Source organism: Marmota flaviventris, chromosome 7 (assembly GCF_047511675.1).
Source record: "Marmota flaviventris isolate mMarFla1 chromosome 7, mMarFla1.hap1, whole genome shotgun sequence".
In the NCBI taxonomy this organism is placed as follows: domain Eukaryota; kingdom Metazoa; phylum Chordata; class Mammalia; order Rodentia; family Sciuridae; genus Marmota; species Marmota flaviventris.
Genome location: NC_092504.1, coordinates 143679947 through 143822119, shown reverse-complemented (window position 1 = coordinate 143822119; position 142173 = coordinate 143679947). Strand labels below are relative to the sequence as shown.

The 142173-nt window shown below is 51.5% G+C and overlaps 2 protein-coding genes, 1 long non-coding RNA gene and 1 other non-coding gene across 6 annotated transcripts in view; 1 reads left to right on the top strand and 3 right to left on the bottom strand.

The window, feature by feature from the left end:
• The window catches only part of Ndnf (neuron derived neurotrophic factor), a 6775-nt gene extending 177 nt beyond the window's left edge, over nucleotides 1-6598 (bottom strand). The window contains exons 1-3 of the mRNA XM_027952320.2: nucleotides 6411-6598; nucleotides 2310-2434; nucleotides 1-1269 (exon numbers count right to left, since the gene is read on the bottom strand). The exon at nucleotides 1-1269 is cut by the window's left edge and continues 177 nt beyond it. Coding sequence (XP_027808121.2) covers nucleotides 1-1269; nucleotides 2310-2434; nucleotides 6411-6598 — 1582 coding nt within the window. The remainder of the gene's footprint in view (nucleotides 1270-2309; nucleotides 2435-6410) is intronic.
• A 72218-nt stretch (nucleotides 6599-78816) lies between these two features.
• On the bottom strand, nucleotides 78817-134477 carry Tnip3 (TNFAIP3 interacting protein 3). 2 transcript variants are annotated; one of them, XM_071614751.1, is made up of 12 exons: nucleotides 134462-134477; nucleotides 100387-100473; nucleotides 97850-97930; nucleotides 96245-96310; nucleotides 95294-95407; nucleotides 93416-93541; nucleotides 89771-89890; nucleotides 86642-86767; nucleotides 84395-84445; nucleotides 83442-83540; nucleotides 80849-80909; nucleotides 78817-79339 (listed from the first exon to the last, which is right to left on the bottom strand). In XM_071614751.1, the coding sequence occupies exons 2-12, from the start codon at nucleotides 100420-100422 to the stop codon at nucleotides 79308-79310; spliced, it is 912 nt and encodes a 303-aa protein (XP_071470852.1). In that variant the 5' UTR covers nucleotides 100423-100473; nucleotides 134462-134477; the 3' UTR covers nucleotides 78817-79307. The 2 variants fall into 2 exon arrangements, with proteins under 2 accessions (XP_071470852.1, XP_027808125.2); XM_027952324.2 differs by lacking the exon at nucleotides 134462-134477 and having other exon boundaries at nucleotides 100387-100688.
• On the bottom strand, nucleotides 114891-114997 carry LOC114105775 (U6 spliceosomal RNA). Its single transcript, XR_003585094.2, has one exon. It is a non-coding gene; the product is annotated as a U6 spliceosomal RNA (small nuclear RNA).
• On the top strand, nucleotides 129574-139528 carry LOC114105751 (uncharacterized). 2 transcript variants are annotated; one of them, XR_003585083.3, is made up of 4 exons: nucleotides 129574-131637; nucleotides 135492-135697; nucleotides 137114-137285; nucleotides 137500-139528. It is a non-coding gene; the product is annotated as an uncharacterized lncRNA (long non-coding RNA). The 2 variants fall into 2 exon arrangements; XR_011708100.1 differs by lacking the exons at nucleotides 137114-137285; nucleotides 137500-139528 and adding an exon at nucleotides 136324-136456.
• The last annotated feature ends 2645 nt before the right edge of the window (nucleotides 139529-142173 follow it).

Below are 142173 nucleotides of genomic sequence, written 5' to 3'. Positions count from 1 at the left end.
TCACCGCCTTCTGCAGGTTCTGACTGTGGAAGTACTTGCAGAGGACCTTCTCCGACTTGGGCCTGGTGTCCGGTCCCAGGCACTGGTTCTGCTCTCTCTTCTTCTGGTCTTCGCTGTAGTTGTCGTCCACCTCTTTCCTGTAGATGCAGAACTTGTTCCTCTCCTGCGTGCCCAGCCAGGCCACTGTGGCCGAGGAGCAGGTGCGGAGCCTGTCAAAGGCTTTGATGCGCGTGTCTTCGGGCAGAGAGGGGAAGGACTGCTTGCCGGGCCTTGTGGTCGCCAGGATCTTCAGCACGGAAGCCCCTTTCTTGTTTCCCTTCAGGCGGACGAGGTACTTGGCTTTAGGTTTTCCTCTCAGCTGGAACTGCCGGATGCCCTCCACATTCTGGGACAGAAGCAGCTTCCCGTCTCTTCTCACCTGGACCTGGACAGCGTCCAGGCAAGAGTGGATGAAGAAGGTCACTTTCTGGTGGGAAGAGACAGGAGCAAAGCGGAGAAACTTGGCCCCCTTCCTCTTGACAAACACGTCCGTCACCTTGCCGTCCTTGAGCTCCAGGGTCTTCTGCTTGGCCTCCCCCTTGGTCCTGGCAAAGGTGCCCACGTAGGCGGTGCTCATGTTGGTGTTGGTGTTGACCACGAAGACGTCGAAGTAGTGCTGCGTGTCCGGCTTCAGGTCGGAGACGGTGAAGATATTCTTGCTGCCTATGCAGACTTTCTGAATGTCCGCCTTGGGCCTGGGGTGCACGGGACGGCCCAACTTGGGAGAAGCCTTTGCCAGGAAGCTGCGTTCTTTGCCCAGGTGGTCGGGAGGAAACCCAAAATGGGCAAAGTCGAAGGGGCTAAAGTCGAGACCAGGTTTGGGGACCATCATGAAGGCATCGTCCGCCCCCAGCTTGGCTTCTGCTGCACAGAGACTCTTGAAATTGTGCTCTTTGTTGATGACCACGCAGTACTGGATGGGCTGGTTCAGCAAGGAGGCCGTGGGGCTCGGCTTCCAGGCCAGCGTGACCGTGGTGCGCCCCAGGGAGGTCACGTCCACTCGGGGGTCGTAAGGCAGCTCCGGGTACGGCTGGTCCGACTCTGGAGTTGTGGTGGCGTACACTTTGAAGTGCGTGTCTTTCTCCGTGGAGAGGAGCTCCAGCTGGTACAGACCCGCGGGGGAACTGGAGGAGGCGAAGGACTCCACGGCGTTGCCCTTGTAGGAGAACAGCTCCATGCCTTCCTCGTGTGTCATCTGCTGCCTCTGCTGCTCGAGGGGCTCGGGGTCACCTGCAAGACAGGAGCAAAGCAGGGGCTACAGGTCACGTGGTCTGTCGGTTCTCACCTGGCTCTCCACGACAAAGAGAGCGCACACTCCTCACAGAGCACTGAGGCGGTGCAGAAGGTGACACAGGGAACCGCCTCTTCACCGCCGTGCGCTACTCCACGCCTCCTTCTCCTAGTGCCTAAGTGCAGTTGGGGTCACTGGCTCCTGTTTTCTCCATAGGTTAGTAAGTTTCTTCTCATGCACAAACGGATCTAGACGAACCACTAGTTTTTGCATCCTGTTTTCCTCCTTCAATTTGATGTCATAAAAAATAATACGGTTGCTTGATGTGTGACCATTACGAATACCACCTTATCGAGTATTTGGCTTGTATGGATGTATTTCTTCAGCACAAAATCTAGTTAGGTATAGATCACCTATAATTTTTTAGGTTACCTATAATTGTTAGGTCCAGAGCTTCAAACTTGTTAGAGACAGTTGATCCTGACCATCAGTCAGCTTGCCCAAAGGCCAGCGCACATGGGTGTGGCTCAGCTCGCCGATCTCACTGTCATCAGCAGGAGTGGACAACCCAATTAAGCCAGAAACTCAAGTACCTGTCCGAGCAGCTGAGGCTCGGTGTCCAGATGTGTGGGGAGTAGCAAAGCCACCTGACTTGGCCATCCTTCGACACTGCTGGCACGTGCCAGGGCCTGATGAAGGCCTGACCACCAGCACAGGAGGGAACCTTGGCCATCTCACCGCAGACTGAAAGCCAGACGTGTGAGATCTCACATTCCCCAACTCTGGAAGGACCGCCCAGGGCGGTTAAGTCATGGCATCTGAGGGAGAAACCAAGCCAGGGTAGCTTTCAAAGCCCCCGGGGGCCTACCGTCCAGGGGGACAGCAGGTAGCCACAGGGGCCAGCAGAGCACGCCGGCAGATTCTCCTGGCTCCTTCCTCCTCTCCCTCCTCCCCCTCTCCGGCTGCAGCTTCTCGGGAGCCCGGTGCCCTGCTGCCTGGCTGGACCATCTCCCCAGCCCTCACCAGGGCCGCTGCTCACCTGAGCTGTCCCCGCTGCTGTCCTCGGGCAGCTCCTGCAGTCCCAGCCTCCACTCCAAGGGCGCATCGCAGGGCGTCACCGTGACCGAGAGTGGAGTATTGTCCTCTTCAACCACAAAGAAGTACCTGGGGAAGGGCAGACCAGACGCACCGTCAGCAAGTCCAGGAGACCTAAGGAAAGACAGAGAGCCAGAGGAGCCTCCGCTCACGTCACCCTCGACTGCGTCTCAGGGGCTTAGCTGGGTGGCCACCAACAAGGGGGTGACACCAAGCCCCAGTGTGGCAGACCTGTCCTCCTGAGACGCTTGCTCCTGGTTCTACTGTCCACACCTCTGTGGACGAGGCTCACATTTCAGAGACAGTTTTAAAAATGAAGGCCCCTGTCTGACAGTGGGAGGGCGCACCTCTATCTTTCCTTGATCACGGAAACTTCCTGTTCAATTGAACGCATTGATGATTTTAAAACAGAATTTTAAAGACACGAGGCAAAGTCTTCCCCTGAGGGTTGTTTGCATAATGCCTCAGAAGGTTTTTAAAGGGGAATAAAGATCACAATGTGGCCCAGCTGTAAATGCTGCGTGTCCTGCTGCAGTGAGCCCTAAGGAGCTGCTCCCTGGGTCCACGGCAAAGAAAAGTGGGGTTTCCCTCCTGTGCACGGCGGCGGTGCTGAGGACCCCTCACCTCCCTGCTCTCTCTGTACTCACCACCCACCTGCTGTCCAACACCTCAGTCCCTCCCCACTGGCTCCCCCTGCCCTCACACCCCTTCTGTCTCCCTTGCCCCGTGTGACCTCACCCAGATCGGCTTTCCCTCCTGTGTGCTAACAGATTTGACCTGTCAACCTGAACCTGAATCCAAGGTACAGCCACCTTCTTACCATCCTCTCTAAGACACAGAGTGAGTTCCAGACCTCAGACGCCCACTCCAGGCCTCAGACGCCCACTCCAGGCCTCAGACGCCGGCCTCAGACGCCCACTCCAGGCCTCAGGCATCCACTCCAGGCCTCAGACGCCCACTCCACGCCTCAGACGCCCACTCCACGCCTCAGACGCCCACTCCAGACCTCAGACGCCCACTCCAGACCTCAGACGCCCACTCCAGACCTCAGACGCCCACTCCAGGCCTCAGACGCCCACTCCAGGCCTCAGACGCCCACTCCACGCCTCAGACGCCCACTCCAGACCTCAGACGCCCACTCCAGACCTCAGACGACCACTCCACGCCTCAGACGACCACTCCAGGCCTCAGACGCCCACTCCAGGCCTCAGACGCCCACTCCACGCCTCATGCGTCCACTCCACGCCTCAGACGACCACTCCAGGCCTCAGACGCCCACTCCACGCCTCATGCGTCCACTCCACGCCTCAGACGACCACTCCAGGCCTCAGACGCCCACTTCAGGCCTCAGACGCCCACTCCAGGCCTCAGACGACCACTCCAGGCCTCAGACGCCCACTTCAGGCCTCAGACGCCCACTAAAGACCTCAGACGCCCACTCCAGACCTCAGACGACCACTCCAGGCCTCAGACGCCCACTCCAGGCCTCAGACGCCCACTCCAGGCCTCAGACGCCCACTCCACGCCTCAGACGCCCACTCCAGAGCCTGGTTCTCTCCCCAAGGTCAGCTTCCCCTGCAGTCCCCCATTGGCAGTAGAGGAGGAGTCCCACCACCTGCCTGTCAGGACAGAGGCATGGAGCCTGCTGACCGTCCCCCCCCAGGCAGGATGGATCAGCAGACACTTCAGGCTCCACTTGTCAGACAGACCCAGAATCTGACGCCTTGATCCACAGTGTGGCCACCCGGCCAAGTCTCCAGCGCCCCTTGCCTGAGCCTCCTGCTGGCCTCCCGACCCCAGCGACCCTGTGGACCTTCCCTCCCTCCAGGGACACGATCACCTAAGCCTGTGGACGGCCCCCACTCGGCCTGAGACCCCGCGAGCGGCTTGTTTCACTCAGAGCACGAGGCCCTGAGCGGCAAGGTCTCCCGAGACCCTCCTCGCTCTGCCACGGCCCCAGCCCCTCGCTGTCCCGGGACACGGGGCTTCCTGCCTGGGGCCTTCCTCCCGGGGCTGGCCTCACCTGCAGACCCCTCCCCGCTCTGCGGCGAGGCCTGACCCATGTCTCCTGGAGACCATCTCTTCCTTGGCTGTTCTGTTTTCCACCCACACAGGGTCAGGTTCCCACGGACCCCAGGGTCCTGCACTGGTTCTCTGGGCACCTGCTGCAGTTTGTGAGGACACCCTTTCCCAGAGGCCACTGAGACTTCACTTCCCAGCACTTAGCAGACCTCTGCGGGCTCAGGGCCTGGAAGGGCACTTCCCAGTGAGGGGATCACTGATGAGTGACCTGGCTGGAGAACCCTAGCACCGTGTGCACCTCAGTAGTCCACTTGAGGACGTGCACCCCCGGAATCCCTTCTCTCTGAGGGACAGAGTTGAGTCAAAGTGTATTTTTCCCTCACTGTCCAGAGAGGAATTTGGAGCCAGAGGGTGGGGTGGGCAAAGGGAAAACAAACTGAAGACCCTATAAAAACAAAACAGCTAGTTGTAAAACAGCCGCCAATCAGCCAGAGAGAACAGCTAGATGATTGACCTGCTGACAAGCCGGGAGGTTCATGGACCACTCCCCTCTCTGAAGGGAAGGGTCAGCAGTCTTGATTTTAAGCTCAGCCTACTTTGTGCAGAGCAGACTTTTGATCCTTCGCCCAGGCTGCACCGAGGGCACCAACCACATACCCGCAGCTGCGTCGTTCTATTTTACAAAGAAGCAGATACAACCAAGTAATTTTTCTGGCACTATGCAAGGAGAAGTACCCAAACCTTCCCGCTGTGAGTGGATTCCATTAACCATGGGGCACTGGTGCCAGAGCAGAGTACATGGGACAAATTCACCCCAACCTTCCGTCCTCCTGCTCCCTCTCGTCACCACAGGGAAACCGATCCCCTGCTCTCCCTCCCAGTGACCACCACAGGACAGGGCTCTCAGCAGAGGGGCTGCCTCTGAACTAAAAGGACCACCGCTGCGCCTCGTCCTCCGTGATCTGGAAAGGGATCACGGTGGAAGCAGACAGTTTTGTCTCTTGGAATGCCAGGCGAGGTGTCACAGCGTCAAAGGAGAAACTGGTTTTGAAATGTAATTACCCCAAGGTGAACTATGAAGGGGCTGGAGAAGGGCAAAGTGAGCAACTATAGATCAAATCCGTGTTTCCTGTTAACGTGACCAGGGTTAACTAAGAAGCTGAGTCAAGCTGACCCCACTTCTGCCCAGACACCTTACCCTGCTCCCACACCCCGCCCCCTCCTGCAAGAGCCCACTCACCCAGAGGCGGACCACACCCTCCTGCGCCCGGACCACAGAGCTCCCTTTCTGAGTATAGGGGCCGCCAGCCCCAGGAGCCGGTGGCAATGCACTCACTCCCCCGCCCCTTGCCGTGTGGTCCTTGAGGTTTTGAAGCTTGCTCTCCACCTGAGCCCACCCCGATGCATAACCTAGACTCTGACTTATAAACTTGCAGTTCAGAGGAGGTCTGCTGCCGTTCTCTCTGCGTTCTCTCTGTTTCTGCTGAGCCTTGGGTGTGTTTGCAGTGATTCAGTCTGTGGCACTTCCCTAACAATTGGTCTATTACATAGAATTTATATGATGTATGCACACACATCTGTAAATTCTTAGGGTTGAAATATTTAAAACTATCACGTGAGCCCAATCTATTGATGATGTTGGACTAAAGGAAATGAACAGTATTAATTTTTAGTCACTGTTTGATTTCATTCTCTCAAAATTGGATCATATTTGGTAAACAAACATAACCCTTGTAAACCTCAATGCAAACCCTTGAACAAACATATATATTCAACGAACTGCATTTTAATCCGACAGTCCTGAAAATGAGAAAATAATCCTCCTGGAGCGTGAAATGGTGCCAAGGTTCCTCTTCCACCCAAAGGAGGCCTTGGTCAGCAAAGATCAGCGGCCTCCCTCAGCCCACCTTGGCCACCCTTCTTTCTCATGGGAGCAACCATCCAGGCTGGATCTGCAAGGCACTTCCCTAGGGAGGAGGCCCCAGCAGCTCACGGACGGACAGAGCTGCGGCAGGGAGGGTACCTTTTAGGTGTGTCTCTGAAGAGATAGCTGCTGATCTCGGCTCCATCTGGAATGACTGATGAGTCGTGGAAAAACGCCTTGTCTCGGATCTGCATCTGGAAAAGCTCCTCATCTCGAGTGGGCAGCTTCTGGGCCCTGGAGCCAAGAGGCAGCAGCAGCCACAGCACACTCCAGCCGAGCAGCACCATCCTGGCGACAGAGAGGCGGCGTAACGTGTTAGTTCTGCAGGCAGCCTTCCCCGACGCCCTCCTGCAGCGAGCACAGAGGTGGCCCTGAGCCACACGTGGGTGTCTCAGTTCCCCGAAAGGCACACACGCTCTGGAAGCATCTGCCCTCTGCTTTTTCCCAACTATTTCATGGTGTTGAGAATGAATTCCCCAAAATTTCAGATGCTCAAAGGATTTTTAGACACTTGGCACATTAACTTCCCACTTCAATTATGGCAGAAGCCACGGTGATCATTACAGGTGGCTTCAGTCTACGTGTAAGGCTTCAACTAGGGCGGTCGTTCAGGGTCAGCCCTTGTAGCTGACACAAAGCTACCAGAGGTGAGCTGGACTTCACCTTGGCAGTCAAGTTACAACTTGTTGATGTGGGTGAACTATCATTTTCAACATAAGTCACAGAGACCTGTCAAAAGCCAGAAAATTACTACACAGATTATTTTATTCTTCCTTAAAATTTGAAGCTGGATGTGGGGACGTATACCTGTAGTTCCAGCAACTCAGGAGGCTGAGACAGGAGGATTTCAAATTCAAAGCCAGCCTCAGCAACTTAGCAAGGCCCTAAGCAACTCAATGAGACCTTGTCTCGAAATAAAAATTCTAAACAGGGCTGGGGATGTGGCTCAGGGGTTAAGTGCCCCTGGTACTCCCCACACAAAAGGAAACTTGAGCTGGGTGCAGTGGCACGTGCCTGTAATCCCAGTTACTTGGGAAGCTGAGGCAGAAGGACCTCAGCAAGTTAGGCAGACCCTGTCTCAAGACCAAAAAAACCAACAAACAAAAACACTGGGGATGTGGAAAAGTGGTAAAGCACCCTGGACTCAATCCCTGTACAAAACCCTTGACTGAGGATTCTGAATAGTCTTCTTTATTCCATGACCGGATTTTCATATCAGAACTTGTTAGAGATTATGACGTCCAACTCCCTCACGGGTAATCTGTGCAAAATCACAAGGCAAGTTACTAATGACGCCTACGCGTATAGGCCACCAGACTCTCCCACGCCGCAGGCACATGTAAAGCCCCACCACGTTAGAAATCAGCTTGGCTTCCACTCGCAGGGCAGCCGGGCCTTGGAGGCCTCACGTCCTAAGGACTTTCACAGAGTTACCCGTCAGCAGTTCACCGACTCCCACCAAGGTCTCAGGCCACTCTACTGCTGCGCAGGGGTGCTGCAAGCCCACCTCTCCCCACCTCACCCCCCAGCTGGGGGGGCTGTCAGGAGCCCCAACCAGGTGAGTTCTCGTCAGGTGCCTGCTCAGGGCTTTGTGCCCCTGAGGAGCTGGTAGGTTTGCTCTCAGAGAGAGAGAGCTACGCAGGAACGGTTTTCCTTACCACTCTGACTTAGAGCACATCAGGGAATTCAATCATTAGAGAAATGTGGTATTTCTACACTTTAGTAATTTAAATAGTGAAAAATTCTAATGCAAATCAACATTTGCAGCAATTTGAGATGAGGTGAATGCCAGTTTTATTTTATATAGGCGCTATTTTAGATACAACTAATTAACCTCTACTTAACACATCATTTGACTCTAATTTTGCCTTTCTTTGGATGCTATCAAAAATAGATTCAGACAACTTAAAATATTTTTGAAAGGATGCATTTGTCTCTAAGATGAAAATGTGCAAAGTTGGGCGCAGTGGTGCACACTTGTGATTCCAGTTTCTTGAGAGGATGAGGCAGGAGGATCACAAGTTTGAGGCCAGCCTCAGCAACTTAGCAAGACCCTGTCTCAAAATAGAAAATTGCAAAGGGCCAGGGCCAGGGCTCAGTGGTGGACAAGAGATCCCCGAACTCTACAGAGGGACGGAGCTGCTGAGACTGAGCACGACCCTTCCTGCCTGGCCCCCCAGAAATGGCCTCTCCCTTGGGTACTCAGGGCAGGTGTAAGTGGGAGCTCCTGGTGTCTACAGCCATCAGCAAGGGTCCCGTCCACAAGAGGTGGCCACGCTCAGCTGACCACTCTAAGCAGAGGATGTGATGGGCTGAGCTGGGTGGGTCTCTGCTCACCACCTCTCTGCCCCCTCAGCTCCCGTCTGTACCCTTAATCACATGCTCATAAAAACACCTGTGTTGGTGCAACAAAATCCCTTCTCTGTGTCACACGCACCATGCCCACAATGCCGCCTCCTGACTGCAGAGGAGGACAATTAAAGAGAAGTCTCTTTGGAAACGGTTAGGAGTGGTAGCCTTCTGTGCTCCTGGGACTGTGGAGTGGATGGGTCAGGGCAGCCCCTGCCCTGGCCACTCCAGGACAGCCGTCCTCAAGGGGCTCCACTGTGTCCACATGGCTGTCCACTGCAGGACTGGCCAGCTAAGGGGACCAGTGCCCCAGGAATTCACTTGGTCCAGACCCGAGGAATGCCAGCCACAGAGGCCCCAGTTCCTCAGCGGCCCTCTGGAGAACTTCCTCTCATTACATCAGCCAGTTGCCGGGGATGACTTGTGAGACGATGTGTTAGTGAATGTCACCGAGCACACACCGCCCGCCAGGCACCCTTCTGACTGCTCCCGTGGTGTGCACCCAATGCCCTCCAAGACCCTCTGAGGTGGGCACGGCTATTTTTCTTATTTTAAACATGGGAAAGCAGCATAGGCAGGTAGGGGCCCATAGTAAACACTACAGAGGTGAAAATATGAACTACTCATCATAAATGACTTTGAAAGCCGGGTAAACCCGATCCAGTCTGCACAATCTCCACACAGCTGCTTAGCACTGAATGCTACTGAGCAATTCTGGATGACGGGAGATGCAGAGCAGGGCCCCCAGCCCCACCCCCCATGAGGCTCTGCTCCTGTGCATCCCAGGCACTTCTCAAAGGTGTTTGTAAGGTTGACTCGTCTTTATTGAAATGCTTAGAACTAGGCATGTTTTAGATTTGGGATTTATTTTTATTTTGGAGTTTGGATATTTGCACATACATAATGACGTATCTTGGGTATGGACCCTATCCTAAACACGAGATTTATGCTTCTTATACACCTTATATGTGTGGTCTGAAGGTAATATTATACAATATTTTAAATGATTTTGTGAGTGAGATGAAGTTTTATAGTGTGGAATTTTCCACTGTGGCTCGCTGGTGCGCAGAAGGTTTGGATTTGGAGGCCTTTCAACCTTCAGATCTTCAGGGAACCTTAGCAGAGTGGTCAAAGCTGTCAGATCTAAGGGTGGGCGTGGCTGCAAGCCACCGTGAGAGTTAGAGAGAAGGAGTAAGTTCCGGGTTCTGGTGCCTGTGTCCAGCCTCCCCCACCAAAAGCACACCCTCATTCCTCAAGAAACTAGGGTTGGAACCACCACAGGACCCAGTCCCACTCCTTGGTATTTATCCAAAAAAACCAGTCAGCATTCTACAGCAACACAGCCACCTCATGTCCACAGCAGCCAGACTGTGGAACCAGCCAGGTGCCATCAGTAGATGGGTGGATTAAGAAGAAATCCTGGTGCAGACAGGTAACAGGGAAAGAACGGAATCACGGCATGGGAATGGAGAATCTCATGCTAAGTGAAACGCAGAGGTCAAGTGTTTCTCCCACATGCAGAAGCTAGAGCAAAATAAAGGACAGGAGGAAGGAGAGGGCCCTATAGAGGGAAGACCAGTAACGCAGAAGAATGAGGCGAGTGGCAGAGGGAGGGAGGGTAAGGAGGCAATGCAGAACTAACTCTTCAAAACCCATGTTGTATGAATACATAAATACACCACAGGGAATCTCACCTTTATGCATAAGTAAAAAGAACCAGTCAAACATAAATAGAAGAGCATCAGGAAGTCTAGCAGAGTGGGGGGAGGAGATGGGGGGATGGGGGAGGGGGAGACGGGGGAGGGGAGGAGATGGGGGAGGGGGAGGAGAAGAGGGAGGAGATGGGGTGGGAGGAGGTGGGGAAGGGAGGAGACAGGGGAAGGAGGGGATGAGGGAGGGAGGGGATGAGGGACAGGGGAGATGGGGAAGGGGAGGGAGGGAGTGTGAGCTGGAATCAATTCCACGCATGCTTGAGTTTGCCGGGATGAACCCAGCAACTGTGTATGACTATAAGGTTCCAATTAAACAAAAAAGATTATATTCTCTAAACTAAAATTCCATCAGGTCACACTTTTTGTTTCTGAAACCATCTTAATTAAAGGACAATACAGGCAAAATAGATATTTTTCTGAAAAGTGTTCAGGATTAAGCAGGACCTTGAAACACAAGAATTCAATTTCACCACATTGCAGTTTTCAAAATGTCATCTAATAACATTCAACTGTTGAGGAAAACAAATTCAACCATTAGGGAACTTCAATCATTTGTTCAACTCCATCAGTATACAGGCAGGATTTTTTTTTAAACAAAATGCGTTTAAAATAAGCTCCAAACACAACTAACCAAAAATTACTTTGCAGACACACCGTGTATATTTTTGTAACTTGTATTCACTGTACAAAATGGAAGCTTTACTCAGAGATTGTTTAAATGGTGGTTTTAAGATTTTATAGATTTTTGTTCCCTGCCAATAAAATGTTCTCTCTCAGACATTCAGTTTAAGAATCGGTCACTTTACATAAACAATTTATCCTTCCTAAGAACCAGCCTGGTTTAGCAGGTCTATGTGAACAGACTTCTAAGATTACACAGGTGCCCTCTAATGGCATAACTTGGCCTCTGGTTTCTTTTTATTACTTGTAGGTATCCGGAGCTCAGCTAGATTGCAAGTTTAAATTAAATAACATTAACCAGAATTTCACTTTCAGCGTGATTCTTTTTCCAAGGCCATCTGGTGGATAATGGAGGAAACGTCTCCGTACAGCAGGAAACCTTCTGTCTGTCCACTATCCAGGCTGCAGCTCAGACAGAAGCAGAGGGAGGGTGGCGCCGGACACTGATTCAGCTCGGCTGCAGGGTCACTCAGCCCAGAACACCCGTGCTGTCAGCCAAGGCTGAGAAGACCAGCTTCCCGCCGGCCTGGAAGGTTCTGTGGACCATGCTACAGAGGCCACCTAGAATTCTGACATTGTCTATACTGTCAAAGCTCTTCACACCTGCCACACACCTCAGGTGCTACCAAAGCTGAAGAGAGAAAAGACGCATCCTAATGATCTGATGTACCTCCACCTTTGGAAAATAAATTATGTGAGATGATTCCTCTTTGGAATGCCATCATGTCCCCAGTTAAAAGGAGAAATTGTTTCTGAAATAAGGTAACCCCAAATTAGCCATGCATTCCACGAGAGAGGGAGCGGGAGAGGGTTTGTGTGCTGCAAAGTGAATGTCTTCCAGCAGATTAAGTAGTAAGGTTCATGTGCACACACACACACACACTCACACACTCACACATAGACACATTGTTCAGGTCAGACTATCCAGAGACATCATGAGTGTGATCAGCTGATGTGGGAGTGAAGACAAGGAGCAGTGGTCCTGAGGACCTTTGAAGGGTGAGAAGGGGTGTCGCTGCGCTCTTGGGGAACAACAAGAGGCGAATGCCCAAGGCATCGGCAGAAGGGCTTTCTTTTTAAAGCTTAAGGAGCAGGTGATGGGATTTCTCCTCCCCCTTCTTTGCCTTCTCTGCTGGACTCCTCAGAGTCTGACTGTAGGGAGGACCTGGAGGACCTTAAAGAAAATGCCAATGGACAGATGTTTTGGTCTGCAAGGCACAGGGGCGGAGCAAACAGAGGTTAATGAAACTCACAAATAACCCAGAGAGCTTGGGCTTCAATGTGAACTTCTCCATCCATGGAACCTTCACGCAGTTAAAATAAGTGGTCAAACTGACCTGGCACACCCCTTTCTCACCAACCTGTGGAAATGCTTGTGAACTGTCAAACAGTCACGTGGTAAACAGAAGGAAAACTTAAAGGCACCAGAGTAACTCACCACTGTATCAACCAAGCATCCAGGACGACTCCCTCTACTGCCACAAAAACACTATATACTTAAAAGCAAGAAACTTGCTCCAGGGTGTGTAGCTGCAAAATTTATCTGTAATTACACAGGTCAAGTAGTCAATTTACCAATCTTGATTAGACCTCTGATTTCCTTAGTGAACACCAAAAATTTATTACATGAAACTGAACTGTGTAAACAGTGAATAAGTATAAATGGCTGGATAATTTCTAGTACTTTAAAAATATATTCAATGGACCTAAACACAAAAGTTCATTGAAAATCTTAAAGTAAGGGAATTTCAAACCACTAAAGCACTTGCTTAATACTTATATTCTGCTGTTTAGTGATACCACCTGACCAGTGCAAGGGACTTGCGAATATGGTAAGTAAACTGCTCCAAGGCTCTGTGAACAGAGAGGAAGGCCAGGCTTTTCTCAAAGCCGCGGGCTCCACAGAGCAGCGGCCAAGTAAAAGCAATTCCCTCCCCTCTCTAATATTGACATCAAGGCCCTGCCAGTTCCTTGCAGGACACAAGCAGACCTGTTAAAGATGTTCTCGAGTGTGCACTGACACTGCATGTTAGAAAGGACAAATTCATGAGTATAATCGTGGTCCACCAAGTAGACAATGAGAAAAAACAACACATGGAGATTCCCTTAAGACTACCAGGGCCCCCGATGGTGCCCAGGCCACAGACTTGAAATAAATGTACATGGCCAAAAAGAAGGAGGAGTATTCTGAATTACTTGCAGCAAATGCATCTGGAATAAATGAAATCTAATGTTTAATTACAGACAGTGGAAAGTGCATGATTATAACTTAGGATAATTTCAAGGAATGGTCTGCCACAGAGATTTCTGTCATTTTCTTTTCCTCTTTAAATGCAAATGTTTAGTCTTTTTCACTTCTATTTTTAAACTTGAGGGTATTTGTTTTTGGTTGAATCAAGCAGGCCTCATCGGATAATAAATCTGAAGCATTTCATCTCGCTGTAAAGAACCGATGCAGCCTTGGTCACAGGAAGACCCCAGCCTGCAGCGACCCAGTGAGCAGGGTCCTTGCCCTGCGCCAGAGATGGCTACCCTTTGCCAGCCTGGGTGTGGGTGCCCCTTACAGCAGCAATGGCGTCCCAGAGGCTGTTGCGTTCTGTTGTCTTTGCAAACAATGAGAATGTTGACTGCAGTTAGCTGGCTGGTGGAAAAAAATCTAAAAATATCCTTTGCAATGGTTGAAATGTGAGGGAGGGAAACAGTCTGTGACCTGACGGCTCCACACTTGGGGAGAGGACTCCAGCAGGGGACAGGAGGTTCCTGGATGGCCCCAGGCGCGGGCTCTGGCACCGGCCAAGTGGGCCCCCAACTCCCAGCACCAGGCACGGCCCTGTGCTCTGAAGCTGTCCACAGGCTGGCAGCTCGGCAGGAAGAGCTCCCTGTGATCTCTGGGTGAGTGACCGGCACACACAGGTCCACTGCGGCACCTCCAACCTTCTCAAGCTCTCCCCTGAACGACTGCTGACTCTCATTCCAAAAGGATATTAAATTAATACAGAGAAGCAACATTCAATCAGAACCTGCCAAGGGTGCAGAGTCTCCACCCTGTCACGCACGCCGTCCTGTGGTGCCCGGCCCACCGAGGGGCCAGCTCAGGCACTCTAACTTTAAAACGTGGCCAAGCCGGCAGATGAGAGCTCCTTGAAAGAGGATCCTATTTTAAAGTGAGTGACCTGGGTTCCCACCAGCACTGCTGCCAACGAAGAGCCGCGAACCACGGCCAGGATAGGCAGATCTGCCTGGGGAGGAAGTCCCAGAGCCAGAGTGCGCATCCTGCCCGGCCTCCCCCTGCCAAAGGCCTCAGCGCACCAGGGTGAAGTGGGGGAGCGGAAGACCCTGCAGGAGCCACCCCCAGGAGCACCCGGCCCTGAGGGAGGGGCCCTGTGGGGCTCGTTCTTGCTTTTGCTTGGCGACCCCTGTTTCCTGGTGACCTGCCGCGCTCCCCACAGTGGCTCACAACCTGCACGCCTTGTTCTCCACTGAACCAAGAGGGACGCGGAGCTGCCGGGAGAATTTACAACCCTCTTGGCCGTCAAAGGCTCAGTCCCCGTGATATACAGCACCCTAAAATTCTGAATTTTTTAAAATAGCTATTTCAGGCAAGAAGTGAAGTAAGATACTCTGTAGATTCTGTAGAATGCCAAAGAGCTAAAGTCCAGAGAACAAGGAAGTCGCCAACATCAACTTGTCAGCCGCCAGGTGGACACTGCAAACTGAGCCCAAAGAACTGTCCCAGGGACGAATGGTCTACGCACGTCCAGAAGTCAGCACGTCGCGCGTTGTTAGCTGACGTCTGTGTACTGTCCCCTTGCTGCACGCCAGGCCTCCCCAGGGCACAGCGTGAAGTGTGTGTTCAGGAGAGTCACAGCCAACACACAGACAGCACCGTAGTGGGAAAAGAGGTCCGCCTGCCCCCCCTGTGCAGAAGTCACAGCCAGCCTGAAACAGTGACTTCAGACGGAGCACTTCCAGGTTTGGTGGAGGAAATGACACTTATGCTGAGACCAAAATGACGAAGTGAAGCGATCTTCAGTGGGAGGAGCCTCCTGGACAGCAGTCGCCAGAGTGGGATTCCGTTCTCTTTATGAAGCCCCTGGAGCCGGGGAGGACCTTGAGCTCATCCAGGCTGTCTGTCTGTCCGGTAGGAACTGGACGTCAGGGAAAGACGTCACAGAGGGAAGATACATCTTCCAGAAAGCAGAGCCATGGGACAAAGGGACGGCAGTCACCCACGGCAGAGGGAGGCCACCAGCCTCCGCAGAGGAGTGGAGAGTGACAGAGTCAGATGTGACAGCGCGTCAGCCACGGGCACCCGCACATGTTTAAAGGACCCAGCACGAGTGAGAACAGAGGGGACAAAGCAGAGGGAGAGGGACCTCACCTGGCAGAAGTGTCATCAGGTGACGTGTGGGCAGCTGCCTGTCCAACCCACCCTTTATCAAGAGAGGTGTCAGCCCAGAGCGGGAGGAGCGAGGTGCTCTCCTGACGAGCCGAGGAGCAGAGAAGGGCCGGGTGAAGCAGCGAGGCAGGTGGGTAGAAAGGCCAAGCACCGCCGCCATCCAGCCACCCAGAGGCCGGGGCAGAGGGCAGCCAGGCCAGGTGCCCGGGCAGCCCAGAGAGACCCTGCCTCAAAACCCAACCAAAGAGGGCTGGGCCGCAGCTCAATCCCCAATCCTCAGACCTGCACACACAGGAAAGTGCACCCACACCTGCACGTCTCCACCCAGGTATTCCCACACCTGTCTGCACAGACGTGGAGACGGCTCCCCAGAGACAGACCTGTGCTCACTGATGACAGTGTCACGCTCAGTACTGAGGAACCTCCTCACACACACACACACACACGTGCACTCACACAATCACACACAAGCTCTGATACACACTCACACACACGTGCATACACATTCTCACATACATACACACACAACACACATTCTCACATACACCCTCACACACACTCATACACACACTCACACACACAACACATATTCTCATATACACACACCCTCACACACAGTCATATATACACATGTGCACACTCACATACACACTCACATACATTCTCACATACACACACGTGCACACTCACCTACACACATGTGTACACACACATTCTCTTACACACATACACACACAACACACATTCTCACATACACCCTCACACACACTCATACACACACATACACACACAACACACATTCTCACATACACCCTCACACACACTCATACACACACTCACACACACAACACATATTCTCATATACACACACCCTCACACACAGTCATATATACACATGTGCACACTCACATACACACTCACATACATTCTCACATACACACATGTGTACACACACATTCTCTTACACACATACACACACAACACACATTCTCTCCCACACACACACACACACACACACACACCCATGCACACACAGTTGCTTCTTTGACTCTTACCCCAAGTGAAGGTGGGCGTCCCGTCTGAGGCACGAGGCTCGAGTGTGTTCTAGCTCTGGAAAGTGGTGGTCTGTGGGGACCGAGCAGGAAGCGGAGGAAGGCAGACACAGAAGTCACGGGGGGAAATTTGATGAGAAAGTCAAATGATTTGGAATATGTGGCTGGATCTCTTTAAAGTACATCCAAACAGATGGCTAAGCAAACCCACAAGCCACACCTGTCACGCGCCCCGTGACAAGGCCACTGGACACCGATCAGGCCCCAGCAGAGGGACAGCCACGGGCCACAGGAGGTGACTGAGAGGCAGAGGGAGAAAGGCAGGGGCTCAGAGGACAAGAGGGCAGACAGGTCCACTGCCGTCTTCCTGCAGGTGTGACAGTGATTGGCAGGCCAGGGGTGGACGTGGCTCTAGGAACAGTGCTCCTCATGGGGACGCCAGTGACCTCTCCTTACGTGGCGATGACAGAGCAAGTGTTCACGGAGAGGGTGGCCGATGGCCGCAGGACACAGTGCTGACGCCTCGGGGCTGAGGGTCAGTAGCAGCAAGGTCAGGTCTGCAGGCGGCACAGGCACGGTGGCGGGACAGCTCTAAGAGGACCCAGCTCTCCACCGCCCATCACAGCGCACCTGGCTCCGGTTCCACCTGTCTCAGGAGACACCTTGAGAGAGGAAAGGCTTCCCCTTCCCCTGGCCAGCACCCACGCCCGGTGTCGGCTCCTTCCTGCTCACGGCACCCCTGCTTCGTGCCAGGCCTGGTCTGGGGTTCTGCCCCTCCGTCTGAGGAACACATGGCCGTATCTTCCATGAACTTTGACCAGATAAACCTTTTATGATCTGTGACATAATACACTGAAGGTCCTTGGCAGGGCCTTTCCAAGGGCATCGGGTGGCCTGCAGGGCTCCCCGCCCGGGTGCCCGGTGCAGGGTCCTGGGGCTCCTGCAGCCTGCACCAATGGGTAGAGACGGTGGGCAGGCCAGCAACCCCAGGAGGCCACAGGAGGAGATCCCCGCAGCCAGAGAGGCAGAGGTGAGTGCAGGAGGTGGGGGAGGAGGCCCCTCTGGGCTCAGCACAGATGAGAAGGGACTTCCAACCAGCCCAGCGAGGACACAGAGGGAGGCAGGGAGGACAGACCTCGGCCACCCAGGCCTCACACCTGGGAATCTGCTGCACCCATCAGCCACCAAGGGGGCCCCGGGGCCAGAGGACAGCCCTGGCTCACCGCGGCTCGGGCATCTCACCAGGAGAAGAACAAGTGGCCACAGCCAAGCCCAGGAGGACACCAGCTGCTCTCAGGCCCATGATCAGATGAAAGACGATTAGAGGCCCCTGGCCCTTTAGCTCGTCCCAGAGGCCAGCAGGGCATTAGAGGGAAGGAGAGTGGAGGTGGTGGCTTAAGGGCTAATCTGACAAGATGCCACCCTGAAGGGAGGGCAGTGTTCCCGCAGAGCAAGGGACTGCCTGACTCTCCGCAGGAGACTGCGAAACAGCTAGGAACCTACGAACCGCGGAGACTCTCCTCGGATGGCGGCAGCCTGGTGTTTACTTAGATGGTCTCTTATCTGGGGCTGTGTGTGCACTGCCAGGAAGTCCCACCTGTTTATTAAGTGCCTATTGCGAATCCCCCAGGAACCCAGAGGCCACGGAGGCAGGATCCGTCCTCTAGGAAGCCAGACTGTGTGGCTCATGGGCTCGGCTTAGCTCACCTGATCTATGCGTACTTTATGTTTCTTCTTGTTCCTGTGGGGAAATCCATCTGGCTGGGGGCTGGTTCAGTGGTGGTTGTGTGCCTAGAGGAACAAGGCCCTGGGCTCAGTCCTAGCATCCCCATTCCTTCCTCCAACAGAAGATCTTTAGGGCAGGACTGTGGGTGGAGCAGGGACCACACTGAGGCTGAAATGTGGCAGAAGTTCCCCACAGGGCAGCTGGAGTCCGACCTGAGTGAAAATCAGCATGTGAGCTTGGCTTGGTGGCGCACATCTGTAATCCCAGCGCCTCAGGAGGCTGAGGCTGGAGGATCTCGAGTTCAAAGCCTCAGCAACTTAGCATGACTCTGTCTCAAAAAAATAAATAAATAAAATAAAATAAAACAGGCTGGGGATGTGGCTCAGTAGTAAAGTGCCCTTGGGTTCAATCTCTGGAGGAAGGAAGGAAGGGAGGAAGGGAGGGAGGAAGGGAGGAAGGGAGGGAGGAAGGGAGGAAGGGAGGGAGGGAGGGAGGGAGGGAGGGAGGAAGGAAGGAAGGAAGGAAGGAAGGAAGGAAGGAAGGAAGGAAGGAAGGAAGGAAGGAAGGAAGGAAGGAAAATCAGTGCCCCTATGCCCCCTGCTGGGGTGCAGTCCCTCCATTACTAGACCAGGGTCTCAGGCTAACCCGGTTTTCCGTCTCCTGGTGCTGTGACCATCTTGTCAATCCTGCCAATCCTCTGCTCTCCCCCAGCCCAGCCCAATACTCAAGTCATCCTAGCTGCGGCGGCTCGCCTAGCTGCCCCCCACCCCCCACCCCCGTCACTCCAGCCTCTCCCCTTGGTCTGTATTACTGACCCTGCGGCCTGAGTCACAACCACCTGTTTCACTCTTCTGCTCAAAGTAGGTCAGTGGCCTCCCACCCGCTCCGGGGGAGTCCAGGGCAGGCGGGGTCCCCCCACCCACTCTGCCACCGGGTGTCCCGGCATCCTCGCACTCTGCTCCCTGCTCCCAGCCAGGCCCTTCCACGCTGGCAGCTCCTGCCCTGTGAGACCCGAGTCTGCAAAGACAGCTGCACGCGGTCCACAGACCATCTTCTAACTGTGCACGTGACGTCCCCAAGGTGAAGTGGGTGCCACCCGTGCCTGGGCAGTGGCAGGGCTGACCGCCAGCCCTAGAGCCACAAGGGAGGCTCCCATCCGATGGAACGGACCCCCACCACTCTCAGGGAGCCAGCTCACCAAGTGACCACGGAGGTGAATACAAAGCCAGGTACAGATGTTTGGGACAATGTTAGAACGGCTGAGCTTACTATAAGGTCAGAGTGTGGAACTGTGTCCTACCGTCGTGGGTGGAGCTCAGGGGCAGGCATGGGCATAGCCGTCCTGGGAGGACGGAGCACAGGCAGGAGGCCTGCCTCTCCTGCGTAAGACACACCCACGTCTGGCTGCAGCAGCGCAGGCCTGTGGCCAGAGCTTCCCCCCGGAGGGGACCTTCTGCCTAAGCAGAGGAATGGCCTAGACCAGTGCTTCCCAGTCCTTCCTGTGCCCACACGCGCCCAGATTTCCCATAGGAAGCGGACCCAGGCTCAGGGGGTCTGGGTGAGTTCTGGGACAGGTTCTGCCAAGGCAGAGCTCATACTTTGAGTAGCCCAGTTGTAGACGTCTTTCCTGGTCCAGTGAGGACACATTTTATTTTTGAACTCCCAAAATATCAACAGGCTATTCCAGCAACTTAAGGTCACTGTCACCAAGATTAAGATATAATCCATCATGGAAAGTGAGAAGAACCTGAGTAGTTATCACGGCCAAACCCTAAATCCTTAGTTCTAGAATTAAAAGGGGGGGATACGTGTATGCAATTGTCTTTTTTTGTGGGAAAAACGAGGAATGAAGAGTCACTGTCTTTACATGTGCTTGTCCAGGAGCCCTCCTCCCCAGCCCCTCACCCTGGAAACAAAGGCAGGGGCGGCTCTGGAAAGAGGAGACCCTGGTTCTGACGGCCCAGGAGGACCCAGTACCCAGCTAAGGTGAGCTCCCTGAGGATGTGGTGCTGGGGACACCCAGGCCTTGACGTGCTGGGTGAGTGCTGCCACTGAGCTCCACGGACCCTTCCTAAAGCTTCATTTTCTCCATGAGGATAAGCTGCTCAGGCCTCCTGCCTCAGCCTCCCCGAGCCGGATTACCCAGGGCCACCGCAGCAGCTGTGACCTTTTTCTTTCTCCCCCTCGCTCTCTCCTAGCTCAAGTATCTGAGGTGAAGTCCCCCCACATCTTGGTTTCCCATCGATTCAGGACTGATTTTTTTTTTTTAACCAACATCTGAATTTAATTTTGTTCTTGTTTTTTTTTTTTTCTTTTACACTTTTCTGTCCTTCACTATCATGCGATTGCTACTTTCATTTATTCAAGTTCGAGGAGTTTAAAAGCTGCCAAAGCAAAAGAAGAAAATATCCCTGACTCGGGGTAAGAAGACTCGCGTGGACAGGCCCACGGTCGACTGAGCCAGGTTGGCTTTTGTACCTGGAGTCCCTCATCTCTCACTGTTCCCTTGTCGGCAAAGCCGAGACAACTGTTCTCGGACTGTTAGGAGACTAAATGAAATAGAGGACATGAATGTGCTTTTAAAAGAAGTCTTCTATTCACCTACAGAGAGTGTGGCCAGTTTCTCAAACTAGTTGCAAAGTCCTTCCCAACAGCAGGTCACCTTTTGAGCTGCTTTCTTCAAACAGAGCAAGGAGAAGGAGTTTGTGCATCTGATCATCCACCGTATCTGAGGACATCCACAAGCTGAATAAACAAAGCTGGATTAACACGGCTCAGAGTGGATGTGCTGCGGCTTCCCAGGCCTGGACGCACGAGAGGATTTGAGAGGCACGTGTTCGGATTAGAGAGCTGTGGATCAGGACCCGTTCCCGGAATGTTCTGCATTATTATTTCTGGATTAAGAGTTGATTTTTTTATTTTAAAGGACACTTTCAGAGGGCAGACGATGCAAACAGACCCCACAGTCATTTTTAAGGAAGACATTATATCAAAGTGTGATGAAATGATACAGGAATATAAGCCTTCAACCACTAGGGAGACGACAAACCATTGCTTTGGGGACACATCAGGAGAAGGCTGCGGCAGGCAGATCACAGGGCCGGAGGGAAGGGGGTCACCAGGCTGCCCCACCGTTGCCCCTGCCTCGAAAGTGTGGACACACTTTAAATGTGGAGATCTTCACAGAATGACGACCGGAGTTCAGGGCTGCCGTGTTCACATGGGTGTGTATAAACACCTTCAGAGCCGGAGCGTCTTCTTTCCTGTTATAAAGGCTTTTATAGAATATCTATAGCATTCTTTCATCTGTCTGCAATTGCTCTCATCAGTGAAAGGTACAATCCCATCCAATATTGTTGAAATCATCTATTTAAAAAGTCCTAAAACTGAACCTAACTTCAGCTCTTACCCCTTACGACTGCCACCCAGCCGGTGGAGTAGTGGAACAGCTAGTGAACCACCAGTAAGCCCTGCTGGAGCCACTGTGACCCACCAGCAAGCTCCACCGATGTCAGAGGGGATCCTGCAGCGTGTTAACTGCTGCCACCTGGCACAAAAGCAGTGTTTCCATATCGTGGATTGTGAGTCTCAAATAAATTTAGAGCCCATTTCTCTAATCCAAATTTTTCTTATTATGCTCTACTTACTAAAGAAAATGTGTTTTGTTTCCTTCTCCAGATAACTTGTCTCCTAGGTATCTCAGAGCATTTAACACCCTGACCTGATGGCTGGTGGTCAGACGGATCGAAGGCTGAAGAAGTGCAGGGGATCTGCCTGGAGAGGTAATTTCATGGCGATAAGTAGACTTAATGCAGAAAACGGATAACGTCCTTTCACGATGCTGCATAACTTGAGTAAGCCTTTCCAGAAGGACAGATGTGGAGCATTACTACTATTTATCAAGGCCAGTCCTGTCTGTCTTTTAGAACCAGAGGGGGTTTTTATTCTGAAATGTGTTCGTATTCTACCTTAAATAATAATTTAAAAGTGAAAGAGTTTAACCAGCTTCCTTAAACACTTACTAATAAATTACTACCCCAAACAAACAAGCCAACATTGAGTGCATGGCATACCATGGGGATGAGCTTGTGGACTTAGGCTACATAAAAGGCATTTTTGAATCATTAAGTTGTGAGAAATTCTAAGCAAATCATGTCCATGCAAATTAATGTGGCCATTCATCTCACCCTGAAATTGGTAGACATTTCTGTCAATTTTGCTTCTGAATCCGGAGAGTTACCACTTTGTTTAAAGTTTTTGTGTGTTTAGGTTGTCTCTTCACTGAGACTGGGTCTCAGATTTCTCATGAGCAGGAGCATATGACGTCACGTCACAGGCTGCTAAAGTGACAGATGTGGAAACACATTAGAGAGAACCGTGAGCTACAGGACCAGGGTGCTGTGGCAATGGGCACTGTCATCCACACCATGAAATCAAGCACGAGAAACGACCTCAGCTTCAGCAAATGACTGGGGTTACTGAAAAAACAGTGACATTTCAAAGAACATTTTCAAAATGTAATAATATACATGAAAAAAGTTGGAGAGCATTATTCAAAACTTTCAGAATACTGACATTTTCAGAATTTCAGAACATAATGGGTTCGACATCTATGGATGACAGAAGAACTATGAAAAGCTTGAGAGTAACTGGTTTATTTAGGGGGCGTTTAAATATTTTTAAAAATCTTACATATTTTATTTTATTTATCTTAATTCTTCCTTTAAAATGTATCCTAGGTCTTTTTTTTTTTTTCCTTTTTAAAAGCTGCTCTTGGTGCATTGACTGTAAACAGCAGTGAGCTCATTGTTGCATATTCAAACATGCACACAATAGGCAGTATAATTTGGTCATTCACTTGGGGGCTTTCTCAGCTTCCTGTTCCCCCCTTTCCAAGACCTCTCATTCTGTAGAGGGTGTCTGCGCTGTGTGGTCTCCAAACCTCTGAGCACTGTAACAGTGGAAAGGCACCTTCATGTACAACTCAGTGCTCTGGACTGACTCGAGAGTCCTGGTCCACCGTGGGCACGGGAGGCGCCCTTCACATCTTTCCCGAGTAACATCCAGGGGTGGCGTGATGATGTCAGGGCTGGTTATGATGTCACGGCTTTGCCTTGCCTTTTCACTTTGTAGAGGCGGTCACCTCTGCCAGGTTTTGTTGGTCAGTGACCCTCTGACGTGTGGAGTCCCAGAGCTTTGGTTAATCTGTCCCCTAGCTAAGATTCACAACTCACATCTTCATCCACAGAGGTGAACGCTAAAGGAGTGACCTGAACACAAGCACCTGAGGTGGCACCGTGCACCACAGTCCCGTGAAAAGGCAGCCCTGTCAGGGCCTCTGGTGACGTCTTCAGAAGCTGTGAGATGGGCGGGATTCACGCAGTGGGAAGCCAGCACATCGTCTGAAGACATATCCAGCATCTTTCATTTTACTTGAACGTCGAGTTTTTAAATGCAAGTATTCTCCCGGCCTACACTTGCCGAGATAATCTCCAATGGCCTAATTCCTGGACATGGAAATTCTATGCCCGAATTCACACCAAGGCATAATGAGGACAGTTTACCGAATCTGTGGGGCCCAGGACAAAACTCCCTGCTCCAGAATAAGATTCTCAAGATGGTAACAGCAGCAAATTCAAGCGAGTGCAATTCTAAGTGTGACCAGTGAAGCAGGCCCCGGGGTAACTTGTACTGAAATACGAGACAGAGTTTCCAAAGAGAAATGGAAGAGCTAGGCTGTTCAGAAGAGGAAAGGCCGAAGAAGCTCAATTAAATATTATTTCTCCCTAAAATTTGTCTTAAGGTAGCCTCGTTTCCATCGGTTTTATCCAGCTACTAAACACCTTTGTAAGAGGTTAACCGATGTCAGCTTACTGTTCCCCATTGAAAGGTATTCTCTAGTTACAGAAGACTCTGAAAATAAAATTACATTAATAATTAAGAGATTGTGTTTTAGTCTCCTGAGGAGGCTTGAGAACACCTGGGACAGGTGGCTTTCCTGTAGATGACACACCTGTCACCTACTATGAAGCATCCTGCCAGTGCGATTGTTACAGATTACATTTTTATCTCCCATTTAAGAGGTGGTTTTATTTTTCCACGATAAAGCAATTTATTTTTTCAAACTTTCAAACATCACCAGTGGAACTTGCATGTCTGAGACCCAGGCAGGCAGAGATGAGCCATTGTGGGCCTTACCCAGTGGGACGGGCCTTGCACCAACACTGCTGTCCCCATGTGTGCCTGTCTCCACTGTGGCCACACATGTCTCTTCAGTTACGGGATCCAGTTCTGAATGATGTAAGTCTGAAGCTTTTGATGATACTGATAAGTTTGAGAGAGTGCTGTGATTTAACAGGAAGTCGTGGTGCAGACACGCAGACACACTCAGGTCTCCTTGCGAAACACGTGTACACACATTAGTGTATCCCCACCCATAAACATGTCTTCACTGTGTCTTTAAATGTATTTTAAATAAGATTATGCGAATGGGCCAAGGACATTTATGTTTGAGCGAAATATTTTGGGCGCATGATGGACAGTCTGATTAGAAGTCATGTCATTTATTGCTGGGGTAAAATGCACACCGTCCCCCAAGGCAATCTGAGTGTTTATTTTGCACATGCCTTGACCTCAGAAGGCACGGAGGCCATCCCCAAAGCGTGCATGCGGTGGGGTTGGTGTCACAGTGGTGTGCGTGACGTACGATCATGGGCACGCCAAGGCCATCTCACACCAGCAGCATCCAAGCAGAAGGGCTGCTCCTGAACAAACCGGGTCCTTCTTAAACACAGTGCTTCCAAGTCAGTCCCTGTGCTGCCCTTGGTGTGTGCTAACTGTCGGAACACAGTGTCCGCCGTCTGGGCATAAAACAGACTTGTTCATGGTTCCTGTGTTATGATTCTAAAAGTCACCGTGACTTAAAAACCACTGCACAGGTCTTTCTGAGGTCAGATCTATCTACTTCAGAGTATTAACCTTCAGGATCACTTTACCTACATCTGTGTAGGCAAGGGTGTTGCCTCGGAGGACACTAGACAGGAACGTGGCTTTTAACTGTTGATAGAACTCACATTGATTGGAGTCCCTGTCTGGCCTGCGTCTTTAGGCCGTGGAGTGCGTATTCTCCCAGCACACAGCTGCAAGAGAGTGTTGTTGTAATGACTTCCTCTTAGAAGAAACCCACAAATGTGTACCGTCTCCATGCACTTCAGCCGTCACCAGCATGTGGTGTGAACTGAAATCCTCCCAGTCAGAAATGTGCATGCTTCTAACTCAGTTTCTGTAACCTGGTTATTATGTTTAAATGCCTCTACACTGCAGGGCGGTGCCCCATAGTTCCACTCAAATTAGTTTATCTCTAATAGTGCATAATATATTCTTATAGAGTTCCTTCCAAACTTAATAGAACCTTGTTTTATAAAATGATTTATTTTCTCATAACTCTAAAAAGGCAGCAAGTTATTTCAGAATTACAAGACACATTTGACATTTATCCAATTATGCTACTTTAGCCACAGATTTGTTTTTTAAAGAAAAGATTCAATCCAGAGTTTTCACAAGTGAGGCCAGAATACTTCAGAGAAATAGATGAAACATTAAATAAGGATCATGTTCAAAGTTTCTACATGAAAATATCGATAAACAAAAGCCAAGAGCTATTTACCAGCTTACTAAAATAAATCTGTTTCAGAAGGATCAGGAAGTTACTTAAGGACAGTGACATGTGAACTAGGGACAGTTCCCATAGCTTTCCCATGAACGGGAGGCTTGTAGAATTCAGAGAGAAGTTTAGATCAAATCGAGCTTAGTGAGTTCTTTAAACAACTGGCACCATATCAGGACCCAGCACCCGGCTGTTTGTGGTCAGGTCTATCTCTTCAGCCCACAGGGAAAATCTAAGGAAATGTGTTGCTGTAATGCTAGTTTACTTTTATTCACATTCTTTACCCTTAATTTTTTAAATGCAAAATAACTTTTAGAAAAATCTTGACAGAATTTATATTACTACATACATTTCCTATTTTCTAAGTACTTCAAAGAACTAAAATTCATGGATTTTTGGTTTTCAGTTTTTAGTAAAACACAAAAGGAACAGGGAAGGCATGCATCTTTGGGTTTTGTGTTCAGGAAGTGAGTACCCAAGAATATACCTGCTTTTGGCACTGGCTCGGGCCCTGTGGGCTCTGGAACAGCAAATTCCAGGACTCATGAATCTGCACACACTTGAACACACACAGAGCACACTGAAATGGGGTGATTTTCCCAAAAAAATATAATGGGATTTATGGTCAACTACGTGACACAACAGGATCTCAGCAGTCTTGTGTTTCAGGTCCCACCATGTGATTATCTGTTAACAACAGCAGTGAAGCCTTCTCTCTTCTTCCTTGGTGGAAAGCGACATCCAAGTACAACTGCACACACCCTCGTGTGGTTTCATTTTCCATTTGCAATATAGAGCAAAAAAAAAAAAGCGGAATGTGCCCTGCTTTGCTGCATAAATACAGCATATTCTTGAAGGGAGTATTTAAATACTGGAGGAGTTGGATTTTGAAATCAGTTTTCAAAGCAACAATTTGTTACGGTTTACTCTGTAACTATTCAAAGGTGCTGTGGTTTCTACTACATGGTTGGGGACCAACAGGGTAAGGATAAGTTATGTTCCTCACAACAATCATTCCAAAATAAACACTTCAAGGTTTTAGAAATTGTTTCAAGGTCAAATGAGCAAGCTGAGCGGGCTGCATGTTCTGCCTGCCTGCGGCTTGACACAGAAGGTCCAGCCACGCATCTTCTTCCTGGTGACTAGCGGGTGGCCAGGTTCCTTACTCAACCAGCTGTCCCTGCTGGCGCAGGGTTCTCCAAGGCAAGAGAGACAGGGAGACAGGGAGCAGGAAGGTTGGGGACACAGGGCTTGGTCACTGGAATCAACCACCCCATCTGGGAGACTAAGGAAGGGAGACTGAGCCCTCCTCCATCGGCTCCTGTGCTGTGGTTCAGGCACACCACCCCATCCCCAGCGACCATCCAGCACACCCAGATGGAAAAGACCTTTCTTCTAATAAGGGTGGCAACAAGACTATTGTGCTTTTTTTAAAAAATTCTGCTCTCTGAGTAGGCTGAATAGCACCAACCGCGACAGCAATAAGGCCACTCTGTGTTCACTCCAGTTCTCTCTCTCTCCTTCATCTCAAACAATTAGTTAAAGTTCTAAAACACATTTTCCCTTCCTATGCAGGGTCTGGTGGAAGAATTCAAGTGAGAAAACTTGGGTCTGAACTGCCAGGCTCAGGATGCCACTGACGACGCCTCTCCACGGTCATCTGAAGACTGACCCACAGCTCGAGTTCTGATGCAGACCCTGGCAGGGTCTGGGCCAGCTGGTGATGTGGTCGTTCCTCTTCAACATCCATGCTTTACCACAGAGTGCTAATAAGACCCAGGGCAAACAACCAAGGGCGGGGGCTTCCCTCCTTCATTGGAGGGTATTTTTCAATTATATATTTTGTTACGTCTTCAGAGATAAAAGCTGTATCTGCAAGTGATTAAAAGATGTTTTATATTCGTGGTTTCATTTCTGCTGAAACGAATGCGTAATTTAAACCACACATAATTCATAGCAATTTAGACCCATTACAGAGTCATAGCTTCTTTTTTATGATAGTTACTAATTAAAACAGAGCGTTATGCCACGCTGAGCCTCAGCCTTTGACATACGGGTTTAATGAATAAAACATCCTGACACAAACATGAAAACAATAACGGGGACAAGGCTGCAAGCTGTTATGCTTCAGTGTGTGGAAAAGATTAAGGACGTTCACGGAGCTCGGCACTGTGCAGAGAAGGAGCCCGGAATGTCTTTCTTTAAAGGAAGAAGCAAGAGGTTTTTGAGAGAAATTTGAAATAGTACTAATCTCTAACTTCTGGGCCCCTCGTTCCCAGTTGTCCCCCTCCCCCAACTAGGAATTTAAACTCATAAGCATCACTTTTAGAGAACAATGATGGGATATTTTAATGTAATCCTGAAATATAGGTTTAGATTGAAAATGGGAATTGGGACCATAATTAATTATGTTGAGATTTTTTTAAAAAACTTTAAGAAGGCAGAGGAAGGTAAATGACATTTCATAAGACTACAACCTTCTAAAAGTTCACGGATTGAAACTTTGGTAAATGACAGTATCTTTGGGGGGTTTGATGAATCCCATATGCAGAGTGAGTGTGAGGAATTAATTCCGTTTGGTGTTTTCACTTTCTGAAACCACGGTAATAAGAGATTGACATAAAATCAAACCAAGTGTAAACACAGTCCTTAGCTAGGGTTATGGCCTTATTATCGCTCTTAATAAACATAATTAATAATAATAAATACCGGTCGCCCTCAGCACCCTGCTCCACACCATGGCGCCCCTCCCATCCATCCATCACTTCTTTCAGGATAATAAAACAATTCAACCCACCAAGTCCTCCACTCCGCTCCCTCGGGAGAGATGTTTTATCTCTACCTCTAGGAGCCAGGGAGGACTTCTCTTGTTTGAAGGGGGCGGAGAAGCGCGGGTCTTATTTACTTCCATTGACGACTCCCCTGGTTCTCACGGGCGCCCTGGACCGGGGAGGAGGAGGAGGGAGGAGGAGGTGGGAGATTCCCTCCTCCCAAAAGAAAAAGGGTTCAGGAAGCGAGGCCAGGAGGAGGGCGGGGAGAGCGGGCAGTGTTTGGTGAGATCAGCAAGACAAATGAAAAAATTAATTCTCCATTGTGATCCAGTGGGGCCGAAAGATGAGAAGTAAACAGCTTTACCAACCCAAGTTGCTAAAAAGAACTCCAAGAAACAAAACCAGACATTTGCTCAGGTTCATTTCCCGCTCAAGGTCTAGCTTTCTGGGAGCCGGACATCCCGGAGCAGGAGATGGACAGCGCCCCGAAGGGGGCCGGAGGGGAACGCGACCCGGGCGCGCGCCAGCCCAGCGCCCCGCGGAGGTGCCCGAGGACTCCCTGGTCTCGGCGGCCCGGCGCAGCCGCTGCGGGACACCGAGGGGCTCTCGCCTCGGTCTGGGCGGCGTGCAGACAACTCGCACCCCAAATCCATCAGTTGCGAAGTAGCCCCAAAGCAGCGGGAATCCGAAGCCACGCATTCCGGCTGGGACTGCGGCGAAGCTCAGCACCGAGAAAAGCAGGCGCAGGCCGGGGCGAACCCCACTCGCGCACAGACGGGGCGAGGGCGCGACGCCGGTGGCCCGGCGGGAGGGCGTCCCCCCAGTGGCGCTCTGCCCTGAGTCACAGGACAGCCAACCCGGCCGTCCCGCTCGGTTTCCCTAACGGTGCTCGCCAGCCACGCAGAGGACAAACGCCCAGCCGAGCGGGGTCCCCGGGAAGGCCGAGCGGGAGCGCCTCGCGCTGCGGGACCCTTCGCTCCTCGCCCCCCGCGCGGGCGCCCCCCGAGCCGGGTCCTGCTGACTTTCTCTGGCGGCAGACAACTGGCGTGAGTCCTGCGAGAGAGGCGACAGCCTGTCCCGCAGGAGGGCAGAGCGTCCGGGCCGAGCCGGGATGGAGGCTCTGCGGCTTCCCGGACTCCACCGCCCCGGTACGCGGCTCCCAGAGCTCCCGGCCCGTGCGCTCTCCCTCCACCTCCTCACCCTCCGGAGCCGCCCCGCCACGAAACCAGAAGAACCGAGTACGACCTGCTGCACGCCCCTCGTGCCCGCTACTCTTCTGGGTCACGCGTCCCCGGGACCTCGCTGGGCCCTTCCTAGCTTGGGGCGCGCGCCTCCACCTCGGACCCCGGCTGAGCCCAGGGAGTGAACGCCCTTGTGCCAGTACTGGGGTGGCGGGCTAAGGCGTCCGGAGTCGGGGTGGCCCTCCTTTGGCGCTTACCTTCAAGAAGTCGGTTTGCTTTTCCAGTGGGGAAGAGAAAAGGTCCCACCCCGAGGTGCGGCTGACGGAAAGGTCCACGTCCCGGCTCCGGCCAAGACGCTAAGCGCCGTGTCCAGGAACCGAGGGGACGGGAGGGCAGGGGCGGAAGCAGATGAGAGGAAAATCAGCCGGCCGCAGGGTCCCAACTTTGCGGCCAGCGCCGCTAACTTCAAACGCTGGCGAAAAGCAAGCGGCGCGCGGCCGCCGAAGTTGCTGCGAAGTGGAGCAGCAGCGGCGCGGGCCGGGGACCGGGCAGAGCCGGGAAGCGGCCAAGAGGCGCGGCGCGTGCGGGCCGGGTGCGGGAGGATGCCGCGGCGCGGGCGGGTCTGCGGGCGGCCGCTGGCCCTGGGCGCCAGGCGCACGGCGCGGGGAAGAACGCGGCCGGTGCCCGGCTCCGCGCTCCGCTCGCTGGGGCTCGAGCGGGGATTGTGTGTGCACTCCGGAGTGTCACTGCTCAAGCCGGAGCCTCCCCGCCTCCCGCCCGGCTGCCCGCCCGCCCCCTCCCTGCTCTGCCCGCCGCCTCCCCCTCCGTCCCCCTCTCCCTCCCTCCCGCTGCGCGCCAGCGTGCGCGCGCGCGTACACACACACACACACACACACACACGAGAGCGCTCTCTCTCTCTCTCTCTCTCTCTCTCTCTCTCCCTCCTCTCTCTCTCTCTCTCTCTCTCTCCCTCCTCTCCCTCTCTCTCTCTCTCTCTCTCTCTCTCTCTCTCTCTCTCTCTCTCTCTCTCTCTCTCTCCCTCTGTCTCCCACACACCCCGCCCAGCGACCCAGCGCTCTCACTGGAGGCTCGCGGGCGGCATGGGGGACACTTCGCTGTCCTTGCCTCCTCTCCACCCGGGGGAGTAGAGGGAGGCCTCCCAGACCCTAGCGAAGCTGCGGAATCCAGCAGGACGTGCGCGCGGGACCCTCCCAGTCAGGGAGACGGGGTGCACAATAGAGGGGAGCTCTGGGGTTGGCTTGGGGGCGGGGTGGGGAAGCGGGTTGAATCCAGAAGGTTGGAGGTTGGACGGAGGCGGAACGCGAGTGTGCAAACTGTGCATTCGTGGCCCACTTTCCACAGAAAGGCTGCCGACCGCAGCGCGCTCGGGACCGCTTCCCCCTGGGCGCAGACCAGCCTCCTCCGGTGGAAACGCAGCGGCTGTTTTAACAATTGAAAAGCAGCCCTACAGGACCAGCGAGCAGTGTGCGAAGCCATTAAGGCTGACTAGGTAATTAGGATGAGAAGTTACCTAATTAGCAACCTGGCCAGAGCCTTGGAAAAACGTGGGGGGCGGGGGGGTGTGTGTACCCAGTGATTCAGTGAACTCGTTTTGGCAGTTGTGAGTCTAGTTTCTAGCAGACCTGATATATATTTTTTTAAACTGCAGTTTGGGGCGTGTTAAGTTCTAAGAATATGCTGTTTATTAAAATATAGTGTCTATATTGAAAGCATGAAAAACACCTTCCCTCTTCTCATTTTGTTGGTAAAATGAAGATAAATAAGATGGAAATCAACCTCACTGAGATCACACTACTTATTAACTATGATCTTTTTGTTAAGTACCTTTAAATGCCTGGTCACAGGACAGTCCAATTCAGCTGCTAAAGTTTCATGGCTACTACATGAGAATACTGCCATATGTAGATTTATGAAACTGTATAAGTGCCATAAAATAGTTTTAAAGACTAAAAGGCACATTTGAGATCACAGCAAGCTTATCTTTTGCACATGAGGTGGGTAAAAGCAGCCCTGGATCTCCCCTCACATCTGTAGAAGTGACCTCTTGAGACATGACCCAGAGCAGGTCATCCATTCCTTCATTAACAAACATTAAATTTCTCTATGTACCAGGTAGGTCTCAAGTGCTGAGATTTAAAGGTAAGACATGGTGTCCACCTTTAAAGAACTCACACCAAAGTGTGGAGACAGGCATAAATGAAAGTGTGATTAGCACCATGATACATCTTTGTTCAGGGTCCTGGAAGAGGAAGCAGGCAATTCCCTGCCTAAGGTGCTCTGGTAAAGGTGGTAGGGTTTTGGCATAGAGCTGTGGAGCAGCCGGAGAAGAATTCCAAGCAAAAGAAGATGGGGAGGGGTGGAGCATTCCACGGAGAAACAAGTCAGAGGGTGGGGAGGGTCAGAGTGCTAGGTGTGTCCTGGGAACTGAGAGAAGCTAGGTAGGAGTGCACTGCAGGTGAGGGAGAAGCCAGACCACGGCAGGCTTGGTGGCCCTGAGAGCCAGCACTTCTCTGAAGGTGTTGGAGGTTTGGGCAAGGTTTGGGCAAGGACAGATCTTGAGGTTTTAAAGTGTCATCTTTATGTTGTCTATATTGATACTCATTTTACCTTTGTCTTTGTGTTCATATTGATATGTTTTAGGACATTTGCTCTGATACCCCGGTGGAAGAAAGATGGGACAGGAGGTCATTTTCAGAGGAAAAAGGTCTGGAGGAAGCAGAAGTGCCACCTGGGAGCCGGGACAGTCCCAGAGATGTTTAGGAAGTGGAAGTGCCAGGGCTGGTGCTCACGGCCCAGCAGGGGGTGCAGGGAGGGGGCGTCCAGGGGACTCCGTTTTCTGGCTGGGCAGGAGGCGGGCGATGGTGCAGGTACCAGGAGAAGCGCCCCACAGAAGGCAGACCTGGGAGCAGAGTGGGCAGCTCTGGGGTGCCCCTGTGATGTCTGCAGGTGGCCCTGGGGTGGGCAGCCAGAGAGGAGTTCCTGGAGAGAGGGCCCAAGAGGGAAGGGACCTCAGGAGGCCTCAGCACGCAGGTGCTTGCACAGTCAGGGAGAGGAGGAAGGCAGGCCGGGAGGGAGGACCAGGGGATGGGCACAGATGCTGGGCACCTGAAGGGGAAGAGGGCTGTGAAAGACAGAGGTGAAGGCCGGAGCGGGCAGTGCTAACACAGCGGGCAGATCTGTGTCCCCGGGAGCCTGGCCTGGTGGCCCTAGTTCATGTGGGCGGGGTGTGAAGGAGCAGATGGTAGGGCAGAGGCCTGGGGTCCTGGGGACAGAGGCTGTGAACTCACAGACCTCGCAGTCTGGCCCTGAGGGAGAGGCGAGCACTGTAGCGTGGTAGACACCTCCTGCTGGCTTCTCTTGAGTCACCTGGTCTGGGTTACCTGGTGCCTAGGGAGGAGCAGTGGAGAGGGAGGCCCAAAGGCCAAAGCAGAGTGGGGCTGGTCGAGTTCTCAGAGGTCAGTTCTCTCCTCAGGACAGCAGGGCCTCAGTCCACCCGTGAGGGTCACAGTGTTGGTAGAGTTCACATAAACCAGTGACTGTGGATTGCCACCAGGAAGAAGCTGCGGCCTATGGCTCTGAATCACTCATGAACCACAGACCTGCGTCTATGGACAGGTCTTGAAAGAGCTCCGTAAAGGGGACATTCACGAGAATTCCTAAAACAAAACAGAACAAAATGTCCGCGATTTCAAATCAGGATTTGCATGTATCAATGTACCCTGTTTTTTTTGTCAAAAAATGGGCCACTGGTGAACCAGTGGCATTGACTATTTAAAACATGTGTCCTTGGGGTATTTAAAGGGGCATCAGACAGCACTTGGATATTTAGCCAGACAGACTTATAATCCTAGAGTCTGACAATTATTTGCCATAGGACAAAACTTCTCTGAGCATCAGGGTTTTTCAAATAAAAATGGAACCAGCTATAACTGACTTACTGATTTTGTAGCATTGGATAACAACTATGCAAGTGCGGGGCACGTTCTACTTATATGGGAACTTGCTTTTTAAACGAGGAGAGGCACAGATATTCACTCAATAGGAAAAGCTAGTCCACAATGATTAAAAGGTTAAGAATGCGATCTTGGGCTGTTTAGGAGGCCTTCCAGTGCCAGCCTGCAGCCGGCCTCCCGTGTGGTCCACAGACCCCTGCGGCTCCTCAGAGCTGGCTTTCCTGGGAGGTCTGCAAGGCCAGAGCCTTTTTTGACTGAATTCTGAGACATTAGCTTGCCTTTAAAAAAAAAAATACTGTGTTGACATTTGCACTAATGGTACAAAAACGCTGGTGGGAAAGCGGCCGGCACCTTGGCTAGATCAAGCAGTGGCACTAGGCTGTCCTCATTGTTGTTTTATTTTTTACTGCCACAAATGTCAGGTCCACTTAGGAATGTCTTTGATGAAGCAATAAAAATTATTTAATTAAATTTTAGCCCTCGCCTGTGACTTTTAAATGTTCTCTGTGGCAAAATGTGGGCGTACAGAGCTGTCCTTACGTGCCAGGGTGCGCAGTGTAGTCCTGAACCAGTCCTGGGGCAGCCTAGCTGGGGGCTGGGCTGGCTGCTAGCCTCATGAACATGCTTTGCCCGTTACTTGAGACACAGCTGACTACTGTGCTTCTTCAGGCTCTACATTGGCAGATTTTTTTTTTTCTAAATGAATGGAATTAGCCTGTGTTTCAAGGTAAACCACCTGCAATATGTATTTTCAGTAAAAACAATTATAAGCAGAATTTAGAGAACTTGTATCTGCCACCGAGCTTCCCAATACAGTCTTCTCTCCTAAAGTCTGATCATTCCACTTAATGTGGTTTTAGACATTGTACAGTAAAAAGTATTACCATATGAAAGATTTGCATGACATGGCAAAACAGCATTTTCAAATGATTAGTAATACGTGGTGTTATAAAGCTCTGCGTCAATCAAAAATCCATTCAAAGGGCAAGATAGACCAACAGATCTCAGCATAGCACAGTAAGAAAAGCTGACGAGGAGGTTTCATATGCCCCATTGCTGTCACAAGGTTTGAGAAACGGCCACTTGTTGAGTTTTGGTGTAACACTGAAGAGTAATATCCAGAATTGTTTGGAAAAGTTGCTAAAATGCCTCTCCATTTTTCAACTGTATATCTGTTCAAAACCAGGATTTCCTCGTTTACTTCAAACAAAACAACAGAGAGCAGCGGATTGAGTACCGAAATGCCAGGAGAGCAGCTTCAGTCTGTGAAGCCGGACATTGAGGAGGGTTACAGAAATGAAAAACAGGCTACTTTTCTCCCTGAACTGATTTCTTTGTAAAATTTATTTTTTAGAGGATGATGTTATTTCTGTTAACATGTAGTTGGTTAGTGGAGTTGCTTTGGAATGATTGATAAATATTTTAAAGATTTCTATTGTAATTAAAAAATAGATTGAATTATGATAGAAGTAATGTACACAAACAAAAACTCCTTGGAATCCCTCAATGTTTTACGACACTCTAAGTGGCCCTGAGCACCACTCTGCTATGCAATGGGACCAGCCCTGGACCCAGACGGAGAGACACCCAGGCTGGTCTCCCCGTGGACACCACGCTCACCTCGGTCATACCGTGTTATACTCTTCTCGTTTCACCCAAGCACAAGTAGGCCCTTCTGCCCTTGAACCCAACTCTGTAGGGTGTTAGAGTGGACAGATCTCCAGGACTGGAACCCACGCTGCACACCCTGGGACTCTGATGAGACTCGGTCTTGCCCCCGCTGGCACGGGGCACCCTTCCATCCATTCAGCCTCCATCTCTCCCCTCACCACTCTCTGCATGGAAGGGCTGTCACCCAAGTCCCCAAGTGCTTCTCTAAGGTCCCTTTGAAATGAAGGACCATCTTGCACTGGGTGACTCTTGCTCACAGAGCCATGTAACGATGAAGTGTGGTCTTGGTAACGTCCACTCTCCCAAGGGCACCTGTGGCTTAACCAGTGCTTGCTGAGCACCTGTTATGTGCCAGGCACAGTGCTAACTGCTGAGCATAAAAGAATTACTGAGACCCTGCTTTGAGGGGCCTGCTGTCCAGCGGAGGGTGAGGCAGGTACCATGTCATACAGGGGAGATGGGAAGAACTGAGGGAGTAGTGCATCGGGGAGGGTAGATGAAGACAGTGACCTTGAGACCCAGGCACAGCTCAGTGGAAAAGCACTTGCCTAACACCTACGAGGCCCTGGGTTCCATCCGCAGCACTGAAAAGCAAATAAGTGAAAAATAAAGTCACAGGTGAGTAGCGATGGGAAGGCAGGTCTGCTGTCTTGGGTTCAAGGCCCGGAAGAAGGAGTAGGTGGGTGTTGGAGGGAGAAGGAGTCCCTGCACCCGACATCTCAGTCCTAGAGAATCAACCCTGCTGCGGAAACCCGCCTGGTCGTCAGCGTAGCCAGATCAACATATTTCCCTCGCATTTTAGTTTGTTTGAGGGGTAGAATGGTTTTAAAACCATTGTAGTATATTTCAACACCTTTAAATCAGAATTTCCACTATCTTATGAAAGAATCAATACATTAAAAAGAAAAGATTGAGACGCTTGTTAAAACCCTCAAGCATAATTTGCCCGGGAGAGCATACAGCACAGCAGTGGCAGGCTCCGTGGCTCCTGCCCTGGGCTCACGCACAGACACCAGATGCTGGTGGCCCTGGGAGCGCTGAGGACTGCAGACAGTGTCTCATTGACCACAGGAGAGGGGAGAGGTGAGAATGGGTGGGGAAGCAGGAGGCCACCCAAGCCACAGAATGTCCTCAGGAGGATGCACAGAGGGGAACCCGGGTGTGCTTAGGAGGCCCTGAGTGAGTGAGTGGCCGGGGTGCACTGTGCAGTGGAATTCACAGAGGAAGGTCCTGGGTGTGTAGGCTGGGCAGGTCAGAGGCGCCCATTGGAAATGAGCAAACCTCAGCAGAAGAGCAGTAAACGCCCTGGCCACACTTGGGAAGGACACAGGTAGATAGTGAAGGAGGCATTCTTTTGATTATGGTTAACGGATTCCTCTAACAGAAAATCCCTGTTTGTTTCACCTCAAAGATGCTATCTGCCCACTCATCCCATTTCCTGGGCAGTTTTATTAATTGGTGCATTATGCTTTATCAATCATGTGGTAAAAAAAAAACCCCAATGTCTTTTGAATATTAATCCAGAGTGCATTTCCTGAGAGCCTCCTTAGTCCTGGAACCCACTGATGATGTTGGAGTCAGCCTGCGGTAGCCCACCATGGTCCTCTGTTCCTGCTGGCACTCTGTCCATCATGCCACAGTGACGGGCAGCACAGGCCTGAGCCAGCCACAGTGGAGGACACTGGTGCTGCGTGCACATAAAATCGAGATGAGAACAATCCTGAAACAGTCTAGAGTATAAAGAGGGCTGAAAGAAACGGACGGAGATGTGTCCCTAGAGATGGCTGGGAGTGGCAGAGCCTGTGACAAATACAAGCCTGCAATTTGGATCTGTTGGGAGACTGCCTTTTTCCCTGTGTCCCGAGCTGCGTGCATAGCTGAAGAAGACAGCGCTTTCACGCGAGCAGAGTGGCCCAAGTTCCTGTAGTTGGGTGCCAGTGACATCATGCTGCCCAAGGCCACACTGACACAAAGCCTGGTTATTTCTTAAGTGTTGTGAATCTGAACAGACTCAGATGTGGGGGGAAGAGAGGCTTCCTAGCCAGAAGTCTTGGGCATGGTTTCCCACACAGCCACTTCATAACTCTGGGCTGTGTGAACTTGGGAAGTTATTTATTCTCTTAGGATCTTCTTCCTCCTCTGTAAATATGGGGGTTACAAAGTTTCCCTGGCAGGGTTATTGTCAGGATCAAACTCTTTTGAGCATGTATAGCACCTGATATATAATAAGCATGAAATAATTGCCACTTCTTATTCCTGGATTCATTTTTCCCCAAAATGCGCAAGACATCTGCCTTTACCTAATCAGAAGACCGTTTGCAAAGAAAAAATAAAGCAGAGTCATCCAGATCTGCTCCTTATATGGCCCATATGACTGATTGATTGATGTCATTTTGACTAAATGCACCCAATCTAATAATATTCCTTGTAAAATTTGGTCTAATTTATTCATTAAATATCCTGCAAAAGAAAGACCTGGCTATCTGCATTTCATAGGTTAAGAATGTGGGGCACGTGATTCTGAGCACACACCTTGAACCCACCAAGCCTCCTTTAACTGTAATTCCTTAACCTCAGAGCTGGGGACTTCAGAAGGTGTGTCCAGGGGACTTGGTGGTTTCTTATCACTCTTGTTACTGAGTGACCCCTACCAGCCAGCTGCTGTGGCTGCCCACAGCCCCTCAGAGCCAGGATCCCCCTCCAGAGCTGGGGCTCTGACAGGTCCTTCTTCTTACCAGGGCAGTGCCCTCCCTTCCTCTTCTGGAGGCGTTCAAAGTAGTTCCTCATGAAAATGGAGGACGAATAAACTAAATAAATGATAAGTCTAGGCTACTCATCTCCACACTCATTTTTAACTCCTTCCTGGTAGGTTGGCATATAAAAACTTTCTTTTTAAGAAAATCAGACTTTTCTTTAATAGGATAGCATTATTTTAAAATTATGTTCAGCTTTCCAATGTGTGTTGTCAGACTCAAATATATCAAATTCCTTATTGGATTAAACCAATTAACATTGGATTTTGTCACATTTCAAATACCACATCTAGGAAAGAAATGTGTTAATATTTAATTCATTGTGCCACGTCAGATTCTATTATTAGATAAAATATGAATTGCTACCCCATAAAATTCAAAATCTGCATGTGGAACATAACGAGAAACAGGGGTTTGTTCTCATTTTCAGAGTGTAACTTCTCAATTCTCATTATGCTCTTTTGAAGAAAAAAAAAATCACCTTATTTCAGGTCAGTTAAAAGATAGAGCCATTTTTTTCTGAAAAATAAATTATAATTAAGTCATTTGATAATTTTGGGAAGACAGTTTCCATACCACGTCTTATGTGATTCTGAAACTTTGCTGTTACAAAGGAAATTTTGGTTTTCTGTAAGGTAAGCTTAGATTTATCAAGTCTAACTCTTCTTCATCCTTCCAGTTTAATTATTTTATGTAATTTTCTCTCCAAACATGTAACCAAATATAAATATAATTCATCTATCAATAGCTCTCTACATTTCTAAAGCAATACATCTCTATTAATGTAATAATCTTGGCAGTCTGTCACTTAAAATCTCTAAATATGAATTAGTCAAAATCTGAGGGAATTCCTGTTTTGAAGAAACTGCAAATTTAGAGGTTGGCTTTTTTTTTTCTTTTTTTTTATCAATTAGAAGAAAAGAATAATATAATGATAAGTCAAACAGGTTTATAGTAAGGACATTTGAAACACTAAACTCAAACTCATTTGTAATCTGCCCAAACCTAGGAAAGCAATTTTGATTCTGAAAATAGTTTTTGAAGACTTAATGTGCACGGTAAATCCCACTCCGACTGTGAGGAACATGTAACTTGGGGTGATCTTGCACCAGTCAGCTGTAGAGCAGAGGTCTTGTCATTCATGGTGAGTGGGAAGGTCCTTACAGATCCAGGGAGCGCAGTGAAGGTGCTGGGGGTGGAGCCCCACTATCAGATCCCACCTGTGCTTGGGAATCAGCAGGTGGGCGTAGCCCTTCCTCCAGCTCCACTTGGAGGTGGGTTCCTCCTAGCCATCCGCCTGGGCCCCAGGACCTCGCGGCCCTCCCGTTGCCCCCCCCCCCACTTCTGCAGGCACCTCAGGGCCCTGCTGTTGCCCCCCCACTTCTGCAGGGACCTCGCGGCCCTCCCGTTGCCCCCCACTTCTGCAGGGACCTCAGGCCCTCCCGTTGCCCCCCACTTCTGCAGGGACCTCAGGTCCCTCCCATTGGCCCCCACTTCAGCAGGCACCTCAGGCCCTCCCGTTGCCCCCCCCCCCCACTTCAGCAGGGACCTCAGGGCCCTCCCGTTGCCCCCCACTTCAGGACCTCCTGCGGGGAAGAGGCAGGGAAAGGAAGGAAAGGCCACAGGTGATTAAAGGAGAGCGGAGCAGGTGAGCCAGGCAGGGGGAGGGTTAGGCCAAGGACAGTCCTGGAGAGCAGGACCGGGTGGGGTCAGGGCTGAGGGAGGCAGAGGACGGGGCAGAGCGGAAGCTTCAGTGGGATCCAGAGCCAGGAGGAAAGCTGGACCTTGCCCCACCCCAGAGATGGTGTCAGGAAGGGGCCTGCAATGCAGGAAGTACCCCTGGGGGACACTGGGGGCGTCAGCTGGGGGACAGAGCAGGGCACAGAGCTGAGGAAGGTGACACCAGGAGGCCAGTGTCTGTGCAGGGAGAGGGCACGGCAGAGCAGTGGCTCATGACACGGCCTGATCTTCTACGCGGAGGGACGTCCCCAGGCCTTACAGGTGGTGGAGCCCTGGCCAGTGTGGGACAGGACCTGGGAGGGGCAGGACCAGGAGGGAGCAGAGCCCGGGTAGCCCCACCTGGCCTGTGGGAGGTGGACCTGTCACTTCTGTGAGATAAGAGCAGGGAGGATGGGAGTTTCCTCTGAGGAGGAACTGCAAGGGATCGGGGGTCATCTTTGATCTACCACAGCTGGCGCGAGCACATCGGCAGGAACCTCAGGGCCCTGGTTTTTCACCCTGCTGGGGATTGGGCCCAGGGCCTTGTCCATGCTGGGCCAGTGCTCAGCCACAGAGGAAGGAAAGGGCGGTGCGCACGATGACTCTAGCTCTCCTTTCTGTCTTGGTGCCAGTTCTCTCTGGGAGCCTGCAGTATGCACGCACACTCCCGTGAACCCACGTTGCCAGTTCACAGCCCATTTCTTCCCTTACCCGTTCACGTAACCAGAAGGCCACTCTTACAGTATGAATCGGAAGAAGCCAATGAAAGCCAGCTTGATTTATTTTAACCTAAGGGAAACACAGTCTTCTTTTTGTACAGGGTCTCTCCATGGGCTGACGGCTGATTGAAGCGTCTCAGCAGAGGAACCTTCATTTCACATAGAGGAGTAACTCCCCTTCAGAGTGGAGGTGGAAGAAGGGCTTACAGCCACCTTGCTGATTCCCAACAACAGGTGGAATCCGATAGTGTGGCATGGAGCCCTCTAGGGTGCTATTGCTACCTCCAAAGAATGGAAGAGATGCGCGTGCACACTCCATTGGCAGACATTTAAAAAGCAGTGGAAAGTCACAGGTCCTGAAACCCTAAGGGGTTCTCACCCTTTACCTCCACAGGAGAGTTTGGGGTATTTTGTTTGTTTGTTCAAATTCTCAGCACGTATGAGATTCCGCTATGAATTTCAATTCCACTGTGGCCCAACGTGGAGCTAATTCACTCCTCTTGAACCTGCTCTCCCTGCGGTCGCTCTGTGGCTGCTTTGCCAGCTGCTCCCGAGGGCGGGCTAGCATGGCGCTGGAGGAGGAGGCTGGGCCCAGGGCAGGCTCCTTCCTGGGCCCTTCCTGAGCCCAGCTCCAGATGTGCTTCCTGTGCCCGGCTGCCTCCCTGTGGCTGTAGTTGCTCACTACAGTGGCCATGTTTGCACAAGTGGCAATTGACTCCTTAGGACCAGCCTGGCCTCAACCCCTGGCCACAGCAGCACAACTTGGGGTGCCCTGCCCTCAGCAGTGGGGTCTCTGACGCAGCTTCTGACAGCAACACTCCCTAGTGGAGCCTCACCCTCGAAACCAGGCACCTAACCCTGCAGAGCCCTCCCTGCTCCTGAGTCCAGTGCCGCCATGGCCACCATACTAGTGCACTCTCCCCCTGACCCCTGCCCCGCCCCACCCCGCCCGGCAGTCCCTGCTTGCTGTTCCCTGTGGCTCTGTAGTTCTTCCACACCTGGCTCCATTAAATTCTCTGTCTAGATAACAGATAAGGCTTCTGTCCTTGATTGAACTCTGATATCTATTGTTTCCTATATGAAATGAATTCAAGTTTTTTAGATTGGCTTCTTTCTGATTGAAGACATTTTGTTAATAGAGCAAAGAAAGATTCTACCAAACATTTAAAGGAGAATTAATGCCAAACCTCCTCAAAGTCTTTCAACCAACTTTATTATCTCAATATATCAAGAAGAGGGAGGACACTTTCAAAGTCATTTTACCAACATTACCCTGTTACCAGAGCCAGACAAGGCAACCACAACAAAAGAAAACCACAGGCTAACATTCCTGATGGACACAGAGGTAGAAAGCATCAACAGACACTAGCAAAGCAAATTCAACTGCACACTTAATGGTATATACACCATGATCAAGAGAGACTTTGCCGCAGTCTGGCTGGGCACAAATGCCGCAGTCTGCCTGGGCACACAATCACGAGCCACCACACAGCTTGTAGATTCAAACAGCAACTCTTTATTCCCGAACTCACACCAGCCGTCTACAATCACGTTCTGGGGAAATCCACGTTCTCTGCCCAAATCCACTCCCACTGGGCTTCTGTCTCCCCCAAAATACTGTCTGAATCCCGTGAGAACTCAAGGGGAACTCAGGCAGCAGGATACGCCCTATTCCCAGCAGGAATAACCTTAAACCTGGAACCGCCCTAAACCCATGGAGAGCCCTAAACCCGGATCCGCCCTGGTCCTTGAGCAAGGTCACCTTTCTCAAACATACATGCAATGTCACTGCAAATGTCCAAGGCAAGTCCATTTCCACGAGTCCTTCCTCTAAGCAACATGGGGTACGCTGGCAAGGAAATTGTCATACCTACTTGGCTAATGGCTCCCAGCAAGACTTGTCCCTGGGATGCAAGAGTATGTATATCAGTAATATGATACACCCATTAACAATGGAATATAAAAGTCATACATCATCTGAATAGATGCTGAAAAAGTATTTGACCAAATGCAACATCACTTCATGATAAAAACTTTCAACAAGTAGATTCTAGAAGGAATGTACCTCAGAATGACAGAGTCATATATGACAAACCCATAGTAATATTATGTGCAATCTTTAAAAGCTGAAAGATTTCTCTCTAGGATCAGAAACAATACAAGGATGCTTATTCTCACAGCTTCTATTTAATAGAATGCTGAAAGTCTTTGCCAGAGCAATTAGACTGGAAAAATCAATACATCCCATCTAAATCAAAAAGGAAGATGTTTAATTGTCTCTGTTTATAGATGACTTGAATATGTATGTGTGTTTGTGTATACATCCAAAGATATCACTAAAAATCTGTTAGAACTAAGAAACAAATTCATCACAGTTTCAAGATACAAAATTAACAATAAAAATCAGTAGCATCTCTACACTCTAGTAAAAAGTATCCAAAAATGAGAGAAACTCATTTACAAAAGCTACCTAGGAATAATTTAATTAAGATAGTTAAAGTTCTGTACACTGAAAACTGTAAAACATCGATGAAAGAAATTGATAAATGGAAAAATAGCCCAGGTTCATGGATTAGAAGAATTCATATTGTTATAAAATGCCCATATTACCCAAAATGACTTATAGATTCAATGTGATCCCTATTTAGAAATTCAATAACATTTTTGACAGAAGTAGAAAAAGCAATTCTAATTCCAAAATATCCTAAATAACTAAAGTAATTTTAAGTGAAAAGAATAAAGCTGGAGGTATCACACTACTGATTTCAAAATATACAACACAATTATATTAATCAAAATAGTATCATATGGCATTAAGATACAAAGATAAATCAGAGTGGAGAGGCTAAAACCAAGTAATCAGTTACGACCACTTGATCTTCAATAAAAATGCTAAGTTTGCATGATAGGGGGAGGGTCACATCTTGGATACATAGTTTTGGGAAAGCCTGAATATCCATGGAAGAATGAGATCAGACTGCCATTTCACACCATGTGTAAAAAAATGAACTAAAAATGAATTAAAAATTTAAACATAAGTCCTAAAACCATAAAACTACTAGAAAAACACATAGGGAAAATTTTTTTTACCTAGGTCTGGCCAGTGATTTTTTTTATATAGCCACCCCCCCCCCAAAAAAAAAAAAAAAAAGCACAGGCAACAAAAGCAAGTGTACAAAGGTACACAGTGGAACTGCATCACACGGCAGTTCACAGCCAGAGAGAGAACCACCGGCGGGGGGAGAGACAGCACAGGGGACAGAGAAAACATTCGCAAAGGACCTGAAGACATTTCTCAAAGGAAGACTTACAAATGGCCTAAGATAAGTGACCAACATCCTTAGTCATCAGAGAAATGCAAATCAAACAAAACAAGACATCGACTTACATTGTAAAAATGGCTAGTGTGAAGGAAATAAAGATTGCAACTGTTGGCAGGGTGTGGAGCACAGAAAACCCAGTACCATATTGGAGGGAATGTGAGTTAATGCAGCTATTGTGGAAAACAACATGGAAGTTCCTAGAAAGAATAAAAATAGAACTGCCCTCCCAGGCTGCCTGAAGGACTGTTCACCGCAGCTGAACCAGGTCATCCACCTACGTGTCCATCAGCTGGTGAATGAGGAAGAACACCACACACACACACACACACACACACACACACACACACACCCTGAAATACTGCTCATCCAGAAGAAGTGAATCCAGGTGACCCTGGAGAACAGTGCACTAAGTGAGATATGTCAGGCACAGAAAGAGAAGTACTGATGACTTCACATATATGGAATCTAAAAAATTGGAACTCATCGAATAAAAGAGTAGGATGGCTGTCAGCAGGGGCTGGGGTCGGGGGGCAAGGAGGGGATTGAAGGAGTTGTTGAAGGGTGCAAAGCTCCAGCAGGAGAGGATGGATGGGTTCTGGGGGACGGCGGCCCCTCATGTTGGCAATGGTAAGCAATGAGGTGTTGTTCACTGCAGAACCACTAGGAGTTTGGGCCTGAAGTCCTCACCACAAACCATGCACGTGTGAGGTGAGCAGTGCATCACTCAGTTCCATTTGAGGGTTGTGCAATGCATACACATGTTCAGACTTCATGCTACACTCTACAAATATGTGCAATTAATACCCCAATCAAGCTGGGAGGAGGCCTGAGTAGAAAGCAACACAATGATGAAGGAGTAATATGAAGTTTATCTTGATCTATTTCAGTGTGGTCTTAGAAGTTCAGGGTATATCTACGGAAGGTTCCAAAGAATGCAATGTCAGAAATGTTTCCAGGCTTGCAATACTTGACTGAGGTGCTTTCAGCTGGAGAGACTCTCACATCAGAATCACCCGTTGAACATAAAGGCAGACTTTTCATGGACAGTCTGGATGAGCTCTGTAATACTGACGGATAGATCTGTTGGATACTCCCATGAGAATGCAGGAGGTAGTGACCAGCATGCACATCAACCAGCAGAGATTAAGATGGTTTAAAGTACACATTTTTCCAAGCAAATACAGAAGAAAATCCAAATGCATTATATTATATGCAACTAAGTTGAGCAAGAGCATGTAGGAGAAAAAAATGAAATGATGGCTTTCAGTGGATTGCAGCTTTAGTTACAATATATGCAAACAGGGCCTGGGAAGTTGCTGTGGTTTGGAGCACAAAGCCCTTGGTCCCTGGGGGACCTTGAGCTGGGAGTGATGGCTCTTTCAGACCTGGAACGGAATTCTTCCCCGTGACTGTGGGGCTCTTGCGTGCACATGGTAAGGGTGCAGCTGTGGGTGCTGGCCCGGTACTGCAGCTTCAAAGGTGTTAAGTGGAGCCTGATCTGGAGGGAAGTGGGCAGCCGCAAAGGTTTTTAAAAGTGAAATAATAACTTGCTCATAATTAAAAGATCTGTGGGAGGACTTGATGGCATCTGTGGTCCCCAGGCAGGGGATCTGAGGGGCGGGACAGGCACAGGAGAAACTTGGTTTTGGGGGTGTGTCCATTTGCAATTGTTGGATTTTATTCAAAATTAATATATAACCTATTTAAAACAAGAATGCTTGGGTGGACACATGGTGAGCGGGAGAGCCACCTTCCTAAACACGGAGACACACGCTAGAGGTTCAGGGAGGAGCGGATGGTGCGACAGAGGGAAGACAAGTGCCATAAAGATGTAACACCATTGAACCTGAGTGGTTTAAAAGAAGCTGAGAAAAGTGCCCTGAGGCTCCAAAGAGATCTTGGTCTCCTTTAGCTGAGTTAGACACGGCTTCATCAGAGCGAGGGTGCAGAACAGAAGGGTACAGAAGAGACACTGAGGAACTTCCAAGAGCTTGAAGTACAGAGTCAGCCTGTCTGAATGTTTTCAAGGTGGCCAGTCTGTAAGATCAAGCACATTTTCAAAACAGTGTCTGTCTGTTGGCTTCTCCTGGTCTGGACTGGGTGTACTTTGGGTGCTGTGGAGACGCTGGTAGCTGCAGCCCCCTAGGGGGTGCACAAGAACAAGCCCACTATCCTGCTGAATGAGTAAGGTGAGGAAGAAAGTGCCTGTGGAACCCTGGACCCCGTGTGCTCTGCTTCGTCTCCACTGAGCATGGACACTCTAATGGCTTTTCTTATCTGTGATAAGGCCCTCAACACTATTGAGACACAGAAGAAGGTCAGGTAACTCTTGGTTCATCAGCCAGTGCTCTCTGAGCCCAAGGAGTGGTTGAGTGGCAGAGAATTGGGGCCCTAACTGCAAACTCCACTCCTGGAGATGTGTGGCCTTTGAAAGTGCATGGGGGTCCTACAACCAATGAAGGTTTAAACTGCCTACAAGAAAACATTCATCAGTTTTATCTGTTTTATGTGTTGTGGTTCCAGGTAAGATCTTATATTTTTCTATCTATAATTCCAGCTTGAAAACACACATCGTTGAAATGCATTCCTGGCGTTGCGAGACGGGGAGGTCCTGAGCCAGGCTGAGGGTGCCCCACACGGGGGATGAGAAGTGGGTTGCTTGGCAACCATAACAGGTGTGACGAGAAGAGCCCTGTGGAGGAGGCAGGACAGGTGGCTTCTCCATGTCCCTATGACAAGATGGGAGAGTGGCCACCAAGTGCACGATGACCCTAAGATGTGACTGGCAGAGTGACCAGGCGCAGTGAGTTAGTGATCCTGGTGCCCTGTCTCCTGGAACCTGCTTTTCCTCATCTGTTAGATGAGTGGATTGAAAAAAGATGACCCTCACTGTCCAGCCCTTGCCAGTTAGGTGCTGAACACTTTCGAAGGTCAAACCACACTCTGTTTATGAAATATTTATTTATTTGTGCAATGTGATTAATTGTCTTGGACAGTTAAAAAGTGTTCCACTTGATGTGAAGCTATAAACTGGACTGGAAAACTCACTTCAATTGGTAAATGGCTAGTCATCCAGCACAGCGTGCTCTTCAATCTAATCCTGGACAAATAACTTCAACGTAAATGTTACCAAGTGTAAATACGCGCGTGGGCTGAACATGCAGACTTTCCCTCGCCAATCCATTTATTCTGACCCTCTTAAAGATCAGTGCTGATCACCAGAGGATGGCTCTTCTGTCATGATAGGCAGCCTGTGTGGACTTGTGCATCTCTGTGTACCTGGAGATAGAATGTGGTGGGTGGGTCCTGCAGGTCTGACCAGCTTGAACGACCCATTGTGTCTTGGTCAGCTTTTTCACTGCTGTGACTAAAGGATCTGACCAGAACAACTGAAAGGAAGAAAAGCTAATCTGAGGGTTCACAGTTTCAGAGGTCTCCGTTCATAGAAGGCAGCTCCATTCCTCAAGGCTCGAGGTGAGGCTGAGCATCATGGCGGGAGAGTGTGGCAGAGGGAAGCAGCTCACATCATGGTGATCCGGAAGCAGAGAGAGACTCTACTTGTGAGATACAAATATATTCCCCAAACCACACTACAATTCCCACCTGCTCCAGCTACACCCCACCACTTCAGTTACCACTCAGTTCTCCCTCTCAGGGGATTAAATCCCTGATTGGGTTCAGACTCTTATAACCCAATCATTTCTCCTGGGAACCTTCTCGCATCGTCTCACATGTGAGTGGACCCCTCACATCCACACCAGAACACGTTGTTGTAGTCGCATGGCAACAGAGCTAAGCAATCAACCACTGCATGCCTTTCCTCCCCACAGAGGTAGGGTTGATCGCATTTCAGCATCCACCACGTAGGGTAAACATGGTCGGGCAGCTCTCATCTTCAATACGACGCGTTTCTGCTGTGCAGGCACGGCTGGCACTGTGGTAACGGCTGGCATCAGAGACACAGTCCCTGTAAACTAGTTGATGAGCATAAAGGTACATAAACAGGCAAAACCACGAATATGACTCACAAAGTGAGGGCGCTGCTGGGGTGCCCAGGCTGGATGCTGGACCCAGGCGCAGTGAGTTAGTGATCCTGGAGGAGGTGTCAACTCAGAGGCCTGGCAGACAGGAGCTGGGTTGCAGAGGGTTTGAGAGGTGGAGTAAGAGCAATGGAGAGTAGGAAAGACACACAGGGGCCCAGCCGCGAGACAGACTGTGGCCTGTTGCGGGAACTCAGAGGAGGTTGAGTTCTAGGGGTGCGACCGCATGAGCCCTGGGCAGCCTGTCCAGTGGTTCCCTGCACACTCATAAACATCCAAGACCACTGGACCTGGTCCTACAAGCACTAGAGCGCTGATGTAGGTAATCGGGGGATAATCAGGTTTGCATTTCTCACGTGTGTTTTCCTTCACTGTGGAAAATGGATCCCAGAAGCAGGACTGGAGACAGAGTGACTGGCAGGGTGACCACAGGCGCCTGGCTGAAACCCAGGCGAGAAGCCGTGGTGGTCCCAGCCAGGGCAGTGGGAAAGGGAAGGAGAGGAGGGCGTGCCCAGGCTGAAGCCTGCAGACCATGGAGTTTGGTTAACACAGGGAAGAGGCAGAGGGGCAGCTCAGGGAAGGCCTGCGCTTCTCGCCTGGGCGACCTGGTGGACAGCACGGCCTTTCCACATACGGAGGAACAAGAAGAAGCAAGGGTTGGGTGGAGGGAGGAAATGAGATGAGCCTCGTTTGGTTTAGGGCGTCCTGTGCTTTGGATACCATGGCCACCCGGGAAGGAATGTCTAGCAGGCTGTCCTATGTAGGGATAAATCCCAGAAGAGAATCCGGACTGTAGATAAGAGAAATACCTCAGGTAATGGCATCCAAAGCTGGAGATTAGATGACCATTTAGAGCAAGTGAGCAGTGTTGGAACAGAAGGCGGTCAAGGACAGAACTCCAACCAAGTCCACTTCTAGGAGATGAGTTGGGAAATCAGGACATTCAGGAAGACGATTGTCAAGGAAGCTCAGAGGAAGCTTGTGACTTGATGAGGAAAGAATGGTCAAGAGGGTAGGGCGACACGGAGAAGCCCAGTATGAGAGGTCCCAGAAACGCCACTTGGGTTTAGCAAGCCGAGGTCATTGGTGCCCCTGTGTGGGACGGGGAGGGGCGCAGAGTCCACACGGTTGGAAAGAGGTAGGCTCTGTACCACGGGAACAGCATGTGGAGAAGACCCTTTCAAGAGGTGAGGCTGTTACAGGGAGGACAGAGAGCACCTCAAACAAAGGGCCTCAGGAGAGACTTGAACCTGCTTCTGTGCTAATGGAAGAAGTCAGGACCAGAGAAGAGAGAGGAGAGTCAGTGGGAGGAGGACGCAGGAGACACAGGAGCAGGGTGCAGGACACACTCACTGGTGGGAGCACCGTCCTTCACCGGGAAGAGGCGTCCCTCCAGGAGCGAACTGGCCAGCCACAGGTCAGGTGGCCAGATGCACAGGAAGTAAGGGGTCTTGACAGGTGAAGATGACCATGGCAGGTTCCGGTCCTCTTGCAGTTTGGAGGAGAAAGAAACATATGCAGATAATTCTGTTATTCAGTAGGAAGTAATAAATGACAGAGAGACTTGAAAGTCGGAGGCACTGAAGGGTGGATTGAAGACTGGAAGGCGGTCTCATCGGGGAGGGAGAGAACCTGTCACCAAGGGACAGAGCCGGATCTCACCAAGGGACAGAGTGGGATCTCACCAAGGGAGAGAGCCGCATCACACCAAAGGGCAGAGTAGCATCTCACCAAGGGACAGAGTGGGATCACACCAAGGAGTGGAATAGCATTTCACCAAGGGACAGAGTGGGATCACACCAGGGAGTGGAATAGCATTTCACCAAGGGATAGAGCAGGATCTCATCAAGGGATAGAGCAGGATCTCATCAAGGGATAGAGCAGGATCTCACCAAGGGATAGAGCAGGATCTCACCAAGGAGGTGAAACCCAGAATTCCCCATGAAGAATGCGAGGAACCTGGAGGTGTCGGCAGTTGTATAGCAAGATAAGAGATCAGCAGAGGGAGAGTCAGTAAGTGAAGGTGTGCTTGGGGAGTGATGGGTGGGCCAGCTGAGTGGACAATGAGCTAGGACTCAGGAACAATAGCCCAGGAGTCTAGAGAGAGAAGACGGGCCATGCTGAGGAGCCACATGGCTCAGACTTGTTCTCCACACACAGCAGGAAGTTATGGAAGAATTTTTTAATATTTTAAAAGTGGGACAGTTTGGTATTCAATTAGGGAGATGTGATAGCATACTGCAAATGAAGTCCCGGTTTGTGGAGCACCTGCCAAGGCCGAGCGAGCGTCTGGCAGAGGCTGACAGGAGCAGAGCTGATGAGCTGAGGGGCAAACCCAGGGCGCCCACCCTTGACGGGGGCAAGCAGGCTGGCTGCAGCTCCCCTCTGCCGCCCAAGCCGCCTGTGGAGGGCATGTTCACATTCACGGAGCCCGGCGGCCCCCAGTCCCTTGGATTAGCAGACTGATTTAGTTGTCTAGCTTTGAGACTGAAAAATGAATTTATAGATTTTCCAAAGTTAAATATCTAAGGAAGACCATAAACTCAAAACTTTGAAACTATTTTGTTCACTTGTGAGAAAAATAACAAGTGAAAAAAATCTTTAAGGAGGTGTTATAAGTATTTCAATTCAACTTAAACACCTTCCCTCAGCTCCCATAGGGAAAAAGAACCGAGTAATTTCAAAGACATCATGGTGAGTCAGACTTGCCTTCCGGAATTCATGCTGCTTGAAACGTCCAGTGATTGTCTCGTTTGGGCTGTCAGAGGGTCCACTTGTGCGGCCACACGTGGAGGAGATTCATCATGTGGGAGACTCGGAGGCTCCAACTAAAATGCTTTGATGTCACCTCCTAAAGCTGCTTCCTCAGAATTGTACCTCCCAGAGATAATGTTAATGATCAATTCTAAATCTATATTTAATTATAAAGCATAAAGTGCCATAAGAGGTGGAGTAAACACTTTAAAAGTGTTAGTCATAAGCTTAGTAAGAAAACCAATAGTTGCTCAATTCGCGGCCTTAAGAGCTGTAGATCACTGGAAAGCCATGCAGACTCCAGTGAGTGAGGAGCCGGTGTCCACAGTGCAACCACAGGTGGGAGTGGAGACCGACCGTGCACCACCTTGCTCTGCCACATGGGCACCGTGGACACTCAGGGAAAAGTTAAGAGAGCTCAGCATTGAGACGTGTTCACTAAATCAAGTCTTTACAGAGAAGCAAAGATTGTTTCAGAATATAAGCTGTCAAATGGCACGCGTTGTAAATTCTAGTGCCATTTACATAATAGGAAAAATTAGGAAAGAACAGAAGGAACACCTCCCAGGTCTTGTGATGTGACTTTCAGAGGGGGAGTTTGGGAAGCAGAAGGCCCTGCGCTCATTCTTGTGAAACAATGGTTCCATCTAGTGGGCCTTCTACTTAGAACCGGCTTTTATTCCAAATGTTCAAGTTTTATCTTCTGCTAAAATCCACATGAAAGACAAAAAGAGAATAGAGAAGCTCACTTGTTTAAAATAATAAACTTACAATGAACAAAACAAAGCCAATGAATAAACGGTAAAAGAATGAAAGGATTTGCATAAATGCCACCCTCCCACGTGCCTAGGAGCATGCTAGGACTGTGGTGAGAATCTGGCTGATTGATGGGGGTAGAGAGCTCCCCTGGACAGCACAGGTGTCCAGAGTGACTGTGACCAGAAGCAAACCGTAACTTGGTAAAAAATATCTGGTTCAGAAACTTCCCCAAGCACAGAGTGACCGAGATCATTCACCCAGTTACTCATTTTGGCAACAGTGTTTACTGGGCTGTAGCCATGACATGGAGATTGTTTTATTCATGCAGTTCAAAGGGGGCTTCCTATTAATATGGAGAGTAATCACTGTGAACCACTGGAGTGATTTTAAAAACTCCATTTCTGATCATGTCTCTGATTGCAGCACAATAGCAAAATAGCTGATCAACTCAGATGTTTAATTCAAATCTAATCATCCAGATGTTTCCAGAATACTTGCACGGTTAGTTTTTTCACTGAATTTGTTGACTGTTAGTTCTAACTGCGTTATTTCTGAAAGCAGATGGAAGGCCTGTGAAGTAAGCTCCTGCACCCCAGCACAAAGCCGGCCCGGAGCAACGGGCTTGCCATTGTGAGCCCGCCCTCCGTAAACGGAGAACCCAGCCTTCCACGGTGGCCCCGAAAAGCAGATGCAGGATCACCTCATTTCCACGGTCCCAGATGTTGTTGGATCTTCACTTTAATTCCGCTCAAGGGGAGAAGGACGAAGCTGAGGGAATCCTGTAGGGATGCGATGCTGGATGCAGGTTTGAACGAGGCGGAGGTTTCCGGGTCTTCTGCCCTTCTCATTGCCCCCGAGGCGCCCAGCTCAAACCAGAGCTCACCAGCTGACCGCCAGGGTAGGCCAAGTCCAGGCGGATGCTCTGTACCTCTGCACGCCCTGGGCAGTGCTGGACTGCTCTTTGATATTCCTGGGTTTCTGCCTGAGTCTGAGTCTCTCCAAGGATTCCGGTGTACTGTGGGTTGACAAATGTCACCTTGCCATTGTAAAACAGTATTTCAGTGACATGGTCCTTAATGTCACTATCTAAGGCTTCAAAATTCATCCATTCTTGTCCTTTAGAATGGACAGAATCTGACCAAATATCTTTGTGACCATCTAAGTGCTTTCGCACATGACCTAGAAAGTGGCGCAGGTATGCATGATGTTGAATACTGAAAATAAGCTGACTAGCGGTTTTCTCCACCGCAGCCGCTCTAACACGGATCTGAAGGCAAACCTTAAGAGTGGAATGCCCAACAGGTGGGGATGGTGTTTCCGCCCATGCAGGCAGTTGGGATGAAACAGGCACTGGAGGAAAGAGTGAGAACAGAACCCCAGTGTGTCAGTGCAGCCGGACTCTTAAAAACCCAGGGCTGCAGCGTGTGGCCGTGTGGGAGTCCCTCTAACCAGCCAGGGCTGTTCTGCTCCTGGGTCAGGCACGGGGCCAGCATCCTCACCACCCAGTTCGCCTAACAAGGTTCGCAGCAGGAATGTCCTTGAACCATTTAGTGGGTGGAGAAGCTGAAGCCAGAGGAGCTAAACTCTTGGTCAGGGTCAAGCAGAACAGGGCCCATGAGGCCCCTGCCCAAACCAAAACTGGGCTCGGCTACTGCACCAGGGAGACCCTTTCAACCCTCGGTGGGTGCTCAGGTGTTCAGCAGATGAAGCAGTGCTGACATCATCACAGCTCTCACAGGGCAGGGCTCACTGTCCACCACACAACTGCCCACAGCAGCCACAGGGGGAGGGACCCGACTCCCCAGATGGCCAGACGGAGTGCGCATGCACAGGAGGATGTGTGTCAGTCTCCAAAAGCAGTGTTCATTCCTTGTTCACTTCATTCCCTGCCTTCCCTCACCTTTGTCTGCAGGGTGAAAGGGGACGGTGATGAAAAGCTCCTTGAGCCCGCGCATCACCTTCCCGTTAGTGCAGAAACAGTGACAGGTGGCCCCCAGATGACGAGAGACGCCATTTCACTGGGTCCTCTTGGTCTGAGAAAATTGCAACATAATATCAGAAGACCTGGGCAGGGCCCCTCACGTGACTTCAAAGAGCCTTTGGGGAGCCACTTTACGAGGAGGGATAGGAAAACCCTTCATCTGTTTGCAGAAGCAAATTTGTTAATGTAATTTTCACAGTGGCCACAGTTGAAATTTGGTGCTGGACACATTTCTTTTACCTTCCTTCCTTTTCTCCCAGCTTTAGTGACATATACTTGACAGATCAACCACGTGTCTTCCAGGTGTTCAACATGAGTGTGTGTTTTCTTTTTGAGACAGGTCTCCCCGAGCTGCCCAGGCTGGCCTTGCACTGCACATCCTCCTGCCTCCGCCTCCCAAGCCACTGGGATCGCGGGTGTGCTCCTGGGGCTCGACCAACATGATGGCTTGACAAATGCACACTACAGATGGTGACGACCACAGTCAGGCTGTCAACCTGCCCGCCATCTCACCTGGCGAGGATCTTTTTGGGGGTGAGAACACTAAAGATCACTACCTTTAGCCCGTTCTGTGCAGATGGCACTGTTACCTGTCACCGCACCGTACGTGGGTGTCCAGAACTCCCCCTCACACTGAAACGGCACCTCTCCCCCACACCCCACGCCCCCCAGCTGCCACCCACCCCCACAGCCACCACCCTGCTGCTGTTCTGGAGAGCTCAGCTTGCAGATTTGACACTGGCCGTTACTCATACCTTGTGCGCCAGCTCCCTCTCTCCAGGCTGGACGTCCTCTGAGCGCTGGGAGGGGCAGGGGTCCCTCTGTTTTAGGCAGGACAATAGTCCACGTTTTCTTGGTCCATTCATGCCTCGGTGGACACCTAGGGTGAGTCCTAGCTCCCTGGCCAGGCCAGCGGGGCTGGCAGACCCCTCTCCAGGTGCTGGGGTGCTGGATCGTGGGGGTCCACCCTCGACCTTGGGGCCTTTCACCCTCACACTGCTCTGCCAGCGGCTGGGCCGACAGCCCCTTTTGCTGCCTGCCGTGGGCAAGGGTTGGCTTTCCTGAGGAGTGGTGGGGTCCTGGGTCTGTGGGCCTTGGTCTCCTCCTGAGAGATGCCCGGCGGGTTCTTGGCCTCTTCGTCAGCAGGATTGCCGGGGCTGGGCCGTCCTGTGGCTCCTGGGGGAGTGGTGTCAACCACCTGCTTGCTCCGTGGGCGGCTCCTCACCTGCTGAACGTCTCCTTTTCCGTGCAGAGGAGTTCACCTCGACGCCTGCCAGCTCCGAGTTTGGCTTCTAGGCCTTGCTTTCCGTGTCCTGCCCGAGGCAGTCATTGCTGCCAAGGTCAAGGAGCGTCCCCTGTGTCCTTCCAGAGTCTGTGGATTCAGGCCTTTCACTTGGCTGCTCAAAACATGTTGAGTTGTGTTTTGTAAATGCTGTGAGAGAAGCATCCAGCTGAATTTTTTGTATGTAAATATCCAGTTGTCTCAGTTTTGTTTTCTGCGCTGTGTGGTCTATTGTGGTTCCATATGGATCTTAGAATTTTTGTATCTGTGAAAATGTTCTTGGGTTTTGGTAGGAGATATGTTGAATCTATAGCTCACCTGGGTAGTGTGAGGATTTTTTGGTGGGAGGGAGGGTACTGGGGAGTGACCCAGCAGCACTTAACCCCTGAGCCACATCCCAGCCCTTTTATCTGTATTTTGCAACAGAGTCTTGCTAAGTTGCTGAGGCTGGCTTTGAACTTGTGGACCTCCTGCCTCAGCCTCCCACGTTGCTGCTAGTGTGAGGATTCTAATGGCATTAATCGTCCTGACCCACCCAGGTGTGGCCCGTGTCCCTCTGTCTGCTTCCTCTGTCCTTCCCTTGCCCGGGCTCCGTGACTCCAGGGGTGAGCCTTCCACTCTCTGGGGGGTCCCCCTCAGAGTGGGACTCCTATTGCTCTTGTTGCTGGGCTGCTTTCCTGGTTGCCTGTCAGCTAGTTGGTGTTGGCCTACAGAGAGGCAGTGGCTTTAATGCCCCTGTCCGCGCAGCCCCTCTGCTGCTCAGTGCTTCCCGCAGGCCACCCGCCAGCTGCCAGCAGGACGTGTCTGCTTCTCCCTTCTCCTCGAATGCCTGCCTTCTCCTCCTCTCACTGCTCTGCAGGCTGCCCAGTCTTGCTGAACCCGGTGGGCAGCGGGGGACTCCTCACCTCAGGCTGGCCACGCAGGAGACCCAGCTCCCCCCAGTCACGACGTCTGCCGAGGCTTTGCAAGGTGGCGCTTCCTGTCCCGAGGCAAGTTCCGGCTGCTCCTTGGGTGGAGCTGCGTCCTAAGTGAGGCTGAGCTATCCTGTGTCTGTTGAGCGCTCCCTGGCCGTTCGCTTCCGTTCGGTTGGTGTGGCACATGGTGTTGTCTAGTGCCTGGCTTGACCACCCTGCCCCCAGGGGACCTGTCCTCCTGTCCTTCTGGCCTGAGGTCCTTCCAGTGTGCACTTGTACCCACACCTGCCCAGGACGTTTGCTCGCATGGCCTTCAGGGTGTTCGCCTGCAGTTTTCTTTTGATGGCTTTGGTGATGGCAGCCTCATGAATGATGCCGCTAGTCTCTTTTCTATATTTTGGAATATTTGAAGGATTGACATTAACTCTTCTTTGAATGTTTAATAGAATTTACCTGTGAAGCCATCTGCTTTGGGGCTTTTCTTTACTGGTAGGGTGCCAGGCAAGTCCTCTACCACTGACCTACAACCCCAGCCCTGTCGGTAGGTTTTTTTCTTTAATCACTAATTAAATTTCCTTATTTTTAAAGTGGTATATTCAAGCTTTAAATTCCTCCTCCTCCTCCTCCTCCTCCTCCTCTTCTTCTTCCTCCCCTCCTTCCCCTCCTCCTCCTCCTCCCCTCCTTCCCCTCCTCCTCCTCCTCCCCCTCGCCCCCCTCCCCTCCCAGTGCTGGACATGGAGCCCAGGCCTCACACATGCTAGGCAAGGGCTCCACCACTGGCCACACCCCCGGAACTTTCTGTTCTTTCCTGTTTGGTTCTCATAGGTTCTAAGTTTCCAGGAATCCACCCACATGAGGCTCCTCTACACAATTGTCCTGTGTGGCTTCCCAACAGTCCCCTGTGCTTCTGTCTATTCCTGAAATATTTGTCGAATTGTCTCCTCTGTCATTTCTGATTTGTTTACGTGAGTTTTACTTCTTTTTTTCTTAATGGGTGTAGCTGAGGCTGTGTTGATTTGGTTATATACTCTTAGTCTCCTCGACTTTCCCTTGTTTTCCTAACCCCATTTGGTTCATCTCTGCTCTGATCCATCTTTCCCTTTCTGTGTGCTAATGCTGGGCTCAGTCTGTTCTCCTTTTCCTAGCTCTTGGCAGTCAAAGTTTGGTTATTTATTGGAGCTATTTCTCCCTTTTTTAATGTAGCCATGTAGAATGACTTTTGCTAATTCTCATGAGCTTTGATATGTTGTATTTTTGTTTTCATTGGTTATGAAACATTTTTAAATTGGCTTTGATTTCCTCTTTGATCCAGTGGTTACTCAACAGTGTATTGTTTAGCATGTATTTGTGAATTGTATCATTTTCTTATCATTGGCTTCTAGTTTGATTCCTTTTTGGCTAGGAAAGACACTTGAGGCCATCTGGTGCCTTAGTTAACACAGCGCCCCTCCAACCTGCAGAAGTGGAGAAGCTCCAATCTCACCTGTGAAGCTCCAGTCTCACCTGAGAAGCTCCAATCTCACCTGAGAAGCTCCAGTCTCACCTGAAAAGCTCCAATCTCACCTGAGAAGCTCCAATCTCACCTGAAAAGCTTTAGCCTCACCTGAAAAGCTCCAGTCTCACCTGAGAAGCTCCAACCTCACCTGAGAAGCTTCAACCTCACCTGAGAAGCTCCAATCTCACCTGAAAAGCTCCAACCTCACCTGAGAAGCTCCAACCTCACCTGAAAAGCTCCAGTCTCACCTGAGAAGCTCCAGTCTCACCTGAGAAGCTCCAATCTCACCTGAGAAGCTCCAGTCTCACCTGAAAAGCTCCAGTCTCACCTGAGAAGCTCCAACCTCACCTGAGAAGCTCCAGTCTCACCTGAGAAGCTCCAGTCTCACCTGAAAAGCTCCAGTCTCACCTGAGAAGCTCCAGTCTCACCTGAAAAGCTCCAGTCTCACCTGAGAAGCTCCAGTCTCACCTGAGAAACTCCAACCTCACCTGAGAAACTCCAGTCTCACCTGAGAAGCTCCAGTCTCACCTGAGAAGCTCCAACCTCACCTGAAAAGCTCCAATCTCACCTGAGAAGCTCCAATCTCACCTGAAAAGCTCCAACCTCACCTGAGAAGCTCCAACCTCACCTGAGAAGCTCCAGTCTCACCTGAAAAGCTCCAGTCTCACCTGAGAAGCTCCAGGCTCACCTGAGAAGCTCCAGTCTCACCTGAGAAGCTCCAACCTCACCTGAGAAGCACCAACCTCACCTGAGAAGCTCCAACCTCACCTGAGAAGCTCCAGTCTCACCTGAGAAGCTCCAACCTCACCTGAAAAGCTCCAGTCTGACCTGAAAAGCTCCAGTCTCACCTGAGAAGCTCCAGTCTCACCTGAGAAGCTCCAACCTCACCTGAGAAGCTCCAGTCTCACCTGAGAAGCTCCAGTCTCACCTGAGAAGCTCCAACCTCACCTGAGAAGCTCCAGTCTCACCTGAGAAGCTCCAACCTCACCTGAGAAGCTCCAGTCTCACCTGAGAAGCTCCAGTCTCACCTGAGAAGCTTCAACCTCACCTGAAAAGCTCCAACCTCACCTGAGAAGCTCCAGTCTCACCTGAGAAGCTCCAGTCTCACCTGAGAAGCTCCAATCTCACCTGAAAAGCTCCAATCTCACCTGAGAAGCTCCAACCTCACCTGAGAAGCTCCAGTCTCACCTGAGAAGCTCCAATCTCACCTGAGAAGCTCCAACCTCACCTGAGAAGCTCCAGTCTCACCTGAGAAGCTCCAGTCTCACCTGAGAAGCTCCAATCTCACCTGAAAAGCTCCAACCTCACCTGAGAAGCTCCAATCTCACCTGAGAAGCTCCAACCTCACCAGAGAAGCTCCAACCTCACCTGAGAAGCTCCAACCTCACCTGAGAAGCTCCAACCTCACCTGAGAAGCTCCAGTCTCACCTGAGAAGCTCCAGTCTCACCTGAGAAGCTCCAATCTCACCTGAGAAGCTCCAACCTCACCTGAGAAGCTCCAGTCTCACCTGAGAAGCTCCAGTCTCACCTGAGAAGCTCCAATCTCACCTAAAAAGCTCCAACCTCACCTGAGAAGCTCCAATCTCACCTGAGAAGCTCCAACCTCACCTGAGAAGCTCCAGTCTCACCTGAGAAGCTCCAACCTCACCTGAGAAGCTCTAATCTCACCTGAGAAGCTCCAACCTCACCTGAGAAGCTCCAGTCTCACCTGAGAAGCTCCAGTCTCACCTGAGAAGCTCCAACCTCACCTGAGAAGCTCCAGTCTCACCTGAGAAGCTCCAACCTCACCTGAGAAGCTCCAGTCTCACCTGAGAAGCTCCAACCTCACCTGAGAATCTCCAACCTCACCTGAGAAGCTCCAGTCTCACCTGAGAAGCTCCAGTCTCACCTGAGAAGCTCCAACCTCACCTGAGAAGCTCCAGTCTCACTTGAGAAGCTCTAACCTCACCTGAGAATCTCCAACCTCACCTGAGAAGCTCCAACCTCACCTGAGAAGCTCCAGTCTCACCTGAGAAGCTCCAGTCTCACCTGAGAAGCTCCAACCTCACCTGAGAAGCTCCAGTCTCACCTGAGAAGCTCCAACCTCACCTGAGAAGCTCCAATCTCACCTGAGAAGCTCCAACCTCACCTGAGAAGCTCCAGTCTCACCTGAGAAGCTCCAGTCTCACCTGAGAAGCTCCAACCTCACCTGAGAAGCTCCAGTCTCACCTGAGAAGCACCCGACTCACTTGCCAGTGAAGCAAAGAATCAAGTTTCATCGTGAAACCCCAGTTTCACCAGCCCTTCCAGGGTGCATCCAGTCAGCCGCAGAACAGAGAGCTGAATCCACTAGCTCGCTGCTTGCCAAGGTGCCATCTGCAGGGGGTCGGGACCTTTCCTTTCTCTCATTTCCAGCGGATGGTGCTTTGAGAGCCCCTGCTGCAGATGGAGCACCGGGTAGCGGGGGCCGGTCAAGTGGCACCAAATCCTGCTGTGCAGCTGTGTTGAGAAGCGATGCCACCAGGACAGGTGTGACACTGGAGTGGCTCATCTACTCTTCCACACCTGGAGGGCTGCTGGGCGGAAGGAAGGGCCAGCTACCTGGGTGGTCCCCGGGGGTCTGCCAAGAGAGGCCCCATTTTCTCACCTTGCTCGATGGCATGGAGTGGCCAGGGACTGGAGACACAGGCACAGAGGGGACTGACCAGAGCTGGAGTTACCTCTGTGCTCAGGGCCAGTGAGCAACACTGACCCTGTGGCCCACACTGACCTGCTGGCGTCTGCCCCTGGGCTTGATGGCTCAGGAGCTCCGATCTCCTGCACAGATAGAGTCCATGTTGCAAGTCTCCCCCGCCAGGGAGCGGACTGTCCTTACCTCCCCTGTCCCTGCGGACAGCGGCTCAGGTTGTGTTTCTGCAAGCAAGGTTATGCTGTCAGATAGCACACAGACGCCAGGACCCAAGTCCAGGTTGAAGAAAACTAATATAACCAGGGCTCCGTGGGAGCTAGCCAATGAGGGAAGAAGACCACGAGGCCCAAAGCCCCGGGGAAACAGTGAAGGCCACGAGTCTCCAGGTGGGTCCTTGGGGGTCAGCCTGAAAGGTGGACGGAAACTACCAGCGCATCAAGTCCATAATTTCCGGTGGCATCGGGGATTTTAAACCGTGCTCGAGAAGCAAGTCTGTGAAGGGAAGGCGAGTCCCTGGACAAGACCGTTCCAAAGGAGCTTCGGCTACAGTCGTGGATAGCGGGAAAACCTGAGCCGCGAAGACTCCGGCTTTTAAAACCTTCAACCCGTGGGCTCTTCCATGGCATCAACGCTGCCGTCCAGACCGCCTTGCCCTGTCGCTGTCCCCTGCGTCTTCAACAGGGCTTCTCACTGTGCTAAGTGGATTTCGTGAGAAGGAGCCCATGTTAAAATGTCAGTATTTCTCAAGGGAAGGCAGGAGCTCTGTAGGGTGGTGTAAGGCTCGTCTCCTGGTGACTGTGGCTTGGCCACCGCCCAGCTGTGGGAGTCTGTGGTGTCCTCGGTGCTCCCAGGCCTTTCAGCAAGGGCTGCAGTGTCACCAGCCAAGACGCGGGCAGAACCCCATCCTCCTCGAGGAACCTCCTGTGCGGTTCGCCTGGGAGGATTCTAGACAGGATGGCCACCCGCACCTCCAGGGTCTGGTGCAAATTCTGGGGTGAGGCCCAACACTCTGCGTTTCTAACAAGTTTCTGGCTTGCTGCTGCTGGTCTGGGGAGCCCACTTTGTCAATGTGAATAACACCCTTTCTTACAACGAGGACATCCATGGTCCAGGGGTCAGAGCCTCGATTGTGGACACGCCAAGCCTTGAGGCAAAGCTGCTGGTTGGACTCTGCCCTCTTTGCTGCCAAGACACATTGCCGTTTGGCCCAGACTGCTCACCCAAGACGGCGGAGACAAAACCATGCCGCAGCTTTTCAGAAACTTGGCCCCCATGGAAGAGCGTTGGTCATGATGTTAGGCCAGGCTGAGGGTGGATGCCAATAAGCGGAGGATGAGAAAATATGGACTAGTGTAGGTTTTCTGTTGGACAGCTGCAGGATAATGAGTCTCTGAGGTGCCCTGGAGGGGACACGCGTGCTCGTCTTCATCAGTCTGAAATCTCTCTCTGCCTACCTTTGAACACACCACTCTGCATTTGAGGAACACTGCCAGTGGGAAACCAGGGCCGAGGGAAGAGGAAGCAGAGCTCCTGGGATGGCCCAGCAGGCAGGAACCCACACAGCCTTCCCGGTCAGAAGAGCCACCTGCGGCAAGCTCCTCAGCCCTGCGCTGGTCAGCAGCTATTCAAACCTCCAGACGGAGGAGCTGGTTCAGCCCAAACAGGTCTCGGAGGTAACTGAAGAGAAGCAGCTCTGCTCCGCCTGCTTCCCTGGCCCCGACACACTCCTCCAGGAAATGGGCCTCACCTGACAAAGTGGGGTGGGCTCCAGGCTCCAGGAGGGCAGGCCCAGGTGTGCAGGGTTTCCAGGCGACACCTGTGAGGGCCGAGCTGTCTCTGGTCAGCCCATGGACGGGACATTCCAGTGTGACCTCCATCTGCAAGCTGACGTGGGAAGACAGCGAGTGACGGTCTCCTGATCAAACGGGACCAGCTTCTCATAGCACTGTGACTCTGAACAAGACACTGTCGGTTCTGAGAACAGCCCCGCAGGCCCTGGTGAGTGCCCAGGACGCGGTCGGCCTTGTTAGGAATGCCCTTGGAAGAGGCTGGGGTGGAGGGAGGAGCTCAGCTCTGTGAGAGGAAGGTTGGGACTATTGAGTCAGCGCTCGCTCCTCTCATTAAGAGAGACTTAAATGAGGACTCCTGACTGCGAAGGGGAGCCAGCCAGGCTGGGTGAAGGAGGAGGCCTCTGCTAACAAGCCTGGTGGGGGGCTAAACAGAAAGCCGCACAATGGACGTCCTTTGTAGTCCTGCATGGACGGCTGTGTGGAGAAGGCCTGGTGGGTCAGTCAGGGAGATCCCTGCAAAAGCAGCCAGATGGTGAAATAAAGGCCCGCCGAGATCAATGTGGCGCAATCTGCCGCACCCTCCATGCTGTGCGTCCTACCGGGAGAGAATCCGTGTGGCCCCTGCTAGTTACAAGCTCTGCTTCTGTGTTGTGTCTTGAATGTGCCCATGAAAATGCAAAGGACCAAGACCAACGCACCGTGCTCATTAGCTGTGCACACAAAGGGGGCTCAGCTAGTCCCCCGTCCCCCTTGACGTCACACTGATGGTGCCACTGTCTGCTCTGCACATGGGGGAGAAGGAGGCAATCGTGGAGCCCAGATGGTGAGCAGGAAGGACTCTCTCCAGGCCCCCAGCTGAGCAGCGAGTGTTCTTGTGGTGCTGACACTGAGCTCTCTGCCTTTATGTTCTCACCCCATGAGTTCTTGGGCCAAGCAAAGATGGAGAGGCAGCATTCCTGCAGCCAAATCCCTAGCACCTGTCCTGGGAGAGAGTGCTTCAGGTGGGCGAGCCAGGAGAGGGCCCCACTCACACCTGATGAGTGTGCTTTAGGTGGGTGAGCCAGGAGAGGGTCCAGTCACACCTGGTGAGTGTGCTTCAGGTGGGCGAGCCAGGGGAGGGCCCCACTCACACCTGGTGAGTGTGCTTCAGGTGGGCGAGCCAGGGGAGGGTCCAGTCACACCTGGTGAGTGTGCTTCAGGTGGGCGAGTCAGGAGAGGGCCCCACTCACACCTGGTGAGTGTGCTTCAGGTGGGCGAGCCAGGGGAGGGTCCCTTCACACCTGGTGAGTGTGCTTCAGGTGGGCCAGCCAGGGGAGGGTCCATTCACACCTGGTGAGTGTGCTTCAGGTGGGCAAGCCAGGGGAGGGTCCATTCACACCTGGTGAGTGTGCTTCAGGTGGGCGAGCCAGGGGAGGGTCCCAGTCACACCTGGTGAGTGTGCTTCAGGTGGGCAAGCCAGAGGAAGGCCCCATTCACACCTGGTGAGTGTGCTTCAGGTGGGCCAGCCAGGGGAGGGTCCATTCACACCTGGTGAGTGTGCTTCAGGTGGGCAAGCCAGGGGAGGGTCCCATTCACACTTGGTGAGTGTGCTTCAGGTGGGTGAGCCAGGGGAGGGCCCCACTCACACCTGGTGAGTGTGCTTCAGGTGGGCGAGCCAGGGGAGGGTCCAGTCACACCTGGTGAGTGTGCTTCAGGTGGGCGAGTCAGGAGAGGGCCCCACTCACACCTGGTGAGTGTGCTTCAGGTGGGCGAGCCAGGGGAGGGTCCCTTCACACCTGGTGAGTGTGCTTCAGGTGGGCCAGCCAGGGGAGGGTCCATTCACACCTGGTGAGTGTGCTTCAGGTGGGCAAGCCAGGGGAGGGTCCATTCACACCTGGTGAGTGTGCTTCAGGTGGGCGAGCCAGGGGAGGGTCCCAGTCACACCTGGTGAGTGTGCTTCAGGTGGGCAAGCCAGAGGAAGGCCCCATTCACACCTGGTGAGTGTGCTTCAGGTGGGCGAGTCAGGAGAGTGCCCCACTCACACCTGATGAGTGTGCTTCAGGTGGGCAAGCCAGGGGAGGGTCCCACTCACACCTGGTGAGTGTGCTTCAGGTGGGTGAGCCAGGGGAGGGTCCCACTCACACCTGGTGAGTGTGCTTCAGGTGGGCGAGCCAGGGGAGGGTCCCACTCACACCTGGTGAGTGTGCTTCAGGTGGGCCAGCCAGGGGAGGGTCCCTTCACACCTGGTGAGTGTGCTTCAGGTGGGCCAGCCAGGGGAGGGTCCATTCACACCTGGTGAGTGTGCTTCAGGTGGGCAAGCCAGGGGAGGGTCCATTCACACCTGGTGAGTGTGCTTCAGGTGGGCGAGCCAGGGGAGGGTCCCAGTCACACCTGGTGAGTGTGCTTCAGGTGGGCGAGCCAGAGGAAGGCCCCATTCACACCTGGTGAGTGTGCTTCAGGTGGGCGAGTCAGGAGAGGGCCCCACTCACACCTGATGAGTGTGCTTCAGGTGGGCAAGCCAGGGGAGGGTCCCATTCACACTTGGTGAGTGTGCTTCAGGTGGGTGAGCCAGGAGAGAGTCCCACTCACACCTGGTGAGTGTGCTTCAGGTGGGCGAGTCAGGAGAGGGCCCCACTCACACCTGATGAGTGTGCTTTAGGTGGGCGAGCCAGGGGAGGGTCCCACTCACACCTGATGAGTGTGCTTCAGGTGGGTGAGCCAGGAGAGAGTCCCACTCACACCTGGTGAGTGTGCTTCAGGTGGGTGAGCCAGGGGAGGGTCCCACTCACACCTGGTGAGTGTGCTTCAGGTGGGCGAGCCAGGGGAGGGTCCCACTCACACCTGGTGAGTGTGCTTCAGGTGGGCGAGCCAGGGGAGGGTCCCACTCACACCTGGTGAGTGTGCTTCAGGTGGGTGAGCCAGGGGAGGGTCCCACTCACACCTGGTGAGTGTGCTTCAGGTGGGCGAGTCAGGAGAGGGTCCCACTCACACCTGATGAGTGTGCTTCAGGTGGGTGAGCCAGGGGAGGGCCCATTCACACCTGATGAGTGTGCTTCAGGTGGGCGAGCCAGGGCAGGGTCCCATTCACACCTGGTGAGTGTGCTTCAGGTGGGCGAGCCAGGGGAGGGTCCCACTCACACCTGGTGAGTGTGCTTCAGGTGGGTGAGCCAGGGGAGGGTCCCACTCACACCTGGTGAGTGTGCTTCAGGTGGGCGAGCCAGGGGAGGGTCCCACTCACACCTGGTGAGTGTGCTTCAGGTGGGTGAGCCAGGGGAGGGTCCCACTCACACCTGGTGAGTGTGCTTCAGGTGGGTGAGCCATGGGAGGGTACCACTCACACCTGGTGAGTGTGCTTCAGGTTGGCGAGTCAGGATAGGGTCCCATTCACACCTGATGAGTGTGCTTCAGGTGGGTGAGCCAGGGGAGGGCCCATTCACACCTGATGAGTGTGCTTCAGGTGGGTGAGCCAGGATAGGGTCCCATTCACACTTGGTGAGTGTGCCTCAGGTGGGTGAGCCAGGGGAAGATCCCATTCAAATCTGCCTCCGTGTCAGTCAGGACTGTTCTCACGGGGAGGGCAAGGGAACATGGTAGGTTTCATTCTCTTGCAGTCTGAATAGCGACTCACAGGTAGAACCAGGATTGGACTTGGAGAATAGGCTGCAGTTTGAGGGCCCTGGGGGCCAGAGGTGACAAGAACAATGATGGAGGGTGGCGGAGCCCACGTCCTCCCTCTCAACCCTTGTTGGTGGAGGAGATTCCTGAAGAACTCTCTTTAGTGCGTCAGGGAGACTCTGGCTTCTCAACCCAGCTCTGTGCTGACTCTTCCATTTTCCCCACAAGAACTCTTGCCGTGTGTTAGGGTGGGTAATGTGGCTCCCTGTCCTTGACGGGCGCCAGAGGGTCAGTGATCTGATGCCGATTCATTCACCGGGACCAGTGGCCCTGCTCTTGGTCTGCAGGGTGGCATGTGCTTTCATTCCAGCTGCATGCCAATGAAACACTTACGTGAACTTCTGAAGGACCCTCAGCTTTTTGTTTGTGGTCAGTCTTGGGAGTCTGATGTCTGGTTCTGGACACTGCTCACGGCCGGTGGGCGGCTGCCTGAGGTCATGCATCACTATGAACCCTGCTCTGGGCAAAACTGAGCTTCTGTGAAGGAAGACCTCTCCCCCCACTCACCAGCAGAACTCTGGCCAGCACAGGAGGAGCTGCCAAGCTCTGCGTTAAAGGTAAACAAGATCTTACGTAAGAAGATTCTGGAAAGAATAAAACCAAAATGTTTTAAAAACACACTCTTTTTTTTAACAAAACCAACTGCCACTGAGAGTCCCAAAGAGGCCTGCGTGTGGCTTTGTGTCCACGCCGCCCATCTCACTCAAGCACGGCCCTTGCCACTCTCAGGATGGAGTGTTCAGAGGGGGGTGTCAGGATCCGTGGCGTCACCAGGGCCTGTGGCAGATTCCCACGGTGACTTTGGCCAGCTGCTTACAGGGACTGGCCTGGCCATCCTGCCATTGCCTGACATCGTGCTCTGCTCCCTCCCTCCTCTGCCACTCTCCCAAGGCCCTTCCCACCAGGGGGCTTCTGCTGGGAGCAGAGGGGGTCCCAGCCGGAGGCCAGGCCATGACTGTTGCTTGGCTTTCGCTGGGCGTTTTTAAACCAGCAAGGGCCACTCTTATGGATGGTCTATCCCAAAGTCACACAGTGAAGTCCTGACTCTGCTATGACTGGGACCTTGAATGTCACTCAACAGCCACATGTTGAAGGCTGGGTCCCCAGCTTGGGACACTGCTGGGAGGGGGTGGAGCCTTGGGGGCAGGGCCTGGCAGGAGGTGAGGTCACTTGGGGTGAGCCTTTGGAGGGCTGTTGGGACCCTGGCCTTCTTCCTTCTTTGCTTCTTGAGCACCACGAGGTGAGTGCCTTTGCTCTACCCTGCGCTGCCCCTGATGTCCGCCTCACCACAGGCCGGAGCCATGGGACTGAGCCACCATGCACCTGCACCGAAGCCTGGGAGCTGTGAGACAAAGTAAATCTCCCCTCATTTTCAGTGGCTGGCCTCAGGTATTTTGTCACAGTGTGCAAAGCTGACTGACACACCCTCAGTACTTCCCAATATGATTGCAGATGCAGTTGTTGTACAGGAGTTGGTAGGCACCTCATCTAATGTGACTGGTGTCCTCATATAAAGGAGAAATTCAGACGTGGTAGACATTGGGGTGGTGTTTCTATCAGCCAAGGAAGGACAAAGAGGGTCAGAAGCTGGTGGGGAGACATGGAACAGATGTTTCAAAGCCCTCAGAAACGTCTAAGCCGATGGACGCTTGATCTTGGCCTCCCAGCATCCAGAATCGTGAGACAACAAATGTCCATGTGGGCCCGGTGGCCTCTGGTTCCAGTGTGCTGAAGGATTGGAGCGGAGGTGGCACTAGGGCCTCCCGGAGATCTGCTGACGCTGACCCTCACTGTGACGATCAGCTGTCCCAGGACACGGCTGGGGTCACCTGCAGCATCTGAGGTGACGTCTCAGTAACAACAGGCCTGTCTTCTACACCCTGTTCAGGGCTTAGTCCACTAAGAGGTTCCTGAGGTGGCCACAGGAGGGGTCCCCTCTTCAGGCTGCCTTGTGCCGGGCTTCTCCAGGCTGAGGACCTGCTGTGCAGCTCCCTGGCCGTCGCTGCTGCAGGGAGGAGCAGGGGTGCTGTGGGTCTTCATCCCAGCTCCCTGGATCCTGCCCTGGCTGCTGCGGATCAGCCTCGTGTGGGGTCCTGGGGCGGGCGCAGGCAGAGCTGTGGAGGCCTGTCGCTCTGAGCACCTTCTTTAGGCCTTTGGAACAAGATAGTCTCTTTTGTGCCCTCTTAATACTTTCAGTTTCCAATCAGACAACAGAAAAGTGAAGTAGAACTTTATTTGACAAAGAAATTCACTTAGGCCTTAATGTTAGGTTCATAGTAACAAAGTAACATTCAGTCTTCTGTCACTACTGTTATTAATGTTGTGAAACATGCTGTATTTATGCCATGGTGTTAAGGTAGTTCCCAGGACTTTGCAGAAATGTGGCACCTGATACTATTGTTTTAATGCCTGCAGAATGCCAATGGTTTACATACATTACTGACCTTTGGAAAACTCTGGTATAGGGATTCAGTAGCATAAAAAAAAAATTGAGTAAAATTGCTTAGGTAGTTTTGTCCAAGTAGAAGATCTGGGACAGAATGTGGTTCTATCCAATTCCAAATCCCAGATGCACCCACTATAACTCTTTGCAAGTGTTTTTGTTGTTGGTGTTTTTGTTTGTTTTAAGAAGAAAATAGATTTATTTTAATGTATTTGGGAACAAAGGTACCTTCTTATTTTAAAATTTTGCAAGGCAGGCTAGGGTCTAACCTATTATAATAGGATATTTGGTATTCCAAAATCCAGGAAAACAATGGATGTCTTTCCAAAGGATGTGCGTGCGCACACACACACCCCTCATTGATTTTGCTAAATTTCACATTGGCTTTTTCTTTTCAGTTTTCATCTATATTTTTTTAGATTCCTAATGCAAGCTAGCCTTGTTTTAAGTATACCACTGTGTGCATTTTCTATATTTATGAAGCTACTTTTAAAATGTACTGTTAGTTTCTGGATAGTGAACTAAGGAATTTGCATTTTGGTACATTATAGTAAGTGGCGGCCTCTACTGATGATGTGTGGTATTGCAGCCTGACGTCATTGGAACCAAACGTCAGAAGAAACTGTTCTGTCAAGTGTTAGAACCACGGAGAGTGTGTTCCTGGAGGAATGCAGGATGCCTGGAGTCTAAGGAGTCAAAGGATGTGCCTGGAACCTCATTGAAATCTCAACTTTGTTCAATCCTTGTGCATAAAAGTGAACATTTATGAGACCGCAAAATGGACCTGAGTTTCCATCTGCGAGGCAGATCTTCCAAAAGCGCTGATACAGGCTGGTCCACTGCTGTCCTGCCACTAGAGGTCCAGAAGCACCAGGCCCGGCTTACATCCCTGTGCAAGAGGAAAGGAAATGATGCCCAGCTCCAGGTGTGCCTCTGAGAAGACAGAGTGCAAACCCACCCTACTTCCCTTCCTCGGGATTCAGCACTGGATGTCATTGGTATAGTATGTACTCATTTAAAGGGAGAAGAATCACAAAGGTGGTATTTCTATAAGCCAAGGAAGGCCAAAGACCGTGAGAAGTCCCATGACCCTGAAGACTGGTGGCAATGCTGGAATGAAAATCTCCCCTTGTCCTCCAGGCACCAGGAACAGCCTCTGGGAGCCCAGGAGCACACTGTGAGCCCAGAGCTCCTGGCTGGAAATTTTAAAATCCAGTTCTGTTGGGAAGAGCTTCTGGTGGGCAATATGCCTTTAATTTTGTCTTGTGAGGCAAGATAGACCACTGACCCTGATTTTCTAATGCTGTCAATGATTTTAACGCATCCTTTCCACATGGTGAAGGCTGCTAAAATTCTGGCCCAATTTCTTTAAAAAATATTTTTAGTTGTAGATGGACACGATACCTCAATACCTTTATTTTATTTTTTTATTTGTATGTGGTGCTGAGGCTCACACCCAGTACCTCACACATGCCAGGCAAGCACTCTGCCACTGAGCTACAGCCCCAGCCCACTGGCGCAGTTTTATAAGTTCAAATCACTTTTCAGTTAGACGGCAGATGAGTCCACTTCCTGTTTGAGTTGAAGTTCGTTAGGTCTCCAGACTTCTCCTGCATGCCCTTGGTGGTGAACTTTGCTTTCTTAGATACAGCCTAGCCACGGGCAAGCTACCACAGCCGTTCCAGCTGATCTCTCAGAAAGGAATCACAGACAGGGTGGCAAAAATCAGATCTGAAAACATCTTACAAAATAATTGGGAGAAGAATCTTAATCTTCTCTTTGGAACCATGAAAAACACTTAAAAAGGTGAGCCTCAAGATCTTCAACTAGAAAACTGATCATAAATGTTTCATAGTTTAGAAGCAGTACGTCACTTGGGTATCCTTTCTAATGGAAACTGATTCCCAGAGCCATGACAACTAAGCCATGTTTAGTCATACAGAGAGGCTGTGGCTCCGCGCAGAGCTGATTTCCACTCCCTCAGAATGTGCGTGGCCTGGGTCATTCAGCACTTCCACATTACGTGTGCTCACTAATCCAACACAGTTATTTCTGCCTAGTATGCACCAGGCATGTTCTGGGAGCTTGGGCTACATTCATGCACAAAAAAAGATCCACGCCCTGTGAGCTAGTATCCTAACAGGGAAGACAGACCATGATACAGACCAAGACACCGCAGCAAGGAGCCTGCTGTGATAGAAGGTGGTGAACGCTGGGCGGGAGGCGCAGGGCAGGAGACCTAGAGCATGGGGCCTGTTGTTGCCCTCAAACTGAGGTGCAAGGGAGGACCTCTTGGAGAAGGCTCGTGTTTATGTGTGTGTGTAAATATAGGTCACACGTGTACTTACGTGTATGTGTATAGATGTTGGGTATGAACGACCTGGGCATTACCAAAAGGGTTTGTATCACGGCCAAAAGGTAGAATGCTCTTAGTCTTCAAAAGCAAACACTTCTGACTGAAAGAGCCCTTGGTTTTGAGCTCTGACCTGTATAATATGAACTCACAAAGCTGCAGATTGGAAACCCTGGAGGGCAAGTGCTGGGGTAGGGGCAGGCTCCTGGAACCCCACCACAGCCACAGGGTAACGAGGCCCAGGCATGTTGCCCTCAGTGTGTTGTGAAAAGTGCAAACGTATTACTCAGAAAAAAGGTCTTTGTCATGGCCTTGTAGATTGTAAAGGCATTTAAAGCCATTTATATGTAATAGAATTCCAACATGCCACTTATATGTTGATACATGAAAGACCAATGGAGAATAAAGGGATCATGGGAGCATGATTCATAGAGTTGCCCACTGTCCAGCACGTGTTGTCACCTCTCCTGTTTCTTTGTAGATCGACTGTGTTTTTTAGCCTGGAAACTAGCTCGAGAATTTAATGCATGTTGGGAGTCCTCGGCTCGGTGCCCTCTGCCTGCCAGGACGTGCCTCCCATCTGCACACTTTGACCCTTTCTTGGTAGCTTCTGTTCACGCCCCGTCACTCTGGCTCCGCCTTCCTGGGCCTGCCTCTGGCGGGGCAGCCCTTGTCTCCTGACAGGCAGGCTTGGTGTCTCCCTCGGGTTCCCCAGCAGGCTCCCGTCCTTGCTGCTGGGCCTCGTCTGCCCCCTCAGGGCCATCGCCTACCAGGGAGGGATTCCTTTCCTTTGCCTCTGGCCTGTCCATGCTCTGGACACAAACCCGTGTCCTTGGGTGATAGGAGATGGGATGACCTTCCTTCTGCTTGGCCTGACTTGGATGAAGCAGATCAAGCCTGCATTGACTCGGGAGCAGCCACTTCCTGTGCTTCTGCCAGGCAGAGATGGATGTTCCAATGACACCACATTCGGAGCCCTTCTGTTTCTGATCCCTAGCAGCAGGACTTGGAGTCTTGACACACTGGGAAGACCGTGGAGGGAGTTTTCAATCTGCTTTCCAGGAGGGGCGTGGGAGCAGCCCCGCGGTGAAACCTGGGTTTGCAGGATCCTTTGCTAAGGACCCCCTTCCTGCACGGCTCCTCCCTCCCTCCCACCAAGCCCACCGTCCTACAGAAAGCCCTTTGCCACAGCGGCCAGCAGCAGGGAAGGTGACCTCGAGCACACTTGACATGGCTGACGTCTGTGAGGTGCTTGGCGGGATGGTGCTCTTGACCCTCAGTTGTGGACACTGAGGTCCACCTCCCCAGCTTGTTTGTTCCCCTCCCACCTCAGCCATGGGCCCAGAACCCCAACCCACCTCCAAGTCCTGGCTCTTCCTACAGGATTCTGCGCCACCCACCCCCTGCATTTTCATTGGATGTGAGCAGATGTTTTTCAAGGCTTAGGGATAAGAGGTCTTAGCTGCCTCAATAACTCCTATTAAAAAACTGATTTTCACCTGAGCATTATCTCATGTTCCTAGAAAGCAATTTAGCTCATTCCTTTTTTCCCTAATTGGTAGACAAAGGGAAGTAAATAGATGCTAAGTTATTTGGTGAAGACAAATCAGAAGTTTGTCAAGTATTGTCAATGGTGATTTTTTTAAAGCCAGGACAAAACTGGAAAGATATTTAATGAATTTGTGTCAGGAACATTGACCTTCTACTTCCTTATATCTTAAGACTGCATTTGATCTTTGTAAATTTTCTTAATAATTCATCTGTGTTTGGGGATTAACCTTTAGCGCTTTATGGGAAAAGTAGATTCTGCCACCCTGTTATGAGTTTATAGAACTAGGACTTCCAAGAAAATATTTTAAGGGCTAGTTTTTCTCTTAGGGAAAATAGATTTATATTTTCCTGATCATTTAAATAATATGACTTTGTTAAAAAGTTACAAAATGTTAATACAACACGAATACACTTGATATGGTGATATCTGTCTGTAATTTGAGTTGTCAGGTTTTGGCTGATAGCTTTGTCTTGTTTGGGGAGGGTGATTCTGCTAGAGCCGAGGGGCTCTCGGGTAAGCTGACGTCAAGGAGCATGGGTGTCCCCTTGCTTCAGCGGGTCTCCCACTGGGAATAGGTGTGGCAGCAGCAGAGTCACCCAAGGTGTCTCTGCTTGTCCCTAGACACCCATCGCCCACTCACAGTGTGGCTCACTGCAGATGAGGGACTCATTGGATAAATGACCCAGACCATAGTGCTGTCCAAAGCAGGTGGCTGACAGAGGGGGTTGAGCACGTGCAGAACTGACTGCCTGTCCAGGTGCACCGAGTGACAGGACGTCTGAGCCACCAGGAGCTACACCAACTTCCCTCTGAGGACCCACTCGGCACTCCACTCAACGCTGGACATTGGTAACGCCAGAGTGCGATTTCACAGAAAGAAACACCACTGTCCCGCTGACTGACAGCAGAATTACGTGGTCTAACACTCAGGCAGGATTCTGTTTTCTGCCCTTGTTTATTAAGAGCCTACCCAGGTCTAAGCTATGCCCTGGTCGCCTACTGGATACGGCAGGTCCTCCTGAAAGAGAAGTCCTCAGGTGTGTGCCAATAAGCTCTTCAGAACAAAAGCATGCAGGATGAGAGGGGCTCGGGCAGTCTTAGCCACTGCAGCTCTCCTCCGTGGGGTTTCTGTCAATTTAGGACAAAATCCAAATGAGGCATTCTATTTTCTCGTTTTTTTATTTCTTATTTTATTTTATTTTTTTGTTGTTGTAGATGGACAGAATACCTTCATTTTATTTGTTTTTTATTTTTATGTGGTGCTGAGGGTTGAACCCAGTGCTTCATGCATGCTAGGCAGGGCTCGGCCACTGAGCTACAGCCCCTGTTTTCTCTTTTATTACAGTGTTTTCTACCTTAAAATTCATTAAAATGTATCTTACCATGACTCAAGGTAACTCTTCGTGAGACCACTTGCACTTGGCCTGCGTGATGCGTCCCTCATTCCAGGTGGGTCTGGTGACGTTGCTATAAGGCTATGACAACCCCACTTCCATATGCAAAGATATTATGAAGAAAAAAGATACATACTTCATATGTATGTTGTTATATTAAATATATCACATATAATTAAATAAATATATAAATAATAAGTATGTATGAAGTACATGTGTGTATGAAAGCAGGTGTGTCTGTACACGTGGCTATATAATTAATGCCCTTGATATGAACCCAAATCCCAACTCCCACTTTACTGATTGATCAAGATGCTTTATGTTCACACTGGAAAAGCTAACCCTGGCTGAACGCAGGATTGAGAAGTTCTGAGGACCCGAGAGATGGCAGGGGGGTAGAACAAAGCACCCTCCAGGGCCTCAGGAGCACCCACTCCCTCCCCAGGGCTCTCAGGCTTCAAGTTCACCCCAGTCAAGGAAGGCCCACTGGGGTGTTGGGCACAGGGCTGTCCCCCATTTGGAGGGCACAGACAGGAAACACCTCTTGCTCACGTGGTGTAGACCATGCAGTTCGGCGACAGGCCCAAGCAAGCACCCTGGAAGTGGAACCAGTTAGAACAAATGAGCCACAAACATGACCCTGAGACCCTGAGTCTACAGCCCGCGTGGTAGGTCCACCTTACTGATAGCTTGCTCATGACAAAAGGCTTCCGTAAGACCCTAACTCACAAACCCACACACCAAGCAGAGGGGAAATGTGGGTTTAGGTCCGAAGAATTCTGGAGACTTCAGGAAACTGGAGACACCAGCTCCTGCCTCCCAGGGGCCCTAGGAACCTGAACAATCCACCACTCCTCCAGGCCAGTTCTCACCGACTCTGCCACACCTTGCAGGAAGTGCAGACGCCCCAGCTGGGCCCCTGGACTCACGCAGCTCTTTCCTGAGTGCCCTCCCGATTAACAGCACTACCCTGTAGGTGACAAATATGTGACCACCACTGATGGCTCTTAAGAAGTCCCAAAGTATGAACAGTCAGGGTGGGTTCTGTTCAGTAATAGGCCATGCCCCCCGTTCTTCCTCTGAAGTCTACTCCTGAGAGGTGCTGCCTGGCAGGCCTCCTGTCCAGCTCTGCATCTACCCAGAACACTGGACGTCAGGGGAAGGTCAAGAGGAAGGTGTGGAGAGCAGGCCAGGCCTGTCCTGAGTGACTCCATGGTGTGTGGAACAGCAGTCCTCAGGCTGTGCCTGCCCTAGTGACTCCATGGTGTGTGGAACAGCAGTCCTCAGGCTGTGCCTGCCCTAGTGACTCCATGGTGTGTAGAACAGCAGTCCTCAGGCTGTGCCTGCCCTAGTGACTCCATGGTGTGCGGAACAGCAGTCCTCAGGCTGTGCCTGCCCTAGTGACTCCATGGTGTGTAGGACAGCAGTCCTCAGGCTGTGCCTGCCCTAGTGACTCCATGGTGTGCGGAACAGCAGTCCTCAGGCTGTGCCTGCCCTGGTGACTCCATGGTGTGTAGGACAGCAGTCCTCAGGCTGTGCCTGCCCTAGTGACTCCATGGTGTGTGGAACAGCAGTCCTCAGGCTGTGCCTGCCCTAGTGACTCCATGGTGTGTGGAACAGCAGTCCTCAGGCTGTGCCTGCCCTAGTGACTCCATGGTGTGTAGGACAGCAGTCCTCAGGCTGTGCCTGCCCTAGTGACTCCATGGTGTGTGGAACAGCAGTCCTCAGGCTGTGCCTGCCCTAGTGACTCCATGGTGTGTAGGACAGCAGTCCTCAGGCTGTGCCTGCCCTAGTGACTCCATGGTGTGTGGAACAGCAGTCCTCAGGCTGTGCCTGCCCTAGTGACTCCATGGTGTGTGGAACAGCAGTCCTCAGGCTGTGCCTGCCCTGGTGACTCCATGGTGTGTAGGACAGCAGTCCTCAGGCTGTGCCTGCCCTAGTGACTCCATGGTGTGTAGGACAGCAGTCCTCAGGCTGTGCCTGCCCTAGTGACTCCATGGTGTGTAGGACAGCAGTCCTCAGGCTGTGCCTGCCCTAGTGACTCCATGGTGTGTAGGACAGCAGTCCTCAGGCTGTACCTGCCCTAGTGACTCCATGGTGTGCAGAACAGCAGTCCTCAGGCTGTGCCTGCCCTAGTGACTCCATGGTGTGTGGAACAGCAGTCCTCAGGCTGTGCCTGCCCTAGTGACTCCATGGTGTGTGGAACAGCAGTCCTCAGGCTGTGCCTGCCCTAGTGACTCCATGGTGTGTAGAACAGCAGTCCTCAGGCTGTGTCTGACCACCTTTAGTGGCTTTAGACTCTGTCTTCCCCTCTCTGCTCATCATCTTGGCTCCGCACCGTAGCCCTGTGTCCCCTTTTAACACTTTCTTGGTCTGTGACCTAGTCATGTATCCCTGACTGAAATGTGTGGGGCTGGAGTGTTCCAGACGGAGAGGTTAGGATTGGGATTATGAACCTGTGGTTGCCTGTCTGATGACACCAGGTGACACCAGGTATTCAGTGAACCTCCACCAGTGGAAGTGGTGCAGCCTGTGGATTCAGTGTCCCTCAGTAAGCCTCTCACTGTAGAAGACACCACGTTGTGGCTCCCTGTTAGTGACAGCTTGCTCATGACAGAGACCTCCTGATCTCCCATCCTCTTTCCATTGCATTCTGGGTAGCCCCCAGCCTTCCTGCCCCCCGGGTCCCAGGGCACAGATGAAAGCAGGCGTACAGGATGCAAGAGAGGACCCGGGCAAGGGCTGCAGCCGCTCAGGCTGGTGAGGGCTCAGAGGACAGGCTCTTCCTTTTCTGCTGAGCTGTGGGGTGGGCCTTCAGCAAGTCTGAGCTGGGGAGAGCATCCTGCTGTGGCTGCAGGACACGGCCGCCCACTCACCTCTCCAAGGAGGTGGGAGAGAACTGCAGGAGCCGCAGGGCACAGGGACCCCCGTGGGGACCCAGCCAGAGCTTGCTCCACCTCCAAGGACCGCACTAAGGACAGTGGCGGCAGAGGTGGCTTGGGATGCTGTGAGCTGCCTGCGTGTTTTCCAGGCATAATAAGAGGGAGCTAGGTAAGAATGGTGGGAGGGATGGTCCCGGCCTCTCAGATGCGATTCTCTGGGAGACAGAGCCACGTTAGTGTCCAGAGCGGAATGCAGCTGCTCAGGCCGGCCTGGCCCTGGCACCATGACATCAGGATTCCACCTTCTCTTCTCGCACAGAAGCCAAAACAAGATGATCTCTCTCCTACTCGGGAGGGAACTTAAATTCCACATGATATTGAGTATTTTCTCTGACCAGAACTTTTTTCCTAAGAAATATTCTCCTGTAATACAACTTACGGAAAAGCCCAAGAACCATGGGAACAAGGAGCCCTGTGGAGCCCCAAACCCTGCGGCCCCGCTGCAGACAGCTCTGAATCCTGGCTCTGCCGTTTACCTGCTGTGAGCCCCTGTGGATGTCACCAACCTCTCTGTGCACCACACAAGTCATCCACGATGAGGGCGGAACTCCCACTGATGGAGACCTCAGTGAACCCACCAGAAACCACCCAGAAGCCACTCGAGGTTCATCACAGCAGCAACTGGTCCAAGGTCATTGCTCTTGTCAGTAAGGAAAGTGGGACTGCAGCAACAACAAAATGAAGCTACCGTGGACTAGCAGAGAGCCACCTGTATCTCCCCCAAAGAGTGCCCCAAGGAAGGATTGTTCCACCTCCTGGAACACCCAGAAAATAGTGACACACGCTTCCCATAATGGACCCTTTCCAGTCAAAGGTCAGGTGCTCATAACCACTAAGAGGAACACAAGTGCAGACACACTTCATTACCCCGGCCTGGACTCAAAGGGACACAGCTGTTCTGCACGCCTGATTCACACTCTGCAGGAGGAGGAGGTCACAGCACGAGCTGGGGCCCTGAGGGTGACCGGAGGCAGAGAGACCTGGACACACTGTGGGAGGAACAGGAGGTGACCTGAGGGAGAGAGACCTGGACACACTGTGGGAGGAACAGGAGGTGACCTGAGGGAGAGAGACCTGGACACACTGTGGGAGGAACAGGAGGTGACCTGAGGGAGAGAGACCTGGACACACTGTGGGAGGTACAGGAGGTGACCTGAGGGAGAGAGACCTGGACACACTGTGGGAGGAACAGGAGGTGACCTGAGGGAGAGAGACCTGGACACACTGTGGGAGGAACAGGAGGTGACCTGAGGGAGAGAGACCTGGACACACTGTGGGAGGAACAGGAGGTGACCTGAGGGAGAGAGACCTGGACACACTGTGGGAGGTACAGGAGGTGACCTGAGGGAGAGAGACCTGGACACACTGTGGGAGGAACAGGAGGTGACCTGAGGGAGAGAGACCTGGACACACTGTGGGAGGAACAGGAGGTGACCTGAGGGAGAGAGACCTGGACACACTGTGGGAGGAACAGGAGGTGACCTGAGGGAGAGAGACCTGGACACACTGTGGGAGGAACAGGAGGTGACCTGAGGGAGAGAGACCTGGACACACTGTGGGAGGAACAGGAGGTGACCTGAGGGAGAGAGACCTGGACACACTGTGGGAGGAACAGGAGGTGACCTGAGGGAGAGAGACCTGGACACACTGTGGGAGGAACAGGAGGTGACCTGAGGTAGAGAGACCCTGGACACCCTCTGGGAGGGTGCAGAAGGTGACCTGAGGCAGAGAGGCCCTGAAATCTCTGTACAAAGGGGTGCAGACAGCACTCTTGACCCAGCTGTAGGATGAGCCCTGCATACAGTCTCTGCTCCTCACATCCACAGCCCGTGGTCAGCGGCCACATGAAGCCAAGTATCCTGCACTCTGCTTCCTCCCTTGCTCATGAGTGCACACCTGGCTAGGGGAGGCCAGCAGCATGGCCCAGGGCTGGCTGGCTGACTGCTATTTGCGGCAGGTCGCCTACCACCAGTCTTCTGGTAAGTTCAGTTTGAATCTGGGGCTACCCCAGGGGCCGACTTTGGTCCACTACTAGAAGCTGTCATTATAGTGACTTTCACACTAATCTGAGGACATAACCATTTAACCCTAAGCTCGGAGTCTCCCACACAGACCTGCTGCCTCTTGCTCTTCTGATGCACCTGCAGGAAGAAAGGTCTGGATTGATTGGTAAACACCCTGGAAGCACAGGCCTGGACATCAATTGAGGGCAGCTCCAGACATGACTAGAGCAGAAAACGCTGATCTTCTGGATTCTTCTGCTTCTCAGTTTGCAAAGCTCCAAGCACACACAGAGACTGAAGAGATACACGGGGAGCGGGAAAGCCTGGTGGCTCCTTGAACACACCAGGGGCCCCGTGTCATTCCGGCGTTTGCAGAAGCGTAGCAATCCGTGGCTCTCACACTCCTGTACACATTGGTCCTCTCAGAGGGCAACTCAGGCTGGTCCCAGCAGAATCCTGACTAAATGGACAGATTTAATAGTTTTAAATCTGCTTCCTCTTTAGATATGTCTTTTCACTCTATAATTTAATTGCGAAAAAAATTTAGAGACATTCCATTTTCATTTTAATTGGTTCACAAAATTAGAGTTCTATTTTTCATTAATAACTGCTCAAATCCATGGGAAGGAGAAACAGCCCAAATGCGTATTTCTGACTTCCTGCCTAACTGTGTATGAACACAGCAAAGTCAATGCCTCTGCTTCAGGACTGTGTGTTTCATGATCTCTTTCAACTAACAATGATGTAGCCCAACAACTTTTAATCATAAAAAATGAGTTTAAACATAGTTTTAAGATTGCCATTTTATTCAGCCTGAAACGCTTGCCCAACTGAAAGAAGTATGTGCATCTCCTCAACCCAATTTCCAGGTCTCTCAGGCCAGCGCTGCAGAGCACAGTATCTGACCACATGGCTGAAGAACTAAGGTCCTGGGTAAACACGGACAGTGTGGAGGCCCAGCCACCAGCCCCTCCCAGGAGCGCGGGTATCCACACGCCGGTCGTCTTTGTAAGCCCCAGCCACGTGCAGACGGACACTTCAGGGAGCAGCACCTCAGCCGGCTCCAGCTGTCCTTTGGAGGAACTGGATCGGGCTGTTCAGAAACTGGCCCCTCCAGCACATCAGGATCTCGGTGGCCAGAAACTTTTCCTCTGTCTGAGCCCTGGGAGCAGGACCCGGCTGAGTGTCGGAGCTGATGGGCTGCAGGAGTGGAGAAGACACAAACCAGAGCCCTGGCCGGGTCCCCTCTGCTCCAGTGCTCTGCAGGGGACTGCTCCTACTGGGGGGGCTTCATTTCTGAGGAGAGACCTACAAAAAACAGCAGGCAGACGTTTCAGGTTAAACTCAGAATCACATTGTCCCCCCTCTGGCTTCGGGCCAGCATGCATTTCCAGGATGGCCAGAGAGAGAGCGAGAGGGACAGAGGTTCCATTCCTGAGCTCCCTGTGCACACTGGGATTCCAGGCAGGTGCCAGCTGCCTTCTTTGGCACTGGCACATGTTCACCGGGTTGTGACATTGGGTGGCCCAGCTCATGCCTAAGAAGGAATGTTCTGACGTCCTCCGGCGATGGCTTGGGCATTTCCCTAGGATAAGCGAGTCATTTCTATTGCTGCTAGAGTTGGGTCACGCCCCAGAGAAAGATCACTCTGGACAAAGGAAGGTATGTGTGTGGGTGAAGTGGCCCTGGGAAAGTGGGGCCCTGGCTCCCTGGGAAAGCCCCGGAGATGCAGGCAGTGCTGAAGAGGCACTGGGCTTCAGGAAGAGACACGGAGACCTGGTAAGGGTTAGGAAGACAGTCGGGACCCTGCAGAGGACCTGACAGATACCCAAGGCCAGTGGCCATGTGAAGACAAGGGCAGAGGTTGGAGCTCTGCTGCCACAACCGTGGAACACCTGGGCCACCAGGAGCAGAAACAGAGTTGACTTTCGATGTGTCTCTACAGTGTTGTAAAATACCCACACACAGTAACTGAGCTCAGCTGGGAACTGTGACCAGAGGACCATGCTACATGGTACTCAGCACTCCTCCCCTCAGCCTGGCCAGGGACCCTCAGTGGACTCTGCCCCCTCAGGGGACCCTGCCCTGCCCTCTTCCAGCCACAGGGTCGGCACAGTGCCTGCGTCCTGTCTCTAGAAGGAGCTCTGGCATCCCTGCGGACCCCTGGGTGCCAGGGGAGCTCCTTGTAGCTGGTGAGGGGCACAGAGAGGAGGCTGGGCTGTGCAGCGAGGCTGTCCTCAAGTCCCGCTCAAGAGCCCACATGGTGGGAAGGAGGGACAGAGCAGCGGCCCCAGGCAGGAGGCCAAGCTCAGGTGTCCTGGGCCACCAGGTTCCGGCAGAGCTGAAACCAAGCATTCTAAATCGTCTCTGGGCAACTCCGGGTACTTTCCAGGTAGGAGGAAGGACTGTGCTCTACAGTTTCTAAGCTTGATTCATGATCAGGGCTCTCCGTCTGTCCCTGCACGAGGCCCAGGAAGGCTAGAAGAGGTTCCAATGGTACTGCAGAAATCAGCATGGATACCCACTGTCCCTTTAAAAATACACAGAGCTTCCTCTATCCCATTCCATGTAAAGAAAACAGCCACTGTTTTAGGTGGTCATAAGAGAAGTAATAACGGAAGATACTAGGATAAAAATACAACGGGAAGCATTTACTAGAGATGAGAAGGTGAACTCGCCAGTGGTCAGACAGTGAAAGGAAACAGAAGCGGGTGTCCTATCAGCACAGCACACTCGTTAAGAAGGAGGGCTGCGGGCTGCATGGACAGCCAGAGGCCTGGGGTGTGAACTGCAGGTGCCCGCACGGGGCCGGCTCACCGTTGTCCTTGTGCTGCCCGTCTGGCGGAAGCAGGTCCAGAGCACACCTTGGAGGGCCCGGCTGCGAGGAGCGACAGAACATCGTTACAGCAACGGGACTTCAGCAGCACCCAGGATGCTGTGCCTCGTCCAGCAGGCCCCACCCGCGTGGTTCCCCCCAGACCTGTTGCCCTCGTGCCGCATCCGGGCCCTCCCTCCCCTGCCCACTGGTTCTGCCCCTCCTGATTCCGCTCTGCATTTGGCCAGAATTTCCATGACTCTGGGGTTTTCCTCTTTGGTTGGGGAACAGCTGAGTCTTGGATCTCTGCAGAAGTGAACACTTTGGTAAAACTCACCGTAGCCCACAAACAAAACAACGTGATTCACCATCAACAAATGCTCTTTTTAAAACCCGCACACTGGGAGCAATGAGAGGGCCAGGAATAAAAACACAAGCTTAAAGTTGTTAGTGGCTCAAGGCAGAGCTCCCAGGTGCTGTGGAGGGCAGAGCCGAAGAGCCCAGGAGGGTGGAGTGCGCAGGCCTCTCCCTCTGCACGGGTGCCTCCAGGAGTCGTTCTCTACGTTCTCAGGGTTTAGACCAAAGATGCTGAGATGTTTCTCTTGGAATTCTCGCCTAGGTTCTCACCAGGTAGAGCGGCTAGATATCGACTATCAGGGGCGCATCAAACGAATCAACTGAAGGAACAAAAAGCTGTGGACCTGGTGGAGCGTGGTCGTTCCCAGCCCTGGGAACGGAAGGCTGGGCTTCATCTGCCGGCCTGTGTTCCTGCTCCCAACACTCTCCTACCCCGACACCCCGTGGCACAAGAGACCACAGGCTGGGCTCCAGTTGTTTAGTCATCTGCTAAAAATACTTAATGGGAACTTTTTCATGGTCCCCGGTGGGGGCCATTCACAGGCTGCCAGTCCACTGAAGGTGGCCTGAGACTTCAGCTAAGGGACCCCACCGCCGGGCCTGGCCTGCTTCACCTGCTCCCCCACCTGGCCCCGGTGCCTCTGGCCCAGGAACGAGCAGGGAGAAACAAGATCACCTCTGTCTTTGATCCCCTCGCTTACTCTGAGAGTCTCAAGAACAGGGTTAGGGTTAGTGACGTGTTCCCCGTTTTACACGCCAGGCAAGGTGCCCCAAGAAGGTAGACACGCTGCAACCCCACCACAGCAAGGCACGTGGCTCAGCGCAGCTCACAGTGAGCGGACAGGGGCACTCCTTTAAAATCAACAGGGTTTCCTCGAGCAGAGATCTGTTCGGTGGAACACTGCTTGACGGGGAAGGCGTCACACAGAGGACCCTGTCCCCACAAGAGCTGGGCCTGCCGCTGCGTGCCTCTTCTGACCGACGGGGGAGCCTGGGAGCCTCAGCTTTCTTTCCATTAAGGAGGATGGGACAGAAGCCCCTCTCTGCTCCCAGGTCAACGTGCAGGACCCTTGGTTCTACAGTTAGTCCGTCTGTCACGAGAACATTTCCCCAACCCCTACAGGTTCCGTCTCCTTCTGGTTCCCACAGTCCGTGGTTTACTTCTACATCCCTGACAGGATGTGATCAGGAACGAGCGCCGACGACTAAGAACCCGGGTAATGAAGAGAACAGGACAGGGACAGGCAGTGGACAGAAGCAGCTGCGGCCTCCATGGGCAGAGGACCAAGTTCCCCTCAGGCTGCACCATGCCAGGCCACCGAGGGAGAGGTGCTCTGAGCCCTGACGTCTGCCCGCCCCCCCAGGGGTCACAGTCTCACCCCTTGGAAGAGGAGCCTGTTGTCCCCTGGGAGAGGACAGGCAGGACCCTTTCAGGAAGGTGGGGAACATGCTTTTGGTAAGGGCTGTGCTGAGAAAATGCCAATAAAAAGTCTCAGACTTTGGCATAATTAGAAACAGAGTTGATCGAAGCCAAGGGGTGGGGAGAGTGTCTGGGCACACAGAGAGCAGAGCAGGTGGCAGCCTTCCTGGATGGAGGCTCTGTGAGGAGAGCAGAGGCTGGCCTCCCTTCAGGGAAGTGGGCACCGCTCCAAGAACAAGGTGGGCCACTGCAGTCTGGCTCACTCAGGTGGACCGTGCCAATCAACTCCACCCAGGTCCACTTCATCTTGCTGGGCACACACGGCCACGGGGGACAACTGAAGTGGGTCACCTCTTCCTGGATCTTTCAAGAAAATCCCCTCCACAGGAAAACGTCAAAAGCCATTCTGCACATATGTGGTGACAGCCACCGTAGCTCAACACGAGTTGGAAGCTGTCTCTCTGTTTTCTTTCTTCAGTTTTCGCTCCATCGACTTTGCTATTCTATACACACAGAAGCCCCCTGTGGCGTTGGGTAGGTGGTTGGAAGTGGCCCCTATAACAGGCTGTGTTTGCTCAAGGAATTGTGGCTCAATTGGAAATCTTGTGATTACTTTTTCATATCTATGTGTCCTGAGGATTCAGAGCCCAAAGAATCACCGCTGTGTCCATGCACCTGTGGAACTTGGCCAGTGGAGGCGAGGTGCAGTACAGCCTCCTTCTGCAGGAGACACGATGTGCCCCGATTCCAGAGACACACCTGGTCTCTACCAGAAGAGGACGCTGTCACGATTTGTTGAAGTAGGACCTCTTACTTACTGGATGCTCCCACTGGTCCTGCGTGGTGCGTGGGCCTGCTGGCACCCCCGGGTCCCGCAGGTGGAAAGCCAAGCCACAGGTGCAGGCCGGGAAATGTATCTGGGGAGACAAAGCCATTGGTCTACTGGGAGGGGTGGAATGGGGTGTTAACACGTGCTCTCTACAACAGGGATGGTCAGTCTTAAGGTGCAGCCCCATCTGTCATAATTAAGACCCAGAGCAGCCAGTAGGTCGACGAGGACTTGGGACTCACAGGACGAGCTCCTTGCTAGCTAAGTCTTCCCTGAGGTGACACTACAATTACTCCTCCATCTCGGAGAAATTAGGAGCCCTGGGGAAGCGCACACAGGGGACGCTGCTTCTGGGTGGTCTTCACAGAGACCTCCGTGAAGACCAGCCCGCCCTGACCCGGGGGAAAAGGTCCCTCAACTGCAGGCAGCATCAGGAACTGAGAGGAAAAGAGTCAGTGTGGAAGGCTACTAGAGTGTGGACACAGAAGGACTCAGGCCCAGGACGACCTTCCCTGTCTAGAGAGAACAAAGGCCTTTGTATTTCAGGTTTCCCACCACAAGAGGTGTGAGCAACTGCAGGAAAGGCCACGAGCACGCGTTTCCCAGGTGTGGTGGGTCTGGGGAGGAATCCTCGTTCTAACAGAAACACATGGAGGCTGGCACTGCTGGTGACAGAGGCTGGCACTCCTGGTGACGGAGGCTGGCACTGCTGGTGACAGAGGCTGGCACTCCTGGTGACGGAGGCTGGCACTGCTGGTGACGGAGGCTGGCACTACAGGTAATGTGCTCTGAGAAGCATCTTTTTCAGGAATGCTGGGCTGAAAGGCTGGTGGTCCCTGTGCACTGTCCGCCCATGAGCAAGCCCAGCTGTGCCCAGGAATAACTGAGTGGAACTTAAAGTTGCCATTTCACTGCTCCCAGGGCAGGGCAGCAGCCACATACCTGTTTTAGTTGTTTTTCCAGTTTTTCTTTCTCCATCTGACAAACTTTGATCTACAGAGAAAACACAGGCAGTTGGTTATCAGGAGGAGCTCGGGCCGTAGGGGAACCTGGGACCGGCCAGTGCAGGGCACAGGGAGCGGCTGAGCCAGCAAAGAGCTGTGCTTGGGTTTCAGGCGTGCGTCTCCTCTGTCCTGAAATCCCCAGGGGAAAGGGAGGAAGCTGGGGAGTTTTAAAGTGTTTTCCAGTTTGTGGAGGCCCCCTGGTTCTCAGTCTCGGCTGACCTGTGCAGAACTAGGTGTAGCAGCGTCTGGCTCACTGAATGAAACTGGCGTTGTTCAGCCGGCATTCAGGGCCTGGCTCCTGCCCCACACAGCCTCTCCACCACGGTGGCTGGCTCCAGACCCCTCAGTGGCAGCCGGGGGGCACTCTGGTACGTGGCCAGTGCCTGAAGGATTTGATCTGAGGTCTCTGTTTAAAGTCCTACTCAGATCACATCCTACTCAGCCAAGGTTTCCCTTCATTGCACTGCGGCATTTAACCTGCTGCCGATCCTCTTAACATCGTCATCAAATCCTTCCCTGTGTCTTATCCAGTTCTATCATTGTTTAACCACAGTGAATGAGACATTTTTATTTCTTGTACCGGGGATGCAACCCAGGGGTGCTCTACCACTGAGCCACATCCCCAACCCTTTTTATTTTTTATTTGAGACAGGGTCTCACTAAATTGCTGAGACTGGCTGCAAACCTGGAATTCTCCTGCCTCAGCCTGCCTCAGCCTCACCACCACACCTGGCTGAATGAGACTTAAAAAAAAAAAAAAAAAAAAGATTGGGCTATCATTATTTTAAAAGAAAATTTTGACAGTTTTAACGTATCAGTTTCAAGATTGTTCCTTAGCTCATAAACACAATTATAGCATACTACTTGGACAATATATTTATTTTGCTGATGCTGGTCAAAATTGCTTTTTATAGATGCACAGGCACCAGAACTGCGTGTGGACTATGTTCTAAAATGTTAAGTAGATGGACTATGTTCCTGGTTGAACTGAAAGTTCTAAAATGGAAAGTACGTTGCCCATCTTGGGCACCAATTTATTGCCACTCTGAACTTTCTGGGGTTTGGTGCAGAGGAATCACTCTGAACTTAATAAAACAGAATAAATAAAATTGAAACATACCAGGAATAAAGCAATTTGTGCACTAACAAAGAAATCAAGGGGGCTTTGTTTGTAAGAAATAAAGATTGAAAGAGGAATTCTTCACCCAGTATAATCAGAACTTCTTCACCCATTGTTGTATAAATTATTTGTTGGGTTTCATGGATTACTTTCAGAAAATTAAAGAATTATACTTTTAATCCTACTAATTTCCTTTATAATTCCTTAATTTTATTCCTTTTAATTTTTTAGGAAATGGTTCTACCAAATAATTTTCCACATAAAATTAAGAATTTCAAGTTAATCCTTGAAAAAATATGAGAGAAGAAATCAGATGCCGTTCACTGTCCACGTGGCATTGGGCAGAAGAGGACCACTGAGGGCTTGGAGTCCTTCAGAGACTGGAAGTCGGCAGCTAGCAGGCCTGCCCCATTTCCCCTTTACTGAAACCACGGCAGGGTTTTGCAAATCAAAAGCATGTGGTTATTTCAAAATCGCGTTGGCTACACTCTCCCTCCTTAACATCAGTGCTCACCCTCGCGGCAATGTCCGAGTCTACTTTTTCTCCTGTTACACCTAATTTTAGTTCACTTACAGTCAATACAGTCTAGTCCATAAATGGCTTCCTGGAAAGGACTCTAGTCACATTCCCTCTGGGGCCCAGTGACCAGGGCCCTGGGTCTCAGCAGACATGTGCACGGCATGTTTTTAGAGGGCAGGGACATTCCAACACAGCCCTTCAAAGAAAGCGACAGGAATTTAGAAACCACTTCACTATATTTGAGTAGAAGGTAGTTCAACTCCCATTCTCCCAAGATAAATATTATGGGGAAAAGATCACAAGAACTGTATTTTATAAAAGACTTTGGAATCCAGTTTCTGGGGTCATTCCTCAACATACTCAAGATAAAAGAGATTTCAGACATTTTCATCTGCTTGCAAGGTCGTTAAGAGTGACTTCATCCCAGGTGTGGCCTCTCAAGAACCCAATGTCAACCGACAGAATTCAAAAGGCTTGAATACTTTTTAAATGAGAAAATAAAAATGAAACGCGTGTGCTTGGCCCAGGCCTCGCTGGGTGTGTACCTGGGAACTCAGCCTGGTCAGCTGGGCCCGGGAAGCTTGATGAGCCCGCCGCAGCTCTTCTTTCTCTCGACTGAGCCTTTCCCGATCGGATCGCTCCTTTCTGAAGTCTTCTTCATATATTTGTACCTGAAAGACACGTGGGTGCTGTGACTGTCATTCTTCTGTGCTCTTTGGCCATTCAAGCCATCTCTTCCCAGGTGCCTGCTGGGCTTCTGCAGTCGGGCACGCCCACCCTCTGCTCCTGACCCCTCTTCAGGGTGGGGTGGGGAAAGGCACAGGGCCGCAATTCATCCTTCACTCCTAGAGTGGAAGTCCTCGGATTTTTCCTTCTTGGGTGTGCATCAAGAATTCAGAAGGGACAAAGTGTAAATTCCTTAAAACTCCTGTGCCCACACTTCTGCCGGGTGCTCTGCTGTGCTGGAAGCCTGGCTGGCTTTAAGTGTCACCACTGGAGCAAGCCAACGCCTGCACAGGGCTCAAGCCTGAAGTTCTCAAAGTCAGTTTGCTGACAAGGGCTGTTCAGTGAAGCCACTAAGGACTGACATGCCAACAGTGAACACAGAAGCAAAGGCGGACAAATGTGGAAAATGTGACTGTTGAGAGGCAGCCTCAAGGTTCGTCCTTGTAAGCAGTTTTAGAGGTAGATGATAAAAAAGAAATATGTAAGATTTTATTGCAACACTTCATAAGAGATATTCCAAGTATTCCAGAAAAGTAATCAAGCAAATGAATTAATCATTTTTTTAAAAAACTGGCGTGATGTTGTCTGGTAGCTTGGAGACAAACATGTGAGGCTATAAAAATAAATGAAAGGTAGAGAATGAAGCAAAAGAATTCTTCTAAGACTGAGGTTTAAATCACTTCTACATGGAAACCTCTGAGCTGGACACGGCACCTTCAGATTCCAACCAGAGGTGCAGCCATCTAAAGCAGTCAGATGAAAGCCAGCAGGCAGGAGGGGAGATCCAGCACTGCATGTAGATTCTGGTGGAGATGCATATGCAAATGCAGACACACACACACGTGCACACACATGCACATATAGGTGTGTACATATGCACAAGCATGCACACATGTATACATGCAAATATACACAGCACACAATATATACATGAACATACAGCATGCACACACACATACATGTATGCATACACATGCAAATATATACACAAGACACACATGTATACATGCACTCACATATGCCATGCATGCACACAAACATGCACATAGATAACATATGCGTGTACATGCATGTACATATATACAGGCAAACACATATATGTGTATGTAAGTGCGCACACCACACACATGCACACATAACGTACACATGTGCTTACATGTACACGTGCACACATGCAAAATGCAGACACATACAATATGCATGTACACACATGCAAGCGTATACACACAGGCACAAGCATGTATGCACAGAAAAACTGCACACACATGTACACATACATATATGCACACATGCACACACACATACATAGCATGCACACACACATGCACATGTGTACATACATGCACACACAAATATATACACATAGATTTCATTTTTAAATCCTTATTCATCAGCCCCATTGCAAGGAAACTACATCCAGCCAAGCGACATTTTTATTTATTTTTTAGTCAAGAGCTGAGGCTCAGTTCTAGGCAGACAGAGCAGTTACTGGGGTGTTTTGAACGGGATAAGCCCGTGTAAAGAGAACTGAACATTCTAGCTAGCAGTGCCCGTCACTTCAGTTCTGACTCAGATTCTCTGTGGATCTGAAACCTCGACTGCCCCGTGTGGCGCTTGGTGGGGTTGCAGTCATAGGTGCTGACTTAGAAGTGGGTTTGGTCAAAATGTATGTGCAGAACATCACACACTCTCCCTAGTGCCAACGAAGGGATGGGCGTCGCTCCACTGTTCAGCGCACATGAAAAGAACGCCTGTCAGGCCTGCATCCCACACTGGCTGACCCCGCTGCAGCCCACGTGCCAGGTGCCTTCTGGCCTGCAGTGTGCTTAGTCGGCGAGCTCCAGGATGGTCCAGGGCCTGAACACAGGCAGTACCTGCCCCGGAACCCTGCCTGGGCTGCCACCTGGACAGGACTTCAACAAACTGAATGTCACCCTCGCTTTCTATGGATCAATTTTTAAGCCATAGGCATGATCCCGAGTGTAACAGGCAGATCATCCTATGAGATAATCTGGAAAGAGAAGCCCATCTTTCCACCAAGAGCTCTGGATTTTACATCCAGCTACTCCTTTCAGGTAGTGACGGTGAGTGAATAACCCCACGGCTCAGCTTTCCCACGTGGGCACATTGAGACTCCTTGCAATTGGCACATACTCAGAGCCAACTGGTCAGTGAACATGTCCAGGGGCCTCTAAAAGATAGAACTGATTTCCGGCCTTCACCCCAGGCCTCGGCCTCCCGCTGCTAATAGGTTCTTGAGGGCACGAGCTGGGATTGCGGCGAGTCCCCTTACTCACTGCTACTTAGCCTCTCGCAGGAGGAGAAACGTGACAGGCACAGCTGGCCCTTCAGCGAGGCGGACCCTAGCCTGCTGGACTGAGCTCAGACACACGCAGCCTGGCCAGTGCCGCCTCCCCCATGCTCGGCCGCCAGCGCCCTCGAGGGCACCCTTGCTCGCCGTCCACGTGGCCGCAGTGAGGGAGAGGAGTGGCTGGGGGCACCAGGCCTGTGTAGGGTAGCAGACCCGACTCTTCTGGGACCACAGCCAGGACCACGGTTCTTTGAAAACTGCCCGTGATGTTCAAGGGCAGGAGGCCAGGACCTGCAGGATCATAGCCTGGCGGCTCCCACTGTCTGAAAAGGTGAGATCGTGGGTGAGCAGTGTTTCCAGAATCAACCACGCCTGCAGGGAACTCCGTGGACCCAGGGCTCACAGAATCTCAATCGTCTCTTCACGGCGTGACCTTGGCTGACCCGTAACCCACAGAGACTTGGTGCCCACTTTAGGAACCCCGCTGTGACCCAGCTGAACTCCATTCTGCCTGGAAACTTTGAAACCAGTACTTCTAGTTAAAGCAGGTGTGAGAATGGGTGGCCGCTGTGAACAGCAGGAGTGCACTGGCCACAGGCCCTGCCTGGCCCCAGGACTGTCCCCCCCGACCTCTCACCTGCTGCTTGAGAACTTCCACTTCCGTTCTCGTGGCCGTGTGGCTGCACTCCACAGGGCACATCCCCCGCCGGTCCCCAGGAGACGAAGCACCCTCGATTTTCAAGACGTCCTGAAGAGCCTGTGGCGAGGCAAGCACACAGCTGCGTGAGCCTGGCAGCCTGGGAGTCCCCGAGGTGGCCGTCCCTCCACGCCCCCAGCAGCCCTCCTCCCCCTGCGGCTTCCCCTTCTGATTTCTGCCCACGGGTCCGTGGTCAGAGCCTGCCTGCTCCCCAGGAAAGCCGCTGCTGGCTGTCCGCCCCTTGCTGCTTGGGGGGCCTCAGTGAAGGGCCCCTCGCCCTGGCCAACTACGAATACAAGACTTGTCTGTAGCCTTTCTGCCAATTCTCGGCCTCAGTCACCGTGTACCCTGTCCCTGGTACTCGAAGCTCGGGAGCCAGAGGTGGCCCGACAGGCCCAGCCCTGAGCCTTGCCTAGAGATTCTGAACCGGGAGCCCAGAGCCCAGAATCTGCACTTCTCAAAAGCTGGTGTGGCTCATCCCAGGTGACGTTTGGGGGGACATTCTTCTGTGTAACCGTCTCATGTCCCCAACAAGAGAAGGAACCCCAAGGGAAGGCAACCCCTGCGGACTTGCAGCCCCTGTAGCCCCTCGCCCAGCCTGGCCACAGGCAGGTTCACTGTCAGAACTGCTGAGGCGTCCTGGGGAGGGGGTGAGAACTGCTGAGGTGGCCACGCTGCGTCCCACCCACACCGCGCCCTAGCTCCGCAGCCCGGGGGGGCGCCTCTCTCAGGTCACAGGGAGGTGTCCCCTCCAAGCTTGAAGGCCCGAGGTTCACACGGAGATGAGTTCCCAGGACTGTGACAGAACAGGCCTCGCCTCGAGGCCCTCAGGACACACCACTGGTCACTGTCCTTCACACAAGGGCGCTCCCACCCACAGGGTCGCATAACCAGCAAAGGAAGGGCAAGCCTGTGGCCTCGCGTCCCCTGTCCAACCCGAGTTCCCCAACAGATGTCTCAGTAGCTCAGATGCCATCCAGCCTGACGCGAACGTGGCTTTTCAGGAAGTTCTAAGAGAAACAAGAACTGCTCTTCTTCTCAGGGAAGAAATTGCGGAAACAACAAGTTCTCCAACAATTTATGTTTTGTCAGATTTGTGTGTGTGTGCTGGGTATCAGACTCTATCCCAAGCTGCACCCGCAGCCCCGTCAGAGTCTGTATAAAACACATAGTTCTGGGGGATTTCAGAATAAGTAGACCTTCTAAGTGACGTGGAAGGTAGCACACAAACTCCGGAGTGCGGGACGCCCCGTGACAGCGGCAGCCAACGGGACCGCTCACCATCTACCCGACTGGGTGCCTGGCAGAGCTCGTTGTTTGAATTCCCAGGTTTCCCTACCTTTCATGCTACTTGGGATTTTAGAAATTTTCAAATGAGTCATAAATGAAAGGTGAGTCCAGGAGACATATATGCCATCTTGGGTTTTCCGGCTTCCTCGGATAAACCCCACAACCTATTCTGGGACAGGAGCTTACTATCAGAACCGAGGTGCCGGGAAACCTGCCCACCCCAATGGCGAGATAAGGGATGGCTCAATGAGCCCGCGGGTGGCCCTGGACGACCAGCTTCAGCAGGGCCTCTCACTCCCTCTGGTTGTCCCTGACCCCCTGTAGGAACTTGGTAAGGACAAAGCCCTGGGGTATTCAAAGCAAGTCACCTGAATTGAGTACCCACAGTGACGGAACTTCTGACAGCCCTGTGAGTGGCTCAGGTGACCTGTCAGCAGCGTCTGCTGAGTGGGGGCAAGTCATGAAACAGGGAGACCCCGGCTCCACTGAGACGGTCCTCGGTCCCCAGTCCCCCCAATCAACATGTCCAGTGGCTTCTACTTCCCCTACTTCCCGCAGTAGGAAAAAGAGAAGACCCATTGTAAAATGGAATAACATAATGTCCTACATTTCATTTGCCCCGACACTTGTGCTAAGTGAGAAGAAATCTCCCCAAGACCATCACTTTGTACAAGTGGTGCTCCAGGCACAGACGTGCGCAAGGACATCTTTTCTGCCTTTAAGGACCCTTCACTTTTCCTCACTACCCATGAGTAAGGTATTGTACATCACACTGACGTATTATGCTTACTAAATGGTAAATCTCAGGTCCAAAACTGGCTACTGAATACGTCATGTTCTAGTGAATTAAATTTGTTGATCCATCCATTCACGCATTCGCCACTCGGCACATACTTTATGAACTTTCTGGGGGCAAGGCCTGTCCTTGGCACTCGGGTCGTGGCAGAGACCAAAGGGTCCCGCCTGACTGCTGCCTTGGCGAGCCCCCTCCACAGACATGCACTCTGAGACAGTACTCACAACTGCACTGTGGGAGAGATGGGTGTACTATTGTGTGAAGCAAGTTTTCACCTGAAAGTTGACTTTTTCTTGTGATTTTAGGTGAAATGAGATGTACACGTGGGCCTCTAGGTGTGTGTGGCTCTGCCACTGTGCCTGCTGTGCCAACGGACGGATGTCCAGCCTGCAGGAATTCTACCCTCACTGAGCTCATGCTCCGGAGCGGCAGGCAGAGCAGACGCAGGGACACAGAGGCAGCGCGAGCTGTGCCAGGCAGCAGCAGGCTCCAGGACAAATCCCGTGCCCACCAGGGAAACTCCTAGCACAGCCGAAAGGTCCCCGAGGAGGCGACATTTGTACAAAGACATGAGTCTTACTCAGATTAAATTTTCTTGTTGAGATCCTATGATCATAACCACCAGAACTATCAAACCACTAATTTTCTAATTTTTAAAAAAAGTTCTGCTAGCTATGAATACAGATTAAAAAATGAAGTGCAACACATAAACTTGAGCAAAAGAACAGGATTCTCAGTGGCTCCAAGATCTAAGGTGTTTATTTCCCTGTGCCCAGTTTTTTGTTTACCTTCAAATGAAAATTTCCCTGAAATTTATATATTTCTCTTCCCCCAGGAAATTAAGAATTGGTGCATGGAACACACACACACACACACACACACACACACACACTCACACTCCTCCTCATCTTCTGAGCAATGCACAACTGCTCCTTTGAAGACTAAGATGGAGCTCGGGTACTGGATCCCTGGCATTTTCCAGGCAGCCCTGACTTCTGCCCTTCCTCTCTGAGAGGTGAGCTGGGCCTTAACCTTGCTATTGACCTTGGGCTTGGCATTCAGCTTACTTCTACGCGTGCACCACGCTGAACTCCACAGCATCTGTCTTAAAGACCTGCCCACTTCCTCAGGAAGCTCCTGTGGTTGCTGAAAGGTGAGTGTTCACAAGCATGCACCTGCTTTATATGGCTCTGCAGACTGAAGGAGGAAGGAGGAGGAGGAGGAGGAAAGAAAGATGTGTGTGTGTTCTCACTGCCTCTGCAGCTTCCATTCTCTTGCCATGCCCTCTGCAGAGACACAGAATCCCAAAGCCTCCTGACCAGGTGGGGCTGAGCCACAGCTGTGCTGGTAAAGCTGGTGTGCCCTGTACCCAACCGAGGCGGGGGCCATGTGGCAGCTGGCTTGGATACGACCAGTACTGGATACTGTCAGTATCAGTAGCAGGACTGTGCCCGCCCCCCAGGGAGCTCTGGCCTCTACCTTGGGGACCTGCTCGGTACCTTGTTAAGGCGTTGTATTTCACATTCATAATGCTCTTTCTTCTTCATCGCAAGAGCATTTTTTTCCTTCAAAAGCTTATTCTCTTTCTTCAGTTCCTGTAATTCTTCGTTTAGGGTTTCCCTTTCCTTTGAAAAGAAAGAACAAGGACTTCAGGACACAATCAAAGTCAGCAGGGAGGATAGTGCAAGGCCCTGTACCTCAGCTGCCTGGCAGACAGAAGGCTTCCCTCTTGGAGAAGTACAGAGAGACCGTGATATTGCCTTTGAGCATCTCCTTCAAGCAGTACCCTTGGATCGAGGACAGCATTAGGACTGAAGATAATTTTTCTTTATCAAAACTCAGTGCTACTTCTTAGAAGTTTGGTGACCCCAGAAAAAGACATCAAAATCCCCAATCTTCACTTTTCTTGGTCAGATAAACGGGTCTGAAGAATCATCTAGTTCCCATTACTAGGTGATGGATAAGGGACTCAGTAAAAACATTCACAATTCCAAAAAAAAAAAAAAAAAGAAAGAAAGAAATCATGCAACAAAACAAGATATCAAGTATCTCAAAGCCCAGTCCTGAACCAGGCTGCAGCAGAGAGCAGGAAGAGCAAGGGGATTCAGGCAAATAGAACCCTTTGCTCAGAGCACCTGCTGCCATTGTTGGTTTAAAAGGCAGCGATCATGGCATCTGATGATGGTCACAAACCACGTTTTAGGCCATCACCTGGAAGCATATTGTTAGAAATAACTGAAGATTCACTTTCAAGGCATTAACGGGCTCTGGACTTAAACAATGTCACCTACTTCTTAACTTTACACAGTAAATAGTAAGCCTGGTGTGAAGGAAATTGGCTGAGAATAAATAAATATTGCACAATATAGGTATCTCAGGATGAGAAAATAGGAAATATATGTGCCAAAATGTGTGATTTTAGTCATTGGTGTTTCCCAATGCAATTCTTAAATTTAAGAAACATACTTTAGGAAATTCATTTTCTTTAAAAGTGAAAGTATTTCTACTTGATTTTATTTAAATAGAATGGGCCAATACACTTGGAAAATGAACCAATCAAGAGAAAATTATTTTAACTAGAAAATGGTCGAAACTCCAGAGGCAAAAGCTACTAAGATTCCTGGTCAGGTGTCATTGGCAAGGAAGCCACCCACAGCGGGGAGAGGAGCTGCCAGCCCAGTGCCCGGGGCATGTGGCAGAGGTCTCAGCCAGGTAGGCAAGGCCAGGAAACAGGCCAGGGCCCCTGGTGTGATGGTGACTTCCCTGCAGTATCTGCACTGCTGGTTTTTGTTAGTATACCTAAAAGGAGAAGCTTAGAATTTAAGATTCTCCTCTCATCCTCTTAGTACCCACGAAGTCCAGTAACTGTAAGAAAAAGCAGGAAGAAACAGAGTCTGCTTTAGGAGGAACCGCCCTCTGGCCTGAGGCATGGCACCCTCAGCAGGACCCAGGGAGCCCATTTCTGCAGGCCCAGCGTCGGCTGTGAAGAGCCCTCTAGCCTCTGGCCTGGGCTCCGTCTGCTCGCTGGCTGTCTTCTTTTGTGCTTCTGGGAATGGAGCCGCCGCAGCAGGCTGGGTGCCGGCCACACGGGGACAGCTTTCTCGTGGTCCGTGTGGCAGAACAACGGGTGAGAACGTTCAGTGAGACTTGAGGGCGAAGCGCTGTGGAAACGCACGGTACTCTGCTTGGCGACAAGAGGAATGCCCCCTTGCACTTGCGACACCGAGAAGCGACTCGGCAAGTGCAGCGGGTGGCCTTGGCGCTCCTCTCCGCCATAACAAGCAGAGCCCGGGGACAAGGGCAAAGATGTCTACTACGGCCCCGCGCCGCGGTGCTGGAGCCCTGGGCCACCCGACGCGGACCCCGCGGGCGCCCACCTCTTCCCGCCGCGGGCCCCGGGCGGCGCCACCCGCGCTCTGGCTCCGCCGCTCGCACTCCAGCTCGCCCAGGGCGCCCTCGGCCGCGCGCAGCCGGGTCCTCAGCTCCGCCACCTGCGGAAGGAACCGGCAGTTTCAGACCCCTCCCCGGCACCCGAGCCCCGGCACCCGACCGTGCGCTCGGGGACGCGAGCGCCCCTCCTCAGCGCGTCCCTCGCGCGCAGCAGGATGTGTGCACTTTAGAAAGAGCTCGGCCAACCCCAAAGCAAGCACCGGCCTGGCCCCGCAGCCTCCCGCTCTTCCCTCCTTCCTCCAGAATTGGCCTCAGCAAGGTGTCCTACCGCTGCCGCATGCGGTGGGAGCATTCCCTTGCACCTTATGAATTTGGGTATAAAAAGGGGGAAGAGAGTAGCAATGTGGTTGTGGTCTAGTTTCTTAATTCCGAATTCTTTAGGGGATTTACTTTCTCTTTCTGGAGATTGAGTGGCTTTCAGATTACAAATTGATTTAAAGGAGATTTTCTCCAAAAAGTTGCTTTCTCACCAAAGCCAAAGCTTCTCAACAGCACAGTGGCTTACAGGGAAGGGGAGGGCCCTTTGTCTCCTTATGGAAAGAATTAGAGGCTGGTCTTGCAGAGCACAGCATGAATTTTAGACGTCCCTAACAGACCCCACAGCCTGCAGATGCACTGATGGCTGCGAGTGACCCCGCTGGGAAGCAGGACACATAAGCACACTCTGGGGACAGCACTAGAGGTGGTTCGTAGCCCATTTTTCAGCGCTGCCCAAGGCGCTCCACAGCAGTGCTCATTCCTCTTCAGTACCAAGAGGCCAGAGGTGCACCCAGCACCCTCTCCCCTCTGCCTTCCACAGAAACCTTCACAGCCGCAGCCTCCACATGGCTGATCCCGACCAGGTTAAGGAGATGCAGAGAGCCAGACAGGGTGCTTACCTTTCTTTCATACACCTCCTTCATGCTTCTAAACTGCTGGTCCCACTGCTGATTGACTTGCAGGAGCTGAAATTATTAAAACCTAGTGAGTCAACAAAGGATTTCTACCCCTTTGCAAATTTGGGCAACCCTAGAATCACTTTTTGAGGTTACAGAGAGTGGAAAGGCAAAAGTGAACAGAATAACTCCTTCCAGCGAGTTCTGTGTGGGCTGGAGGACCTGCTGCTCACTCTCACCTGTTCCTAACTGGTTCACACAGGGAGACCATTAAGTCTGGGTGTATCGCAACCAGCCCGCTAAACAGCACACCAGCCAGCTTTAACTGTCTCATATGAACTTTCATCTTCTTTGTTTAATTCAATCAGAATCTAATAAAAAAATGTGATGTTGGTGGTTTTCTATAAGATCTACTAATGTGTGAAGGGTCTTTTCACAAACCTTTTCAGATTTTTTTATGTATATACACTGATTATTACAGTGAATTATTTTTCTAGCTTTAAAAAAGTTTATATTGAAGTCTGTACCATTAAATGATAATCATTTGTTTGCAATAGTATTCTTTAAAAGAATAACACATGATTTGTGATACATAATCATTGAATGGATACTATCATATTTTCAAAAGTATAGATTTTTCAAGGAATAAGTTTTGCTGTAAGACAATTTTAGAAAACTCTTTAAAGGTTTTAAACCTCTGTGCTAATTAGAAGACAACACTGTGACGGGTGTTTTAGTTTCCTTGTAGGGAAATTTGCAATCTGCAGCACTCATCAATATAAGAAGATAGTCACAAATGACAAACGGAAATAGCAAATCTGTCACCTAGGACAAAACAAAATACCGAACCCAGAATGGCAGTTCCTAGGTAACTCTTTTGGTGGAGATAGATATGCTATTTAGTTCAGTTCTATGTATATTGACTAAAGATGCCTGCTTTGTTAACTTTTTATGGATTAGTGTTACTGTGCTGTAGCTGCATTAATCTGCTACAGGTCAGGAATTTTCTATGTAGTGTCAAAGAGGAGTAGATGGTACCATAGAAGAGACAGTGGATTAGGAGAGGAACCGCCAGGTCAGCCACAGAGGGAGCACTACATTTGTGACACCGTTCACCTCCTCCTCTGTCAAAAAGGGTAAAGAGGTTCAATGCTCACTGAACTCAGGAAATAAAATTCAGATGATTAAAAATATCTATTCATCCCCACTAACATTTAAGGAATGAATTTTCTAATGTCAGCGCTCCCAGACCCCTAGCGTTGAGACGCCCAATTCACAAAGTCACACCTTCTCAATCAACTGCACTGAAATCCTTCACATTTGGAGTTTCAAGGTGTGCCTCTTGTGTGACACAGGTCACGAGTTCACATGGAGCACATGGAGGAAGCAGCTGAAGTAGGGGAAAATTAGGATTGTAAATGCTAAATGAGTTTATGACCCTGTCATTTTTTTCATTAGGCATTACGTAAATATTGATAAAACTGTTTTCTTTCAGTATAATGCAATGCAGTATCAGAGAGGTGAACACCGTCACTTAGCAAAGATAAAAGACATGATGCTTGTTCTCAGCACTGACCCATCCCGATGTCTTTAACTAATACAAGTTACCTCTTTTCTCTGTTTCTCTAAGCACCTTATCTTTTGTTCAAGAGGATCTGTCAAATTCTTTCTTCTTGAGGATTGAGCACTCTTGGGGAAAAAAAAAAAAGGATTGAGGTAAAACCATTTGCAAAGTAAATAGGAGAAATACTGTCCTTCACAAACACCCTGTGTTTAACCAACTCTTATATTGTGATTTATAAAAACACTGGATTCTGGAGCTGAGAGGCAGCTCAGTGGCAGAATGCATCAGCACCACAGACAAAAACAGAAACCCTCTCCCATGGTTCCTTCATAAGGACTTGTCGGGGCACAGCTTCAAATTATGAAAAGATCCCTTCACAGGAATTGGTAAACAAAATATCCCAACAAATCATAAATGTATCTATATAATGGGTAAACCGGAAGTTAGAACTTCTTAAATTTGAATTTGAATCCCTTTCCAAAAAAATAAGAGTAGAATGACTTACAGAAATTGGGTCAGTTTCAGGATACGTTTTAGACGTTTACATAGTAAACATTTCTCGAGAGTCATTTTCAGTCCTGCCCATGAACATATCACCAGCAAATTCTAAAGAGTGTCTCTGTCAAAAGTCAGAGGGGGCATAGGACCACCAAGAATGAAGACCACAGTGGCCCCTGAAGCACAGCGGCTGAAGCCCAAACCCCAGGACTCAACCCCAGGACTGTGGATTCTAGCACGTCAGAGTCGGGGGCATAGAGATTGTCCAGCACTGTGTGACACTAACCAGCTCTTGGAATAAAAGTCTTTAGAGTACAAGTTTGGACTGACAATAAATTATTAGCTTAATGGAAACATTAATCATATTTTGGTTTTTTTTTGGGGGGTTGGCTATGTTTGTCAAGAATGGGAATATTCATTTAAAGAAAGCACAGAAGTCCCTGCAGCTGCCTGTCATTGGGCTAAATTGTCACTTGCATAAAGGACTGGTTTCTGTGCTGTAACCAAAGAGTCCTTTAGGTCATAGAAGCCGGAGGGTGATGATGATCTGCGTTCAGCCCCTTACCATCAGGGACTGTGGACCACGGAACTGCTCCAGGCTCTGCATGAACAGTTAAGAATATTTTCAAAACATGTTGATCTTTGCCAGAAAGATCAGAGGAAACAGTTCTTTTGCCATCATCATGGGATTTTGAGGGCTCTTTCATGAGAAACCATTTATAAAGCTGCATTTCCCTGTATTTCCTTACTTCTGACTTGTACTTTAAGGTTTGAGGGAGTACACCTGTGTAGCTGCTGCTCTTTGCTTTACCTCCTTCTTTCTATTTAGACCTGTGTTGTGACTAAGGCCACATTTTAACAGTGAGCTTCTGTGTAAACTTGCTGTTAACCACAAGAAACTGGTTTGGCTGATCACCAAGAGGGACGTGGAAATCCAGGTGACAAGCATGTTGGTTCCTGTGAGTGAGTGACCTTCTCCTTTGGGAGAAGACTTTTAAGAAACGAGATTAGAACTGACTGACCCACTAAGCATCTTGGATCTGGCATGTGCTGAGAGCCAGCCCTACTTGGTGTGTGCTGAGCTGAGCACCCAGTGGTGCAGCAACAGGGACTCTGACCACAGGAGCAAGTCCAGGTCCCCCTGACACAGAGTGCCCCGGACACTGGGTTGAGACTTCTGAAATGGTGTCTCTGTGCCTAACCAACATCCTCAGTCATCATGGTTCCTAGTAAGTCAATATCCTGCCATCCCCACTCACACTCGGAAATGTCAATCTGGGGTCCCTGAAAAGCCCTCCTTTCACTTGTGAGGTGGAAAAAACTCTGTGACCATAAAACATCTGTAGGCTCTTGCCTTCTGGGAGTGCAGATGTGGGCAACTTGGCAGTGGGCTGATTTGTTTCCGTAAATAATTTTTTCTGGAAAAAATTATAAAACACTCTGACCTGGATTCTTGTTTTATGAATAAGATACAGATACTGGATTTTCAAAGGGGTCTATCTGGAGCTGGAGGAGCGCTGATTTCTGAGACTCAGCAGTGGTCTTTGTAAGTGGGGAAATGGGGAGGGGGGAGGAGAGGACCCTGGGCTTGTCAGCCACAGCTGTATCTCCAGGGCTTTCTCTGAAGATTAGTCTAAATTTTGCCATGGCTTATATGACTCAAGTGTATATTAAAATATGGCAAAATCAACCAAATACTAAAATTTTGGGGAAATTTCACTTGGATTTGCTTTGCTTTTCAGTTGCTAAAAAGGCATCAGATATTGCAATAAGTGCAAAGATTTCTAATGACTGAGTTCTAGTTCAGAAAAAATGTCCCCCATATGCAATTCCCTATAATATTTTCTACAGAACACGATCTATATTCACAGTGTCTGGGCATTTCTTTCTCTACCATAATACCCAGGCCAACTTCTAGATATTAAAATTTCAGCACTACCCACTTAAATTTCTAAATGAAATATGTGGTGCAGTTTCTCATTATACCTTGGTTATCTTTTATTAAAAAACTAAGAAAGCACCTCCATTCGTTCAGTGTCCATTCACCCACGAGGCCAAGCCATCCCCAGAAGCGTGTTCTTACCTCTGCTTGGTCCGCAGAACTGTCCACAGTGCTCATTCCAGCTGTGCCCTGGGCAGAATGTGCTACGGAAGCTGTTTTCCTGGGAGTCTTGGGAAGCAGCAAGAAGAGGGGGGGAGTCTCTTATGGTGTGTTCAGGGTAAGACCAAAACGCAGAATTGGCAAAGCCCACCCCACCACTAACTCATGGTAGAAAAATCACAATGATCGTTTTGCATTAAAAACAAAGGGAGGTGACTCTGCCTGTGAATGACTCGGAATAAGGCTGATAAGTGCACAGACCCGGACTTTAACTCTCCTCTTCCAGAGAGGGATTTCCCAGGATGTCTCAAGCGGCAGGCTGTGACTAAGCCCGCAGAGCAGCCTTGCCTCCTCGGTATGTAAATCGTCCTTCTTCCTTTACTGGCAGTTTCTCCCACTGCAGGAGGAAGTTCCCACTGCAGAAAGCCTGGGCCCGGGAGCCCTTCCTCACTCGTCCAAGCGCCATGGACTCCGTGTGTCTCCCAGAGCAGTGGGCGACCACGCCATGTTTCCCTGCAGGCATGGTTTCTGGCAATGGGAGTGTAGCTGTGGAACCCAGGAGTCACACATGACGCTCCAAGTGCCACTGATTCTGACAGAACTAAAAGAAAATAATTCATTTCAAAGAAAAATGGGCCTTGCTGGCAGATCGAATCTACATTTGGCAGAAAGGTCGACCTTGGTTCTCAGACTGGCCGTCATTTCCACAGGTCAGGGGGGACTGTCACCAGGCACCTGAAATGGCATCTTTTTGCTCTGATGTTCTGCTTTAGTTAGGGGACTCCTGCCACTTTGTAGCCAGCTCGAGACGGGTACCGCAGGAAGACGTGGGGTGGGAGGTGCTACACAAGTGGACCAAGGCTCCGGGGCTTGCTGGTTGGTGGCACAAGAGGCCAGGTGTACAAACAAGGGAATAAGGGGCCCTGAAAGGAACCCAGGAGCCACCAGCCGGCTCCCCACCTGACGGCTCCTCGGGCTGCCGTGAGGTCTTCAGGTTCACAGAGGACGAGGAACTCCCCAGGAGGCGAGGGGCTGCAGGCCTGGCCTCCCTCCCACTGTCCTGCACTCCCCTGTGCTCCTGCGGCCTCCACATCCTCCCTGGGCCCTGGCACGTGCGGCTCGGCCCCCAGCCCTTTGCCAGGCCGCCCTCCCACCTGGACTTCAGCTTGGGTTCCCCCACCCGAGGGAGTGCACGGCCAGCATTGCAATGTCTATTCCCTGTCCCCCCGGCCATCTGTCCCAGCACTGCGCAGGGCCACCTTCAGCACTCTGCTGAATGAGGGGCCTCGTGACCAGCTGTGCCTTGCTCCACGTTCAGGGGCTCACTGCTGGTCTTGGGTCTGTTTACAAGACGGGCAGGAGTGAGAGGGAGTGGGCTGGCCTGAAGCAGTGTCCACAGGGGCAGGTGGGACTCACTGTCCACTCAGAGCTCTGAAAGCCCACTGACCACCTACACACTGACCTCAGGGCAGGGGAAGAGGCCTCTGGAGGCCACTCTGTGCCAACAGAGGTTCTTTCTCCAGGAGGGGGAAATGCTGTGGTAAAGCAAGTTTCCTCCAAAACACTCACAGACACGCACACACACATAGACCCAACACACAGACACATAGACACATGCAGACCAGACACACAGACATATGCAGACCCGACACACAGACACAGATAAACACAGACATCCACACACACACATAGACCCAACACACAGACACACAGACATATGCAGACCAGACACACAGACATATGCAGACCCGACACACAGACACAGATAAACACAGACATCCACACACACACATAAACCCAACACACAGACACATAGACACATGCAGACCTGACACACAGACACACAGATAAGCATAGACACACACATACACACATAGACCCAACACACAGACACACAGACACATGCAGACCCGACACACAGACACAGATAAACACAGACATCCACACACACACATAGACCCAACACACAGACACACAGACACATGCAGACCCAACACACAGACACAGATAAACACAGACATCCACACACACACATAGACCCAACATACAGACACACAGACACATGCAGACCCGACACACAGACACACAGGTAAACACAGACACACACACACACACACACATAGACCCAATACACAGACACACAGACACATGCAGACCTGACACACAGACCCACAGACACCTGAGGTACATAGATAAACAGACATAGACACACATACACATAGACCCAACATACAGACACACAGATAAATACACATAGACACACACACACACACACACACACACAGACCCAACACAGAGATACACAGATAAACACAGATATGAATACATAGGCACAAATTCATTGACGTAGATAAACAGACACACACATACACACACGCACATAGACCCAACACACACAGGAAAACACACAGAGGTAGATACATACACAGACACACATGGACCCACACAGACCCACACCCACAGACACATGGGAACACACAGACACACATGGACGCACAAGAGCACACAGGACGAAGGCACAGAGTCGTCTGTAAAGCTCTAGGTTCCCTCCCTCCTCTTCTCTATCGGTCACAGTAACCCAGGGGTTCACAGGGCGGTTTCTCACGGCACCGTCCCTTGCACCAGCGTCTCAGGGTCCCCCTGATGGCCCTCCACTAGGCGGTGGCCTCTGTGAAGCACAAACCCGCACTTTTGCATCCTCGTCACCGTCTGCTGGGGTAACAGCCAACGGCCCCTAGAGCCCTGCAGGTTCTCGCAATGCTCTGGAGAAGCTGCAGCTCAGCTGGGCACAGGGGGCTCCCGCAGACCTGCCAGGAGCGACAGGCACCTGTGGCACCCGCCGGCTCACGCCGCCCACACGGGTGCCCTGCTCTCAGGAGTCTGCTCAGCCTCAGGAGAAGTCTCAGCTGAGAGAACTGTGTCCCCTCTTCCAAGGCTGTTCTGATGACCCCTCATCTCCTGTGGGACTAGAGGGACAAAACCAACCAGCGGGAACATGAAGAAGGACACAAGAAGGAGCTACTGCCACCGCTCTGCAGCTGTCACCTGAGTGCACTCTGCCACTGGTGACGCGAGGGCCTGGGGCTCAGCCTCCGCCCAGCCCTCCTCCCCGGGCTGCCCTCCCTGACCACACAGGTCAGCACTAGGACCAGCAGCTTGACCTTACCTAGGGACACTCCCTGAGTCACACGACAAAGGGAAGAGACTGGCCCAAACCGACTCGTCAGTCACAGCGCTCGGCACGGAGCCCATCCTAAACCAAGCAGAGACCCCACTTCCAGTGATGTGTACAGGGGTGTGAGCACACACACACACACACGTTCACATATACACGTACACACATTAAATGTACACACATCTACACGTGCACATGCACATACACACTCTTCAACACAGAGTTTCATATATCCACGCAGATGTGTGCAGGTGTACACACGTGTGTGTACACACAGGCAGATATGAACAGCTGGGATGCAAAGAGAAGCCAGAGAATAAGTGGTAAGGACACCAAAGCCCCTGGGAGCTGGAGGAGGCTTTCCCAGCACGAGAGCGGGCATCTGCTGGGCCTCGAGGGGTGGGCAGGGCTCTGGTGGGGTCGTGGGAGGCGCCACTGCAGGCCACCTCACCAGGGCAGAGGGGACAAGGCTGAGGCCCCGGGTGACAATGCGCCCATGTAACTGGAGCAGGTCCACGGGGCATCCGAGGAGGACGGGAAGGAAGTCACGACGGGTCTCCTTGGGGGGACACTGAGGACCCTTGGGCAAAGCAGACTTGTGACGAGTGGCTTTTCAGGACCAGCAGGCCTGAGATGCGTGGTGCCTGTGACATGGGAAGGCCCGGCAAGAGCGAGCCAGTGAACAGACTAGCAAGGTTACCCTGGGCAAGGGACATGCCTGCCACCGCGTCCACCAGGCCCGGGTGGCCAGGGCGGCCCCAGAGCCCCTTTAGTTGCCGGCTGGTCCTCTCTGTGGGGACCTCAGAGCCCCGCCCCTCCAGCTGCAGGAAGCCTGTTTCCTGGTCTGCCCACACAACCTTCCTCCCCACGGGAAGGAACACGTCTCATTTCCCAGAACACAAAGCCTGGAGTTACCTTTCAGGCACCTTTTACCTCAAAGTCTGTGCCCAGTTTATCTGCACACCCTGTAGGCTCCATGCAGACCTGTCCACCACGGCCTCAGGAACCAGGGACTCGGGGCCTCCTGCCGCGCGGGGCAGGCGAAATGACAGGCCTTTTGTCACTGGTTCAGCATGAGGGCTGTCCTGTTGGCTTCCGGGTCTTATCCAGCAGGAGCTTTCTTAGGAGCATGTCCAGTGGTGACTGATGTCTGGTTGTGTCTGGCTGGCCTCTCTGGAAGGCCAACAAGCCTTTTCTGCTAGCCAGACACTAAGGTACCCCAAGGGCTCTCCTGCCCCAGCCATGAGCAGTACAGGGTGAGGCTTTCAAATGTCCTTTCCTGTCCCTCCTCTGCTGAGACCGGCCGGTGGCTGCCCATCTCACCCAGAGCCGAGGCAGACTCTTCCCAGTGGTCAAGGGGCCCCTGCGGCCGGCTGAGCCTCTCTGACCTCTCCTGCCTCCTTTGTGCTCACACTGCTTCACCTCCGGCTGCGCTGCGGGCCCTTGAGCCCCTCTCCTGCCCAGGAGGCTTTCCCCCAGTGTCCACACAGCTCATCTGCTCCCCCACAGGGAGCCACAGTGTGGACCTTGCTGTCGTCCTGTTGGACACCACTCCCGGCCCAGGGCTGCAGCCACCTCCCCTGGTTGTTTCCCCAGTGCTGCATACGACAGAGCACATGTTCCCCACCTCTAGGGTGTGGACGCCACCGGACAGCTCTGTGCCCCTGCTGCCTTTGTGCTGCCTCAGGTGACAGGGCTGGACCCTCCAGACCTCCCTCCCACAGGAACAGACCGTGGCGTAAGCAGGAGACTGCGGGAGACCTAAGGTCAGAGACTTCAGGCCTCTCTGCTTTCGATGAACAAATCACCTTTCTTTGCTCCTGGAAACTGGTCTTGGATTAGGGAGATGGGATGGATTATCAAGTTCTTATTTTGATGAAAAATGGTTGATTTAGGTTTAAAAGTAGGGAAAAAGAAAAGAGAAACTAGGTACATTTTTTCAACAATGTGGTTACAGAAAAGCGTGTGTTGCCTTCCCGTAGTTTGCGAGTTTCCCTGTACCCTCTGAGCACACCGGGGCCTGGGCACTCTGAACTACTGAAAGCACTTCCTCTAGGCCCGGGGAGATGGGGCTGTCCAGACGGAGGTTCGCATCCACCCAACATCCTCCCCAGCCCAATCCAAACTTACTCAAAGCTGATATCTGCCTCCAAGTCGAAACCCCAAAGAAGACAGGAAGGGAGGGAGGGAGGGAGAGAGAGAGAGAGAAAGGAGAAAAAGAAAGAAAGGGAGAAAGAGTCCCAAGGCAGACCAGATTCTCAGACAACTCAACTCTGTTGGTTCTCCTTAAACCCGGGCACCTCACGCCCGCCCCAGGTTGCGCGGTGTCCCAGCGCTGACGGAAACGGCCTGTCAGGAGAAGTGCTTCAGGACGCTGTCCTTGCTGTCTCATGGAGGGCACCTGCAGGTTGGTGTGTCAGTTTGCCACGGCATCAGGATGTGTCTTGCTGGGTGTGGTGTCCACTCATCGTACACTTCGCGATCTTTTTTCCCCCTTTACTTCCCTGAGGGCAGCTAATCAAGGGCGGTGGCTGGCCGTGCATTTGGCCTCAGCACGGCTGCGAGTAGTGGACTTGAGGGTGCCCAGGAGAAGGTGGAGATGTGCGGAGCAGAGCACAGGTGCTTTGACACAGAGACCACGCTGCCTGTTCCCGAGACTCCGTCAGAAAGCATATCTAGAGCACTGATTTGTAAACTAGTCGCCCCAATTTGGGGGCATTTGTCACTCTCGATTGTTCTTTAATTATACAAACTGATGTGTCTTGGGATGGGTATGACTAAGAATAGGATGCATGAAATATAATATTTTGGCAATAAAATCGTATCTTTAAAATAACATCAGGCCGGGTGTGGTGGTGCACCCCTGTGATCCAGCAGCTCAGGAAGATCCCGAGTTCAAAGCCAGCCTTGGCAAAAGCAAGGTGCTAATGGACCCCGTCTCTAAATAAAATACAAAATAGGGCTGCAGATGCGGCTCAGGGGCCGAGTGCCCCCGAGTTCAATCCCTGGTAAAAATAAAAAACAAATGACATCAGGACAGAATTCCGTGAACATGCTCTAGCCCAGGGATCCTAACCCTTCACACCAAGCACGACTTGGAGTCTTCCTGCTCTCCGCCCAGGAGCCCCTGTTTTATGACAGCCATTGTCCTCTAACGAAGACTTCATCCACCTGTGTTCTCATGATTCCTCCACTGAAGGGCATTCTGGATCTTAACTGTCCACGTCTGCGAAGGACACTGTGAAGTCACACCTACGACTATGCAGGTAGTGGACTTGAGGAGCAGTAGCTCCTGCACTCAGGCTGTAGAGCCGACGGTCCCTCTGAACTCTATCAGAGACCCACGCATCCTCCAAACTCAGGCCACACCCTCAGGAACGGATTAGAGCCTTCCATCAAGGAGAACCACCCACTTTTCTTTTCTTTTGTCCCTCTTCCTCTTTGTCACCAGGCCTATTTTTAATCCACTTGGCAATCTTGACACCGATGCACTGAGGCAGCTGCTTTTCCTCAGCCACCGAGACGCGGGCTGACCTCTGTGCACTGACCTCCTGCGGCTGCTTGCTACAGCACCCCAGGCACTTTGGTGCGGGTGGACTTTCTCCTCTTCATCAGTAATGCTGCTCATTTCCTGGAAGCCATGAGTCATCCGGCTTCCTTCTCGGTTCTGACCCACCTCTCCACTCCTTCTTGGCAATGCTGGTTAGTGAAAAGGGAACTCCACGCGGCTCAGGCCCCTTCATCAGGTCATTTCTCCATTCCACTACCCCCTTCCCATCTCGTGGAGCCATGAAGAAACCGATTCCCAGCTCCCGGAAAAGGAGTCTGCCTCCCACTCCTACGCTGACTCCATTCAGTGGGAAAGCGGAGGAGCCCTCCACTGTCCCGAACCCGCCATCGGCTGGCTCTCACTTGTTTCACCCAAACAGGAGTCTTCTTGCACCTGTTCCGGTTCTATCAGGACCTCAGCGAGAAAGTGAAGGTCTGCTCTGTCCTGAGCGCAGCACTCCCCTGCACAGAGGGTCGCTGTAGGTTACAGCAGGCAGAGCAGGGTTCGCTCTGGAATCAAATACGTGGAGACATCTGGGGAGGAAGATCGAGGAAGGTGCTGGAGGGATGGAGGGAGGAGGTTGCAGACTCCCGTGGCTGCTCTGGGAGGACAGACTCCAGGAAGACGGGCAGGCCACAGTGGCTGGATCGAGTGTGGTGTGTTAGGCCCTGGGTGGGGTCCACTCTGATGACAGCATCCTCTGCATCTGCTTGAGCTCTGGCCCAGCTCCCAGATGGCCCTGATGTGAGGGAAGCAGGAAGAGCAGGGCGATGCTTCCACTTGGTCCCATTTGAGTCGAGGTCCAGACTCTCCATCCTATCAGCCCATGAGGAAATATCTCAACCTCCTTGAACCTGAGCTTCCCATCTGCAGGGGGTCAGGGTTGAACAGCTGGACGTAGAGGAATGTTCTGCAGGATGCTGGCCCAGAGTGGGTACTGAACAGCAGCAGCTAAAGCCCCTGTGATGGGAGACCAAGAGGAGGTGACGCGTCCTTCGGCAGACACTGGAACTCCCAGGTGCACGCAGGGAATGAGTATCTATTCCAGGGCACGGAGCACCCGTGTGTGGTGACCTGGGGGCTCAGGAGGACATATCTCACCCAGGCAGGGTTGGCACAGCCAGGGGCACCCACCAGTGCTCCGGAGCTTGGCACAAATCTCATCTACAGGCAGCAATGACCAGTGGCAGTCAGTGACTTCAGCATCAGAACAGGAAAGACCACACAGTGGCCTCCAGCTGAGAGTGAGCAGTGGGTCTCTGAGTCCCTGTTCCTGCCACTTCCCCGGCAGACTCCGAGCACTCTAGGGGAATTCTAGGGGCGAATTGATGGCACGTCTAGCTTGACCATGGCTCACGAAGTCAAGCTAGTGGTTCACTATTGTTGTCTTCCAGAAAAACCTGCCGTGGAACTAAGTGCCTTCAGGGAGCAGACAGATCCTCCTCCAGGCCCCGGGGCCAGTGGGGAAGACAGGTTCACCCAGCACACGTCGGGCCTCAGCCTGCGTCCCATGACGTGGACAGGGCCTGAGCCCTCCAAGGGAGCAGGCAGGCGACTCGAGGGAAGCAAACGGGCGAGTGGGCAGGAGAGGCCAGAGGGGACAGGGTGTTTGGGGATCTGCATGGCCCGTGCCGGTGAGCAGGGTTTTGGAGCAGGTTGAGTCAGTAGGTGGTGGCACGTGCACATGAGGAGATGAGAGAGACGGAGGTGCCAGGCCACTGTGCCTCGGGTTGGGGTTACAGCCCTGTGATGGCCGGGAGAGGCCGGCATGGCCGTCAGTTCAGCTATGGCAAGGGAGTGCCCGACACTGCCCGGGAGGTGATGTGGTCTCTCTGGGGCTCAGTGGACCGTCAAGCACAACGTTGACTGGCAGGTGATGGAGATGCTAAGGCACAGGCCCCGGTGTGGCTTGGCGACTGGCTGTAAGGGGTGTGTCCCACCTCAGCCCAGGGCCCCTGCCACCTGAGGCTCCCGTGGTCCACTCCCCTCCCCCGCCTCCCCAGGCCCCTTCCAGCTCCCTGAGTCTCCTCAGCCACAGCTCAGCGCTCACCCTCTGGGGGTCTTTCCTCGTACTTCATGAGGAGGACGGGAAACACCAGCTGGCGGCTGGGAACAGCCCGCCCTGCGCCTCCCGAGGCGCTCACTTCATCTATGAGGTGTGGAGACGCAGGGCCTGGGAGGGAGACACCTCTCCATGAAGCCCCAGAAGCAGACGTGACGTATGAGCGAGCGTGAGGCTGGCAAAGAGCGTGCAGAGAGGTGTCACCAGTAAGGAAGGTCCAGCTGGAGAGTCCTGAGGGCGGGAGGCTGTCGGGAGCACCTGGGACTTGGAGGGTGACAGCCATGGGGCCCGAGGGCCCGGGCACTGGGGATTAAAAGCAGGTGGGTGTGAGTGTGTGTGAGTGTGTGTGCGTGTGTGTGTGTGTGTGTGTGTGTGAGACAGAGAGAAGCATGCGCAGGCTGCCAGTGCAGAGATGCCCAGGAGTGGGGTGTCCCCTGGTGATGTCAGGGCAGACCCAAGGTTGGTGCCATTCTGAGACTTCCTTTAAGAGACGAGGTAACAGGTGTGGACGCAAGCTAGCTGTAAGAGCAAATATTTGTTCAGGGAGACCAAGGTCCACCAGCACCACAGAAAAGTCCCTCGGTAATCTGTACCTGCCACGTGCACACCTTACCTGAGAAAGGAGAGCTGAAGTTACTGGTAGGTATAAACTCTTTATGCCAGGTGTGCTCGCGAATCCACCCTCATTACAGTCTCTGGTGACCACTAAGTAGGTGGTCACGGCAGATGACCCTAGAACCATCAGGGAGCAGAAGAGTTCAGGGGGCCCTTATCATGTGTTTCTAGATGGTGGTCCACAAAATTCTTAGCTCAAGCTGAGTCTTGAATTTTATTTGCTTAAACAAAGTACCACAGATGAACATCTGCAAAGAGGAAATTCAAACACCTTTGACTTTCAAGCAAAGAACAAGGAAATAACAACAACAAAAGCACAAAGCAGGGCAGGAGCAGTGCCGGCTGCGGAGCCCAGCCCTGCCTCCAGGAACGCCTGCTCCTGGGGACCCCACCTCGGGTCCTGCTCCTGCCTGGAGGGGCCTCTGCCCAGGACTCTCAGCAGCAGGAAGTGACTGAAAGGGAAGCCCTGTGGTGCTCAGCACCTGGCCCTTCAGGAAGGGCTGCCTGCAGTGAACGTGGGGACTGTCCCCGCACACTCCTCCTTGAGCCAGCAGTCGGGCATGGAGATTTGTGGAGGAAGCTTTCTTACCTTTGGAGGACATGCATTCCTGTGACTCAGCGTGGCCTCTGGGGGGACCCCTTTTGGATCAAGAGAAGCATTTCTCTCTATCAGATCCCGGATTTTATTGTCCAGCTCCACGCTCTCGCACCTGCCCCGGGGACAAGGGAAAGTCACATGTGACAAGGTCATGAAGAACTATGTAGGGCTGTGAGTTTGTGAACGCGCTGGAGGTGGCACCTGTGCCTGGTTCCTCTCCAGGGTTTAGGGGAAGCAAACTTGGGCTTAGGAAATTCAGGAACTTAGGTGCATTCAAGGGCCTGAGCCTGGAATCAGACGATCTGAAGCACAGCCTGTCTCCTTACCGTCTCTGAATACCTGCGACTAACCTGAGGACAAATTCCTAAGCAATTCCAGCTGCCAAATGGAAATGCTTAGCCTAGCCCAGGAGCACCTGGGAGCGACCTGGAGGAGGACTAGTCCCACTGCCTCATCCTGGTGAGAACAGAGGGAACCCTGTCGGGCAAGAGGCCCGTCCCTGAGACCCAGCCCAGACCTTGGACTCAGGTCCATTTGCCTTCCCCTTGTACCAGGTGGGTGTGGAGGAGAGGTTTCTCACTAAAAGCACAACTCCAGAGCAACGCGTCAGTCGTGTGGGTTTGGTTCCTCTGCTTCTGCTGCCTGGCTATTTCTCTGACCCATGGCAGAGAGCACCTGCTGGAGTAGTTCCCAGTCTCTCTCAAAACACACTTCAGAGGGAAGCTGCTGGTGCAGCAGCGGCCGCTTGGTTAGGGGAGGCTCTGCAGCCAGGCTGTCAGTGCTACTGACCTCCCTTCCTTGAGCCACTGGGCATGCTAAACAGCTGGCCCCAGCCTGGCCAGCAAGGTCCTCTCCTGTGGACAGAAGGTGCCAGAATGAAGCAGGAGGGAAGGGGCAGAGCTGGGAGGTACAAGGTGTCTCCCCAATGTCCAGTTCATGACCCCCCTAGGGGTGCTGCTCCCTGCCTGGGGCTCTGTGGACCTCCTCAGATCTTTGTAATGGATTCTCTTTCCCTCTTTTGTCATAGAGCTAGTTTTGCTTGGCTTTTTTGTAATTAAAAAAAAAAAACCCACAACTCTAAATAAGAAGCTCAACCTCATATTTGTGCTCGTTGTTCCTGCAGGCTGTGAGATTCCTGTGCCCGTGTCCTGCATCAATCCCACCATCAATCTCTGGCTTCTGGTTCTGCCGTCAATCTTCTGTGGCCCAAACGTTGTGCCTGCACAGTGTGGGGCTTGGGTGCACACTGGAGCTTTCCCAGGACCCTCTAAGGAGCACGGTGACATCCCTTTAGTAGGCTCCCCACATCCTCCAGATTCACGGATTCTCAAGTCCGCAGAACTGGGCTAGAGTGGATGTTAGGCCTTGAGGCAGCTCCTGGTGGCTTCTGACCTGGACTCACCTGCTGAGGGGTCACAATGCTCGTGGTCCCTCCCCCTCTGTGGGGAACGTGCTGCCCAGCAGTTTTAGACAGGGTCTGAAATGTGGCCGAGACAGCGGCCTGGCCCCTGCTCTCTCCGATTCCTCTCTTCCTGCTTCCAGCCAGGTGGCCCATCCTGGCTCAGGGAAGGCCCCAGCTGCCCCCAGCGCCTCAGCCTTTGCTGCTGCTTCCGTAGGACTGCTCCCACATCCTGCAGGCCCTGGCCCCGATGTCGCTCTCTCTGGAAAGGCTGCTGAGCACCTGGAGTGTCGTACCACCACGACTGCCCCACGGCTCCATTGGCTTTCTTCTTAGACGTTGCTATGATTCTCACTTCCTATTTACTGTCCTCTTCCCCAACCCCATATATGTCTTTACTCATTGCTCTGTCCCCTGGCACCCAGTAGGGCTGCCACAGCACCTGTCATTGAGAAGAGAGACCTCAGGTGAGGTTAACTCAAAACACCCAGATGTCGAGTCCAGTCTGACCATTAGTGATGTCAGTAGAAAGTTGGCAAATAGCCTGGAGCTCGGGAGTGACCAGCTGGCGCGCAGACCAACAGGCCCCGAGCCCTGAGCACAGCTTCAGAATGGACACTGGGGCTCAGCGCATGCTGCCTGGTGGCGGCCTCGCCCGTGTCCCAACTACACGTGCTTCTCAGTATTCAGCAGAGCCACCGAGTGCGAGTGCTGCTTTTGCAAGAACAGCCTGCCCCGTGCTCATCAGCTGTGGGATGCTCCTAACTGCTTTGTTGTGAGTGACAGTGAGCATGCAGGCCAGCAGTCACCCTGCCCGCTCCTTTGGGACAGGAGCAGGCAGGGTGACTGCTGGCCTGCATGCTCAGAGCTGGCCTGGCCCCTCTGTTTCCAGCACATGGTTCATGATTCAGCCCCCGCCATAGCAGGGGGGCCCTCAAGGGAGAGGTTGGATCCTGGACTTGACACAGTGTAAGGCTCAGGGTGGTGACCACCATGTCCTTGACCTTGGCCACCACAGGGAGGAACAGTGACAGTGAGGAGGCAGAGCCCCACACGTGGTGGTAGTTGGGGTTTGGAGAGTGGTCTCATAGTGGACCCTGTGGCAGGGGCAGGGTCTGTGGGCTCAGGAACCCCTCTGGAAACCAAGTGGAAGGGTGGGAAGACGGGAGGGCATAGCCCGGGGCCACCCTGCCCAGACTTGCACTGCTCTCCTGCCTCGTGGCACTGCCATGGCCAGCGTCATTGTCACTGAGGAGCTGCGCCACTGCCCCTGAGACAGCACGGTGATGCCACAGGCGGCCAGTTCTCCCTGAGAGTCAGACGTGGGACCTGGAGTAGCTCCCTTGGCTTCCGTGAGCCCTGCTGGCCTGGTCACCCGAGTGCCAGCCAGGAGTCAGGAAGGCTGCAGAGCCCCACAGCCTCAGCCAGGAGCCAGGCCTGGTGACGGCAACGGTGGCTCTTGGCTAAGGCTCTGCCTGGCACCCAACATTCTCCCAGAGACTCGGGGAGGCGGGGTCCACACGTCCAGCATACTGCAGGCTGTGTAGAGGGTTAAGTCAACCTGACGACGAAACGTAAAAAACCACATGGGACTACCAACTGCTCTTCTCTTGCTCACATCAGAAGTGACAACCTGTCTGGTGACCCCAAGGGGCAGCCAGGGAGGACCGGGAAGTGGCTGAGAGGTGTTCAGGTGCACGTGTAGCCCTTAACTCCGCGATTAGTTCAAAGGTCAACACTAGAGAAGTCTCCAGAGGTTGTCAAATGCTGCAGGCCTGTGAATGCCATGGTTTAGTGGGTCCTCCAAGGATTATCTGGTGACTTAAATTTCACCCAGATGTGGTAACTTGTGGAATCTCATCTGGCAGAAAAGATCACATCCTGAAGAAAATGATCACCCCCCACAGACACAACAGGTTGCCACATCTTGGAGCAACTTGAAGACACCCAGCCTGAGCCGAGTCCAGAGGGGAGGGAGGGGGCTCCTCCCGGCCAAGGACAGAGGCGAAGCTGGCAGGGCTTCAGTGGCCAGAGCCCCTCCCCCCACGTCCACGTCCTCCACCCCCACTTCCTCCGCCCACTGCCTGAGCCACGTGTATGCTTGGATCCTAGGTCCTAAGCCATGTTTTGTTTTGTTTTTAAAGAGGCAGAACAAAGCATATTTTCGAATATGAAACAAGAAAAGTTGAGAGTAGGATCTTCTCTGATGGAAATATTTCCAGATGCTCAAAGACCCGGGATCACAACCAACTCCATGACCCAGAACTAAAAGGGTCGTCTAAAAGCCTAGGGGAAGTAGCAAGTTCCTGTCTTTAGTTTGCTGTTGCTATGATTTGTACTCTTAAGTATGTCTCCAGCTAGTTCAGAGAGAAACAAACTGCTCGATGAGGAGATCGTGTGTGTGTGTGTGTGTGTGTGTGTGTGTGTCTTAGAGGAGTGAGCTCTGGCGTTTCCTCACTTCAGTAACAGGAGACATTAACAGGGAGGTCTTGGAAGGGAGAAGAAGAAAGAGGGGTGGCTCAGAGAAGATTTAAACTGGCACTGTCCCCAGGCAAGGAATATGTCTTTAGTTTTATGTGGTTTAATGATTTAAACAAGTGTCTGGAACTTGTATTTGCACATCTGATGGGAAGCCCAGAGGCTGGACAGAGAGTCCGTGTAAGCATGGACCCTGCTCTGTCCACCTTCTTGGCCGGATTCCTGCCTATTTCCTCTGTGTCTGTGACATGCCAGGTCCCTGTACTGATGCCCCATGCACAAGCCGAAGCCCCAGGAGGACAATGGGCACAGAGGAACCCGGCTGGCACAGGGAGGCAGTGTGCTGCAGGTGGCTGCAGGTGGCTGCGGGGCTCTGCCAGCTCTCAGGTCCTTGTGAGGTTGGAAATACTATGCTGACTCAGTGCCGCCTCTAGAGGGTGCTCTGTGTTCAGTGCAGGTGGAAAGGGTCTGATCCTAATGTTTTCATTTTAATTCTGAGTTCAGAAGGGTAGAGGTGCAGGAGGCTGGAGGAAGGCAGAGAGAGAATAATCATAGATAATTTAATTATTTAAAAACTTTTAATAATAAATAGTTTTTGTTTTCTTCTTTAATAATATAGACTGCTTCACAAATTCGCATTTTCTCCGTGTGCAGAGACAATGCTAAGCTTCTCTGTGTTGTTCTAATTTTAATAAATGTGCTACCAAGGAGAGCACAATTATTTATTCTTTAATAAATTCTTAAAATTTCCGATCATTGTTGAGCATACTTGGCACATGTCTGTAATCCCAGCGACTTGGAAGGCTGAGGTAGAAGGATCACAAGTTCAAGACAAGCCTCAGTAACTTAGCAAAGACCTATGCAACTTAGCGAGACCCTGTCTAAAAATAAAAAGAGCTGGGGATGTAGCTCAGTGGTAAAGTGACCCTGGGTTCAATCCCTCGTACAAAAAAAAAAAAAAAAAAGCAACAATTGTTGGACACTTTCATAATAGACCTACCACTAATAGCTTCCCTCCCCTAGCCACTGTAGAGCAGTTCTCAGCAAATACAGAGCAGCCTGCACAGAAGATGAACTGGTCATGACCAATTCAGCATGTTTTGTAACCCCTGTAGCAAGATTAACATGGTCAGGTAAAACTGGCTCCCGCTCTCTCAGTGGATGGGAGGAGTGAGTTCTGGTGGACTTGGAACACGCAGTCAGGGACCAGACAAGGCACCAAGTTGCCAATTGACTAAATCAAAGGCTGGAACAGTCTGCATCCACTCCTCTCTCTTGCTGTGTTCACATGCATATGAAATAATCGAGCCTGGAGTATTTTTGTGCCAGAATTAGGACAGAGTCAACAAACTGATCAAATATGAGATAGTTTCAACATCCAAATAAACAGTGATAAGAATGCATTGTAAATCATTAAATAACATATTAATCTTTAACCTATACTCATAAAAAGTTAAACATAAAGGGAGATAAGAAATGTGTTTCTCTATATTGGAATGCCGACAGTGAATGTAGAGAAAATTACAATACTAGAAAAATCAATACTCAGCAACCATCTTTATAATAATTCAAATAAGAAATAGATGGTAAAACAAGTGACTGAAATTTTAATGAGCTTTGGGATATTTACATGACTTTATAGTATTACCCCCCAAATCCTCCATGAATAGCAAAGGAAATACTAAAGAAGGACTAAAGAATTACTTTACATGGGCAGACACCACCTTAACAAGTGACCAAGGTCAAAAGCACCTGCCATGAGAAGAATCCAGACTGTAACTGTGTGGTGAGACGCAGCGAATCCCGAAGCTCACGTCTGTAGTCTTTCTGCTCAGAGCAAGACCTGACTCTAATAATGCGGAATGGCCAGCCAGCCCAGAGCGAGCTGAGAGACATCTCAGAGTGTCAGGCCTGAGACCTTCCACAGGGTCAGCCCACGGATGTCAAAGAGACTGCGGATGTATGACCCTGGACAGGGTCCCTTTCCCAGTCCTGTTGGAATGGAAGACTGTTCACAGGATAATTGGCAGAACTTGAATGGGGCTTGGGACTTAGGTGGTAGAAACATGTCCACGTTCATCCTCTGATGTCCACGATTATTTTGTGGCTAGAAGATGATCTTGTTTGTAGAAAAAAAAAAAAAACACACAAAATCACCCTGTAGTATCCCACTTCCCAATGACCAAGGAATGGTCTTCTTGTAAATTTCTTAAAATTTTCTGATAAGTATGAAGTCATTTTAAAGGTGAAATTGACATTATTGTCTTAAAGAATACTAAACTTTAAAAGTAAGGTCTGAGTTGGTACTCAAATTATCTCTGCTCCCCGGAGGAATCATCTTACAGAATGAAGTCAGCATTGCACTATGATCATGCCAAGGACCTGGGATGAAGCCCAGGATCCTCCTTGGATTTGTGGGGTCACTGCAAGCAAAGCCACCATGATGGTTCAGTGTTTTCCCCCTTAAAACATTGTGTGAACCAAATCACTTCAGTGGTGTTTTCCAGACCAAAGAGTCCATAAAGTGAAATGAAATATTCCCTCCTTAATGTTTAAAGTCTGATTGTAACAGATACAAAATAAACAAACAACACAGAGCCTGCCTGTCTTTCACGCTGCCCTTGGTCAGCGGGCACCTCACCCCCAGGGCTGTGCATCACAAGCCAGAGGCTCAGACAGAATCCCCCGACTAGAGAAGATGGCCACACAGCAGGGGAAACATTGCTGTTCTCATGTAATTGAACGAATATTTCTTTCAGCCCTCTTTTTAATAAGGAGCATTAGCCTTCAAAATCAACTACCCGCATCATCTTGATTTCAAATGAGATTCCAAATGAAGGAAATATGCATAAAATGCTCATAAATGTTTTTTCCTTAAATAAGCACTTTATGTTTAACTGTAATGCTGCAGGCCTTGGCTGTCAGATCACATCACATGGCTTAAGTGGACTTTTACCACAGCTTTATCTTTGGGTGTAAAAGCTGTCAAAGGAACTAGGGGCCTTCTCCACCTTGTTCTGAGGATACAGTGATCATTCACTCCTAAGTGAAGGTCAAAAACAATGACTTCGCTTTATTATGTAACATGCGACCATTGACTTCATATGGGAATTACCCGAGGTCATGACTGTACCAGAAACCAGCAAAGTAAAACAGTCATTTGGGAGGAAATTGCCTCTTGCTCGTCATAACTCTTCTTCACAGGTTTGGCATGAAAGCAACTCTACCATTTTAGAAATGCAGCTACAGGGAAAAGGTCAATTCCCAAACCTGGGCCTGTTGGGACCCTGGGGTCAACCAAGGGGTGACCACTGAGGCACCTGCATCTCAGAGAACTTCTGCTGGGTGGGACAGCCCTCGGGTAAAGGCAGGGACCGGCAGATGGAGAAGAGGCATTGGTGACAGGCTCACAGCCCCCTGCTGCAGAGTGGCCTGCACCTCACCTGGCCCGCCCTCCTCCAGATGCACGCAGTCAGCCCCTGGATGGCTGAGGGCTCTTGATGCCAGGAACAGAGCAGGCTCTGCCCTTGAGAGTCTACCTGCCTCGCCTGCCTCCATCTGCAGAAGCCCTGTGCGGTGGGAATGTCCCTGTGTTACAGTGAAGCCGTCGGAGACGCCTGCCCGGGTGAGCTGGTCCCACTGCCCCCAGGGGAATGCGTGTTCACGTCCTCTCCCAGAAGTAGCTGGACATGGCCCCACACCATGGGGGATAGATTTGGTACCTAAAAGTAATGCTGTGATAGAAACCCTTTTTAAGTTCACATTTTTAGTTCACTGCAGGCCAAGAATTAGGACAGATGGACTGTGGAACTGGCCCGGGCAGGTCTTTTAATGGATAGCACCTTTCCTAAAACAAACATGGATCAAAAACAGTGAGGAAGGCCAAGGAGATGTTCGATATTTGGACCTGGAGGGAGAACAGTCAGCATCTGGGACAGGAAGTCATGTGGCCAACTGTGTAACAGAGATCGTGACAACTACATTTGGAATTCCAGTGAGGTTTGCAAAGCCCAGACCCCGTCACACTCACTTTTCAGTGGAATCATTAATTACCCAAAATACATGTTTTGAAGTTGAAAAAGTTAGTAAGTCCTAAAAAATACATATTCATATTTAACCTAAGTATGAATATCCAGGAAAAGCCTCCATGAAAGCTAAATTAGTAAACAGGAAAACAAGTACTTTAATTGATTGTATAGTGATGATCTTGTAATCATTGTCCTACTAATAAGATCTCGTTGTAGAAAGTTTAAAATCACGGTAGATTCGACCTTACTTTCCATATGTACCTGTGCCTTCAAAGACGGGCTGGGGGCATGTAAGGCTCTGTCTTCTTTTCCTTATTGGCACATGCAGGCCCTGCAGCTTCTCTTTCTGTAAGTGAGGTGGCTCCTGTTCCACCAGGCAAAGAGCTCAGTAAAGCATGGAGCCACCTCCGCTGGAGGCGTGAGGCCAAGACCCGTGTGCTCAGGGCACAGACGTGGGCTGAAGCACTGTGGGGGCAGCCCGGCTGCTTGTCCCTGCGGCCTGAGACCCACAGGCTGTGGAGGGACTCGGTATTCAGCTTTGATGCTCAAGATTCAGGGCGTCCCACCCCAGAGCTCCTGGAGAGAGCGGGGCCAGCTCAGGTGTGCACAGGCCTGTGGAAAGCCACTGGAGAGCTGGACACAGGCAGACGTGGACGGACCGAGGACTCTGAAGGAATTCAGGCAAAATGTAGAAATCCTGCCCCAAACAGGTTAGCTACCGTGAGGGAGACGTGAGGAGGGCTGGTGGCAGGCCCAGGGCCTTCTCGGTGCCAAGGACCCACCAGCAGGAAAGTCGTCCCCGTTGTGCCAGGAAGAGTCTCTCTGGGGCCAGTGTCTAGGGTCTCTGTGGACCCCGGTTAGGAGAGGTTTCATGCAGGCTGCTGTCGGTTACCCGAGGGATAAAGGAAGCAGTGACAGGTTGGAGCCATACAAACCAAAAGGCCAAAGCAAGGAGAATAAACCACACAGACATCGCACAAGCACAGGGGCCCGGGTAGAGGGAAGCACAGGACCTTCATTCGGAAGAAAAGCAACCAAGACGTGGGCTTGGCGTGCAGAGAATGAACCTGCAGGGGAGGGGGGGCCTGTGCGCCACAGAGCGAGTTGTTCTGCTCTGCTTTTGTTTTGTTATTTTTTTTAATGACTGGATTTTTCTCATTCATTCTGCAAATGATTATTCAGTGCTGTTTATGGGCCAGACACTTTTCTTGGTGGTTGACATGTTAATGAACAAAACAGGAAAAAACAGAACCCACCCAAGTCTCCTGGAGCTTACATTCCAAGGTTTCTCTTAAAAACAACACAGACTGCCCCTGTACCTGCATCTGGAGTCAAGTTCGTTGATAACCATGACTTTGAACATCCAGTGAAGGCCGATGGACTGATCACGAAGATTGATTAAGGCAGTTTTTAAAGACCACATCAGGGCTGGGGATGTGGCTCAAGCAGTAACGCGCTCTCCTGGCATGCGCGGGGCGCTGGGTTTGCTCCTCAGCACCACATAAAAATAAAGATGTTGTGTCCACAGAAAACTAAAAAATATAAAATAAATGTTTAAAAATTCTCTCTCTCTCTTCTCTCTCTCTCTTAAAAAAATAAATAAATAAAAAATAAAGTACCGCATCAGCTGGACATCTGTAAGTGGGTTAAGGACAGCGCTGACCCAGGAAGGTGCTGGCAGAGCCCGCTATCCTCCTCCCAAAGGCCACTCCCAGCCAAAGCCTGCAGGAGTCTGGGACACTGGCCATCAAATAGTCACACGGTTCCAAGGCATCAAAGTTTTCTAATAAACATGACCCACCGAGGAGGGCAATAAGAGCGTGTGCCTAACCCGCGAGCCCTTTAGAGAGACGTGTCTGTGGGTGGCAGAAAGAGCAGTTTTCAGTCCCCACAAGAGAAGCCAGCTTGGGTGGGTAGGTCTCCCTTTTCTACCACTTGCTGGCCAGGGTGGATGCTGGGGCATCCAGGACACCAGAGCTCTGAGCAGGGGTCAAGGGATGGGACAGGAGTGGCAGGGTGACCACGGGGGAGGAGTCCAGCCTGAGACCAGCAGAGGCCTGAGATGAAGCAGGGAGCTGACCTTGATCTCCCTGACCCCCTCGTTCAGCTGGGACTGATGGGGCTCCAGGCTGCGATGGCTGGAGAAGAGAGCCCCAGAGGGGAGACAGCGGTCCCCTCCGCCCCACTGCACGCTGGGGGGACAGCAGGCCTCTGCTCCTGGCTAAGAAAGGGAGTGAATGGCAGGGGCACCCTCGGGGGCTTTTCAGGGGAGCCTCTGGGAACTGAGGGGCTGCTGCAGAAGAGCATCTGGCCCAGCTGGGGCCTCGCATGGGGCTGCGCACCTGAGGAAGAGCCACTTGTCCTCAACGTCCCGGAACTGTGCCCTCTGAGGACCACGGTCAGAGGTCAGCCGACAGCGCTGGGCGGCTTTGGCATTCCTTCCCTTTGTAGGCCAAGACAGTACCGTCACTTCACTTGTACCCTTACTCCCCCAAAAGGACAGACACTAAGGAAGGTCGGTTTGCCTTTGTCCCACATGGACGGGCCAAGCCAACCACGCTGGTGCTGAGCCGCGGCTTCCCCAGAACAGGGCAGAGGGATTGTACAAGGAAGACACCTCACACGGCACAGTTCCTTTTGCTTAATCTCGAATCAAGACGAGGAGCATTTACAGCCCAAGATTTCTCACCCACTGCAGCAGGCCCCCCGCCGCTCAGAACTGAACTTGTCGGGATGCAGCAGACGGGCTTCCGCGGTCCTCAGGCAGGGCCTACTCCTCACACGCCTGCAGTGGGCAGCGCTGGCGGGCTGGCAGCCCCTGGTGCAGGCTGGGCACCCATGCCCCAGCCAGCAGGCTGCATGGTGCTGGTGGAAGGCACCAGGGAGCCCTCTGGGAAAAGAGCCTTTGCTGCAGGGGCACCATCCCGCTAGCAGGGAGCTGCCGACTCCATGGATCGGGGGCGGGCGCCAGCGAGAGGCCCCCTGCTCCCCTTTCCAGGACCCATCATTGTCTTAGTATCTCACAGCTCTTTGGGGTCACCCGTGAACTTCCAGCTGGCCACGTGAATCCTCCACTCGGGTTCTGAGAAGACAGCCAACGAAGTGGAGTGGAAAACATCATGGTTGGAGGTGAGTGAGCCCAGAGGAGTCAGAGGAACCCCGCTCTGGGGGCAAGTAAAGGTCACTTTGGGCAAGAGACATGAGTGTTAGTAAAAGTGGAAGTGTGTGCGGGCCAGCGTGTGGGAGAGAAGGTCAGGGGAAACTTGGTGGCTGCAGGAACCTCAGGCTCATTTATGAATGGACCCTCATGACCAGCCGGGAGTGGGGGCGGGAAAGTGCTAGGTGTCGGGGGAGTCCAGAGACGTGCCCATCAGACGTTCCACGGAGGGAGCGGCAGGGGCCTCACTGAAGCTTCATTCAGAGCTTGGGAGGTGACAGGGACTCAACGCAGAAACCAGGCAGCCCTCCCACACAGACAGCAGGGGCCATGGCCAGCATCAGACAGAGCAGTGGGCTCCAGAGGGGACATCTGGTTGTGGGCTCTGCTTGTCTCAAGTGTTGGAAATCAGTGTCTAAGCGTTATGTGTGTGCCTCAAAGACCCCAAATTCCAAAATTAAAAAATGGGGTTTCTAGGAAGAGCACACGGCCGGCTCCTGGACGTGACCATCACGGTGCTGCCCGAGTGGACAGAGCAGGGTGTGTGTGAGGACCTCATGCCCCTGTGGGTTCTCCCCACCTGTGCTGTCGGCAAAGAGCCCTGGGCCTGGTGTCAGAAGATCAGGGTGGAGATGTACCTCTGCCACCATCCAGCTGTGCTTGGGCACATGCTTAGCCCCTGGAGTGCATATTGTCACACACATGTTTCTGCTGTGGTCCTGCCAAGGGCCTGGGCTGGGTCTCATTTTCCCCCTGTGTGAACGACACAGCCGCCCTAGATCAACCCGGGATTGAAACCATGTCACTTTTTTTTCTATTTTTTGAGCATTGTGATAGAAATCTGGGTCTTCTGATAGACACATGAACAACTACTGTTTGTTTATTGAGTTTCGGGCCATGTCCTTTCAAATAGTAGCTGTTTTAGTTTTTCTTTATTGGACATTTTTACACTGTAAGGGTGCACCCAATTTAATAAGCAAACATTAAAAGATAGAAGAAGAAAAAGCTAGTATTTTTACCCTTCCTTCTGGTCCACTCTGCTGTGATAATGAGCTGACACCACAGGGCCATATTTTTATCTGCTCCTGGGAACGTGCGGGTCTGTGGTCGTGGATGTGCAGTGTCACACGGGGTTTCCCTTGTCTTCCCTGCTTGTGACTACAGCTGTCCTGAGCACAACCCTGCAGTTACAGGACCACCGGCCTCTCTCTGAGCATCCCTCCAGCCTCATGCCCACAGATAAGGGGAGCTGGGGAGGAAGTGCAGGGGACCCTGGGGGAGAGGGGACAGCTCCAGGCCAGCTGCAGGCACTGCAGAACCTCCCACCACCCTGTGCAGGGCGGGTAGGGGACAGGGAGGGCTCAGGGGACTCAGGAAAGATGGCCACGGGGGCACTCAGGGAGCTCTACTGGAGTGACACAGGCCAGGGTGCTGGTGGTGCTGTGGACAGAGTGGTCCTAAGGGAGGTGAGAGGCAAGGTCGGATTCTGGTGTGCTTTGAAGTTATCCAGTGAACGGGGAAGCCAGAGAGAAGCCGCTCAAGAGCAGCCCTGGGGCCTCTGGACACCCAGCTGGAGAGCGCGAGGCACTGTCACTGAGACGGGAGGCCCAGGGAGGGGGAGTGGGGACAACCGCAGGAGCAGTGTGTGTGTGTGTGTGTTATTGTTGTTGTCTAGTACCTTAACACAATAAGGAAGCCGCCTACCCTGACCCTCACGTAAGGTAAACTTACTCCTCCACCACAAACTGGTCACACTACCAAGAGCAACGCACAGATTCAGTGCAACCCATCAAGGTACCAAAGATGTGCACAGAACTGAAAAAACAGTCCTGAAATTCATGTGGGAGAATAAGAGACCCCAAACAGTCAAGCAGCCGTAGTAACAAAACAGCGTGGAATTGGCGTTCAACCAGACGTGAAGACCAGCGGAACAGAACAGAAGGCACAGAGACAGACCCGTATGCCAACAGCCGTCTGACACTTGACCAAGGTGCCAAATGTAGTGTTGTGACTTCCTGAAACACTCCTTTCTTTGAAAGTGTTGAAATGTACATTTGGACATATCCTGTGGTTTCTCCTGCACTGGGTCCCCAGCGTCTGGACTGTCTCATTTTCTATGTACAAGCATTGCTCTTGATTTCCGCATCCAAAAGAGAAATCTAACTCGGGTCTGCAGAGGACAGAGTGCTGGTCAGCTGGAGGAAGGCCCCCTCCTTGGGCCGTGGGTGGACCCTGGGCTTGCTCCTTCTGCTCTGTTTGATGCTTGTTTGTGGCTGTTGTTAACAGCTGGCCATGGAAGAAGGAAGATGAAGGGATCTGACGGCCCAGGGAATCGTTCAGAAGCGCAGAGACAAACAGCCCAGTTCTGTGGAAACCATGACCAGGGACGCACTTCCCCTCGGACACAGGGAGCCATGGAGCGTGGGCAGGGGACAGCAGAATGGCCGCATCACACGGAGCCACTCACCAGGGAGTGGGGGCGGCCGGGGTTCTGTCACAGGTGGGCACACCAATGCCACCGATGCGTGACTCACACTGGCGCCGTGTCAGTGACGAGGCTCCTAGCCCTTGGCGGTGCTGTGTCTTCCAGTCTCCCTTGTTCCCTCGGCTGGCGATTTAAGGTGGTCTGTTTAAGTGTTCCGACACCCAGTCAGGGTGCTGTGAGTGAGGGCACAGCAGCAGCCAGCTGCAGGCGTAGGCACAGGTGGCCACGGGAAGCAGGGGCAGTCGAGGCCAGGAGGCCACGCTGGGTGTGCAGCAATGAAGACACCCTGGACCTTGGCCCCTGGTTCCTAGCACAGAGCTCCCCATGCCTTGGAATTCCTGAGGGGTAGAGCTGTCCCTTTGTCATCTGTACAACCACACCTAAGGTCATGGTAATGGGTGACTAGAAAGACCAGAGCTCTGAGGAGGGAGAGCCAGCCCTGGCCCATACCCTCAGGAATTCTCGTAGACCCGGAGGGTGCCAGCAGAGCCCCCGGTGCATGGAGCTGAGTGTGTGGAGGACCACTGAGTGCCAGTGTCCCCCCACCCTCCTGTGCACCCCCTTCCTCTGGCTGTGTCCGAGCTGGTCCTCTACAAAGAGACAGTGCATGGCAGGGTTTCCTGCATTAGGCAGGTTGTTCTAGCACATTCCCAGGCCCGGGCGGGAGCCGAGGGAGCCCAGGTGCACAGGCAGTTGGTCAGGAGCGGGGTGGTCCCTTGGCCTGCAGCTGGTATCTCAGTGGGGCACCCTGTGGGTCTGAGCCTGCCCCGTGGGGTGTAAACTCACTCCTGACAGTGTGAGAGCTAAGCTGAACCTTTGACTTCCAGCTGACAGTGGAGAGCTATCGGGGAACCCACGCATCTGTCATCAGGAGGAAGATGCCCGCGCGTGATCAGCAGGCAGCCCTGCATGTGGGAGGGCCGGTGAGCCCCGAGGACAGAGCTCCAGGTGAGCCTCGCCACTCAGGCCAGCAAAGCCATGACCAGAGGCGCACACTGCAGCCTAAATGACCACAGAAGATTCAAGCCGCCCCCCCGACTCCTGGAGGGAGATAAATATCAATTATATACTCTTATTACATAATTTATATTCACCTATCCAACAAATATCTATTGAAGTTTACTATGGACCAAGGACTGTTCTAGGTGATTTTTATGTTATATTTCTTATAAAAAAAGAAGTCAGGAGCACATTTTGGGGTAACATGTACAGTGATACCTACTTCTACATGACTTCTAAGAGAAAATTATTGAAATTTGGGCATTTTTAGGGGAACATTTCATACACAGCATTTTAAACATCCATGTGGTAGCTGAGCACTTACCACATGTCAGGGGGTCTGTATGCATCTCCTTATCTAATCCTAACAACTATTTTTATCCCTAACCAAAGGATGAAAAATGAAGTTTTAGAAGTATTAAGTGACTTACAAAGTATGCTTTGACCTAGGTGGTCTGACTCAAGGAACCCCTCTTAGCCCCTGCATGACTTAGGGGGGCGGGTCCTGGGCAGAGTGGAGGCCCACTTCCCTGGAATAAATGAGAACTTGAGCTGCCAGGTATGGAAAGGCGGGTGTCAGTGTCCCAAGCCACCCAAGAACAGGGACTTCACCGTCTGCTAATGAACCACTGAACAAGGAAGGAAGGAAAGACCTCCGCTACAGAGAGATGGAATCAGTCCTGCACTAGAGTCCTTCTTCATCGTCTTGAGTTAAACTTGGTGGGGACCCTGTCCCTGACGGGAGGTACTCTTGTTCTTCTGGGGATACCTGCCAATGCACTGTGTGGACTCAGAGACAGTAACAGATGGCCAAACCAGCCTCCTTACGCACCAACAGGAAGAGCAGGTGAGTCCTTACTAGACGCCTTAGGAGTCCCCTTCGGTCTGGGCCACCATGAGGAAACAGCAGAGACTGGGTGGTCCACACCAGGAGGTGGCTGCTTGCTGATTCCCAGAGTGGGGTGCCGGCGGGTAGCTTTCTGAAGCCTCTCCTCTTGGTCTGCAGATATCTGCCAGCCTGCCCCGTGCTGGAGGGAGGGCAGCAGGCCCCTGGGCCTCCCTAGCTCCACACGCAGCCCCTGGGGCTAGAAGTCCCACATATGAATTAGGGTGGCACAATTCAGGCCATAGAAATAGGAGACACAACACTTCCGATTTTAATCCGAACCAACAGGGCAGATTCGTAAAGTGTGCTCCAGCCGCATCTGCTGAGGATGCAGTTAAGAAGAGTGGACGGCGGCCTGGAGGTGAGGAGCAGGAAGGCCTCTCCAGAGAGGGGAGGGCTCTGCATCCTGGAGGCAGGCCAGCGGGAGGGTCAACACTGGTCCTCATGTCCCGCGACAGCACGGCTTCCTTCAGGGTGATCTGAGGTCAGCCACGCATTGATCACAGATGCTGTGGGCAGTTCTTCATCTCTCAGCTTTTGTGTTCATTTGCAAATATCCATAATACAAAAGTTTTTATGAAGAATAAACTAAATATTGGGGGGAGTGGGAAAGCCCCATTCTGAGGGGGAGATGGTCAGAACACCTCTGGGAACTGGCTCCAAGAACCAAGTCTGGGGACACAAGGCTACTGTGTCCCCAAGAACTGTGGAGAGCCCAGGACAGTGCCCTGCTCTCGGGATGATGACAGGGACACTAAGGGTAAATGAGACTCCTGTGTCGGGGCAAAGGGCTTCACAGCTCAGAGAATCCATGTTTGTGGACAAGCTGGGGTGACTAGTCACACCACAGTCCCACAGCGAGGCACAAAGAGAGCCAGAGAGCCAGGTACTTGCAGTGTCCTGGGTGGCCCACAGGAGAGGAGCTCCCACCCAGGGGAGTGAACCTGTCTACTCAAGGGCACAGGGACCCGGTCTTCCAAGTGTCAGCCACTGTGCCCTGAAGTACAGAAGCAGGGATCACTTCTTCTTTAAAGATGTTGGTTTATAAATACCTTTAAAGACAGTTCAGAGCAAAGATAGCCAGTACCTGTGCTCGGAAGACGGACACAAGTGCGAGAGACCGGAGAACTGTCTTACTGGCACCTGTGGAGGAGTGGGCACGGGGAGGGAGACAGCCCCGGGGAGCCTTGGTGGGTAAGTTCAGAAGAAAGCCAGCTGCAGATGGAGCCTTCCAGAAACAGACGCAGAGGAACATCAACCTCAAAATAACCACTGCCAAAGAAACAGCATTCATCTCTGCCTGCAGAGGAAGATGCTCTCAAACTGAGAAACTCACAAGACACCCTCTTCAAACCCACACAGAAACAGCATCTCCACCCAGGAAAACGTGATACCTCAAATCATTTTAAATGACATAAAAAACAACTATGAGAAGACATGATATATAAGAATCAAGATTTCAGTGAATGAAAAATATTCTCTAAGACATCAAACATGAAGCAAAAGAAAGCTACAGTGAAACTCTCACTCCTGAGCAGTCATGGTCTCCAGATAAGCACTAAACATAAAGGAGCCTCTCAAATCATCAAAAAGCAAAAAGCAAAACTCCAAGTGAATTATGCAAAAGCAACAAAATAAAAAAATAGACCAGTGGGAATATATAAATCTGAAACTCGACTGTACAGCAATGAAACCAACAGCACAGTAAAGAGACAACCTACAGAACAGGAGGAAATGTTTGCAAACTTACATCTGGAAAGGAGTTAACACCCCAAATATATAAAGAACTCAAACAACTTAATAGCAGGAAAACAGTTAACCCCATTAAAACATGTTGGCAGAGACCTGAACAGACATTGCTTAAAAGAAGACATACAAATAAATGGCCATCAGGTAAATAAGAAAAAAGGGGGCTTGACCTCACCAGCCTTCAGGGAAATGCAAATCAAAACCCTAGGAGAAACCACCTTCCTTAAGAGAATGGCTGCTACCCAAGACCCAAAGCAGCAGATAGGAACCTTACTCTGTTGGCGGGTGAGAATCAGCACAGCTAGAAGTCAGCTCAGAGCCGCCTCCGGAAGCTGAAAGTGGAGGGTCTCCTGATTCAGCTACACAGCAGGGACCTCAGGGTACACATCAGCATGCCAAAGAGACTCCCGGGCTCCCATGTTGTCCTGGCACAGCACACGGCAGCCCAGCATAGAGCCCACCACGGGCTCACCATGGACGTGTGGCCAATGAACATGGGGCCCCCCACAGCAGGGAACACACCTCGGCCACGAGGGATGAACCCTGCTTAAGCCAAGAGTGTAAGCGGGTGTAACTCGACTACTTGACAGGCAAGATTTCATCGCGGTTTCAAAGCAAACCCCGGATCTGTCAAGAACGAAAGAGACACCCCAACAAACTTATTCAGACAAGCTAAACATCGGACTGGGCTGAGGCACTCCCAACAAACGCCAAGAAGAAGCAGGGCCAGGCCGGTACGGCAGAACCCAGGTGCGCACACTCAGTGAGACAGGCAAACCCCGAAGCTAACTGGAAACGACACCCTGATGAGTCACCATGTCCCGGGCCAGGAACTCCGAGGCCTCAGAAAACACTGAGTCAGAAAACACACACTTAGTTTCGATTACAAAATAAGTCTTAGATTTCATCTTGCTCCGCTGTTTCCGTAATAAGCAGGTAACACATCAAGAAGGAATGCAGAGCCTATGGATTCACTCTTTTTTCTTGATGCTCTTTTAAAACTCCAAGAAATGAATGTTGTAGACCATTCTTAACCCACCAGGGCAAAGAGGGTTGGAGAGGAAACAGCAGTGGAGGAGAGTTTTTAAACCAGCTTTTAGAAGAAGAAAAGCAGAAGTGGGATTGACTTGGTGAAGCAGAGGAAGTTAAACTGAGCTTAGAGAACCACCGGGCAGGAAGGACAGTTTGCCCTGAAAGTGTGAGAGGGAGCCGCCGAGCCTCCTGGGCTGGGGTCTGCCCAGCCCACCAACACGCCCCGGCTCACACAACCCAGGAAAACACAGAAGCAAAGGTGGGAGCACGTTGCCCTGTGCAGACAGAGTGCTGTCCATGTCTGGGAAAGGAAGTGCAGTCAAGCACCAGCCACCGAGCTGGAGAGTCTCCGAGAGCTGAGGTCGCGGAGCGGAAGGAAAGAGGAGCCAAGGTCAGACCATCAGGCTCCAATTCTGGAGCATCGACCTCCTGAGACCTCCTCTCACGTGACCCCACAGCCAGGTGTACACGGCCAGACGCTGAGCCTGTCGGGAAGCAGAAACGGACAGGGCCTCGGGGGAGGACTGGCTGGGAGCAGGGGCCGCACAGACTGTACGCAGCCAGCTGCACTGGCCAGCTGGGCTCCTCCCGTTTGCTGTAAGTACCCACGGTCAGTCCTGTGTCTCCAGGACCAGAAACTGCAGAAACAGAACAGCCAAAGATCAGACGTTCTGAGATGGTCAAGAAAGTTCTAGGCAAACAAAGCTACAGTGCAGGCCACAGGGTAAGAAGCCAGGCCAGAGAGGGCAGAGCCGGATCCAGAAAGTGAGGCTGTTAGGGAAAAAAGTGACTGTTGAGATGGGACGGGCCAGACAATTCCACAGACAGCGCATTTGATGTGGTGACACAGCACCCAGGAAGCAGTGACTGGAGTCACGACTTTCACCTTCAGAGGGAGAGACATTCACTGCTAGGAAGAGGTCTGACCAGAGGAAGTTCTGCGCTCAACAGTGAGTGATGTTGGAGCGATGGTCCTCCCCAGAGGGAGGAAGCCTGGTGCTCCGTCCTGCTGGGAGAGGAGGGGACCTGCATCTGCAAAGCCTCCAGCTTTCAATACGTCCACCAAGAGGAAGCTTTAGGATTTACCCCAAGGAACCAAATGTACACGGGCCCAAAGATGTAATGTGCGCACGTTTGTTGGCGTATCAGAATAGTAAGAGTAATAGTAAGGGAATGCAACCTGAGACTGCTAGACGACTGAATGCCATACAATATTTACTCAAGAAAATATTCACAATGCTCCTACTTCTAAAAACTGCTTAAAAATGGGACTACTGTATTATTTTTAAAGACAACAGAAAGAGAGACAGAGACCCGAAAAACTCTCTCAGTAATATTGGGAGGTAGGATTAAACTGGAGTTGTATTTTCTTTTTTCTTGTCTACTTTGCAAACCCCAAAGCCTTCTGTATATATGCACTAGCTCTTAAAGCTGCCACAAACAGAAGGAACAGACCCTTCTAAATCCATAATTAGAAAATAAAAACTGAGAGGGAGCCGCTGAGCCTCCTGGGCTGGGGTCTGCCCAGCCCACCAACATGCCCATAATTAGAAAATAAAAACTACGTTCAAGAGAGAAAGGCAAGAGGATAGGAAGACGGCAAGGTCCCGGGGTAATCTGGGATGGTGGGAGCAGCGCTCTGCATAACCTAGGGCCCAGCACAGGTGAGTGGCCACTCACCTGTCCTCCCAGCCAGTATCTTGACCAACTTGCCACTCCCTGTGGTTCCTACCAGAGCAGCCGCCTGACCCACAGGTCAGACATGGAAGCAAGCGTGAGCCACCTTCTGAGGTTTGTTTTCTTAGCTTGCAACCTCCTGTAGATCTAGACCTAAGTGTGCAAGGGCTTTCCCAGCTCTGTGGAACCGGGCACCACTGGGAGGGTCACACTCAGGGTCACCACAGGGGGGACCGAGGGTGGACACCCATCCGTGTTTTGTTGCTGATGTGCATATTTAACGTCCTGTCTGTGATCAGGGCTCAGCCAACTGCTGGGCCACAAAATAATGACATCGTGACACAGCACAGAGAAAAGGACATGAAGGAAGGAAACCACCAAGTGGTCTGAACCTTAAAATGAATTTTATTTTGTGTTTTAATCTGCTAGCATTCTCTGTGACAATTTAAAATACCAATCTGGTGATGAAAGGGAAGAAAGGAAACTTCATGTAAGAACAAGGCACATGACCGGGTCTGGAGGAGGGAGAGTCTCCAGCAGAAATATTTCCCAGATGTGATGTGGAAAGAGCTGCCGTCATGCAGCTGGCTTGGAAAATGGGGCGATGCAGGTTTAAGAAATTACAGTCCTTTCTAACAAAGCAGAATATTCAGAATATGGGGCAATGAGTAGAGTCTTATGTTCATGTAGAAAAAACTAAAAAGTGATGCGAATTCCTACAAGTGAGGAATGAAAATGTATTTCAAACAGACTCCCAACATGCCCACCTCCTCCCTGAGAGCCCACATCTGAGCAGACACACATGCTGAAGGCACACGCGAGTTAGACCGCACATCCAGGGGAAGCCAGCAGACACGAAGAGCCCAGGTCACCGAGATTACATTCGAAATTTCGACTTATGTGAAGGAGTAAAAGAGAAAAGATTCCCCACCAAAAGCAGATTGGATTTCCCAAACTCCCATGTCCCCGCTCTTTGCTCTGTTGGTGTATTCGGGTGACTTCCTGTCAGAGAGGCTGAGGGAGCTCTGAGCTTGGTGTTTCCACGGTGCCCTGGAGGTGGGAATTTCGCCCTGGAATTCTGCAAAGGCAGCCTCTTCCACCTGGTAGTCGGCTCTGCACCTTCTCGAGCCACAGAAGCTGAGCCTGACCCCAAGGCAGCATGTGGGTGACGGCCAAGCTCACCCAGGCTGGGGAGAGCATCAGCACTCCCCGGGGCCTTCTGCAGAAGGGAAGCCTCATGCCAGCTACACCCACAGCGACCCCAGCTGCATGCCCCCCAGGAAGCCCACAGTCCAGCCTGCAGGTGCAGCAAGTGACCACAGGGACAGCAGTGGTCTCTCCAGGTAGGTGGCAGGTCCTGGGGAAATTCTGATTGGTGCTCTTTTCTACAGTGACCCCCAAATGCCGCCTGGGCCAGACACAAGCTCTACCAGTGATGTGGCTCTGCACCCCAGAGCTGGACACACGCGGGTTGTTAAAGATGGGAACACAAGGATCTCCACAGGGCCCTGACCTGCTGGGGCCTTGTGTGGAAGCTGAGCCTCAGATGGTGCCCTGGTGCCATCTGCCTGAGAGTGACTGCCACCTGGAAGCAGGGGTTCCCCATGCCCTTGTTGTGGATCTCAGCATCAGTCACCCACAGAAAGATCATTTCCCTTCACACGCTGCACGTGGACACAGCTGAGAGGCTACTTTCTTACTGTGGAAAGAGGAGTTTAGTTAGGCTGACCTCCAGAAGCCCAATGTGACTTTACTAATTTGAAGAAGTACTTTCTGAAAAAGTGACAAATTTTAATTGCAAGCAAATAAATTAGTAAATTTCATGAAAAATCAGGCTGATCTATGTGTCATTAACTAGATTTATTCAGCTCTTTAAAATAGATTTCTTTTTGACCAAACAAACACCAATAAAATTATTTTCTCTGTGACGTAGGCAGGAACTATGTACAAGGCCCCTTACTCTGCCTTTCGGGGACAGTTTAATTCCTGGTCGGGTAAGATGGGGATTAACCATAAAGAGGGCCAAAGAAGTGTAAAACTGATGGTGATATCAATAAAGAGTCCAGTGTCACTGTCACTTACCACATGAACCTCTGCCTGTCACCCCATAAATGTCCTCACACTTCTTTTCCATTTATGAGCAAAAAAAAAAAAAAAGGAGTTTCCAGGGACTTTGAATAGGCAGCAGCTGCCTGGCTGCTGGTTGCTGCACCTGGGAGGGAGTGTGCTGTCCCAGGAGCAGAACGCCCTGCTGTGAAGGTGTGAAGGTGATGACAATGTGCTCCTCCTGGTTCTGAAACCCAGGGTGCTCCGCCAGAGGCCAGGAACAGCCAGACCAATGGTGGGTGTCCCTATGCTGGGCCCTGGGGCGAGGACTGGAGGGGGAGCAGGTGTGAGCCAGGTGAAGGGCGCCTAGAGGCAGACATTCCATCCCTACAGTTGAAGCAGCACTCCACCCTCAGTGAGGGCTTGAGGACATGGGGGGAGGACAGAGCAGCCCCCGCCCTGTGGAAACAGCGCCTGCCCCTCCCCCCTCCTCCCCCTCCCCCTCCCCCTCCTCCCTCCTCCTCTGCCTGCCTCCTCCCCCCTGTCTCCCCTCCCCCTACCCTCTCCTCCCCCCTTCTCTCCTCCTCCCTCCCCCCCCTCCCCTCCCTCCTCCCCTCCCCCTCCCCCTTCTCTCCTCCTCCCTCCCCCCTCCTCCCCCTCCCTCCCTCCCCCCCCTCCCCCTCCCCCCTCCTCCCTCCTTTGCTCCTTCTGTTCTCCCTTTGCTTTTAATGTCCCTCCTGCCCCAGAGGTCCCTGTTGTCTCTCACTGTCACCTCCTCCTGTGGGGTACATTCACACTGCATCTCACAGCAGGTCCCACAGCTGCGCTCTGGCCCTGCTCCCTGAGACCCGGGGAGCAAGCAGGGCAGGTGCGCTCTGTACCATCACAGGGGAGAGAGCAGCAGGTGGTGAGGGACATGCCTGCACTTAGGGGCCACAGCCCTAGCTGAAGTGCTGAATGTCAGTGGTTGAGGGGGAGGAAAATCAGTTCCCTCACAGTGCCCAGGGCTCCTGGTCACCCCCTGGCCAACCCATTTAAACATTGTTGCTATTGTCAGTCTTTGTTCAAAATTCCTGCAGGCTGCCTTGTCCACAGTCTGGACCTTCTTCCTGGAGTATACGTGGGCCACTTTCCATGAGTCTTCACATGGAACCAGACCTGAGAGTGCCCTTACACCCACGGCCTGAGAACCCTTGTGTGAGAAAGGCTGATTTAGAACATGGGTCTTGCTGGACGCTGTGTCACACAACAGGAATCCCAGCTCGGGAGGCTGAGGCAGGAGGATCACAAGTTCAAGGCCAGCCTCAGCAACTTAGCTAGGCCCTAAGCAACTTAGTGAGACCCTGTCTCAAAATTAAAGAATAAATAAAAAGGGCTGAGGATTGACTTGGTGGTTTAGAACCCCTGGGTTCAATTCCTGATTACCCCCGCCCCCCCCAAAAAAAAAAGAACAAGAGTCTTGGTATTTCCTGGACTATTTTTAACTTGAAAGGGCAAGCTCCCTGCTCTGGTGCTTAGGCACATACTCTGCTCTGCACTTCTGAGTGCCAGTGCATGGGGGGAGGGTCCGGCCTCCTCGACCTTCAGCAAGCAGCTGCGGCACTCAGAGGTGCCAAGTGGGGTGCAGAGGACAGCTCTCTAGGCCAGCAACAGGGCGAGGCTTGAGGGCAAGCTTGCCTACTGCGTGCACAAGCAGAGAGGCTGAGGAAGGCAACGCTTGATGAGCACTTAGAAACCTTCATCCTATACCTGAGCTAAGGACCAGACCAACAGGAGGACAGACACAGCTACTCCTTCATCTGATTGGTGAATAGAGTTGTTTCCTTGGAGAAATTTACACCGTTGAAGAGGAATCACCCCAAGTACCAAAGCTCATCAATGAAAATTGACAAATACTTTAAAAATCAAGGACTTGCATAGCCCACCATGCTTCTCGTCCTTGGATGGCAATGAAAGAAAACAGGCCACCAGTCCAACAACGGCCACCGTCTGCTTCCTAGCTACTTCCCCAGGCCCATCCCCTGTGTGCTAAGAGAACCAGAACTTTGTCAGCAAGCAGAGCCGTTCTGATTAGACCACTGCGTTACGGGCGCATGATCTCCAAGTGAAACGCACGATTACCTCTCAGAATCCTCAGGCTGGTGGGTGAGCATGACCAGCTTCTTGTCTTGGTTCTCGTCTCTGCTTACAGGCCGTCCACATGGAGTCTAAAAGAAAAAAGATACCAAGGACGTGAGGCTCAGACGTGCCCCAGGACAGACGCGGGGCAGTCACAGGGAGCGAGCCACCTGCTTGGAGCTTTCCATGCAGGGCCATGTTTTTATTCTCCTCCTGAAGAGGACCACCACAGATTTGCCTTCTGCCTGGTTTCAATCAAGGACCAAACACTAAGAATAAACACAGACGGTCTTTCAGCCGGGGAAGAGTCTGCGACAGGGAGAGATTGACCAGGGTCAACCAGAGGAGAGCTGGGCCCGCAGTGTGCAGGACATGAACTGTGACGGCTGTCAGAGCGACGTCTGAGGGGAGTCAGCCGGGTCCAGCAGAGCTCACCAGGTGTGCCCAACCACCAGGTGTGCCCAACCACCAATTGCTCCCCGAGCCCAGCTTTTCCCCAAGGGGCGTTAGCAATCCTCTCCATGGTTCAAGATAACAGGAGAGCTGGGAACGTGACCAAGAAAAGAAAAACTGGGAGAAAACCATGCTCAGACACAGAGTCTTCGATTTCCTTTTTTCCTATTTAATATGAATTGAGACTTAAACACCAAACTGTGGTCCAGCATTACACAGTCGGCGTTGTACCTCAGAGGGTTCACAGTGGGATCTTGAGGTGGAAGAATTTGAAGATTTGTATATGTTTTAGAAGCCAATTCCTGCAGGCAGTCAACACATTCTAAGTGCATCTGGAAACGTGCAATTGCTGTGATCCATTAGAAAATCTAGGGGTCGAGTCTATGGGAGATATGCAGCCAGTTTGAGTTGTATGAGTTTCTGTTGAATTGTAAGAACAACCAAAAAAAAAAGTTTGTTTGTTAAAATGCTCCAAGAAGGATCCGTCTGGGTGTCCGCCAGCTGTGGGTGGGGGGAGGCGGCTCTCCTTCCATTCTGTTCTCAGCTGTGACAGTTGTTTATATCATCTGTTTACCACCAGGGTAGCCAGTTTCTGCATGAAAGCGGATGCCCCCAGGACTGTAGAGCAACAGGACCACCAAGGGTGCAGGACCCCACCGGCGGTGCCTGCCTGCGCTGGAAGGCAGGGACGCGTCACGCCGCCTGGTGGAGAGGGCCTTGCCATGAGGGTCTGCCTGCAACTTCTGGGAGCCGAGCTCCTGCGTGAACTAATAAAGTAGACGAGCGGTGAGTGGTCAGAGGTGTCTGTAACTAGTTCTCTGAGTCACCCAAGAATCATAGCACCACCCTTTACAAGAGAGGAGACAGGGGCCCAGGGGAGACAAAGGACCAGGAAAACCAACTGCCCAGCCCTGTGACTACTGGGCCTCGATTTCCTGCTGTCCCCTAATTAAACATGGCACAGATGAGTTTTTCAGTCTGAAATAAAGTTAGATCTATTTTAGTACCAATTTTTAAAAGTAATATATAACATCTCTATATCTCACATGAAATATATTTTACATCACACATGAAACCTGGTAAAAATATATTTTTTAGGGAATAACATTGTATCATTTAAACTCTGATGGTCATAAACAAAGTGGCATGGGGAAGGAGCTACCAGACGGGAGGCTTTACAGTTGACCTTCTGAGGCACTGGGAACACACAGGTGCATGTGGTCTGGGAGGAACATTCTAACACATTCTATTCTATTCTATTCTATTTCCTTTCTAAGTAGCCTTTTGATAGCTGGAATTTCACATTAATTTCTCTATCCAGGAAGCAAAACTATCATTGAGAAGTAACCAGAAGCCAGAATTCATTAGTTCTCGATTTCCATCACGAGTCTTTCCATTTCTACCACCTACAGGGGCCTTTTTCCAACTGAACAGTATAGCAAAGGGGATTATCAGAAAATGACTCTTCAATCAGAGGCCTTGTCTTTCAAATGGAAGCAAATAAATAAAACCAGGCTGAGCCTGAGGACCCGGGTCTTCTCAACACCAGGGCTTCATGTTCTTCTTTTTTTAAGAAGTCTTGTGGAATTTAACAAATTTTCTCTAGCTCTCTGAACTTCATCTCTGTTAGTTATGAGTCAAGGTGACATTAAGCCACGAGATGAGGAATTCTCTCCCCACCCTCTCACTCAGCCAAGAAGCACAGAAGCAGCCTCCTGGGAGGTCAGGAACGTCATGACCCCCGATGGCTGATGTGGGACAGGGGACAGGCTGCAGCAGGGCACCCGATCCAAGCAGCCAGGAAGTCCCGGATCAGCGCGGCCACCTCGCTCTGGGAGCACAGCACTTACCCTCTGTTTGTCAATTTTGGGTTGCTGTGACCAAAACACCTGACAAGAGTGATTTACAGGAGGAAAAGTTTATTGGGGCTCATGGTTCCAGATGTGCTGGTCCACAGACAGCTCATTCCATTGCTCTGGGCCCAGGGGCCGCAGAGCATCCTGAGGGAAGGGCCCAGTGGAGGGAAGCTGCTCCCCTCATAGCACAGTCAGGAAGCAGAGGGGGAAGGGGCACCCTCCCAGGACACGCCCCGGTGGTCCACCCCAGCTGTGGTCCACCCCAGCCATGTGAGCCTGCCTGCGGTCACCACCCGGGGTGGGCTGATGAGGTCACAGCTCTCAGGGTGCCATCCTCTCCCTTCAGAGCACCCTGCATTAACACGGGGGCTTCAGAGGACACCCACATCTGAGGCCTGGCACCCTCCACCGCGGCCCAGTAACTCTCCTCTAATGTAGTTCGACGTTTTGACCTGCTAAACAGACCCTAAATGGAGCAACCCAGCCAGACACAGAAGATGGTGCACGTTCATGCACAGGTGAGAAGCGCAGGGGAAGGGGAGCGGCTGCCTGGCCTCCCGACCTTCGCTGCTCCAGGTGGATGCTCTCCTGAAGGACTGCCGTTCAGGTGGTCAGCTCCTCTGCTTAGTCAGGGCCAACTGCCTGCCTGCCGTGCTCTCTGTTAGTCTTCAGGTCACCAGCACCTGGCCTGCTTTGTCCTCATGTCCACGACCTCCCTCCCCTGCCTTGCAGGGCCTCTGGGAAGCCATCTTTTGCCCAGATATGCTCATGTGTGCAGTTCCCGAGCTCTGGACCACTGTGTGTATCCCCGTTTGTCGGAGGCATGACCACAGTGCCCTGCTCTATGCCAACAACCTGCCATCCACCGAATGCTGAGATCCTTCTTCTAAAGTGACTTCCAGAATCCATGCACATGTCTGAAAATGTCTAACTGATCTGATTAGAGTTTGGTGAACCCAGGAAGAAAGTCAAGCTCTGCGGCATCAGTTGGTGTAAGAAAGATCGGGGTGAAATGGTGGGGCTGGCCTCTTGTCTTTATAAAGAATATGCTTAATAACGCCACAACCCGGACGTGCCAGCATGGCGGCGTATACCACGGGCACTTTGAACTGATGTTTTCAGGGTCTCCAGGGCTGACTCGCAGACTTTGTCTCTGACTGGAAACACTTGCCCCTGTCCTTCAATCTGGTGGTAGAAATCCCAGATATGGGATTATAAACTGCTTGTTAAGCATATTCTTTTGCACATCTACAGATGCCAAGCCGGGCCGCAGTTAACGCAGGCTCAGAAGTGGGACTGCCCAGGCCCATCCTGGCCCATCCGTCTCCTAACTGGGGAGACTGCAGGCCTTCTGTGCTGCTTCCTCTGAGATGTGGATGATAATCATACCTGTCTCATCTGACTATAATGAGTCCTAAGCATATAGTTTTAGATTATATTGTTTTATTTCTAAGTATTTTGGTGGATTATATTGTTTTATTTTTGCCCTGTTTATATCAATCAAATTTGAAAACCAAAGGATTGACATTTTATTTACGGTTGTTTTATAATTCCGTCTTCCTGGGAAGGCAAGGGCAAACTGCGACGACTCTGAGAATCATGAGATTCATGTTAGAGCCGGGTGGCCGGCAGCATCCCCTGGGGAAAGGCACAGGCTGTCTGTCTGCCCACTTTCCTCTGTCCCCCTCCCCTGTCCACTGCTCCTTTACACAGTGAAGTCCTGTGGTGCTGAAGAAGCAGCTGTCACCTTCTATTTAACTTAACCGAGAGATGCCTTGGGGTCTTGGATGGGTTTCAGCACATCAGTGAAGATCGTAAGTAGTTTGATTGCTTAAGCAGAGATTCACACAATCCACAGAAGATCGAACAACCCAGCTTTAGGGGACAGACTTATTTAGGAAGTAAACCAGATTGTAAGAGCCTCCTGCCATTCCTGGGGACAGCTTTCTGAATCTGGGATTTCTACCACCAGATTGAAGGACAGGGACAAGTGTTTCCAGTCAGAGACAAAGTCTGCGAGTCAGCCCTGGAGACCCTGAAAGCATCATGTTCAAAGCGCCTGTGGTATACGCCGCCGTGCTGGCACGTCCGCGTTGTGGCACTGGATCCTGTGCAGGCCCATCCAAGTGGTGAAGCCACGAGGCAGAAGCCCTGAGGCTGACAGGTGGTTTATCCTGTGACACACTTCCCTCCATGGTACCCAAGGTGGAGCTCAGGATACCGACCCAGGAACTGTCCCGCTCCCGTGCCTGCTGTCACCAGTTCAAATCAAATGTTAACCAGATGGACGTATTTCAGACGGAATGCACTTGGTAACCGGCAAGCCATTATCAAAATCACCATCCCTGTGGTCTGTGTGTGTGCGCGTGTGATAACTTACAAAGATTCTGTAAGAGCATATGTGAAAATGCATGTATGTACCTTCACATTCACACACTTACATACACAAAGCCCTTATACTGATTTTTTGAAAATGATATTTCGATATTTAAGAATACATAAAAAGCTTTCTTGTTGATCACATAAGAGAACTACTGGTAGTTAGTTAATAAAATGTTGGCTGGCGCAGTGGTGCATGCCTGTAATCCTATCAGCTGCGGAGGCTGAGGGAGGAGGATCACAAATTCAAAGCCAGCTTCAGCAACTTAGTGAGGCCCTAGGCAACTCAGCAAGACCCTGTATCTGAACACAATATAAAAAGGGCTGGGATGTGGCTCAGTGGTTAAGTACCCCTGCGTTCAATCCCCAGTACAAAAAAAAAAAAATTTGCTAAAACTGAGACTCATGAGAAATAATACATTAGTGCCACATTGCTTTGGTGAAATTTGAAATACACATGCCCTCTTTTCCAAATGGGCATCTACCAGTTGTCTACCTGGCCTCCTGGCCCATGGTGAATCCTCTGTCAACTCTAATTTTGGTTTCTTTACAAAGGAACAAGTACTATAAGAAACAAGGCAAGTGTGGCATGCGTGCAGCCCAGGTTTGATCCTCAGCACCACATACAAACAAAGATGTTGTGTCCACTGAAAACTAAAAAATAAATATTAAAATTCTCTCTCTCTCTCTCTTTAAGAAAGAAAGAAGGCAGGTGGAAAACAAGATGCTTTTAGATGCTCAAGGCGATTTTCCAAACCTCTGTATTTGTCTCACCCACGTGCAACTTAAATTTGGTAACCACCTTTATTGGATATTTCCCAGGTATTCCAATCAGATCATGTAGAAACAATAATTCTTTCACCTCTTTGTACCCATACACCATCAGTTTATATGCAGTCCATTTAAATTATGTAATTACCAAAAAAAAGTGAAGTTATAAGTGGGTTGGGAGAACAAACAAACCCAGAGCTGGTAAATGTGCCACTCGACTTTTAGCAGCAGAAACCAGAGCAGGACCTGAGCCATGCGCCCGGCCGCCTGGAGTCCCGCCTGCTGTGCAGTGCAGGGGACAGAGCGCCCAGGGAGGCTGAGGGAGAGCAGCAGCCCAGGCAGGAGCTGCTGGCAGCAAGGGGGAGTGGCCTGTGGCACCCCGACAGTGAGCATCTCTCTTGAAAGCATTAAAATCCATTTTTAACAAACACTCTGAGGAAATAAGACAATCCTTTTGGCATTTAGTTTACTTTTAGTAACTTTCATGGCTTTTGGGGATTTTCAAAGCCCATTTGTTGCCAATATGCAAATAATAACGTTTTATCATTCTTTTAAAAATCCTTGTTATTATAGGCAATAAAGAAATGGACAAAATCTCCAGCACATTTTCCTAATAATACCTTTAGCCACTCCTTATACATGAAGTGGCCAGTTTGCGTGTCAAAAAGCTTCATTCCTAGAGCTCCACATCTGTCATCACATCCCTAATAAAAGAAGGGGAGTCCACCTAGAAACAGGGTGATGGACACCTCAGGTGACCATGACACTAACCCAAGTTTGCAGGTTCAAAGCTGGGACACCACTGAAGCCTTTCTGATAATTTCTACGCAAAACAAGGCGACTGCAATTCAACAGGAGGCGCCAGTCACCGAAGAGCTGGGGTCCTTATTCTCCTCCCCTGACTGCCTCCAGAGGGTAGGAGGGCCGTTCCTGGTCAGCACTGAGCCCCTTGAACCGTGGCGGGAAGGAGCTGGGAGGAATAGCTCACAGGGCTTTCACTTACAGTCACGGCTCAGAGGAGATTGAAAAGGAAGATTTCTGCTTCACATCACTGGGCCAAATAAAAAGAAATACCCCAAAGAGTTATAGGGTTTTTTTTCCATTTCATATTTCTCAGAAAGGTGTCAAATCAGGGGACTTTTGACACCTATTTCCTTCTAAGACTTTGTTTTCCTTGCAACAATGAAGTTTTGCCCCATGTTCTCTGTAGCTCAAGCCCATCGGCAGCTACATTTCTTCTTTGTGCTCAATTGACCTCTGGGCATTGGAATTGGAAATGTTCCTGAATCAGGGACCAGGAGACCATGCTTCTGCCTGTCACCAGGGCTATCATCAAACCTGTGTGCCTCTGGATCCGGTCTCTATCACCATGTCTGAAATGGGAAGCATCGGACATTATAATGACCAGAGTCACTCTGATACCTATGTGCTATGAAAATTGGTCACCCCAGGGCCATGGATGCCTATGTCCTCGAGCTTGGTGAGATGTCACCCAGGACCAATTCCTACCTGGGGAAGAGGCTCTTCTTGTCCTTGGAAGGGTCTCTCATTCTGCATGTAGAAAGGCATTTATTCTGGGTCTATATCCAGTTCTTTTCTGGGAAATATTCTCACATTGTGGACCTTTACTGAGGAATTTCATGGAAGTTCCCCAAGTTACAAAGTCAACCTTTTAAACATGTGTATTAGAAGCATGATTGAATTCAAAACCAAAAGATGTGGATCTCATTTTCTCTAATGATCAACAGGCAGTGGAATGGATCGGACGTCACATATGAATAACCACCAGTGAAACTCACTTCTGGAGGATCCCAGCCTTCACAATCCCAGACATCCAACCGTGCGGGAGAACCGGCCCACGGGCTCTCCTCTGAGCACCTCTCCTTGCCGGATCTCAGCGAGGAAGGACGTTTAGAAGTCGACAGGCAAAGAGCCCAGGAGCCAAGCCGCAGCAGCAGGGTGTAAAAGCCGCAGACGCTGAGGCCACAGGTCTCCTTGACGAGGACCCTTGCCCCCTTCCATGCTCACCCCACCTGCGCTGCCAGGGACCCACAGCCACAGGTCTTCAGAGGAGCTGAGGACCCAAGTGTTCAGTGGGACCCACGCCCGTCGCTGTTGCCGCTCGGGGTCTTAGACTCCTTAATAGGAGCGACTGGTCTCACACTCAGTTTCTCATGTTTAAAGCCATGACACTCTGATGAGAGGCGTAGTGAGTGGAGCGGGAGAGCAGGACCCCACCCCCCGCCCCAGTGGAAG

Excerpts from the sequence above, each read along its gene's own strand:
- Tnip3 (XM_071614751.1), bottom strand. The coding sequence starts at position 100,422 with ATGAGCACTGTGGACAGTTCTGCGGACCAAGCAGAG. Across the intron at positions 95,408-96,244 it reads AGGAGGTGTATGAAAGAAAG|GTGGCGGAGCTGAGGACCCG; the intron begins GTAAGCACCCTG and ends TTCCTTCCGCAG. Across the intron at positions 80,910-83,441 it reads AGGACCAGTGGGAGCATCCA|CCGGGCCCTCCAAGGTGTGC; the intron begins GTAAGTAAGAGG and ends CGCTCCTCGCAG.